Below are 144,179 nucleotides of genomic sequence, written 5' to 3' on the forward strand. Positions count from 1 at the left end.
CAAAGGGACTGACCCAAGGTTGCAGGCGGCGCGAATAGGTACCCTGTCAAACTCATTCCTTGATGAATGTTTGGTAACTGGAGGATTCCCCGGCCGCTGAGATCTTTGGGTCATTTATTCCTAAAGTATTGGGTATTAACTATAGAATAGTTCGAGGTATGACTTATTCTTGCGTTTTTCCTGCACAGACAATGACTGAGCAGGGACAGTGCGAATCCATTCTTGCACTGATGAAGGCCTTGGATCCTGTACTGGCAATTTCAAGGACCAAAACATGTTGGCACAGGGATGAATGAGACGTTGTTTCTCAAATTGAACCATTATGAATCCTTTTAAACCTGAACATCGTACCCTCTGAATAAAGGAAAACCTTCTGGATTTACACCGAGGCATGTTTAACAGATATCTGAATCCTAAACTTATCCAGCACTATTAATTACTGACTTCCTCGCTGTGATGTTGAGCCAGCCCTGAGGGAACTATACTATCAGGGTGGGATGTACTAGCCAAGGATGAAGCATGCCACAACAATGTGGGCGAGCCTTTTCGGTCTAATCTTTTTGAATATTGCTCGCATTTGGTCCAGTTACATCCCAACAACTTCGGTAGGGATGCTTCTGCAGTATTTTTATTGAGTGATTGATGTATATTATGGCGGATATACAGTAGTGTGACAGCATTTATCCCTCTTGGTGTGATTCACCTTATAAAGTCTTAAACACAGAAAAGACATGACAGATGGATTTAAAGTCAAAAAATAAATCTGACTGTGTCATCAGCCTATAAATGGCATACCTTCAACTTGACATAAACAATGAAAACAGTGATTAAAAAAGAACCATCGTGTTCCCATTGCTTAGTTCCCAAAGGAGACCAAATAATACCTTTTGTAAGTAACAGTATACTTAACATAAGGTCCTTATAAATAATTTACTTTTGGCAACAAGCCTCTACGATCTGTCTGTAATGGAAATATGTGATGGAAAGCTACAGGACGATGAATTAATCACAATTATGATATCACCAAAGAAAGCCACAGCTCGTACCTAAATATGGCGCATTAAAACGAAATTATACAAAAGGGAAAAATACGAGTACATCCTTGTCTTCCCCTTTTTCAAAACGTGTACCGCCCTGCCCCCAAATAGCTATAAATAAAATGATACACTATTTTGCAAACCACCACACAGTGTCGAAAAATGACCACGGTGCACATTTAAGTCGCAGACAGTAGGAAGTTCCAAAAACAAAAGAGAGGCTTTTTTCCCCCTAAGAGTTGCATCATTTTTTCGAACTTTCAAAGCATATATCTTCTTAGTAGGGGGATAGCCATTGTAATGTAGATTGTATGTAGCACAAATACATGCGTAATGCCGTTATCCTTTCTCGGGCCAAACTCTATGCAATCTTTGGCGTGGGACATCACGAGTCACGACTCAAGAAGCGTGATCTAATAGTGAAGCTGCTGCGTCATTGAAGAATTTGCAGCCACATAGCAAAGCACTCTCGCGAGACAGCGGCACGAGGCCCGTCCGTCCCCTGTGGAGAAGCAGCCCCAGTAGAATTAACTTACAGGCGGTAGCATTCCCCAAAACACATACATTCTACCTGAAAACTGCATCATTTCCAAGATTCAAGGCCGCTTATTCAAGGCTTAAAAGGGCGAATCTCTTGTCAAATACAAGCCCCTTGCACCGCCGGTGCGTCACTTTTAATATGGGAATAGGTGACGTACCTGCGGCGCAAGGGACTTGTAAATAAGCCCATTAGTATTACTATACACTCCACCGAAGGTACATAAAAGGTAGTATGCGACCCTGGACTCCAAGCTTGTATAAGCGCATATCCTGTATTACATTCCTGATGCCAGTTTTACGTGCAGAGATGGGGGGTGCAATATATCATATTACCTACAGACATACAGCAATGAGGCGCGCGTGGTACTTTGGGGCAATCAAGCACGACACCCTGGTTTCAGAAAGGGATTCAAAAGCAACGTAAAGATTTCCTCACAGCATTGCAACATTTCCATTAGCCAACTGCAGTGATAGTTTCGTGTTGAGGAAAAGGGGAAATCTGCAACAGCAGGGTGCCCATTTTCACTTCCTCGCGAGTCTTAAGAACTGCAGCTGCAGAGAGGACCCGGGCAGTGCGGGCAGACAGACGGTGACAGCAGACATGAGCAACTGGATTGTGAACGAGGGGATCTCCATCGTTGTGATTGTGAGTACACCAGCGGTTCACTTTTAATTACTGCCTTTCAGGCCTAGTGCAAAATCCACTATAGCCGTTTAGCTATAACTGTTGCCAGTGTTCAAACTTATGCGTGAAGTGGTGGGAATGACGTGGCAGGGTCACAGTGGTGAACGTTTTTAATGATTTGATTCACGAATGTGTAAAAATGTCTCAGCAGTGACCTCGATGCAATGAATATGTATGTTTCTGTGCCTGCAATATCATTTAGAAAGAGGGGGTAAGAAAAACTCTGAGTGCAGGTGAAATGTTGCACTACCGACTGAATGCCCTGTGCCGAAAGGCAACCTAAATAACAAACATCTCAACACGTAATTCATTGTGATACCCATGAGAAACTATAGAAAGGGAAAAGTGGATGAAAACGTGCTTGTACCATTTGCCATGATCTGAACTGAAGCATGTAGCCAGAAAGCATGTTCCATCAAGGCGTGTCAGAGGACTGTATTGGTGTCAGCAGTGACGGTTCAGGTGTGAGAGATGTAAGGTTCTCGTAGGGCGAGCAGAGCATCTACGAGTTATTCTGAGGGTGTCATTCAATTCTGCCCTCTAAAACAAGCCCCTAGTTTCCAGAAGAGTGCTTTGACAATACTGTGTTATGCTTGCTATTTCTACTTCTGGCAAATCAAATGCACAAATTAAGCAACTTGATTGTTGAACTGCAATGCGATAGAATCTGTTGCCTCCCAATCTTTACAAACCTGTAATCTTGTATCTGGACACATTAGGAGTGCTTAGAATCAGACGCGGTTAACGTAGCAAGAGCTATAAAAAAAAGCTTGACAAGGTGTGCAATTCACGAAGGTGGGCAATCACCAACACCCGATCTCCATCACAAGACGTGGTACAGTGGGAACAGTTTAGCCATGGCATTCGGGACTTCGAGTTTTAATCCTGGCTTTACCACTTAGCCAAAATATGCTGGTTGTGAATTCCAACATGTTTGCCCTTCAAAACTTTAAGGCAACTTCTAAACTCTCTCTAATTGGAAGCCCTGCGCACAAGGGTGTTAGACGGGGATCACAATCGAACTAGAAACTCGTAAGCATGCCTTAAGGAGGAACAGATGGACTGGCCAATAGAAAAGTGCTGATGGCTAGGGTGTATATCTGAAAAGATGCTAGGGCCGGGTCAGGGCCAGTCGCATGCCTAACATGTGGATGGCTTTGCCAGTGAAATTGATATTCACACCATCATTGGCACTTCTGCCCGGCATGTAGCAGTAGATTTTATGTTCTCTAGTGCCTTTTCTTTTAATCAGCTAAATTGCAGGCCGCAGCCTGTGTCCTTGACTTGGCTTTGCCAGCCAAAACTCGCTGATTTTCACAAGCACGCCTCTTGTCACAGGGGACCTGGAATGAGGCAGCCTGGCTTGTCTCAGAACGGGGAGGGTGTGGCAGTTGTGTAATCGAACTGTGAACAACACCTCCCTCAGAAAGACGTATGCAAAGAGACTGACAACTGAAAAGACCCCCTCCCATGGCCCATTTCCAAACGAAGGCACGTGGACACCCTGGTGACTTTCCGTGTTGCCCTGGATCCAATCTTCTCTTTGTGCAGGCCAGACGTTTTTTGCAATCCCGTCATCTTCTTTAGCACCCCCTACTGGCTGTTTTGTGTAATCCGTATTTGGCAGGGGTGGGGCAGTCACGAATTACAAAAGGCATATTAACGTCTCACGTGTTCTAATGTAGGATCCGGGTTTGACCTCCCCCGCCAAATTTGGAACAGGTGCCAAGGCTAGAGCTCACACGGCGCCTCTCATGCATGGGTGACCTTCTTTGTGACCCTGGCAGATTTATTGACTGTCGCCCCTACACGGGGGCGACACTGTGCTGTGGCGTGACGCAAAACGAAGGGACCCCGAGTAGTTGTGATGAGGGGCCCCTGAGCCTGCCATAGCTCACAGATTCGGTGGCATTGAGTTGTAATGGGGGGGGGGGGGGGGGGTTGCATGCTGAGGCCGGGACCCTGCGCCGCAGAGACTGCAGCGGCCCGTTACAAATCCGGAAAGCAGAGAAGGAAAGCGTGAGAGACGGAGATGGAAATGTAATTTGGAGGCATGATACTATGCAAAATCAGCTATAATAGTGAACATGAGAAAATAAAAATAAACAACAAATGGTGGGATTTAAAAATAATTATTTTAAATGTGCCCAGCAAGTTGTGTTTTTCTTTCTATATGAAAGACATTCTGCAGTGAAGGTAGCCTAAGATCACAAGCTATCTTAGTTCTTACTGAAAGCTGTTAAGAAATTTAAGGGTATAAATCTCAATTGACAACTCTGAAGAAGTAACAGGAAATTGAGCAGGGTAGCTTTCATATGATATCTTAACACAATAGTGTGTTTACTATAATTTCAGCTTCCAACAAATGATCCCAAACAGGACAAATACAAGTTAAAAATCAGGAAGAAAACTAGTGACTAGATAACAACTATTCTGCCTGGGGGAAGAAGCACACTGTGAGAAAGCAACACAAGTGTGGGTGTAAGAAGAGTAGCACATGGGTGGGAGGGAGTAGCACGGAGGGGAAAAAAAGCACATGAAGGAAACTCCTGGAAAACACATGCACTCTCAAGGAGTGTTTAAGCAAAAAGAAAAAAGCAGTTTCCTTAAAGGGAGCAGGCGAAGAATACAAGCCAGCCAATCAACGAGATGGTAAAGATGCTCTGTTCCATCACAAAGACAAACACAAGATGGACAGGCTGACACATGGAACGCCATTGAACAGAAAGCAAGCAAATATGTTTAAGTAAAGCTGACCAATGGTAAGCAATGGGTGGGCTGCAAGCAGCTCTACTGTTTGGGTAAACCCACAATATTTGTTTAGAAACCAGACAGCTTGTATTGTCTGTTGGGTTCGACTTAAAAATGAGTAACCAATAAAATTGAAGTTGTGTAAATACAAACACAACAATTTATTTTCCCAAGGCAACTTAATGTGAGAAAAGCAGACCAGAAAGAGAAACCGTTTTCACTTTAGATTAGACCATCTTCTACTTCATATATTAGTTAAATTTCACCTGTTCAAAAACTAGTATTGCACCCAAACTAGCTATATTGCTGTATTAAGACATTTATAACATTTGGGCCTTCCCAAGAAACAAAATATAAGATCACCCCTGATTAAACAAAGGGGAGTTAGAATCAGGTATGTTTGATTGGCTATTCTTTACTACTCCGTGTTTAGATTTACTTGTGTTCCCCCTTAGAATAGTCACCTAGGCACAGGAGTCTGCATCATTCAAATAAGTGGTTGATGAAGGACGGTAATGCCCCAATGCTATGTGCAGCCATTTTATTACAAGGAGAAGAAGAAGTTGTAAAAGTTTTGGCAGGAGAACGATAACCTTGACAGTAGGAAGTGAATCTTTGCCTCTACACTCCTATTGATGCAGTTGTTCTGACTTTTCCACGTCTGATTTGATGCATGTTTTTACTTTGCTAACTGTGAGTTGTATGTTTTTTGTTGTTTGATATGCTTTAGAAGATTCTTGGAGTGGGCCTTCAAGCGAGTAGTGGAGAATCATTAGGAAACCTTTAGGAGTTGACATTTGGCTTCCTTTTTTACGGTCAAGCCAACATAACATTTAGGGTTTCACATGTGGGCTAAGAATGTGGGTATCTCATTAACAAGCAACAATTCTACTTTTTGTTGGTATCAAATTATATTACGTAAAACCAGAGTATATAACATCAGCTACTAATAAAATTGAGGTTAGAGATTTCATAATGTTGTCCTTTTGGGATGAGAAGCTCATACAGCCAAATCTACAAATGATGATCAGGTAGTTAAAAATCATTTAGACACATAGGCAGTGGGTATTATTTAAAGAAAATAGCAACTGCATGTGAGGTCTAGTAGAAAAACAAATATTGAAGATATAACTTTTTAAGTTCCTACTGTAAACAAGCATTGTTGAAGCCATACGCTTGTCAATTTGCAATCTATTTACTTTCCAAAATGCTTTGTTTGATCCGGCATAGCCTCTGTGTCAATGTGCACACATCCACAGCTGCCATCTTTGAATGCACTGTATTATTTTTAACCAATCCTGATTCAAAATGACCATGGTGGATGTGCTTGCATGCACAGTAGCCATCTATGAATACTATTTTGTTTTCCATATCCCATTTGAAAATGGCCATTGTGAATCCGATGCATCTGCAGTGGCCATCTTTGAATGATATTTGTTAACATGAAACAAAAGCCATTTGAAGATGTCAACCATGCATGGCTGTGCGTGCACAAACTTGTGCTTTCACAGGCAGCCATCTTGAAATGGCTAAAACGCATTTTAAGTTAGTTGAACACTAAGAGCACTGGGGTCATAACAGATTAACAAGTGAGATGGGGCCAGAGGATTCGTGGTGGGGAGATATAGTTTGATAAATGAGAGGGAGACAGGGCAAATGATAGGAGATGGGGGAAGCAGGGAGAGAGAAAAGCCAACACTGGTGTCATCCTAGTTAGGGCTTGTCAGTTGAGTACAACTTTGTTCCAGTGACAAAGTGTGCCCAGGATATACATCTTGGCATACCCATCACACATAGGGCATCAGTTTTAAGTATACCAAAAAGTGATTGTAGGATACTTAAATTAATCTCACCAACTGGTATTTACCCTGGGCCTCCCTTTTTTATTTTGCCCACAATCCCACCTCATTGTTAGACCCACCCATAAACTAATCTGTATTGAACCTGCTCCAATAAGAAGTGTGCTGCCCAAGCTGCCAAACCAGGTCCATTATGAATCGAAACACAACCCAAGACTAGTTTCACCTTTTTGCATACTATGCAGCAGGTCTTGAATATGATGTAGATCTTTGAGGTGGTCAGCAGGATGGGAGGGAATAATGCAATTGTACTTCTTAAGTCTAGGGATAAGTAGCCTGGTAGCATGTGAAAGGCTCTTCATAGGAGATAGTTCACAGTTGGGTACCACTGTGAGTAGGGCGTTACCACCACCAAAGTAGAAGAGGAACATGCCTTTAATGATGATATTGTTATGCCAATTGGGAAGGCATTGTATAGTTCTGGACAGAATTGATAACTAGCAGGAAGTCAGAATTTCACAGAAATGCTTGTTTGAGTACAGGTTACTGTATGTAATCTTTCCAAGAGATTTAGCATTTGTACCAGTGTAGACATAATTTTGTCTACCGTCTTCTAGGAGAGTTAGTTCTAGATTTTGCCTTCTGTGATATTTCTGGCGGCACGCATGAAGAATTCTGGTCATGGTTGGTCTTTGTATTTAGGCTCAGATGAGGGGCAGGCAGTCTCTGAGCTGGGTGATATCCTCACTAGTGGAGCCATCTTGTTAAAGTTCATGTATACTGGTGAATTTTGTTTCTGTAGTCGGCCAGGAGGAGTCGAAGAGGTGATGCGCAAATGTTGGAAAATAAGATAGGTGTTTGGAATACTTTGCAAGTAGCTAGTACCTGCTGGGATCTAAAAGAACCTATCCCGGAGATGTAGAGACAGATGGATAACCAAGGAGAAACAGTGTCATCGAATGTAATACATGTTAACAGGCTATTGAAGACGGTTTGGTATTCAGAGGTTTCAAAAACTGATGAGATGTCAAAAAACCATAATGAGGGAGCCACCTATTTCTGTGAGTTGGAGTTGTCCACAGCTTTGATGATCATTGCTTGTGTGCTTAAGTGAGATCTGCAACCAGGCTGGTAATCATATAGGAGTTATAAATAATTTGGTCTTGCATGCAGACTACAGCTGCTTTCTCATTTACCTTTCCAGGGAACACATATATATTATTGAGCCGAAGATAGTCTGGTCATCAGGGATGGGGTTTGATTTTTCAGTAGCAAAAGGATTTGTCAAGATTTGAGTGTGTTGGGAGAGATGCATTGAGCAAGATAGGCATTGCCAATGTTGGAGAGTTATGTAAAAAAAAATGATGAGGCAGGTTTTGTATTGGTTTTGTGTGTTCTACTAGTAAGATGCTTTGATTTCAACGAGAGCCCTTTAAGTGGTGCCGGGTGGTCGATGTTGCTTTTAAGAAAGAGGCTCAGTGATTAAATCAGGTTATTGACAATGACTATGTTGCCAAGTTGTGAAAAGGAATATGAAAATATATTACCTGAAAGTGTCAATAGGGCAGCCCTGGAGGAATGGGACTGTTTGGTGTTAATGCATGTTTGATGCTATGTGGTGGATGAGGATTGGGATGTTAGCCTGGTCTGGCCGGTTCAATTGTCAGCAATGGATGACATTCAAGGGTCTGCATAGTGATAAACTGAGATATTTAAAGTGGGCTATTCAGGCATATGGTGTTGACGTTTAGCAAACCCTTACCGGTTGGGTGGTGAAGACTTCTGCCAGTTATCATCCCTGAAAAAGTTATCATTGGAGTATTGCTGTTGGCTGATAAATTGTATATTTTCGGAATTTCCTTGATTAAGGATTTTCTTATTCTTGGAGGTCTATAGATAAATAAGCTAATTAATATGATGGAATCAGAGATGGACAAAAGGAGCTCCATGAAGATGAAAGTGGTGGTTTTTTTTTACCATCCAGGGTGAGAAGGTCCCATAATGACGCAACCAACACATCTTCTCTGTGTCTTCAATATGTTACTTTCTATAGCCAATGGGGACAAGAATCTTTAAAATCCATGTTGAGGTAGCAGTGATCCGTGTCTCTGCAATGACAATTGCAGCGAATTGCTTTGATCGTGTCAATAAGGCCAGAGATGCAAATTGTGTCTCTTCACTGAAGATTGCATATATACAATGGGTGTGATGGCGTCAGTCATGTCCTTGGTGTATTATGGATCCTACATCAACAAACATGAAGTCTAAAGTGCACTCAGAGTGTGGCTTGAGAGTGACGATCAGTGTGATGTGGATGAGGTTACTGTAGTTGCATGTACTGATGTACCATATGCTCGATTGATGTTTAAGTCTAAGTTACAGAATGGAGATCTGTGGCAGTCCTGCAGGTGACAGTTGTATTTGGTCTTTTTTGTGAAACTTGGGAAAAGTACGGAAAGAGAGAGGGTTCATCCGGATTGCCAGGTTACTTTGGGTATACACTCCATGCAACTACACTCCACAAGGATTTTTCTCTTTAGTGATGCTGCGGAGTAAGAGTGTCCCAATTATTCAATTTGTTTTTCATTCAATTAGCTTATTTTTTCTTTTCAGATGTGTCTAACCCATCTAACACAAGTACAACACAGAGTCAAACCTTACGAGCCTTGCTATTATTCTAATGAGTTTTAAGTATAACGATGACTAATTCTCTTCTAGATCTTGTGGCTGGCAATCAATGCCTTCCTGTTTGTGTGGTTCTACTTGGTGTATGATGTGGGTCCGAAGTACCAATACTCCAGGGAAATATACGGGGTAAGTATGACTAACTCAGCACTGCCTATATTTTTTATGCAGCCATTAGAAAGACTTTAAAGATATACGCTAGTTGTGATTTAACACAGTATTGCAGTTTATGCCGCAACATATTTTTGTTAACAAATGTTATAATAAAAAAGTTAGCGTATTATACTTTGTTATGATGTAAGAAAATCATCTTTCTCATACTTCCGGATGTCTTTTTGATGTGGCCAAATTCAGAGCACCTGAGTAACAAGATTTACAGGTCTGTTCAAAGGGACTGATTAACTATTTTTAGGGAAAAGGGACCACTTTTACAGTGGCGGCTGGCATCTACTGAGAGGGGGCGGGCAAATGGGTGGTTGCGAGCATGGGCAAACAAAATAAAAAAATATAGAAAAAAAAGAAAAACACTTTCTGGATAGACAACGTCCTTCTAACTCTGACCTTTTCTGCCGGGACTGCAGTGCAGGCCTCAAACAAACCCCCTCGACCAATCCTGGCATGCTCAAGTTGAGTTAACCAGCATGTGAGCAGCACCCAGTTTGGTGGGAACTTCCCAGCGCACAGGGGGCCGGCACTTCCTCTCAACCTAGCTGTCACAAGACAGCTAGATAGAGAGGTATAAAGTGTGCATGTCTGGCTGGCTGTCGAAAGACACTTGGCCAAAGAGACAGATGCACCTTAAACAGTGCGAAGGCAGCCCTCTGCCCATCACTCCTCCCTGCTGTCACTCAGCAGGCCCCGCCCCTGTCCTGACGCTCGGTTCAGAACGAGATGATGACAAGTAAAATGATAATGAATTACCATTTAATTTTTCATCATCCCGAAAAATAAAATGGTAATTCATTGCCATTTTATTTTTTACCTCTGGGGCTTTGGAGGGCATTTAAGTGGGGCGACGGTCCTCTGCTCCAATGGAGGAGCCAACCCTGAATTTTCATTTAGGATGAGTAGCGTACATTTAATCGACAGCCATTGGTAACTACAGTTATTTTGCGCATGCTAGCCAAAACGTCTTGTAAGTATGAGCTTTTTACTTTTATTTCCTTAGTAATAAACGTGCTCTGAAACAGAGCAATATTTTTACAGGTTCTATAGAAAGAATCCTGTTGCTCTCAATTAAAACCTACACTTAAAAGCTTTACGTGGTCAGAATCAATGTTATTTGCCAAAACCAGAGATTAAAATATATTCTAAACTATTTACCACACATTAATATTAGAAATGATTATTTTACTATTCAAACGTAAAATTTGGATTAGATGGAGACCTATCCTGCATTATTTACAAACTAGATATTGACACCCTTCACATAATGTCCTAATCAGCAAAGGCAGACATTGTAAATATGCTCTATTCCTTCAAAACCCTCTAGAAATCTTTTCCACTGTCATCTCTGATCCCAATGACAACATCCTTGAGCAAGACCCCTCTTCACCTCCAAGAATTTCAGCTTTTTTCTTAATAATGCATCATTTGCTTGTACAACTCATAGATGCCCCCCCCTCAGTGTACAGTACTCAGCTACATCTAAAATATATGTACGCTGTCTTTAAATACCGCACGTCAAATCAATAAAATGCATGTGAATTTTGCTTTTAGTTACTGGTTGTGCATGACTTCCTTTTACTCTTCAGCACCCATCATCAGTCTGCTCTTTCAGGAGATTGCTTATACTCTTCTGCTGCTTCTTCGAAGTGAAGTCAAAGATCAAAGAGAAAGGATCTATTGTATCCCATACAAATCTGACTTTTAGTGCTGTTCTATCTGGATCTTTAATCTCTTACATATATAGTCAATTGGAGAGAGGTAGTGCTATAGGGTCTCAGCGTTTGGTTAAGACTACTATAACACTTTCTCTACCTTGATTATTGCCACAGCCAGACATCTCTGCAGATCTTAGCTTTGCAAGAAGTCTTCTTCTAATATCCATCATCAGTCACCAACTTAAGATGTACTGAGCTTCCATCTTTATACGTTACAGAACACTCTATACAAAATTAACCGTGATGCTGTCCGCAGACAAACTGTGAGCAGTATGAGAGACTAAAAGTCACATGGCCTTATTTGGAATTTTCAAGGAAACCTCCAGTGTCTTGGGGAAACTACAAATATGGTGTAGAACATATTAGCTGAATTTATTCCAACACAGTGTTAATACTGTGAAAGAATTTCAGACGTTTGAGTTTTCTTCATATTTAAAGTTATATAAACACTAAATGAAGCCCAGACATTCTCAGACTGAAAAATAATTGGGAACCTGGTAAATTGTTGTCTGGCTTTGCAGGAGTTGTATCCTTCAATTTACACCAAATGGGATGAAGCACATTTCCAAGTCACAAAATTCATGTCTTTTCAAGAATGGTACAGCTGGATCCCCTCAGCTATCTTTGGGGCATATTATCTACAATCTGCGATAATCATCACAAAATGAGGCTAGCGCGTGTTTTTGTATCACCGCATGGATTTTCTCGCCTTGTTAGCGGTGTATTATCAACGCGTCGCTCACAGGCGATGCAAAATCCAGAAAAATCGGTGGAAACCAGCGATAGCAGTCTGAATCCTGCGATAAACTACCTGCGATATTGGAATGCTTGCTGATACGCAAGTGTGTACTTAAGCTGACAATCCACCTTCCATTGGCGAGAGGGTAAATCAGCTTATTTTCAGGTGTACATTTTAATCGCTTCGAGGGTCCAGGGCGGGTTGCTAATACAGAGACATTGTGTTTGCGACATATTAAATGGAGTTCTTGTAAGGAACGCCTGCTTCGGATCTAATTAGCGATATATATCGCTGGCCTGTGATGAGTCCCGAAACCGGCTTATATCACAAGATAACATGCGCTAATGCATGTTAACAAGGCCTTGATGATAGCGCGATAATGAAATAGCTGCTTTAGCGCCGAAAAGGGCCGCTAAAGTGGCAAAAATATGCTTGCTAATATGCCCCCATGTTTTTCTGAAAAATCGGGAACTGTAGCATAGTGATACTAATTCCTTTTGTTTAGAATCCTCCCGTGGACGTTACAGTTATGGAGGAATTTACGTGGTTACTGTTTTTTTAGAAGGTTGTATATTGTCATCCTTTTCTAAATCTGGACCAAAATACCACAGGATATCATATCTGTTCTCTAGACTTTAGTGCTGTTATACCTGTGCCAAGAGAGAGCAAGCATTCAACAGATCATGGAGCACTCCTTGAGCAGTCTGATAGCATGTTTCTAGAGGCCATGCTCAGCAAGTAGTTAAGAATCCTCACTGTGTAGACCACGGAGGAGTTTCCACGCTCATGGTCACTAGCATTGAGGAGCTTCGGGTGTAAATGGACGAGGCAGGAATGCGAGAATGTCAACACGAGCCTCTTCTCTACATGCTAAACCAACGCCAAGTGTCAAGAAAGGGACATGGACAAGCTTTTCAAGATGATGGTCTCTCCGAGAGTGTGCTCTGATGTTCCTAATCCTAGAGGAAGTACATTCCTTACCTGTGAAGTCAGTTCATGTTTAAAGCACATATAAGGATGCATTTATAAGTGATAGTTTAGGTCACAATAAATGTGCTCCCTTCTTGCTACTATTTTTAGTCATGATCTTTGCTTCTTGCAGTTTGACCTTCCCCTGGATCTACTTTTGGATATTGTTGGTTGTCTCTTTCCCCTTGCCTGGTGTCAGAGGGAGTTTGGTGCTTTGCTTCTAACATATTTATGAATCTATATCTTAATTCAAGAGCTACAATATGGCTAATGAGATTATTTACCCTTTGAGGTTTGTTACCTCCTAACTGGAATTTGCATAAGGAGCTACTTGACACCTTTGACATGTACTATTAAGTGCAGGTTGGCACCATGGCTACTGGGGTGACTATGAAGTGCAGGTTGGCACATCGGCTACTGGGGGGTGTTGCCCTTTCTTTGGGCATTCAAGAAGGAGACTGAACTTACCTTCTATGTCCATACTTTAACAAGTGTTAGCCCTAGACAATCCTTCACATGAAGTAATATTAATGGTAGTAGTAAGAATGTGTAAATACACAGAAGGGTGAGCAAAATTGAGCAATTTGTATAAAGTTTTGAAAAAAACAGTGTGAAATGATCTTGATTGTATCGCACATCCAAACTGAATTTGACAGTGTGTCTTGGGTTCAAAGATGATGCGAGATTGTGCCAAGAGTCTAGTTCAAGGAGAAAATGTCTCCGAGATGTGGATTTTCTGTTCCTACAAGAAATTTGCTGCTTGTACCAGTCCCCATCAAGTGAAAATCTGTGGCTGCAAAATGTAGCACAATTTGTGAAATGCAGAATCCCATATTAACAAAAAGTCCACACTGGCATTAGTGTAGAAGAGCATAAGAGATGGAAAGGAAGAGGGTGACAAAGTACTTTGAAATGAAATATGGTAATGTGCGAAATAGTGTGTCGTCACACTGAACATGCTCATTATGGATCACTTGCAAGAGATCCTGTAGTGAAACAAAAGGCCACGTGTCTGATTGTGCTACTCTATTCAATCTTGTTTTTTGTGGCAGCAACATTAAAATAAATAAACTCCACATTTGTAAAGCGCAAACTTATCCCCCCTAAGAGTATCCAGGCACTGGGGGGCCGTCTGGGGGATTAAGTGAGCTTTTGCCTAGAGTCACGTGATGCTGAGCTAAACGGCTGCCGGCGATCGAACCGTGAGCTTCGCACTCTGGAGTCACTCGCTCTGGCCACTGCGCCACATCTATCAATACCTTTTTCCTCGAGGCTACCATGACCCATGGAAATCTGCATGCACTGAAAAATGCTATAAGTCACCCATCTGGAAATATGACGTAGGCCAAGGTACTTGTTGCAGCTGTTGGACACCTGGGAGTGTTCCATATCTTAAATTGTGTTTTATACAACCGTGGTACTTTGAAGTTCAGAGACATCCCAAACTGTAGAAGAAATGCCAACTTTTGAGCCATCACAGAACACACAATCAAATTCGAGAGTGGTGAACGTTCTAGATGTCTTCTGTATTGTTCCTTCTTTAATTTTTAACCTAGAGTTTCGTGATGGCATAAAACGTGATATAATTAATTACATGAATCATTATGTAATTGACCATATCAATAATAATAAAACAAACAGCATATCAAATGGGGTAAAAATTGCGTTGATGGTGGAACTATCAAGAGCCAAGACAAGTAAACAAGTAGCAGGACAGGAGAGAAACAGAGACACATAGGAGGTAATAACAAACAAAGGGAAAGAAGAAAACACAACTGAGTAATGGAAAACGGGGTGAATGGAAGATGGGTGTTTTCTTCCAAGGCGGAGCCAAAAAAGTTAATTTGGTCCATGGAGAATGTTCTGCTTCCACAGTAGGCATTCACATTTTGCAAAAAGATGTTTATATCGATTTGGAATGCAGAGAAATTCTTTTTTTACTTAGATTGTTTTAATTTGAATAGGAACGTTTTTCAGACCCTTCTCGTTTGGGGTTTCCTCCTAGCCAGTTTTAAAAAGTGTTTGTCAAACACACTCTTAAAGCCATTTAATAAAATAATAAACTTGTTCACACATAACCCTTCAAAAATGCTGGAAATACTGTGATGCTAACTTCAACTGTTCAAATAATGATGTTGTCACACTCCCATCTTTTTAGGATTTTTAAGTGCGTTCATTTACAGAATATGTATTATATTTCCTAAGTTTTATAAGAATTAAGACTTTAGTACAGCACGTCCCTGGTCTGCCTTCACCACCCATGTCCTATTGCTAGAAATGCACATGAGCACTAAACGTTAAACGTTAAACATCATTTGATGATTGTGTCTGTACTGCACAAATACTATTTCACTGTGTTGTCTTGTATTCCCTTACAGCATGCCCTTGCTTGGGCACGAGCACCAGCAGCGTGTCTGAATTTCAACTGCATGCTGATTCTGCTGCCTGTCTGTCGAAATTTGTTGTCCTTCCTGAGAGGGTCGATTTGGGTAAGAGCTGAGCCGTGCAAGTTGTTTTTCTTTGCTAAAATAAATTCATTAACACGGGTTTTTCATTTGGTAAAGAAATGTATTAACAGTGTTTTCATTTAAAAAATACATTTACAACCCCAGCATAAAAATCGATATATATATATATATATATATATATAAGGTCGTTAAATATCCGGAGGTTTGTCATAATTGCGACAAAGAAAAAGGAGAACGAAAAACTGGATTTGAAACTTGCCCGCAAGTCCTTCCTCACTTTTGGTGAAACGAAAATCTATTTGAACCTTGATCACCTGCTCTCTCAGAAATGCATATGATTAAGACCTGAGAAGGTCGAAACCGGTAATGCTGTACCTGCTGAATATAAGTGGTTCCTCTGATGTCCGACTGGTGGGCTTGATTTCTGCGCTGGAGATGGCGAGGAAAATTCTTTTATATATATATAGAGTGCTTCTCTTTCTTTGGGAACTTTGGAGCAGTAATCTTTAGGCGGCTGCCCCGCCGCCGAGAAGCACCTCCCCCGGTAAGCATGGGGGCCACGTAGGTCTGGTATCGACCAGGTTACACTGTTGGGACAGCAACGGAGGATTTAGCATGCACCCGCATGCTGAGGCACACTTTGCGCATCCATTTGAGGAGTTTTAATTGTGACACTGCAAATCCCATAATGCTCCGGTGAGGACCAACACCGGAACAGCCCATTCAGGGCGTGTCAACAGGCATTTAATAAGGGGACTGTGTCACGCGCTAATCTGCTGGAAGCCTCTGAGGAAGGAATGAACTGCATTCTGAAACGCGTCAGGCATTGTTTTGGCAGAACTGCTTAAGGAATCGGCATGCTGGCGGCATGTATACCAATAAAGGCTTGAAGTCTACACTGCTGTAAGAGTGCTTCTCTTTCTTTGGGAACTTTGGAGCAGTAAAAAAAAAATATATATATATATATATATATATATATATATATATATATATATATATATATATATATTTCTTGGATTCTTCTCGCCTCTTAACTCGGCAATTGAAGTCACGGCACAGCAACAGGTAGTTTTGAACAAACATTTATTTACACACCATGTGCAAAAATAATCGTGCAACGATTAGGACGGCCTACGCGTTTCGGCTACTACAAGCCATATATATATGCTCTGTGGTGGTGCAAGACATGATCCATTTTTTTATTTATTCAATAGAGCAACCCATCAATCATCCACACACTCCTTAATTGTTCCATCCATTTGTTAGTTGGTTCACCTCTTTGTTCTTATCTATTTGCACCTCTTTCCTCCTATCAGGCTATTTGGCACTCTGTGTGCTAGATAGACTGTCTTCATGCTTACCTGCCTGTATTCTTGTCTGTCTCTCCACTTGTCTCCATCTTTCTGTCTCCACCTAAACAACTTATTCTGGGTAGCCATGGCTTTGAGTCAGTGATACATAGCTTTCTTTAGGGTGTGCTTGACAGTGTTACAACCATTGTACTCCCTTTCTTGTAAAATATAGGCACCCTGTGGCCTGCAGAAGCAAAAGGCAAGCTTATGTTTTTCCCCCCAGAGTTTTATATAGCACGAATTTGATCCAAAGGTATTAGAGTGCTTTACATGAGTACCAATTGCATTATAGACGGAAACATTCATTTTTTTTGTCTGGCACTGGAACATTAAGTGACTTGCCCAGAATCACAGGATGTTGAGCGTCCTTGCTGAGACTCGAAACCGCTTCCCCACCTTCGAGGTCGACCACTGTAGCCGTAAGGCCACATCCCCTCCCCAGCTTAACACTGCTGGTTGAATACCATTTTCACCATGTTAACTATGACATCAGATATATAAATAAATAAGAGTGTAGTTTTCCATAGATAAAAACTTGAGTTAAAGAGACAAGCCACATTTCATCAATCATTCACGCAACTGTGAAATAGCAGTTTTTCTTAATATTTTCCAAGTATCAAAAAGGGGGCATTGCTATGTTGATCCCATTACGCTAAGGCCCAGATTTACAAACAGTTTGCACCAGGTTTGGATTACTTTTTTAACTCAACCCCAAAAAAAGACTTCAGCATTGATTTACGAAGAATGCAAATCCTGATTTGCGTTGGTTTGTAACCCAAAGTAATGCAACTCAGTGCAATGATCTGTGCTGCATGGGTGTTCCAATGCAACCACTCATAAATGTTGATGTGAATTCCCATCTACAAAGAATTATAGACTTGGATTTGAGCTCAAATCTTGAGCCTCATGGAAGCAGGCGTAATTAGAAGAAATATTTTCATTTTTCCTCATTCTTTCATCCTTGCATGTATGCTGCTCCCTGCAGTCCACATGCAAAGAAGAAAATGCCTTAAAGCATAGTTTTTGTGCAGGAACGGATGCGTTGGACTGAACTTCTTTAACCCTAGAAAAGTGATATATTTACTTGTGTATGTTTGATTTTTGTCGTTTTGTTTTATTCAGTTAAATATTGGCTATTTTTTTGTAACTGATGTGGACTACTTTTGTAGTGTTTTCGCTGTGTTCCTGTGTGTGTATGTACAAATGCTTTACACATTGCCTCTGAGATAAGCCTGACTATTTGTGCCAAGCTACCAAGAAGGTGAGCAGGGGTTATCTTAGCTATGTAACTCCCTTACCCTGACTATAGTATGGGTCCCTACTTGGACAGGGTGAAAACCACTACCAACTAGAGACCCCATTTCTAACATTCCCCATGCAAATTGATCTTGGTTCTACAAAGAGGAACTGGTTAAAGAAAAACAGGTGGAATCAAGGACACATGTGCGGGGGTGGTTGTATCATGATGTAAAATTGCTCCTGCAACATATCTCTCATTCCAACTGAGACTGGGAATAAGGAGGTAAATTAACCTGGGGGAAGAACTGCCAGGTGTGGCACTATCTTTACTCTGGACGGTTTTACCTCAACCTAAACACGCCGAATGGCCCCGATTCGAAATGGAGGTTCAAGTTGGGTTTCAGTATAGGCCAGCCAGAGCAAAAAATGTACTTTTTTTCAAATAAGGAAACCATGTTATCTAACAAGACTAAGTATAGGGACAGTCTACCACTATTTAATGGCGGCCAGGAGTCAGACTTGTGGCAAAAAATGTAAAAAAAAACAGTTTATTAAAGTGCATTTTTCACATCAATGCAAATGTACAATCGACATGATAGTAATGTTATATACTCACGCGTGGCTTCCTTAATTTAGTAATACAATGATTCCTTTCCACACTCTTTCTTTCAAGTCCTTAGGTGGATTTATTTCCACAAAATATTTATCAATGACATTTTTGTTTAGCATTTGTCTGATTTTTGTCTTTGATTTTCATATTTGATTTTCATACTATCTGTTATCCCACCAGACAAGTACTAAATTAAGTTTGTATAATATAATAAATGATAATAAAATGGGAGTATCCATTGGATGTCCTGAAAAGCGATATTGACATACTTTTCAAAAAAGGTCCACAATTAATTTAATTTATTGGAAAGCCTTTTGAATATTCTGATAAAGAAACTTGCTTTGTGCACTAGTTTGAAATACCCTAATCAACATTCATTAGAATGCCAAAATCATCTGTCACTTTGCCAATTACTATTTTATTTTGCCATTTTTTTAAATGTAGTGTGGGAACTACTTGGCTATTGTCACTATATAAACAAAACAATGGCTAAAAGCGAAAATGTTCATTTTGGTCTCTGTAAGGAAATATTTTTTGTCCGTATTTGCTCTTGTGACAGAGCAGAATGTCATCACGCACAGTGAAGTTAGCTATTGGCTGAAGGAGCAAGCTGAAGTGGGTGGGAGAAAAATATGAAATTCGAAACAGCAGACGAATGAAAGGAGAGGACTTGCTGAAAGTCCCTTTAAATATAATATGTAAATAATCTTATTAAAATCAAAATGTCTTGGCTAACGCCAGACCTAAAAGGGGATATATATCATATTTTTTTTACTTTGTCACATAACACCTCTATTTCCCAAAGCTATCATTTTCTTGTGTAGTATCATGTATTCTGTGAAATCTAGTCTGACGTAATGGGTGACTATACTTCAGGGATAACTCACTAGTTTTGATTTAATGTGGGAGTGTTTTCTTATCGTTTTATTTTGCAACCCCGTTGAGTCAACTGTCTTAAAGTTCTAGACCACAACATTGCAATCAAAATATTAACAAAAATGCTTCAGCTTGAGTCTCCACTGCAACTCAGAGTTCTATTCCTGTATTGATCAATTAAGTTTGAAAAGTGAAGACGGTGCCAGTATATGGGTACATTTAGTTAGCGATGCCAGGCCCAATGATTATTTCCTTTAGTAAAAGGATTCTGGAGTAAAGTATATTGATGTTTCCTAAACATGTTTTTGGGATACCGTTATGATTTCAATTATCCCTGTTGTCCGTACTGCAATTCAGTAACACTCTTACCTTCCATAACCGCGAATGCCAAAACTACATTATAAGTGATAATTTGTGATACAATGACATTGTTGGACTCACAATTCGGGTAATGTGGAAGTCTGGCACTGTCAGATGCGCCAGTTTAAAGGGCACAAGTGTGGGCTGTTTTTAGGTCGAGCCTTGGCAGTGCGCATGCGCTCTCGGCAAGACATGTTGTGACCCTAAAAACGACTTTGATCCCACCTGCTGCTTTCCATAGGTTCACTGCAGTGTTGCTCTTCTTTTCTGCCTCCTAACTCATTTGTGCAGCCGATACCTCACTTCCGTTTAAAGCGAAGGAGCACCGGCCAAGTACGGTTCCCTTACGCTTTCCTTCTTTAGCTGTTGTGAGGGAGAACTCTTTTTTTTTAATTGTTTTGTTCCACCCATCCCTGCTTGTTCTCATTAGCCCATCTCACTTTTCCTTTGCTTTTGCTGTTTGTTTTTATTAGCCCATCCCACTTTTCATTTGCTTTATCTATCCTTGGCTGCGCATCGAGCCCGTCATTCTTTTATTTGCTTTCACTGCTTGTTGTTTTTTGAACATTTGCCACCACTTAATCTCCATGTGCTGCCCCCCAACGAGCCACCCCCCTCGTCCCTCCCAAAACACTGCTTTTTTTATTTAATTTTTTTGCAGTGTTATATAGCGCAAACTCGACCCGAAGGGTACATTCATTTTTCAGGCACGAGGAGATTAAATAATTTGTGCACAATCACAAGAATCTTGAGCCGACATCGAGATTCACAACTGGTTCCCCAGTGTCAAGGTCGCCCGCTCTGGCGGTTACACCACATCTGACCGCTGCTCATTGTTCTGTTTACTCCGTGCATGGGCATCTTCAAATGCTCACGGTTGCCACGCTGTTTGCTTTGGTGTTTTTAAGCTTCTGCCACTACTTAATATTCCTCATGCTGGCCCCCCAAACCTCCCACATCAAAGCTCTGCTCTTGCTCTTGCACCTTTAATGAACTGAGGCTGGTGCGAGTGCAAGTCTCAGCATGCACTTGTGCACTAGGGCCAGTGTATACAGCCTTTGTTGGCACTTCGGGACAAACTCATTGTTGCTATTTGCAGCACATGAACACATCCTTCAATCAGGAGTACAATTTCAAGCTGCCAGTTAATCTCCTGTGTTGACCCCCTACCCCTCCCACAACACTCCTTTTTTGTGTTTTTGGCACCTTTGCTGCCACTAAATTGCCCCGTGCTGCCCCCCACCCAGCCACCCCCTCACCCCTCCCACAACAGTGCTGTTTTTATTTGATTGTTTTAGTGTTATATAGCGCAAACTCAACCCATAGTGATCAAAGCACTTTACATGACCACCAGTTGCATTACAGATGGGCAGATTCAATTTTCAGGCACGCAGGATGCTTGAGCCAATGCAAAGACTCAAACTTGGCTCCCCAGCTTCAAGGTCAGTCACTCTGCCCATTATGCCATATCCGACTGCTGCTCCCTCCCCTCCTCTTCCCCCCTCTTTCCTCCTCCTCACGTAGTCACTCCTTCTAGGCATGCCTCGCTCATGATTTGCCAATGCTTGTTGTTATTTGGCACACAAACAACTTCTAAAAACCAGTAATATAGTATTCCACAGGAGGGTTACTAGCAGGATTTCATCTTGCTCCCCTGCCCTCATGCTGCACCGGCCAAGAATGCTGAGTACTCCAAACAACTTCTCACTTTCTCCTCTCTGTGTACCAACCCTCCCAGCTCTCTCTTTCATCCATTCTGCGCTAGTCTCTTCTTCACAAACTCGCAACCTCGCTCTGTTCCACAATCCCTCTCATATTCATTTTCCCTGTCCCATTCTTCTCTAACCATCCCTTTCTCCCTGTCACTCATGCACACTTCTCCCTAAAGCCTCTTTCGCGCTCTCTGTCTCTCATGCTCATATCCTGCTCTGGTATCATGCTCTCTCCTGTCATGCAATCTCCCTGACCCTTTACAACAACTCCTTCCCTATTTTTAGGTCGAGCATTCAAGACCTCCTGTATATACTTTAGTATATACTTTCTTGTATATGCTTTAGTATATACTTATACCTGTATGTACTTTGTGGGCTCTGGAGATCAGCCCTAGGACTTGTCTGCTTCCGGTGAGGGACTTTTTTCTGTTCAACTGTCCCTGTTTAACGGTCTTGATGGAAAACAACCAGTAGAGGTCAGTAAAATACCAGAATTGTTTTCTCCTGAGGGACTTTCTTTTTTTATTTTTCTGGCAACTGCCTCTATTTAACTTTCTTGATAGAAAACGACCAGCAGAGGTCAGTAAAATACCAGAATAACTTATAATCCCGTATTTCTATTTGTAAAGCGTAAACTTTAGCATTCTCTAGATTCAAGTCCATAGAAATTGTCTTCCACGAGCGCCCGTAGACAGTAATATTTTTTTCAAATCTTTTATTTTCAGTGATATGACCACCGAACGCCCTGATTTTATATTGAAAACAGAGCTTTGGACTATACCAATTCCCGCTGAAATCAATATTTCTCTCTATGTGTTCCCATACCTGGCGTTTCATGCAGTTTGGTGCTTACTTTCCCTCCATGTTAAAGAACAGTAGGTGTTTCAGCACCAAGGCTAATGTGCTGCATAGCTTAATACAAATAGGGTCCAAAAGGCGAGACCGATTGCATTGCAAATGCTTCTTTAAAATAATGTTTCCATTAGTATCATTTATTTTCCACCTCCTCTCCCTCATACCCTATTTCCAATTTTCCGTTTCTCCAACGCCATAGGGTCATACAAATGGCAATAGCCCTATGCAAATATGATCGCTCCACTACAAAGAAAAAATAAAAGTAAAAAACATTCAGGTAGATTCATCAAGCATTTTTGCGAGCGCAAACGGTGCGAATCGCAAAATTGTCCGTTTGCGCCCGCAAAAATGGCATTTGGAATTTATCAATGGTTCATGAACTCGCAATTTGAAAAATCGCAAATAATTGCGATTTCTCAAATTGCGATCGCATTTAAGGAATCTCAATTAGAGATTCTTTAAATGCTATTCATGAACCTTTTAAAAATTGTGAATTCGCTATTTTTTGCCGCTAATTACCGCAAAGTCTGACTTCGTGGTAAATAGCGAAAACTTAGAAAAATGCACTTTAGTGCATTTTTCTAAGTTGTATGTTACACACACACATGTCCTTTGGACATGTGTGTGCGCAACATCAGTCTACATTGACATTTCAGGGGTGCTACAGGGTCCTTTGGACACCCCTGGCACCCTTGAAATCGCATCCTTATTTGCGATTAGCAAATAGGCCCATAGGAATGAATGGGGAGTCATTCCTTATTTGCGATTAGCAATTTGCTAATCGCAAATAAGGAAGCTGTAGAAATCGCAAATAATATTGCGATTTCTACATGAATCCCGTTTTGCGATTCCTTAATAATCGCCATTAAGGAATCGCAAATCGGGACATTGATGAATCTGGGGGATTGTCATTTACAATGCCAGCAACTCTAACTTTCACAAATGCGAGACCAATTGCACTGCAAATGCTTGTTTATTTTTCGGTACCGTCACTCCCCACGGAACAAAAAAAACATTGGCCCCACCGACTGCCCTTTTAAGTGGCCTAGCCAGCAGTGCCAGGCAGCCCTAAAGGCCAGTCTAGTACAATACCCGAAATTGAGCAGAAACAGTGAAATAAACCATTCCAGTCCTTGGTCGTTAAAAGTTGGGCGTCAGTAAATGTGAAACAGACGCTTACGCTTTTGTTCCTTCCTCAATCCTTTTATCTGTTTTTATTTGCGAACTCTGGGACGGGTGTTTCACTTCACATTCTGCGGTGGGAAGCTTCCTCTTCCATTTCGTTTGCTCTGTGCATCGTTTACAAAAGAGTGAAGGAAAAAAGTTTCAACAGAACACAGCAATTTCACAACTAGCCTTGTGCTGGGGGCGGCCATCAAGCCTGCACGTATCACACGAATCTGTGTTTGAAGTGGCAAGTCCAATTTCACTATTCTGAGACCAGAAGAAGGATAATTTATTTGTTCAGTCAGTGCTACATAAATGTTTCACGCCAAGCGCCTTGACTACACCAAGGACTCTTTGCCTTCCCTTTTCGGTTAATGAATTAAACCGAGAGTATTTGTTAATTCTTCGTGTAAACAAGTCATTCCTTTGTAAGTGTGGCTTGACAGGGAAGCGAAAGTTGGACATTATTAGATCAACAGGAAAAGAGCTAGGGAGATTCTTTCCGCCCTCAAATGTTGATTAATTTGAGAACTGATAATGATTGGGCAGAAGTTGTGTGCATCAGCTGAAAAAGAGTGTTTATACTGCACTTTTTGCCTTGAGGGAAAGTTTATACTCCTCACAGCAGAACCGCGTTGGTTATGGTCACTAGCCATTGATCAACTGAATAGGCCTGCTCTGTTTACTAATAAAAGCTATGACAAAGGCAGTAGGCATGGCAGATTTTGGTCAAAAGCAAGTCAACAGGCCTTGCAGGGTGGATTGTCATTCCATTGTATTAAAGCTTGAGGACAGATATTTTGTTAGAGGGAATCGCAGAGATTACCAAGGTAAGTGAGGGGTTTTGTGTTGGGCAGCCTCTGCGACAAACACTCAGAGTAGAAATTTTGTATTTTGATAGGTTTTGTTATGCCATTTTGGAAAAGGCTGTACATTGTTTTGTGAACTTAATTTTTGTGCATATTTATAATTCTACAACGGTTAAGCGAGGACCTTCGTTCTGTCTAAATACCGATATCCTTGAGCACAGATTTTCTTTGTCAGATGTTTTGATTTTTAGCTGATGAGGAGTACTTATATTGAAGTTGTTGCCTTGTGGGAAAGATTATATTCAACACAGAAGGACTTTGTTGTATATGATTACATTCCAGTGACCAAGGATACTGACCTGATTTGTTTTTTACGAAAATATACAACAAAGGCAGTTGTTCTGACCTATTATTGTGAAAAGCATATACTAAAGCCAATAGGCTTTTGAGGGTGGATTGACATTAACGTATTTAAAGCTTCATGATAGGCATTTTATTACAAGGAATCTTGAGAGTCCCTTAGCGGGCATGGGTTCCGGTATTGGTTACTCAGTGTCACAAACCCTTTTGGTAAAAGGTTTGCACCGTGATAATCCTTGTTATGCCTTTTGAGGAGGGATTGTGCATCATTTTATCGACTGAATTTTTTATATATTTGTAATTCTATAGCTGTATACCGGTAGTTGCCTTGTTTGAAAGCTTATGTGGATAACAGCTATAGCGACAGCCCAATAATTAAGGCTATAGCCTGATTGGTTCATTTGTAAAAGTTATGTCAGAAGCCACAGGACTATCTTTTTATTATGAACATTTAACCCCTTCCTCGCGGGGCTAATTCTCCAGCGGTGCGGGGGGAGGGGCCGCACACGGCACCACGGTACTCATGACGAGTCCAGCTCGTCATGTTGCATAGTGGAGCTGTGCTCATGACGAGCTGGACTCGTCATGACTCCGCCCACTCCCATAGAACGCCCGCACAGGATGGGAATAAGCAGTGCGTGGGCCGGCCGCGGCAGTTGACGAGCTTAGCTCGTCATGAGCGCAGCTCCACTGTGCCTCATGACGAGCTGAGCTCGTCATAAGCATGCAAGGGGTTAAGACAAATGTAGTAGACCTAAATATTTATTGTGAAAATCATATGTCAATGCCAGTAGGCCTGTAGATTGTTATTAAACTGTATTAAAGCCTGTAGACAGGTATTGTATTACACAGATTCTCACACATTAATATAGTAAAGAGTTTTGGGTTTGTTTTCCCCTCTGGTTTCTCACTTTGACAAATCCCATAGGTAGAAGATTTGCAATTTGATAATCCTTGTTTACATTCTTAAGAGGAGTTGAGTGTTGTTTTAACAATGTTAGGCCTGTCAACCTTAGGGTGGTCTTCCCCCAAGATTTTTGCCTCTCCTCCTCCATTTTCGTTGGACCTATTTTCATTGGCCTTAGGACTGCTAACCAGTGCTAAAGTGCCCGTGCCAACTCCTTAAAACATGGTAACATTGGCATAAAAAAAGAGTTTAAAGACCTGCAAAGGATGGTATCCCCAATTCCATAGTTAAAAACAACACACATAGAAATCCTTGGGTCTGAAGTGGAGAGGAAAATGGTCAGAGATGCTGAGAAAATCACACAAAAATATCAGTGGAATGATCCCATTCAGGACGTAATCCCTCACCAACCATAGGTGGCATGCTTCATCATCTGGGATTCTCCTCTTAGTGGGAAGGCCTGGTCCCATCAAGGGCTACAACCCCCTCTCTGAGAGGGAGGAGCTCAGGGACGTTTTTTGTTCTACTCTATAAGGAATATTCTAAATTCAACAGATAAGAGCGATATGAGCTGGAGGAGGGTGCAGCGCAACTGAAAAAGTACTGTGTAGGAACTGTGAGAATACACTAATAAAGCACGTAATTTGTTTTGACTAGCTAGTTTTAACATAATTTCCTACACAGTACTTTTTCTGAATGATGACGAAGCATGTCACTTATGGTGGGTGAGGGATTACGTCCTGAAAGGGATCATTCCACAGATATTTCGGTGTGATTTTCTCAGTATCTCTGACCATTTACCTCCCCACTTCAGACCCAAGGATTTCTATGTGAGTTGTATTAAACTTTGGCATACCCACAATTGGCATATTCAATTTACTTATAAGTCCTTTGTTAAGTGCACTACATGTGCCCAGGGCCTGTAAGATAAATGCTACATATTTGTTAACAATAATTTTACACAGTATTTCAAAATATTACTTAATATGAGATATATATATATTACACAGTGGTGGTCACTACTGTGTATATTCAAATTAGAGTTTCCATAGCAACAGCATATTTTTTTAGCTAATAACTTAGGTGCCATATGACCAGTCGTCATGAAACTTTCTGGAAAAGATCACCCACCTCAGCTCATTCCTGGAAAGTATCAGGGAGATCAGGACCCAGAAAGGGGGTGGGGGAAAAACATTGTTGTCCAATGTTAATTTCCATTAAAAACGATACAAAAAAGACAGTTGAATGGAATTACACCAAATTTGGCAAAAATGTAGACATTTACTCAGAATGCATGCTTTTCATTATTTTGTGTAAGTCTGTTCAGCTGTTCTCAAGAAATGTGTTTATAAAGAGGTGCTTGGGGTGGTCATGAAGGGGCTAAAATATATTGATATCTGGAGACTTGGTCATGAGTATGATAGTACCATAATTTTTGTTAAAAATAAGGGTCTCTGATTGCCCTAGAGAGCTTTTTCTCCCATTGTCCTTTTTGATACTGTGGGCCTAGTACCAGAATATATGGCCTAACACACACACCATATACACATGAACAAAGCTGCTCAAATATAGCGATGACAAAATGAATGATGTTGTTTTTACAAAATGGATGTGATATTGCTGATCATTACCACCTCGGCAGGGAACTGTTTGTATGCTTATCCCCAAGAGTAAACACTTTTCTTGTTTTTATCTTTCGGAAATACAGTGCTGCGGGCGAAGCGTAAGAAGACAGATTGACCGAAATCTCTCATTTCATAAGCTTGTAGCATGGATGATTGCACTCCACACAGGTATGCATACATTAAGTTTTTCATAATTCTACTAGCATTCTCTATAAGGTACATGGAAAATGAACCCTGGAAGACAGCTGTAGGAAATGTGAAGACTCCTCACAGTGGAAAACTGTTTGATGATATTGAAATTGGGTAGGCTGGCCTGTTTTCCATGTTTATTTTGTGTAGATTTCAGTAGTGTTTTCGCCGCGTTTTCCAAATGTTTTGAAATCAGTGATTATCAGTTTCTATTCAGCTGCCTAACCCTCAAAATAGACAAAACCTGTGTTTTTCAAGTATTTACAAAACATGCAGGTTTTTTTTAAAAGTGATTGTCATGTAGCACATATTTAATTTAAAGAAGAAGTAATGCAGGGTATGTAGAGTCTTCCCATGGGCACTGTGTGCAATGAAGCTATGTCAGACTATTTTAACCCCTTAGCTGATGAGGAGTTCCATCTCAGTACTTAGCTCATTTTGGCTATTTGAAGTACCTTATACTTACACCTCAATAACTTTTTTCCAAGTTAGGTATTCATGACAAATGTGCATCCTTTTTAAAAAAAATCATGGGGATTCTGAAGATACCCAGGATTGGGCATTACCCTGAAGGGGACTGATAAAACAAGGAAAATATAGCTTCATTTTGTTTTTGGGGGAGAAATGGGGAAAGTGCTTTGCAAAAAAAGTGGCAGTTTTTTCTTAAAAACGACACCCATGAAAGGTTGGCTCTGCTAAAATCGCCATAGTCCTAGTTTTCATGAAAATGCAGAGCTGTATGAAAAAACACTTTTTTACCACAGTTTTAGGTTTGTTGCAAGAGGTCAATTTTTCCTCATTTTTGTGCTTTCAACCAACTTCTAGTATGTGGTGGAAACAAGTGTGAAACTCATGGGTGATAACAGAAAACTATACATTTCTGAAAAGCAGACAGCATTCGGAATTCAGCATAGCATCATCTGTGTAGACCCCTCAAGGTTTTCTCAAACAAACTAACTGCTTAAATATTTTTTTTAAATGAGTAGGAAAAAGCAACATTTTTTTACAATATTTCCTTTGTAACTTTTTTTCACAATGGCTAATTTACAAAAGTTATATGCTGTTATGTCTGCTAGACCCTTTTGATCATGGAGATATATAGCGTTTGTATGTTCTCCAAAAACTGAGGTGAACAGAGTCAACAATTGAGCTGCACCCTACAATGGGCTATAATTGATTACAGGATAGAGCAATTCATATAGTAAAATGAAATGAGTGAAAAATGGGTATGAAGAAGACCTACATATTTCAGAAAAATGTACAACGGATACTGAGTTTGAGAGCAATGCTTATTTGTATATCTCTGAATTTGTGGTACCCATACTAGCATTTTACAAAATGCTGTCTTACACACTGGCTTACATTTGGAAGGTACAAATGCAGAGAAATCCAATTGGCAATAACAGATGTTCTCCTATTCTGCATTCCCACATATCTCCCAATAAAAATGGTCTCCCACGTTTGTGGCTCAGGCTAACATGTGCAACACAATACACCCCAAAACTCGACTCATATTTTACCTAACAGAATCCATGCTTTTTTACAACGTGGATAGTGGTGGCTTTGGATATTAGCTCAGCCTCGTCCCCGGCAAACATGGGCTCTGATTGAGCTTGGTTTGGTCCGTTCCTGTTGCAGGTAAAATTGCAGGTACCACCTCATTTTTATTTCATCTACCAACACACTCTTACTGCACCTTTATCTTACTCTAGAAGGCTATTTTTCATCCTTGCTTCCTCCATTTGTAATTGTTTGTTCTACATTTCTCTTGCTCCTCCTTTCCACCTTTGCTTCTGTTCTCTCTCTTTCTCTGGGTCAAATTCTGATGATTAAAAGTAAGTCCTGGTACCTTAAATAGAGTGCAGGTGGGTTCCATCTGCAGACCTTGCCTCAATGTAAGTGCTGGTGATCACACACCTAGTGGCAAAAACCTATGTCAGAATTTCCATTTTTAAGCAGTGACCTTGATTAGGGCCTGCCTGGTATCTGATTCCAGGTTACTTCAAGGTACATGTGGAAAACAAATCCCAATTGCAATTTGTGTATTAGTATTCACTAGACATGGGTGTAATTTGCATAGTTTTGTGTAGGCTAATCACATGGAATAACTCAAAAAGTCAATGAGATTAAGCCCAATAATGCAGAACTCCTCAAAAAGAGTAATTCTGTCTTTAGCACTATTAGTTACCGCAAAAATGCTCCCTTTCGTCCCAAAGGCACGCAAGGATGCATTTTGCAATAAAATAATAGTGCTAACTGCAACAGAGCACGAATATGGAGCGCAAGCATTTTCTCGCACTTGCTCTTAGGATAGGATTTTCCCCCAACTTACTACCGGCATTTAGCATTATTTTTTGCAAAAAATGCAGCTTCTTATCCAAAATGGATGTGAGGATGCATTTTGCACTAAAAGACATCACTAAATGCAGCATATGAATAACTAGCGGCTGCTCACATTTGCTAAATGTAGTATGGTTTTCCCGCAAAATACTCTTAATTACGTGGCCAGGAGTAACCGCATAATTATCGGTAATTCCATATCAAAGAGTACCACAGAATTACCGATATTACTCTGATTGCTCTGGTGAAATCCAAATTCTGCCCAAGCTTAGTATTTACAAGGTATCATACATCACTTGTAGGTATCTTCGGATTTTCTCAGAGGGAAAAGAAAATAGTTGGAGGGTAAGGGAATGAAGTGAAATCTAGTAAGAAAAGATATACAAAACAGGTAATATTCACAGTGCAAAATTAATGTCCCCATGCTGTAACCTTTCGGCTGTTCCAAGACGTTTAGCTCACTTTGATATGTAGCCTAGAGTTTCACTGTCGCCTACTCCTAATTGACAGCCAGTTGCTCAGGGAATTGCATGAGTGAAGGCCTGACAGAAGTGAAAGCCTTCCTTAGGAACTTGAATATCTCTTGCAAATGTCTGGATTCAGATGATTAAAGGCTTTCAGACCTCATGTTCCCTGGACTTTCCCACTGACACCTTCTTGGTGAATGAAACTTGAATTATCATGTTATTGGTTGCTGATCTGAGGTTGAAGGTTGGGTAGTCGTTGATTAGCTTAGTAAACTTTTTGGGTCCTCAGTCCAGTGCTCCCCGTAGGTAATGCAAAGTATCTTGAAGGTTACCAGTAGGTTCTGTGGTAAATAAATAAATAATTACCGGTACTATTTTTCTATGCATTAAATGAAAAGGATAGCTCAATAAATAAGAGGCAAAATCCGTGGTGTCTGAGTCAAACGGGATTTAATCAGATGGCTCGAGCCTCAGGAAAAGGATGGCATGGAATAGAATGGAATGGCAGCTGCAACATCACATCAACATTATACAGTATATATAGTAAAACAGTACAATTGCATTGAATACAGTAGGCGTAACAAGTGACAAACGAAAGATAAGAACACATGGGCGTGAAAAGAAGGCGTGCACAGGGCGTGCACGGAGACACGTGATGTAGACGTCACAGAAGTGTCATAAATGGGTGGATACATGGAGGGGGCTACCTGGGCAGCTGGAACCTTTAACCTACTGGTGCGCGCAAACGGGCCATGACGTGTACCTGGGGAGAGCTGGGGGGCTCTGACTTCTGGCACTAGAAGAGGAGACTAAAGTCTGGGATGTCAGGACGACATGTACCTATAGCATATCTGATATCTCGTGTTTGGAGAACATGTTGATAGAATCTAAAAGTCATCAGGGTAAAGGCTACTTGTCACTAAGGCTGGTGCATGCATATATTTCTTAATGTATTGCGTGTGCTATGAATCTTCTATGGACATTAATTCAGTAATTCTCTTGCATGGAGACAGAAAGGCTAGACTATAGATGAAGATGTTTATGTGGTTCGTTAGCTAGGAATGTGAAGCCGGGGAGCTGAACTGATAACTAGAGGCATAACATATTCTTGGCAGACAGGCAGGCAGGCCAGGCCGGGCACCGCGCTGCTTGGCAGGAAGTAAGCGAAGGGTCAGGGATGCGGGAGGGGCTGCATCGCTCCTCGGAGTGGTTTCAGGAGACTTGAGGCTTGAATCTGATGTCCGGGCCCTGTAAGGCCTAGAAACGGGGACAACTCGATGAATTAACGTGCACAATGTAAAGACGTTGGCAACATAGGCCTAATACTTGTTGCTTTCAGGAGGACTGGATAACTAGCATACTAACGTTGGACACAACCATGATTGCGTCTTTATTCGGTCAAGGGAGTAAATATGCATATTAATCATGCACATATAACATACGATGGGGAACACGTAGGGACACATGACAGGGCAAAATTCAATTTTCCTCATTCCCTCCTTGTTCCCTACGTTTCCATCAGGAAACATCAATATTCATGATACCATCTATCTGTTCATATAGCATCATTTGCTCGTCTCTTATCTTCTGGGAATGGGACTTTGGACTTGGAATACAAGAGGTAGCGCACAAGCCGCAAATCGCTGGGCCACATTGTAAACAGAGACAACAACTGAATATGATCATTACTACTATTCCTAGGAATGACAGTACTTTCCATCCCCAGGCAGATATTATACTCCAGAGCCAACCGGACCAAGTCCAGGTGCCTGGATTCTGGTGTAGCTGATGGGCAATTTTATGAAGTCTTGTTATAGCTGAATATACAGACGGTGCGTTATTAGGAATGAAAATGCAACAACTAGATCCGATGACTCTACAAGCTCCGCCCCTATCGGCCAGTATGACGTCAAGAACAAGGCGGTTCTGAAGAACAACAAATCTCATAGCAGATTGCTCTTCGGTTAAGTTACCTAGAGCGGAAGTAGTCTCATTCACTACTGCTTCAAGGGTTCTGGTTAACCTACGTATTAACTTACTATTCTGGACAGGACCTATGAAGAAAAAGAAACCTTTATTGAAGTCTGTGTACTGTTCTAATGCAGTTTCAGTCTGATCGACAATTGGGGACTCGATCTCCCTTCTATGTCTGACGTGTACTAGATGTATATTTCTGTGATAATCGGATGGGGCTAGAAAAACTGGTGGCAGTAGGAAGGCAATGTAACATGTTCCATCCCAATCTAGGGGCAAACGTACATATGCGGTCTGACCACATACAAAATATGAATGACGTGAGGCTTTGAAAGTAGATTTCCCACTGTCACTATACTCGACCACAGTAGTACAATCACTGTGTCCTAGGTGTACTGAACCATTCTTTCTAACACATAACTCGCCTTTCACTGGTAGAACTGTTATAGCAGGCAAATCTGGAGTAGTCTCGGACTGAACATTCAAAACCATGAAATTGGAGGAAAAATTACCTAGATCATATACTTCATTTTCTAGATCTAACCCTGTCCTATGGGAAAGACCTTCCTTGTCTGGAACACATGTTCTATTCAAAAGAGACTTATCGTTTGAGGATGATGTTAATGTAAACCATGCTCCACACGAACCATTGTGTGAAAACGGATAGGGAAAGAGTGGCAGAACTCCCTTCGGTGTCTGGAAAGGGGGGAGTCGACCACACACCCAACAATTAGTGGCATTGCTGGTCTGGTGTGAATAGTGTAACATACGGATAAAAGAATTGTTACGCATTGCAAGTCGGTAGGATAACTCGTGAGGAGGTAGTTCACTAAACGTGTGCTCTACTGTATCATTAGAGGAAAGATGTACATGCGAACCAAAAGGAGGAAGAAATACATGTAAAACATAACTTATGCATGTGATCGTGAGACTCAGAAATAACATAAACAATAAAGTAATAATACATCGACTTCGCAGATTTTTACAATAACGTTTTTTCTTGGAGTTTGTCTAACTCTTTCACTATGTGGGTCTATCTCATACATGTCAGGAACCTGTCTAACCGCTTCACCCGAGAGGGACTTAAACAATTAAACTGTCTGACTTACTAGACCGTAACTTTAATTTATACTCCTGCTGCGGAGTTTTCTCCAACAGGGGAAGTTTAGAGTCAGTATCGGGGCAGTCCTTGAGAAAAGTCTTTGGACGGAGTCCATGGAAACGTTTTGACGTGGCTGGAGTGTAGCCACCCTTTTCTTCCTTCTATCTTGACGGCGGTCCTTGTGGTCATCAGAACTAGTTTCGGCTCTTTCCAGCGGGGCTCCAGCGGACTTGAACGATCAAAATTCCTGATCAATACCAGATCTCCTGGAACGACCTCGTGCGGTTTCACCTGGGTGTTGTCTGGAAAGGCAGCCGCGACCTGTGAACGACAAGAGAGTAGTGCAGACATCAAGGAAGCTAGGTAATCTGTCAGCATATTACTGTCAACATCTGTTATTTTACGAGGCATAGGTGTACCCCACATGTTTGGGGGACGACCGAAAACAACTTCAAAGGGTGACAGACCTGAACGGGAGTGAGCGACCATTCTCATATAAAAAAGGGCGACTGGCAGTGCTACCATCCAATCTACACCTTTCTCGGCACAGACTTTTGCAATACGGATTTTCAGAGTTTGATTGTGTCTCTCGACGAGGCCAGCTGCCTCGGGGTGTCGTACGCAGTGGAACTTCCACTGGTACCCTAACAGAAGTGATACTTGTTTCATGAGTTCGGATGAGAATGGCTGGCCGTTATCTGAATACACGACCCTGGGCAAACCATAGCGGGGGAAAAACTCACGAACCAACTGCCTGGCAGTGGTCGCGGCAGTGTAATCTGGGACTGGATATGCTTCTGTCCATCTGGACAAAGCACATACAACTACGAGGACATACTTGAAACCTCGGCATCGCTCCATCTGGATATAATCCATCTGGAGGACTTCAAAAGGGTGGTCAGGAGGATGGAATCCACCTTGTTCCACGGGGACACCTTTACCTGGATTGAACTGACAACAGATCATGCAGGTACGTACTTTCTGCTTTGCTGCTGCTCGTAAATGCTTGTTAAACCAAAGGTTCTGGATACTGTCTAACATGGCTTTTTCTCCTAAATGTGCTGGACTATGTGCGGTATTAATAATGACTTGAACCATAGAGTCGGGGAGAAACCATGTGGCTTTTCCCTTCGTCAACCATCCTTGATCTGTCTGGACCCCTCCTTGTTCAGACCATTTCTTGATTTCGTCTGGGGTAGCATGTGACTGTATGTCTAGTACGTCTTGTGTAGGGTCCTTAACTGTCATACAAGTTGTCGGGACTGGAACGTCTGTCTTTGTCATGTTAACTGGAATGTCTGGAGTCTGAGCTGTAAGCTTGGCTGTTCGATCTGCTAGATCGTTACCTTGGGAAATGGCGTCAGTGGCTTTCGTATGTGCTTTGCACTTCATAATGGCAATGGCTGTCGGTAAATGTATTGCTTCTAACAGAGCTTGAATGAGGGGGCCATGCTGAATCTTGGCTCCATGAGAGGTCATGAAACCTCTTTCTTGCCAGAGTACTCCAAAGTCGTGTACGACTCCGAATGCATAACGTGAATCCGTATATATGTTTACTTTCAGGTTCTTGGCTAGTACGCAGGCTTGGGTCAGAGCGATGAGCTCTGCTGCTTGAGCAGACAGGGTGTCAATACGATGTGTTTCTATAACTTCAGTTTCAGTAGTCACTGCATACGCGGCTACTAACTCTCCTGTACTTGTTCTCATACATGAACCATCCACGTAAAGTGTCAGGTCTGGATCAGGTAATGCAATGTCCGTCAAGTCTTGTCTTGGCTTTGTCATGGTGCTAATAACTTCCACACAATCATGTGTGGCAGGATTTGAAACAGTCGAGGGTAACAGTGTAGCAGGATTTAAAATGTTGCAGGTCTGATTTCTATGTGTGGCTGAAACAGTGTCAGTTCATATCCTGTTAAACGTGCAATTGTCAAGTGTTGAGTCTGTGTTCGGTTTAAAAGAACTTCCACGGAGTGTGGAACTTGTACTGTCAGGGAGTGTCCTAACACTATGGAATCACTTTGTCTGATAGCTAGAGCTGTGGCTGCAACTGACTTGAGGCACGCAGGCAGAGCCTGGGCTACTGGATCTAATGTGATAGAAAAATAAGCACAAGGCTTGTGTTGTCCTGCTTGATCTTGCGTGAGAACAGATAATGCTGTACCATCACGTTCAGTAACAAAAAGTGTAAAAGGCTTACTATAGTTCGGTGTCGCTAAAACAGGTGCTTGGCATAAGGCTTTCTTTAACTCATTGAAAACAAGTGTATGTTCCTGGGTCCAAGGGAGGACAGTCGATGACGCTGCCTCCTGTGTTGTTAACTGTATCAGTGGTTTGGCTAGATATGCATACTGAGGAATCCATTGTCTGCAGTAAGAAGTGAGGCCGATAAAAGCTCGTACCTCCTTCTGTGTCTTGGGCTGTGGAAGATGTGCTATTAACTGGATACGGTCAGGTGTCAACTGTCTACCCCTCTTGGACAACAAGTGTCCAAGGTATACCACTTGTTGGACACAGAATTGCAGTTTCGAAGGGGACACCTTGTGCCCCATGTCTGCCAGAAAATACAAGACTGTCAGTGATGCACGTTCGCAGTCACGTTCTGTACGGGCTGTAATCAATAAATCATCGACATACTGGAGCAGGGCAGTGTCAGTTGGCATGTGAATACTGTCTAGTTGTCTTTTAAGTGCTTGACTGTAAATACTGGGACTTTCTGTGAAACCTTGAGGAGCACGTGTGAATTTATAGCTTCTTCCATTTAAACAGAATCCAAAAAGGAACTGGCTGTCTGGATGAATGGGGACACTAAAGAATGCGTTCTTGAGATCAATAACAGTAAAGAACTCTGCTTCAGAATCAATGGCAGTCATTAGGGAAGAGATATCTGGAACCACTGGGTACTGGGGTATGATACATTTATTAAGTTCTCGAAGGTCAATCACTAATCGATAGACTGGAGGTGCATTTGGATCAGTACGTTTAAGAATCGGAATGATAGGAGAATTACATACATTGGAGTCAGTTTCTACAACTACTCCTTGAGCAATGAGCTCGTCAATAATTTTCGATAAGGCTGCTACAGCCTCAGGTGGCAATTAATACTGTCGGATTCGTGGCAATACAACACCTTGTTTCAGAGTGACACGATATGGTATAATATGCATACAACCTACATCAGTTGGACCTTGCGCCCATAAATGCTGTGGAACATTCAGTAATCTTGGATCAAAATCACGTAGCACATAATGTCCTTTAAAATCACGTAAAAACAATCTCACTCCTTCCGGAGAACAGCATATGACTGCTCCTAATTCTTTCAATGTTTTAATACCAAGTAAATTTTCTGGACATGATTTCGTAAGTAACAAGTCTGTAGTTCGGGACAATGGACCAACTTCTAGGGAAACTGGTTTCGATATTTCATTAACAATAGGCTTTCCTGAAAATCCCAGGGAAACATTTCTTGAGCCTGAGAGAGGAGCCCCTGGAACCTCGTCATGACTGATGGTAGTCCTACTTGCCCCTGTATCAATCAGAAACTTTCTGTCTTTCCCTAATACTTGACTGTGTACATAGGGACCCTCTTGATCTACAGGAACCTCGATGAGAGGCAAGCCAACCTCCCTCTCTAGGCTGTTTCATGAATACTGCTGATATTCTGGATAATCAGACTGTGCGTACTGGTACATCTGTTGTGTAACGTGTTGTGTGGCAGCTATAGGCTGCGGTACTGTAACTGTCTGTTGTGCGTTCTGCGGCGGTTGCGAATTCTGCGGAACATGTTCTTGTCTAGGAGGACGCGGTCTCTCTTTCGTCTTACCTGTAGCTATGTTGTGTTTCATAACTGCACATTCGTTTATATAATGACCTGGCTGTTTACAGTAATTGCATGTCCCTTTAATAGGAGCTGCAGAATGACTTGTCTGATTCGTACCCCTCTTCTGACTATCTGCTGGAACAGACTGTGCAACTAATACTTTCATTTTCGTGTCTTTCATACGTCTTCTTTCGTGCTCTTGCTCTTCCCTGATTCGGTTCTGGTGGTACTGTAACATCTGGAGCATTTGGGACGGGGTATTAGCTTGCCATGTACTATCGACCTTTAGTACTCGATTTTTAACTTGCGGTAAATAATTCTCAACTAGTTTAGTAACAAAAAGATGTGGATACGACTCACTACTTGTCTTTAAACCGCTATTAATAATGAAACATTTCTCAAATCTGGAATAAAAATCACTAGTGTCTTCATCTTGTTTCTGTTTACAGGCTGAGATGGCATCCCAGTCTTCCTTTTTCGTGGCTAGTAATCTTGGCAAGACTTGTATTAACAGTTCGGGCAATTCTTTGGCTTTAGCCCCAAGACCAGTACCTGGGACTCGTGTGTTATCTTCGTTCTCTAACGCGGTCCAATCAATCTTTTTCTCTCCCACCTCCCATTCTTTTTCTTTAAGTTTTTCATATATGCCCGCAGGCAACAGGACCTTTAACATTTTGATGATATCAGGATACGTGTATTCTCCCATACAGAGCATGTCTTTTAACTCTCGGTGGAACCCTGCTGGATCTTTATCGTGACAGGGCACTAACTTTTTCATTTCTAGTAGTTCTATTTTCGTTATAGGGGTGTAAACAAATACTCGTTCGAGGTCACCCCCCGTTCCCTTAACAGGATGCACTTCTCGCAACGGATTCTGTCTATCTATGTAGAATGGGGATGAAACAGGAACAAAATGCGGAGTCAGGAACGCTCTGTATTTGTGGCGCTGTTCTAAAATGACACTAATTAAATCGGTACCTAGACCTTTCCATCTGTTTAGGAGTAACTCGTTCAGCACATTATATAACGGACCTGGATCAGAATGCTGACTCTCGTACTGTGTAATGAGGTGCTGGATCATGTACATACCCACCAGTCGCTGCTCGGCTGGGGCAGTTTCAGAAACATTTTAGCCACTACTTCGTCTGAATACGTGGCAGAATCACTAGTCCATCGGACTGCTGATCGGGCTAGTTCTTGTTCATGCATGGTACTAAGTTCACTGTAACCTATTCGTAGTTTCAGAATTTTATCGGTAGCCTGGAATATTTGTTCAAGAGAACACTGTTCTGGCACGGGAGGAGGAAAAGCTTTCTTGTAGTCTAGGCGTGTGTGTCTATCAGAAGGTCTTGTCCTACCTACATACGCTATTCTGGTGGGATTCTCGTTGTCTACATCTTCGTCTGAAGAGTCATTCTCTTTCTCTGCTACTATTCTTGCTTTTTCCCTCTCGTGTATACTTATAATTTCTTTACGAATCTTTCTGTACATGGTTTCTATACTATTCTGCGTCTTGTGTTTTCCGTCTGCTATATTGTCACTCCATCTTGTCAGGACTTTCATCTCTTCTGGATTTTTATCAGGACGATCCTGTTCTCTTATTAAACAATTTATTAAAAATTGCAAAATCATGCCTTGAGTCTCGACTTTCCTATGTGCCATGGCTTCGTGAATACTTTCTGGTTTCTCCCCTGTTCGGATGAAATGATATATTCTGTCTAAATGTTCTTTCATATCTGACATGGTAGTCAAAAAATTTGCAACTCGTCGTAAACGTACGGAATGCAATATCATGTAATCTTCACCTGGCACTGGATCATATCTACAATCAGTAAGGTACTTCTTGAGTGCGTCGTACGTGGCCACTTTTGGCGTACGCTGTAATGCTGCGTCTCTCAGCATCAGGCGCTTGGTTTGAGGCGGGGTGATAGGAGTACCTCCCCCTGCTCCTCCGGAACTAGAATCGTCAGTTAATACTGAATGTGCGGCTGCTGGTAACGTGACTGGTAAAGCAGGTGTACGTAATGTGGGTTGGTCCGGGGGTACTGGCACATGGACCGGATTCCCGGGACCCACGACTGGAGGAACAGTAATTACATTATTAACAGGCTGCTGAGGTTGAACAGGCAGAGCAGGATTCGGGTTAGCATATTCTGGGACAGTGTCATCTAAGTAGGAAGAAAGGAAGATTTCAGCTGCGGTCGGTTTATGACGTAGCTTAGTCGGGACCAATGGTGGCGGTAAATTACAGAGTGTTTCCGGGGTCGCCCTAGGCACACCCTCGGCGAGAATAGGATACATACCTTTATTAAGGGCATTTCTTTGTCTGTCTGATTGTTCTGCTCTAACTCGTTCACCTTCTTCTAGTAATTCCCTTTCTTGGGCTTTTTCTGAGGATTCCCTACTTAGTTCGGCTTTTCTGAATTCCTTTTCAGTTCTCTTATGGGATTCTTTACGCCATAACTCTATGGCATCTTTCTGGGATTGTCTGGCTTTCTTTTTCCATAATGCTTCCTCTACTCTCATGATGCACTCGGCATCCCATGTTCCTGAAACAGGCCATCTATATTTCTCTTCGAGATGCTTGGTGTAATCCACCCATAAATCTAGATACAATATGGCATCTAAGCCATGCTTATGATACATGAAATGTCCAGGACTGTCCCTAGGAGGGACAGGAACTGATTCTTCGAGTAACCCTTTTCTGGTTTTTATCTGACGTAACTTAGAAAACAGCGGCATATTTGAACCGTACTTGAACTTGAACACAATACACAATGAACACAATAATGAACAGCAAAACAATCACTCATACCACGACAGCAAAAACACATTAATAACAGTTCGAACAGATACTACTAAATACATTGAAAACATAATACTTGAATTTCTCGAGAACAGACTTACTAGAATTACTGGATGCACTGCTAAAACAGTACAGAAACTGGATGCACTGCTAAAACAGTACAGAACATACCGGTCTCCTAAAGAGACACGTCATACCGTATCCACCTAAGTGAACACGTCGGACCGAATCTGTGTACCCAAACCCGTCGGACCGGGCATTAATGAACCCGTCTAGATACTTCCCCAGCAACGGTACTCACCGGGAAGCAAAACTGAAGGCCTCGGACTGGACTGGACTGCTACGACGTCTGGTTACTGCTACGCACTACGCATGCGCTTCGGGCTTCGGAAACAGGTGGGCCTCCAGATACCTCGGACCTTGCTCTCTCGGCTTGGGCTCTGGTCGGGACGACCCGCCTTCCTCACCGCCTCGTCTGGATGCCGGACCGCAGTCTCCGTCTCCTCCGTGGGCCTGAGGGAGACTTGAAGCAGAAATATCTGCACGTGCACAGTAGGGGTCCGTCACGGCTGTAGAAGGGTCAGGGGGCCTGCGTTACATCGCCGGCGCGTGGGGAAGGGGCTCGTCCCTATTCGGGCGCCATTATGTGGTAAATAAATAAATAATTACCGGTACTATTTTTCTATGCATTAAATGAAAAGGATAGCTCAATAAATAAGAGGCAAAATCCGTGGTGTCTGAGTCAAACGGGATTTAATCAGATGGCTCGAGCCTCAGGAAAAGGATGGCATGGAATAGAATGGAATGGCAGCTGCAACATCACATCAACATTATACAGTATATATAGTAAAACAGTACAATTGCATTGAATACAGTAGGCGTAACAAGTGACAAACGAAAGATAAGAACACATGGGCGTGAAAAGAAGGCGTGCACAGGGCGTGCACGGAGACACGTGATGTAGACGTCACAGAAGTGTCATAAATGGGTGGATACATGGAGGGGGCTACCTGGGCAGCTGGAACCTTTAACCTACTGGTGCGCGCAAACGGGCCATGACGTGTACCTGGGGAGAGCTGGGGGGCTCTGACTTCTGGCACTAGAAGAGGAGGCTAAAGTCTGGGATGTCAGGACGACATGTACCTATAGCATATCTGATATCTCGTGTTTGGAGAACATGTTGATAGAATCTAAAAGTCATCAGGGTAAAGGCTACTTGTCACTAAGGCTGGTGCATGCATATATTTCTTAATGTATTGCGTGTGCTATGAATCTTCTATGGACATTAATTCAGTAATTCTCTTGCATGGAGACAGAAAGGCTAGACTATAGATGAAGATGTTTATGTGGTTCGTTAGCTAGGAATGTGAAGCCGGGGAGCTGAACTGATAACTAGAGGCATAACATATTCTTGGCAGACAGGCAGGCAGGCCAGGCCGGGCACCGCGCTGCTTGGCAGGAAGTAAGCGAAGGGTCAGGGATGCGGGAGGGGCTGCATCGCTCCTCGGAGTGGTTTCAGGAGACTTGAGGCTTGAATCTGATGTCCGGGCCCTGTAAGGCCTAGAAACGGGGACAACTCGATGAATTAACGTGCACAATGTAAAGACGTTGGCAACATAGGCCTAATACTTGTTGCTTTCAGGAGGACTGGATAACTAGCATACTAACGTTGGACACAACCATGATTGCGTCTTTATTCGGTCAAGGGAGTAAATATGCATATTAATCATGCACATATAACATACGATGGGGAACACGTAGGGACACATGACAGGGCAAAATTCAATTTTCCTCAGTTCAAAAGCACACAGTGTAAGTCTCTGCAGGCAGGAATGAGGTACTCTATTTTTTCCAGGTCTAGCACTAGTCTTGCGGCTAACATTTGACCCAACTGTATTTAAATATCTTTTTATGTGAACCTATGTGCATGTTGGTTCAGTAATCAAAGCCTGGCAGAACCAGCAAGTGTAGAAAGTCCTCTTTCTGGTGAAAATCTTAATTTGGTGTGACTTTGTATGAAGGTGGAGGTAGAGGTGAGCACTTTGTCCCTCAGGATTCACTTGTGATTTGAGCAAGAGGGAGGGGCCAACGACTACTGCTAGGTTCTTCATATTGTGAGCAAGGCTAGGGATGTCGACCAACACAGGAGTCTGCTGGAAAGTTAAGTGGATTGAATTTAGTTTGCCAAAGATTAAGATTTTTGTTTTCGAGACGAAATAAAGATCTCTTATCCTCATCAATTCCTGTACATGCTTAAGGCACAAAGCAATATGTAAGTTGCTGCTACTTTCTACCCCTAAATTTATAGTGGCCTGTGTAGCATCTGCATAGGTTTGTAATGGAACCTTGAATTGTTAACATGGATAGATAAGATCCTTGGTTGCCCTGCAAGACATTCCTGCGGGATTCTGAGGTACAACATCCTAGGTATATTTGTAGTATTCAACCTTGAAGGGAATACTTAATTTATGATTGAACTAGCCCTGTAGATTTTGAGGTGAAGTAGTATGATTGCATGGTCAACAGTGACATAAGCTGCAAAGAGGGAGATTTACCAAAAAGTCACTCAAGGCAGCGCAGCTCCCCACGAGGCTGCGCTGCATTGTGCGACAAGGAGGGAGCAGGAGAGCGGCATATCTTCAGAGATATGGCTCTCTCCTCCGCTTTCCCTTGTGCCGCCGCTGATTTCAGCTGCTGTGCGCCACGCACACACCTTAGTGCTATAGTGCTAGGGTGTGTGCATGAGTGTAGCATAGGTTTTGTACAGGGAAGGTACCCTTCTTGTACAAAATACCATGCCTAGACAAGATGCAAAGCTTTTCCCACTTTCAATGCGTGCTGCACAGTGCAGCACTCATGCAAAGTCGGAAAAGGAAGGTGAACTTGCACCCTCTTTAAAAAGGCGCAGTTTTCTCACGCTAAACCCAATCTACTTTATTTAGTAAATTGAGTTTAGCATGAGAAGTCTTGGGTGGTTGCATGGGAAACCCTTGCTCCACCCTTGGCACACCACCGTGGCGGAAAGTAATGTAAAGCAGCATTACTTTTCCGTTATTTCCAGCGCTAAAAAAAATTAGCGCTGGAAAGTGAATTGGAAAAAAAATGTTGCGCCAATTTGCATCACTTTTGTGATGCAAACAGGCGCAAAATCTTCGGAAATCTCCCCCAGAGAGTTCTAGTAATATTAAGGCTGCAGGTTGGTTCTCATCAATGGCTCTCAGTGACTCCTCACAAATGTCGATGATTATCGATTCTGAGACTCTGACTGGTCTAAAAACTGACTACCCATTGTGTGATAAGAACAATTTTTGTTATGTTGTTGAAGCTGCCTTAACACCTCCTATGTGTATCTATGAGAGCAAGTGATAGTTGAGAGGGAGAGACAGTCCTATACAAGTTGGGTTTCCATAGGTGAAAGAATGATTGCTACTTTTAGTTTGTGCTTGTCAAGGACCACCGGAAGTGAGTTGTAAGTGGTACCAATAACTGAGGCTAAAATAGTAATTTGACTCTTTATCAAGCTGGCTTTGCAAGATTACCTAGGAAATTAGTAATCTTTGATGAAGATTTGCTATTTTTTTACCCTTTTAATAAATACTCCTACTGATATTGGGTAGGACATTTAGAATGGTAGTGTGTCATCAGGCTGGGCAGTCATTGTTTTCAGTTAGAGACTTTAGTAAAACTTTTTTTCAACATCTGTAGGGCTGTGAAACAATAGCCTTGGAGATCTTCCACAGGAAAGCCTGCTACATATAGTGATTTATAAAATGTGTACTCGAGTTCCCTGTCCACTGTTTCCAGGAACGTCCTCAGAGCAGTTGTGTAAATGAGGCACAGGAAGGGCAAGGCATTTGGCAATGACAACATCGTTTGCTGTGGCTATGCAGAAATCTCACATTTCCACATGTTTCCAAATGTGGAAACTACACCACTGAACCACGACTTCTTCCATAATACCAGATCACAGACTACATTCAATAAAGAGCAATTTGCTGTTTTTTTTAAATCCCAGGCGGTGAAGGAAATGTTCATGTATTTGGTTTTTAAAAACTGTAAAAAAGGCTGGTCTCTGTTTACAACCCCCACCCTTTTGACTCTACCTCAATGATTTTCGTTGTAGAATATCATGGAATTGGGTTCTCAATCTTGCTCCCATTCCAAAATAGTTTACAAACTGAGCTGTGGAGTAAATAGTAGGAAAGCATTTGGGAGAAAAAAATAGTTGCCTGGCAAAACTGCTTTATTATTATGATCAATATCATTACTGTGACAATATTATAGTACATAGAAGTATAAAAAGCAGGCATTCGGCAGCAGTGAGATGGTCAAACACTGAGAAAGATCCTGCAGCACTAACTCTAGGCAAGTCCCTGATGATATCTCTACCTATTTAATCATATACGCTGCACACCAAGGTGTTGGAAGCACTATTTAATGGTGGTTATAAACATATTCTACAACTGGAAAATTCTGAAGTACTTCCAGTTTGTTTAGAGACTGCCTTTCAATACTAAGGATCATATTTATGAAAAAGTTGTGCAGCGGAGCGTAGGAAGCCACCTTGCTGAGCTGAGTCACTGCGAAAGGGGAGGAATGTGCCGTATTTAAGGCAATATGGTGCTTTCTTGTCCTTTCCCCTGTGCTGGCACACAATGGGCTGCCTAGTGCCAATGCCAGCACCCTTGCACCATGGTGCAAGGGTGCCTGCATTGCAAGCAGGATTGTTTTTGTGCAGGAATGAGCACCCATTGAAAGAGGGGAAAACAAGGAGAAATAAAGATATTTCTGCTTGTTACGCCGCTCCTGGGGAAGAGCATCTTTTTTGGCACATTCCCAGGTTTACCTGTTCTTGTAAATGTGGGAATGTGTTAAAATCCATGGATGTTGCCTAGGAACAGCCATGCAACACCCATGGAAATGCTTCCCTGGTGCAGATTAATGCAACACAGCGATTTGCTCTGCGTTGCATTACTCGAGATTTATGATGCCACGCAGGGCCACGCAAGGTGGCCTTGCGTAGCTTTTTAAATCTCATTTTTGTATTTATGTCACTCTTGCACCATCATATCTCTCTTTTGGACAGACCACGCTGCAATTACATTTTTGGTTTCTACCCCTGCATTGCAAGCAGGATTGTTTTTGTGCAGGAAGGGGCACCTTCCTGCACAAAAACAATCCTAAGAGCCATTTCCCTTTTTCTATGTGTGCTGCAGAATGCAGTACACATAGAAAGAGGAGAACACGAGGAGAAATAAAGAAATTCCCCTTGTTATGCCATCCTGGGGAGGGGCATCTTTTTGGGCACATTCCCAGATGCACCTGTTCTAGTAATTCTGGGAATGCATCACAATCCATGGATGTTGCTTAGGAACACCCATGGAAATGCCTCCCTGGTGCAAATGAATGCAAAACAGCGATTTGCTCTGCGTTACATTACTCGAGATTTATGAAGCCACGCAGGTCCACGCAAGCAGGCCTTGCTTAGCTTCATAAATCTCATTTTGTATTTGTATCACTCTTGATTCATCATACCTCCCTTTTGGACAGACCACCCTGTGATTCAGTTTTTGTTTTCTACCCCTATAACTAACCAGAAGGATTCATGTCAGCCTGAGCAAGCAAAAATCAAGGAATGTAAAAACCATAAAAAATGTTGACTTAGACCACACCTGAAGCATTCATATGAATTGAAAGTCTGGGGCTAGACAGCGTGCAACTGTATAATCAACAATGGGTATTCTACAACCAGTAAAATAAACCACAAATTAGTAAGCATCAAAATCATGGATTTCTAGTGAACTGCTGCAATTAAAACAAAGGAGCAGTAAACATAAAAGATTATGTTCAGGTCTAAAATTGAGCCATGTGCATCTGCTTACAAAACATTATAGGATATAGAAAAAGCTATAATTGAAGAAAAAGCCAAGTCATTATTATACACAAGGATATGGTTTGCTGCTACAAACATGTAGTTTAATAGGAGCTAACAATTCCTCCAGTAAGTGAATGCCATCTGAACTAGCTTTTCAATAATACTGTGATAAGCTGATTTAAATGCCACAATTAAACAATGAGAATTGGTTTGGCTGTTAAATTAACAAATCCTAAACTGTTTAGGTCTTCTGTATTACAATTTAAAAGTTTTGACCTGGTATCACCTAAGGAAATTGAGAAATTGGTGGCCAAGTTGATGACCTCTAGCTCCAGGGATGATGTTTTCCTAATGCATTATTCAAGAAGAATATTGGATCTTTATCATAGGATATTTCTAATTTTATGAATTATTTCTGACAGTGAGGTGTCTATCCCACTCCTTCTAAGAGTGTGATATTGACACCTGTAGTACAAAGGCCCACACTAGACCCCAAGATTATAGGTCAATACATATTGTGGAAGAGGTGTGGTGCCGCGGCCAGGGCGACTGACTCCGGAATCTGGGGATCACGGTTCGATCCCCGGCTCCGGCAGCAGATTAGCCCAGCACCATGTGACTCTGGGCAATAGCTTGCTTAATCTTCCCGATGGCCCCCAGCGCCTAGAGACCCTTACGGGTGGTTGTGCGCTTTACAAATGTGGATTATTATTATTATTATTATTATATTCTTCATGTTTACCTGAAATTACGGAATTAATCAATAAAGAACAGTTTCAGATTTATGTAGAGGAGAGTCCATTTCTTTCTGACAATCATCTGGGTATCGCCCATTGAGAGGAATGGAAATGGACATCAGAGAGCACTCACTTTTTTTGCAAGATTAGGGCAATAAGGAGCTATAATTGTATTATATATTTCAGGATAATTTAATCAAGTGGACCATGGGCTGCTCTTTGGGACTGGATGAAGAGTGAGATGTGCAGCAGAGGACTAGATTTAGTCTATTCTGACAATCTGGGTCTTAAATGTTTAACTTCAGCAATTGGGATTCTTTTGCCAGTGGCTAGACGTGCAGTAATACAAATCTTCATTTTATAGCATCTCTTGTGATTGCTCTCACTGGTTTGATTGCAACCAATTGCCATTTTCTAATAATTATGCATTTGTTTGAAATGCCACTTTGAATCATTCAATAGGATTGGCTAAAATGCATAGGTACTTGCTAAAGAGTCAAAGGTATAGTAAAGATCTTGGGTTGCCCTGCAAGACATTCCTTGGGATACTGAAGTAAACCAACCCAGCTACATGTGTATGTGTAGCCTTTGACCTTGAAGGAGGTACTTAATTCATGCTTGGACTAACCCTAAAACACCCCATGAAGTCTTTGATGTGAAGTAGAACAATGGCGTGGGCAACAGTGCTATAAGCTTCTGAGAAGTCCAGTAATATTAAAGCTGCAGGTTGATTCTCATCAATGGTTTTCTTGACTCATCACATATGTTGATGAGTGTCAGTTAGGTGCATCTGATTAGTCTAACAACTGACTACACAATTGTGTGATATAGACTGCTTTAGTTGTATTGTTGCAGCTGCTTTGTAACCTCAGTTTCTAATATTGTAGTTTCGATCTATAAGTCTGAGATTGGGTAATAGTTAAAGAGGCCAATCATATCCACTTTGGGCTTCCTTTGGTATGGAAGATTAGTGCTACTTTTATTTTGTGCTTCTCAAGGACCACACCTAGCGACTTACAAATGTCAACTTGAACTTCTAAGTAATTTGGTTCAAATCCTATTGGGCCTGCAGCATGGCGCCCCATAAATTGGTAGTCGCCATCCAAAGGTATTAGTGTGCCAGAATAAATGTTGTAGAAGACTCTTGCAAGCGAGATATGATATAGTGACCACTTGTTCTCTCTGGCTTGATAAATGTTCATTAACAACTCCTGGGATATTAAGGCCCTCACAACAACAGACTCAGTAATCCTATGGGCCACCTTGCCCCTATGGAATTTCAAAACCCAGAGGTGCTGATATTTCCCGGATCAGAGTTACTAAGCGTTTGTGAGTGGGTCCTTGAAGGTGCAGGGTAGAATTGAGGAATTACCAGGGTAATTGGATATTTAAGATCTGATTTCCCAGCTAGTCCTCATTTTCCCTGAAGTTTCACACAAAGGTTCCAACTGCCCCCAGCAGCCTACATCTCCAGATACAAAAAATGTTTTTCGATGTTCCTGCGGATTTTACAGTTCATATAGGATAGTAACAGCCATTAGCAGGCTCATCAGAATTAATCAGCCTCTCATCATGAGGGACTAAGCAATCAGAAAATGCTTTGACAGCTCAGCAGGTGCAGAACATTTGGTAGGCTGCTATAGACTGTGAGTTGGGTCTTTATGTGTTTAATACTTTTCTCTATCTCTGTCATTCTCAGCTATTCACACCGTTGCACATTTATTTAATGTGGAGAGGTGTGTAGATGCCCGGGTCGAAGAAAATGGAACCATTCAAGAAGTTCTCTCGAACCTCGGAGACGGACCAAATGAAACATACCTCAACTTTGTTCGATCAAAAGTACCGGTAAGAATAAAAAACTGTCATACAATCAGTGGAAAACCCATGTGCACAATTTGGTCTTTTGGTCACTTGCTCACTCACATTCTCCCAATATTTGGATTTCACAGGGGCATCCCTCTTGTGAGTTTTACAGGAATGACCACTTTTTAAAATATAAAACAAGCATGCTCTTTGAACCATCCATCTTCTGGTGGTGGGAAGGTGAGGATAATTTTGGGAACTTAAACTGGTATCTTGGGAACTTGACCAGAAACTTCACACAGACCAACCACTTCCAAAATCTGAAGTAAGGCTATCACGTAATGGTGATTCCAAATTATAATAAAACCCATAGAAATGTGTTTTTTTTTTAAATCAGTGAATGATGGGTATTCCAGTAAGCAAGTATTGGCTTGAAGTGCAAAGGATCCACACACCATTCCTGACGTGGCCCAGACTAGCTCCATTAGGGGCATAATACATGCCATAGAATTACTCATTAAAGTTCTAGCGAAAACTGACAACGTAAATCCTACCATGATGGAGGTCCACTGGCTTCACTTGTTAACCTACATCACCTTCAAGGCCAATTGCATCTTCTACTATGCCATCAACAATGTCATCCTGCATTATGAGTCTCAGAAGCACACCATCTCCATTGGATCTCATCACGACCACAACCAGGACATGGTCAGGCTGGAGACAAAGAAGTGCACCTCAATTAAATTCAGGGGCATATTTATCAAGGGTTTTGGTTCTCCTTTGCACCACGCAAGAGGGCAAAGAGTGATGAAAAACCTATAATGAGATTTACCAGGCCACCTTACGTGACCCTGCATGGCTTGGAAAATCTGCAGTAAAGCAAGGCAGCACAAGCCTCAGTCCAAGGAGACGTTCCAAGGGTGGAGCTTGGGTGTTCAAACACACCCACCCATGGATTCTGAAGCATTCCCAGATTTACCACTACTAGTAGACCTGGCGATGCGTTAGAATGCTATGCCTTCTCAGGGGAAACGTAACGTGGAAAAATATCTTTATTTCTCCTTGTATTTTCCTCCTTCTACCTGTGCTGCATTCTGAACTTTCTAAATGGCAGAAAGTGTGAGCAGTGAATGGGAGGTAGACTGGAGTACACAGTAAGGTATATGGGACTCAAAGAGCCTCTGTGAGAATAGAGATCCTGTTCGATTGACAGCTCTCTGGTGCTGACAGAGAGCTGTGAACATGATCCTACATGCTATTGTGGCCAATGGATAGAGGCCAGATGGCCAAGTCCCAAGGTTTCATGTGAGGTGTATATAACAAGGTGTGCAGGTGCATTCTAATATACTTTGATTGTTACCTTTCTAAGACTGCATATAAGGTAACAGGCTAAATTCTGATGAGTTTGCTTTTAAGTACGAACTTCTAAGATCATTATTGAAAACAATATTATTAACAATTCTTACATCATGTAGCGAAAGCGTATTTACCACTTCCTGATTCCATATCATTATACTCCGCTGACAAGGGCTTTAACAGTTGATAATTGCCCTCTCTCCAATTTATATGCCCAAGCCGCCGGTGAGGGGCTATAATTTAGCTCAAAGCAGAAGGTTTATATTGATATTGGACTGTTCCACTGTCTGAGGGTAGAATGTTCCAAATCAGGGAGAAATGGAAGAGATACATTGAAATGTTAAAGCAGAATGCCTTATCGGTCAGTATTGACCCTCTGCCACTTTATTGTTTTTTGTGGAGCGTTAAACATTCCAATGATTTAATTAAGGATTGTAGTCCTCTGACAAGGGCTATAAAGGTTGTTAAAGTATCTGAGCTAGAGTTAAGAGGCCATAGCCGCAGATGAGGGCCTATAGCAAGAGAGAGGTCATTTAACAATCAGTAGAGCCTGAGGTAGCAGGGCATAATGCTATTAGTAATTTTCATCTCTGAGAATAGAATGTTCGAAGTAAACAGTGAGAACCAGAAAGCAAGCATTGGAATTTTGAAGCAGAAGGTCTGTGCCATCCGTTATTGGCAGATAGAGGTCCTCTACTTTAAAAGTGTCTTCAGTAGATCTCCCAATATTCCGATGTTCTAATAAGATGTAGGTGGCTATTATAATTCAGCAATGGCTGTCTAATCTGGCAGTTACATTCTTGGCTGACACTCACATTTTTTATCCTGGTTTCCCAACTTGACCAATGGCATGGCCAAGCAGGCAAGGAACCATAAGTAGCTTTAAAGAATGTTTTATTACCAACTGGAGATTTCAGAGAGAGGTCAAAAGTATTGAGTTTGATCAGGAGGCCTCAGAAAAGGAAAGGGTTTGGTAGGAGATGTGAGAGTTGTGGTGCTTTTCTTCCAAGAAAGTATTGTAAAAAATTAACCAGAATGGTGTGTTTTACAAACTCTTTTCCTAAATGTATTGATAAAATTGCACTGGATATGTAAGCAGTTCTGAAGAGGTGATGTGCAGTACCCACTTTTTTAAGATGCCCAGGAATGATGCTCAGCAATAACAACATGGATGTGTCCATCTTCCCAATTTCAAACACTAACTGCAGAGCAGCAGACAAATATTCATGAAACATTGGGCAATGTCTGACTTGATAGTATCTCTTGTCCCCTTTTGCTCATGGCCTCATGTTTTTCTCTCTGACATTGTCTCGTGCTCTTTTGTCTCACTCTTCCCAATACCACCTAACTTGTGCTGCCCTCTATTGTCAAACCTTATCACATGCTCCATTTTACACTCTCTCATGCATTCAAACTTCATGTTCTGAGGCTCTCCTGTCTCGTGATTTTGTAATGCTCGTGATTTTGTAATACTTGGGGCATGTGTGTGCGCAACATGCGTGCACAGATCAATTTCAGGGGTGCAACAGGGTGTCCTTTTGCCACCCTTGCACCCATGAAATTGTGCATGCAATCCCCCATTCATTCTTATGTAGGCCATAGGAATGAATGGGAAGGCATTCCTTAATTGCGACTCGCAATTTGCGAGTCGCAATTAAGGAATGTTTGGGAATCTCTAATTTAAAAGCGATTCCTACATGCATCGGCTTTTGCAATTCCTTAATTGCGATTGCTTAATAATCGCAATTAACCCCTTCCACGCTAATGACAAAGCCAGCTCGTCATGGGCGTTACCTGTGCTGCGCGCATGACGAGCTGGCTTTGTCATGTAAAGTGTGATTTGGAATATTTAGCGCACAGCGGGAAAACCCGCTAGCGCTGTAGTGGTTAAGGAATCACAAAAGCCTACATTGATGCATGTGCCTGTTAGTGTCTTGTAAGTATGAATAGCAGGACCCTTCTGGTCCTTGATGGACTCCGTAGGAGAATGACATCATCATTTGGGTATGTCTGAGTGTGGTTAATCAAGTTTATGATTTAGTGCTCGCAGTTGATGGATGCACTCTGAAGAATAAAGATGTGCACTAGAGAGCTCCATGTGTGCCATAGTCATGTACATGCTATCGGGCTGGGTAAGATGTCACCGCGCCCAGAAATGAGTGTCGGTGGCCCCTATTGTTAACCACCATCTCAACCACAATCTCACATTAAGCCCTGCATCAAGGCTCTCCTCTTTTATGCTGTTGCATGAGTCTTAGGCCCTGATTTAGATCTTGGTGGATGAGTTGCTCCGTCACAACAGTTACAGATATCTCGTCCACTGAAATATAAATTCCATAGGATATAATGGGATTTATATTTTGTCAAAGCATACACAAGGAGATGATGGTCGAAGGGCTGAAACTTTTCAGACACTCACCACGTGTCACAGATCTGGGATGAATCCATCATTGTTCTTTAGCTCACTTCGCCACCCCAGTTCCGACACAGCTATATGCAAATCAGTCTTGACCCTGTGCCTCATGGAAACAGTGCAGCCCGAACTGCCAAGCCATGTCTTCTCTGGACCGGAAACAAGCATCCTGGGACTGGTTTTGGGCTAACAGCCCTCATCAGCCAGGCTAACTTGAATCCAGTAGCAAAGTGAGCAAGGGACCCACATCTGGGCATACCCTGCCAAGTTAAGGTGAACAAAGCAAACACAAGGAGATGATGGACGGAGCGCTGAAAATTTTCATACACTCACCCCCAGTCACAGATCTGGGTTGTATCCATCATTGTTCTTTAGCTCACTTTCGCCACCCCATTTCAGACACAGCTGTATGCAAATTAGCCTTGACCCTGTGCCTCATGGGAACAGTCCATCCCGGACTACATTTTGTCAGACAGGATATCTGTCACCATTGTGACAAGAGTAAACCAACCACCAAAATCTAAATCAGGCCCTTAATCTCATGCTGTTTCATGTTTTCCCCTTTTTGTTGTGCCCCATACTCTCCTCCATTACTCTCTACTGATTTACAGCTTTGTTCTCTTTCAGGATGCATGTACTCTGCCATATGATATACGTTCTCAGTATTTAATGTTTTCCTGCTTCACACTCCAACTTACACCTACTTTCCTGGAGTAAACCACTCCTTCCCTGCTCTAAGAGCAGAACAGCCCCACCCGCCCCGCAAAGCTCTGCAGCAGGAACAGATACAATTATAATAACATCAAGTTATTATCATTGAATTTGTTGTTTCTTTCACTGCTTTGCAGCAGTGCGGCGATGCTCCTCTTCCTTAGCGGAGGAACCGCCACTGCCTGCGGACATCCTCAGAGCTTTTGTAGCACGGCAGAGTTGCTCTGTCCCTCCTCCTGGGCCTGGCAATGAATTCTGGGGCTTACAGTCCCCTACAGCACAACACAGCACAGTGGAGCCAAACCTTATGCTTACTCTCTTATACTCAGGTCTCATTCTCTGGTGCAGGGCTGGACTGGCCCTAGCGGGCACCGGGCGTTTCCCCGGTGGGCCACAAGGTGGAGGGCTGATTTTGGGCCCCTGGGGTGGCCGTTTTTGTTACCGGGGGCTGGCAATATCGGCCCCATGTAACAATCGACCAAAAACAGGCCTTGCAAACAGCTCGGCTGCACCCCACACCTGCCCCCAGGGGGGCCGGCCAAGCAGTTTGCCAGGGCCGATTTTGGTTCCCAGTCCGGCCCTGCTCTGGTTTCCACAGTCTATGATTTCTTCCAGAGATACTTCAAGCTGAGGAAGTTCCCTAAATGTGGTCATTAAGAGTCAGATCTTAGATTTTACTTTTCTGTGCCTGAGCGCCTGAGTAGATAACAAAAGTGTCCAAAAAAAGAGAAAGAAATGACGCGCTTTGTTCAATCATCACTTGCAAGGCACATGATTCTCTGTTACTGTGCTGTTGTGAAGCTGTGTTGAATTAATGTTTTGCGGAGTAGCGCTGTTAAGTTGGTTTTTGGGGATACTCTGGTTGGTCCTGTTTTGTTTTGATTTTACTTTGGTCTGCGTGAGTGTTTGATGACATTACTCCCATTAGTCATAGTGCAGAGCTATTGACTGGCATGCCAATAATTAATTAGTTGTCATGATGCCAGTAACAAGTAGTTATATGGAGTTACATAAATACTTTGTTTCCGCTAATCTAAAATGATGTGCAACAAAGAAAACGGAAGTTATAAAGGGTGCAGTAGATCATTGATTCTGTAGGTTGTTAACCGGGGGCACCAACTTCCCCATTTTCACACGTGTGTGAATTGTGAAAGTAGAAGAGAATGTGGCTTCAACTTATATCTGGTTCATTGCACTTACCGATTGCAAGCTGATTGCAAGCTCCTTTTGACAGGAAATAGCCCGCAGAACTTAGCAAAAAACGAGTTATATTTGTTCTCAGTTCATTTCCTCTTTTCTTCTTCCTGATGAGGGAAAAAGGGAGAATATGACCACACCCCAGGGTCACGTAGTGCTATAGGTTCCCAAAGCTGCTGAGGCAAAAATGCCAGAATGGGAAGAGGACCATCAAACAAACATACTGAAATTCCTAAAATAAAAAGCCACAGTATCAGCTATTCTGCAGACTTATGGATCGACATAAAAAAGCGTCATTTTATTTATTAAAATATTCTTCTTTCGAAATTGGTTCAGAATTTTATTGGGTTACATTTTGACTTTAGTACTGTTTCGGTACCAAATAAAAACTTAAGGCATTGCCTCCAAGTTAAGCTTGTCTGGTCTGGGCCATAGCACCCCTGGGGTTGAGGTTGGGTTAATTTAGTGACTTTGAGGTTTCACCCTGACAAGAGACATAATTATTCCTTTACTTAGATAGTCACCCACCCAACATAAAAATCCAATTTCTTACACTCCTCTATCTATAAATACCTTTATCATGCATAAAATTAGCTGGAGAATATGAACTGGACCTTGTCCCATCACCAGCAGACCAAAAAGTGAGGCGGCTGATGGAATAGTCTAGCCAGATGATGGATATCACAGTACAGGAGCCAGATCAGAAAAGGATGAAAACCTAATTATAAGAGAGGGAAACACCACAAGAGAGAAAGTTTGTTGTACTTGGCGATCCACCTCTCGTGGTTCTAGTCTAGGATGATGCTAAGAACAGTGACAAGGAATTCACATTAGTTTGCCATCATCATGTTCCTGGCAGTAGAATAGGTACATTTACGGGATGCAACGTGATGTTGTGTTTTTTGGCTAGGGACTTTTCTTCACTGTTTAAGAACCTTAGTGATAAGTGATTAAGATGCAGTGACAGTATTCTGTTAAATTGGAAAATAGAAGGGGATTTCTTTGTGGACAAAATATTACATTAGAAAAAGTTGTAAATAACCTAATTATATGACAACTGCAGCTGATTCTTATGACGTGCTAATTGATGAGTGCCATGAACATGCTAAACAAAAAATACTCATTAAACCTGCTCATTGCAATTTGTTTCTGTCATGAGATATCACTAGATCTGTTAGTGTATATTACAATGTATCATCTTCATATGCTAATGTTTAGTTTCTACTTTATATCTTTACATGCATTACTCATAATAGAATTGTAAGGCCACTTATGTAATGTTCATCAGTAGTGTCAGTTTAGGATTAACTATTGATTTGACGCGAAGCACACAACTCTACAATGATAAATGTATTTTTTATGCTTTGTTCTTTTAAACAGAATCCTATTGGAGGACTCAATGTGGCTTTCACCTTTCTGGCTGGACTCACTGGAGTGATTATTACATTGGCACTGATATTAATAATTACATCATCAACTAAAACCATTCGCAGGTCCTACTTTGAAGTCTTTTGGTATACCCATCACCTGTTTATCATCTTCTTCATCGGTCTTGTCATCCATGGAGCTGAGTACGTATTTCTTTGCATATATCACTCTTTCATTTTGAACTCGTGCTGGTGCAATTTTACTACATATACAGGGGTGCTGAGGTCATGACACATACTCTTTGACCTCTTGATGGCATGACAGGAAGTCACATAACTTGACCTTCGACCCCACCCATCTCAAACTGCTACTCCTAAAATCTTCCGAGAGGATAGAAACTATCCTAAGGAAGTTTAACTTAAGAGATAACTTAAAAATCTTGGGGCATATTATCAAGGGATTTATCTCTGCTTTTTTGGCTTTAAAAGCCAAGAAAGTGGAGATAAAATTATCTCCCTATCAGCAACAGGGTGCTAACACGCAAATTCGCATATTAGCACCCTTTTTCTCTATGCTTCCCCTTGCATCTCTAATGAGATGCAAAGGGGGCGTTCCAGAGAAAAATAATAGGAGAAATGTTGTTAAGCGACATTTCTCCTATTATCAAGGATTTCGCTAACCCTGTTAGTGATAAAAAAAGCAGCTCTAACCACGCTTAGCACTGCTTTTTTTTACACCTGGTATTTTCCTGACTTAGCCATGATATCCTATGGAAGGTGGATATCATGGCTAAGTTTGTGAGCCACTATCATCAAGCTAACGCCAAACTTCGAGAGATTATCGTTGGTTTTCCAGCGATAATCTCTCATTTGGCAGTTAGCGTGAGGATTTTTATCACATCTGAGATAAACCTTGCTAATAGCAAGTTATCTCTGCGATAATTTCCGGCGATGCTTAGCGTTAAAAAATTCATTGCTAAGCATCGTTAGCGATAAATATCGCTAATCGTTGGTAATATGCCCCCTTGTTAATAATAGGAAGGCATACGAGCTTCAGTCGGGAGTAATATGGTGCTGAAACTTGCATCCCTACTTACCCCTGCATGCTGCCTCCACGATCAGTGACTGTGCCACAACATGCCTTGCCATCAGTTATTCCATCCCGGTTTCTGCAGCAGAAGAGAGAGGACAGCTAATCTGAAATTCAAGATTCTGTAACAAATTGGTTACATGAGAATCACTATTGTACCCTCTGGAATTACCGAATAAAGCTATTGGATGCACTATAAATAGATGTCTATAGGAAACTTTCAAGTGTTTTAAAATGCATTCTACTTTTTACTCTGAGGTTCTTGCACAAACTACAGCAATTTTAACTATCATTATAAAAATGTAAAAATGGTTTTATCCATAACGCTCCTCTTATTCTCTCGATCTCCATCAATTTTAGAAACAATATCAACCTTGTTTATCAAGAGTAGATTTTCCAGAAAATTCCAAATGCCCAAGGTCACTGGATTCAGCCTACCTTCTAAGTTTTCTTAATAGAGAACATGGGGAAGGCAGAGTAACTAATTTAAGACAATATATTGTTAGTTTTGTTCTTAACAGTCAGGTGCACAGTGAGATTCATAGCAGGGAAGCATATACTTATTTTGCGGAATAATAAAATGAGATATTGATAGAAAATGTGATAAAGTGAACATCAGTTATGAGGCGAAATTCATCTTCATGCTTTAAAACTGTTATGAAGATATTGAGGATCAGAATCGTGTTCTGCTTTTGCCATTTTCAAAAAATATTTCTTCAAAGTACTCTATGTCCTGATTTAGATTTGATACAATTTGTCGGGAAACTGATGAATCTAGAGAAGATGTGTGCAATTTCTTTCCCCATAAGTATGGTGCAAGTAATTCTACCAGTGGATTCTGCACCAGATTTGCCACTACCTCCAGATTTTTTCATTATCTTCCAGTTTTATCTTAATTTGGCCTCTGTGTTATGCTTTTTGGTAACCAGAGTGATTTTGTTTCAAGCACTGCTCAAAGAATGCAAACGTTTATCACCAGCGCAAAGACACAACTGTGGGGTTTGTATAGCTCCGCACGTTGTTGTGGCCTTTCAAAACTGCTCAGATTAATTTCACACAGATTTAAGTGTTGATTGTGCATTGCTCACAATAGTCATATGAAACTAAGGATAACTGATAGCATTCTAGATTTTATAAATAGTCTCTATCACTAACTAGAGCAATCTATTGCTCAGATATTGAGATTGAAAATTAGTACGTAATCTGATTAAACAGAGAAAAAACAATAAACATTTGTGTCATTCTCTTCCACTCCCTCGTTGTATCTCTTACCTTGTTGGTTATAAAATGTAGTTTGGTAAAAAAAACAGCATCTTAAATAACCGAACAGATCCTTAGTAGTTGGATTTACTTTTATTCTTTACATTTGTTATTTTCCATTGCTTCCAATGATGTGATATATGGTAGTGACAGTAGATGCCACCTCTGTCTTTCCTTTTGACAGTGCTAGATTTGTGCTGGTGTTTGTAGGTGGTGGGCACCAGCATTAATTTTGGCTACCAGGAAATATTTTCATCGTCAGACTTTGAACCAGTGCTAGAGAGAGAATATTAGTACAAAGAGACAGTAGAAGGAAGATAAAGATGGGCAATAGCAAACAAGGCTGAGATCATGGTTGGCTAAAACTGCAAGAGTAGCATAAAGAGACAAGAAGTAAAGGGTGGTATAAGAAAAGGGTAGGAGGTAGATTCAAGGCAGGCTAGCCTGGGTATTAATAGCCAGTGAGGGGTTGCTAAGAAATACTGTGGGCCCCTCGACTTACTTTATTCATTTATTTTTTAGAAATTAAATACCTCTCTTTTTGCTCTGCCCTTGCTACCCCTAATGTGAGAGGTCATAAAGACAACAATAGTAATATAATGGAAACAGGTTTCTGCAAGACCTGCTTACTTTCTGTATTTTCCACTTCTTATTCATTCGATAGGCTCTCAGCAGCTAAATAGTATGTTGATGAGAATTAATAGTGAGGCAAAATGGCAAACCAGAGATCACATTGAAGGTTAAAAAGTAGTCGATGCTGCTTTTTCCTCCAATGGCAATTGTTGAATTAATACCGAGGTATATCCCCTGTATAATAAACAATTAATTTCACTCTTTTAGCTATGTTATAATCTAGTTTATGGGATTGCCACAAATGACACATGTATATCCTAGTAACCTATCTGAGTCTCGAACTCAGGCTGCTGTAGGCATTACAGTTGGCTGTTGGAGTAACGTTGCAATACGTTTATCGATATACGCTTGGAGTAAATACTGATTCCCATTCAACCCACCTTTCCACTATGCATTCTGAAAAAAGTACACAGAGACAAAGATGTATGTGAATCTGGGTCATGGAATTTATTCCTGGGGTAAAATAAAGTCGATACATAGTTACATAATTATATTTTCTGGTTTTAACATTAATTTGTGTAAATTGGAGTAATCCATAATCATCATCAACCTTATTTTAATATAGCTTTTCAATCTTTAAAGCACACCGAGCTCTTAATCCAAACAATCAAACCAGTATTGAGATGGGTATGAGAGGGGAATTCACACACACAGACACACACCTTCTGCATGTCTGTGACAACCAGTACAGATGTAAAAGGTAATACTTATGAAGATTGAAATGTTCTTTGCAAACCCCAAACTCCCCTTTTCTATAATGGGTGTGACTCCTAGTTAAAAGAGTCGTGTAAGTAATAGGGCTACTTACTCTGCCCTCTTAGTTAGCCCTTTGTTTGTCACTATCAATATAGTAATTTAAAAATGAGGTGATACTATTAAAGAATATGGGTATAACCAGCATGTAAAGTTAATTTCTTTAATTGTTTTCAGGCGAATTGTTCGGGGGCAGACTGATGACAGCTTGAAATATCACAGTCCTGCAAACTGTTCAGCAAACTTCACCACATGGGGACCCGAGAACCCTAAGTGTCCAACACCACAATTTTCAGGAAATCCACCTATGGTATGATATGAGTTAAATCTATTGTCTGACTCAACATGTAGCCCTACCATGTAAGCTCATTTAAAGAACTGAGTAAATATACAACTTTCACAAACCGACGTGTACAGTATGGTTGTAGAACAGTGCCACAGCTGATGACCAAGTATATCAATGCATGGGCAATGGACAGAGATGATAGCGGTTTGACAGAACCAACCTGAAAACCTCCACGGTCAGAAGCCATGCTGAACAACACTCGCATACACCAGAAGGGGGGTTCTGCTGCCTCTGCTCTGTCATAATGCTTGGTATGATTTAGCCTTATAACTAACATATGAGCTAATTGGCAGCTCTCTGGCAAGTGGTCAACCCACAGGTGGGGCTAAAGCTTTGTCTTCATCTGCTGAGCAGCAGCAAACCAGCCATATTGAGAGTTCCCCACAGATCATCCAGGGAATTTTTAATGAAGTGTCTCCGCCAACAGATTTTCAGCAAAATTGCATTGAGTTCCAAGCCACCATGTCCTGTTTGGTCAAAAACAATTTTTCATAACCAAGCCCCGAATTTTGAAAAACAAGAGGACATATACTGCTGGCATGCTGGAACTTTTCTTCAATGCATGGGGTACAATTTCAGCTTTTTGTTCTGTTCTCGGCAATCATAGCCGGTGCAGGTAAGCACGGTGGGGCAGGGCAGGACAGAAGTCGACGGAATAGGATTTATTCATTTAATTTTCCCTATACCGTCATATGTCACCTTCCATCATCCCGCCCTGGCCCCACCCCCCCACTGCACTTATCTACACTGGCCACCACTGGTTCTCGGTGTAGGGAGTGAGGACAATCACCCATCAGTGAGGAGTTTCCATAGCAAAGCCAGTTGAGGCACGGCAGTCAGAAAATAAGGACCATATTTAAAGCTAAATGGCGCAGGGCGGTACTGCAAGCAACTTAGCACTGCTGTGCTGCATCATTTAAAAAACTGCGGGGTGCACCTTATTGGCAAGAATGCAGCACACCCCCTGTGTTTTCCCTTGCGCCAATGCTAAAAAAGCTGCCTAGCGCCAGTGCAGGCACCTTGGTGCAAGGGTGCCTGCTTTGCAGGGAGGATTGTATTTGTGCTAGAAGGAACACCTTCCAGCACACAAACAATCATTAATGGCATTTTGCTCATTCTATGTGTAAAGAGCAAAAAATTAAATACAAGTATTTCTTCTCATTGCGCCACTCTAGTGCCTCCTTTTCAAAGGCTTTAGTTTTTGGCGCGGCCTCAGATTCACAGATCCTTGTAAATCTAGGGCAGTGTTAAAAAACAATGGGTGTTGCATTTATATGCCCACATCAACACCCATTGCATGCCCCTTAGCCGCAGAAAACTACTGGGAGGAGGCCTATATTTGTAAGGCAGTATCAAGCCACGCAAAGTAAATATGTAAATAAAATAAGGTAAATATGGAGCAGGGCATTGTGCCACTGGAGCGTCAGAAAAAGTGAAGCTCCGGTGGCACAATGTCCTTGTAGACATGCTCCTAACTGTTTCCCTCACATTAAGCGCCTTATTACGAGCCTGGTGGTTGTCCCTGGGACAGCCACAGTGGAGGTTCCAGGAGGACCACCAAGCCCATTGTGAACCCACCTGCCAGATTGCGACGTGAATCCAGGATGCGGCAGTTGTGGCATGCTTTGGCTGAGGATTACAGCAAGCAGTCATGCCACTGCCATAGGACTGCCTCCAAATTGGGTGTGGTATGCACCATATCGTGCATGCCACACAGTGCATGCCGGAGCATGCTCTTGTGGTGGGGGGAGCACAATATGTTCCCCTGCACCTACCCCCTTTGAGGCTGATTTGCTTGGGGGCTCTGTTGGGGCCTCTTTCCATCAAGCATTTCATGACTGGGCTACTGCTGTGGAATGCTTGGTGGAAAGGCAGGTCGTAATTCGCTCTGTGGTGCCGGCATCAGCACTGCCGTGAATCTGGCCTGCTTCCGCACCACCACTGCCGCAGGATCCTGGATTCTGGTGGCGGTTTTGTGGAGGTCCCATCGCCACCATCATAATACAGCGCTCGGGCTGCCAGGGTGGTGGTGGTTGGACCACCACCGTAAGTACGGCGTCCCAGGACCACCGTACTCGTAATAAGCCCCTAAATGATGAATGGAAACCAAAGGGGGTAGAAATGGTTATATGGAAATTTTCAGCAGCTATCCCTTTATCCCCCACCTCGTAATGAACCCCAAAGTTTTGCAACCTATACCACTGGAATTTGAATCCTGTCTTTGTCAGATATAGGAATAAAATCTAAGAGGTAATGATGGAGAGCGGTAATTTCTTCTGGTAGTTTCTCAATTCAAAACCCTCATGCTACCTCTAATTTACCGCTCAAAAGGTGTTGGGCCCTTCACACCATGTATTACCTTCAGGAGATTTTAATAAAGATGAACAGTCAAAATACAATTATTATTGTAAGCCAATAAAGAGAGTTGTTGAGTATTTTAAAGGGTTTTATTTTCTAGTCAAAAAGTTAATTTTTCTCTGACCCTTTATTCATTAGTAAAATATCAATTAGGTTACAGAATTTTGGAAAACAGGAAAAATATCAATAATACAGAACACATTACAGTCTGCATATAAGCATTACATGTAGTTATGAAAATGTGGCGCAAAATTTCAGTCACAATTCTTAAAGAGTTTCTAAGAAAAATAGTCTTGCAAAGCTAATCAATAATTAAATAGTTGGCAAAAAATCTCCCATTAAGAGAAATAAATGCATAAGACAAATACATCTTTTAGACCTAATTAATTAGTCAAAACATGAACTTAAAGTTTAGCATCTATCCTGATCCACTGCACTCTCTGTCTGTCTGTGTCTAAAGAGGAAAGCAGCCCGCCCTTCACAGGCCTCAAAGGAATGTGGCGTGAAGTGCCAAGATATGACGTGGAAGCAAGAAACCTCCCCCTGACACTCCTCGGACGCAAGCCCGCCCTTCAGCAATCTCCCGGGACGTTTCTCGTACCTAACCCATAGAAGCCAGCTGAGCTGAGAAAAAAGAAGAAGTGGAAGTGGTGGCTCCCATCCAGAGAGGACAGTATTTATACCATAATTATTGGCAGAGTACACAAAGATGTAACATTTTTCAGGAGAACCTTACGTGATTGGTCAGTCATAAAGGCATGAGGTCACACTTCCCTGACTCATTCTAAAAACCTGACTTCACTAGTGTTAACAAAAGAAGCATACATGAATAAATACATTTATAAACATTTGCAACATTTACTAGGAAAAATGTTTCAATCTAATTCATCCTTCTTCCTTCTCAGCGCAGTAGATGGATACTTTTAACTAACTGGTACATTGGCAGAATGACAAGAATGTGCAGTTCACGCTGTTCTTGTCATGAGGAAAGCTGCCACAGTCTGCGCATGCTCCCTTCTCATTAGATTGAAAGTCAAAGCCTTGATGGATTCACAGGCAGCCATGTTTTGTGTAGGCCCCAAAAATAAAACAAACACAAAGATAATATTAATTTCATGTAAATCAGTCCATTATGTGTCCCAAGTGCATTATTAATTCACACACATTATAAAAAGAGGTGTTATTAACTGAAAATGTTTATCAAAATATGCAACAAGTCAAAGTCTATTAAGACAGGAATAATACATTTAGTTTACATGGATGTGCTGGGAAGAGAGAAACACATTCTATTAAAAATCTTCAAAGGTAAAAAGGCCACTTTTTTCTCTACATTGCAAAAAAACACATGTTAATTTAATTCAGCAAAAGCATTTTCAGTCTGAAGTGAATAGGCCTCACTTTTCATGTTTTTCATGTGCCATGTTTTTAACCTGCACCAAAATGTGCGTGGCAATTTAAATGCAGCCTGTCTGAAGCACAAAAAATAAAACAATGCATGACTGCAGATGAAATCTGCTCCATCAATCCACCCTCTTGATAATTCAAATCATAATAAAATGATTTATAATTCATCACACATATTTCATTTCATAAGTGACAATTTTTTTTTTTTTTTTTTTTTTTTAAATTGCAAAAGCTGAGCATATAAGAATGTTACTTCTATTTCTAAGGCAAACACAAGTTGGTCTGTAATCAGATCATATATAGCCAAGCTCAAATGTTTTAGTGCAGAGATCTGTAAGTAGCTTCTTGGAACAGTTAGTCTTCTTTAAAATAAGTAACTAAAATAATAAAAAAGGAATTCAACAGGACAGTTTCAGCATTTCTTTACTCATTGTCATCAGCTTGTCATCAGTATGGCTCATACTTTCCATGCAAATTGGACTACTTAGGTGCTGAGAAACTCTGACAGAGCACCATCAATCCTTTGCACTTTTTCAACCAAGGCCTTTCACTCTTATTTTCACTTTGATCAGATTCAGATGTTTCACCACAACATCTCTCAGATCAAAACCGTTGCACCATCCATTATGCAGATCTTGTGTAGCAGCTGCAATCTGGTGAGAAACTGCACACTGTACATCAACCAGACCTACACAGCCATGGCTAGTGTTCTCATCAGTGTTTTCCACAAGTGCATTTGCATATGCATTTTCAAGCCACTTTAGTGTTTCTGAAACACAGTCTTTTGCAAAAGGTAACTCAGTGCTGCCATTGTGTTGCTTTATTATGCGTGACACTTCAGGCAGATAGCTACAATCCATTTCTTGTCCAATCTGTTGTTCTGCACTCATTATCTTTGAGACCACATTATGATCTGATTTCAGAGAAACTGGCAATTTATACCTGGGCATCAGTCTTTTCAATAACACATTTGTCACTTTGCAGTTGTCATTTTTCTCAAAAACAGTTCTGATACAACCCTGTTGTGCTGCTTCAAAAACATTTTCTTGAGCCTCTTTAAACTTAACTGTGAAGATTCCATAGAATGTATATGCTAACAGAACACAATTTTGTGCAACTGAATTAGCATTTCTCTCTCCCATGACAACAGTGACTCCCAATTGAGCAGATATACTGCATGTTATGGTAAGGGCAATCAATTTCGAATTTTGGGCTGGGGTAATTACTAAAAGCCATGAAGCTTTGACAACATCATGTATAAGGAGCACAGCATGTGCTGCTTTTAATGTGTCACCTTTCAAACATGGGCCATCTACAAAATGGACATTGTTGGGCTGACTCAGATGTTCATCCTTCAAGTCTGAATTTGGCTTTATGCATATTTTCATGATATTTAGACACTCATTTTCAGTTTCATCACAATCCAATCCATTTGCTGACATTTCTGTGAAGTTAGGGTCAAAGGCCATTGGGCAATACATCACAGACCCTTGAAAACATTCATCTTTTTGAATAAGCAATGAGAGAGCGCAGCCCTCCCTCTCACTGCAAATTAGTGTATTTTCTTTCAAATAAACTTTCATTCCTAGTGCTGGGGCGCGCCATTTTTTCTCTTTCAACTCTAGGAATGCTTTTGTGCAATTGTTGTCCAATGGAAGCGGATCAGACACACCTGAGTGTGTCAGCCTCAGTAAAGGCTTAGCCACTAGGGAACTGTTTATTAACCACTCTCTACAGCAGCTAACCATTCCCAAAAATGTCCTGACTTCTTTCTGAATTTGAGGTGGATTCATCTTGGAAATTATTTCCACCTTCTCTGGTGACACCTTTCTACCTCCCTTTCCAATTTTGTGTCCCAGATATTCATCTTCTTTTTGACAGTACTCCTGACTATTCTCATGCAATGGCACTGTGACATGAACTTGGCAAAAATCAATAAAAGTAAGCCATTCTTCACCACATGGAATGTGAAAAAATATATTGGCTGGATTCGGTACCACAGGACAACATGGAAAAAATATGCTTTTAATCTCCTGCACTATTCTGTTCTTTTCATTTATTTTCTGTGAACCTATGATCAGAAAGTTACACAAACTTCCAATCAGTTCCATCAAAAATCCTTTTATTGGTAAAATTCCTGCAACTGATTGTGTTCCTGAATACATGTCATCTGGTTCAAATTTTAATAAGACATGTTCAGCACATTTTATTAGCCTGGCATCCTTCTCTGTGAACTCTCTTATTTCTGTGTTTAATATTTTTTCCAAAGCAGAAGGTAATTTTTCAACTGTCTTTTCTGAAAACAATGCTACAACTGTCTCCTGATGGGCCATTTTAAAATGTACATCCTCATCAGGAATCTGAAAAATAGCATTATCTGGTGTACAGTAATCTGTGCTGCTTAATTTGCAAAATAATTGTTTTCCTGCTAGGCCTGAGTCACAGACAACAGTTTTGCAATCTTCCTCAAATGGGCCTAATTTTGGTGCACAATTTTCTAATACTTGGTTTGTAATTTCTTTCTTTAAAACTCCTGCAACTAAATCTGGACTTTCCACTGCCCTCACAATGGAATTGGTAAATTCAGAATTGTGAGTGTTAAAACTCTCATTTGCAAAAAGAGCAACCTGTTGGACTGGGTTCTGTTTTTGTCTCTGGAAACAATTCACATTTACTCTGGGCAACTCATTTAAATTAATTTTAGCATTTTCCATATTTTGTGGGACCATCTGTGCTTGAAAAATTTCTGCCATTGGTACCTGTTTCTGAACTGACATTTGCATTTGCTTAACTGGCATATTTTGCACCTGCATTTCTCCATGTTTTTGTGCATCATGTTTAAATTTAGTTTTCTTCTTCCAATGCTCAAATCTGTTATAAAGATGGCAAAAGGACACATTTTCCAGCAGTACAACATCCATACCTGAATTTGCACAAACCAAAACACCTTTACTTCCATCCTGTGTTCTTTTAATCTGTACCCAATCAACATCCTTTGCTAGCACTCTGCCCTTTAGGAAATAAATCACTGCTATATTTTCCTCCATAACAACAGAAAATGATGGTGCATTCATGCAAACCCTTTTCATTGTCTCTTCACTTGGCCTTTCCACAACTTTAGATTCAAACCACAATTCTGTTTGCATGGCAATGTAAAAGAACATTTCCAAATGAATGCACAACTCTTTTAAAAATTCATCAAATCCATCAACTTGTGGGTACCACAGCATAAATTTGTCTCTCAATTGTGGGAATGTGTTCAGAAATGCTGCAAGTTCACTTTTATTCTGTGGCATATGAACATACATTTCTCCCACCTTTTCTCTCAATGAGTAAGCAAAAGCTTCTCCCTCATTCTGCTTATTATTTTTCTCAATTATATCTGGTGGCTTCTTTTCCTTATCAATTTTCCTTTCTAGGTCTGGTGGTTTCTTCTCATGTTTTCTTGCCCACTTGTCTCCTAATTTCTCAAACCCATTGCAATTGAAAATATATTTTATTTCTGCAATGTGCAAATGCATTCCTGAAGAACACATTTTCTCATTTGCTTCATCATCCATGTGTACCCTAAAACTTTTCTGAAATGGAAAACTTCCTGAAACATCATTTTCATATTTTTGAGCCAAATCTGTCAGTCCATAATGTGTAGTTAATGCACATGCAGCTGTTTCCTTACTCAAGGAAATTAATTCTTTTTCCTGACACTGGTTCACATTTTCATTATTTAAACAGCAGGGACAGTTAATTTCTTCATGTTCACATGTTGAATTTAAAACACTAAGCTGTTTCTCTTTTTCAGGGCCTGTGTTAATATGTTCCCCCATGTTTTCTATATTTTTAATTACTGCTGCTTCCTCAGAGCAGGTTTGAAAAATCCCATTTTCAAATATATTTATTTTATCCTGGGCTGCAGATGTTGTAAATACCATTTTTCTCTCACCTTTCAGTGCTTGGTGTACTTTCTGTTCAATAATCTGTGTGTTCTTAGTTTCTGAAATAAACCCTGGCAAAATCACTGATTCTGCAGCTCTTTGAACCTTTTCAGTAGGGACCATATTAATTGGGACAGTCATAATTTTTCTAGGCATTATCTGTGCATCTGCAGTTTGCAATTCTTGGACTAAATCAGGCACATTTAAAGCAGTAACACCTGGAGGTATCACTTTCAGTACTGAATCAACAGGTAATGGTTCAATATAAAATGTCTGCACAGTTCTCTCAGTCTGTATTTCTCTCTGTTCAACAGAAGCAGTAGCCCCTGTAGTATTTACTGGTGCACTATTTTCAGTATTTTTCATGGGAACCACATAAAGTGGTGGACACTCAGTTAACAATGCATCCATTATTTCATCCCCTGAATTATTATTTATTTGAAGCTCTTTTTCAGCATTAATTCCCTTCTCCTGTATATGGTGCTTTACCTTTTCATCCTCACTTGCTTTCTCTCTTGCTGCTTTTTCCCACAGGCTTAAGGCCTCAAATTGTGCAGCTTTAGATGGTGTCTTTATTTCACATAACACTTCCCTTAATTTGTCAATAATTTGCAATTCAAAAGTACCATCTTTTGGAAACCTCAAAGCACCCTCTTTTTCAGTAATCTTGCACCATTGTTGAACCCACATACATGTGTTTTGTCCCAAACTGGTAGACATAAAATGCACAGGAGCATCACCAATAAAAAACGAATTTTTCACCTTACCTCCTAACAGCTTCTTTAAACCTTCAAACAATTTCATTTTTGCAATAGTTCAATGCAATTTCTTTTCTCCAAAGCTGTCAATCTAAATTTCAGTCAGTTTTACTCCTACCACTGACCCACCACAAAATCTTACTGCAATATTTCTCTTAATCAATAACTCTGTTAGTAACAACATAAATACATTCGCTACTCTGTCTGTTGTGCTAAATAAAGGATAGATTATATTCACTGCGAGTAACACATTCCGCTTACCCTTCACAAAGTAAGACTTTCCGTTTACTCTTCAAACACTACAGGTAAATCCCTTCCGCTTACCTTTCACTCAAGCTCAGAAGAACCTTCTACTCCTTTGGACTTATCCTTCAGGATATATCTTAGTCCAAAGTTTCACCAGCGAACACTTTTGCTGTCAATCAAGCTCAGAAGAACCTGCTACTCCTTTGGACTTATCCTTCAGGATATATCTTAGTCCAAAGTTTCACCAGCGAACCCTTTTGCTGTCAATCAAGCTCAGAAGAACCTGCTACTCCTTTGGTGTGACCCTTTCTAGGTGATATCAGACCAAAGTTTCACCAGCGAACTCTTTGCTATTAATCACTCACACAGAAAATAGTCCCTAATTTAACACTGCCAGCCCTCCTTAGCTTCTCAGTGTTATTCCAACAGACGAGTAACCTCAGTGCAGTGTGGCTTCCATTTACCACCCGCTATTCCTTCCCGGGATTCCACAGGTGTGCATACCTGCGTGTTCCAGACAACATAGAACAAGACACTAACTGAACATGAAGAGTTAAAACATGTAATCAATAACCAAAAAATTATGTCCTATGAAATTACCAATATAATCAATAACACCATCAATTCAAAATGAGCAAAATGTCACCAACAGTAAAAAAAATCCTTACTATTTTCAACACTTCAAAAATACATGCTAGCATATTAACACCATTTCACAACCCTATTGATACTCACACCACTTCTTGCATCACCTGCCAGTACTGCTTTGCCAGTCTTCAGGTTCTGAGCATTGGAGTCAGGAATCAGGACTTGGACATTTATCTAACTTGGGCAAATATTTTATTTCCCTCTTAAGGTCAATGATCCATTAGTTGAGTAGTTGATGGTGAAATCAATAATTACTAATCACCAAACTAATCAATAATGACCATCCTCTGCTTACCAAAAACTGATGGAGAGCGGTAATTTCTTCTGGTAGTTTCTCAATTCAAAACCCTCATGCTACCTCTAATTTACCGCTCAAAAGGTGTTGGGCCCTTCACACCATGTATTACCTTCAGGAGATTTTAATAAAGATGAACAGTCAAAATACAATTATTATTGTAAGCCAATAAAGAGAGTTGTTGAGTATTTTAAAGGGTTTTATTTTCTAGTCAAAAAGTTAATTTTTCTCTGACCCTTTATTCATTAGTAAAATATCAATTAGGTTACAGAATTTTGGAAAACAGGAAAAATATCAATAATACAGAACACATTACAGTCTGCATATAAGCATTACATGTAGTTATGAAAATGTGGCGCAAAATTTCAGTCACAATTCTTAAAGAGTTTCTAAGAAAAATAGTCTTGCAAAGCTAATCAATAATTAAATAGTTGGCAAAAAATCTCCCATTAAGAGAAATAAATGCATAAGACAAATACATCTTTTAGACCTAAAAAAGTTTAGCATCTATCCTGATCCACTGCACTCTCTGTCTGTCTGTGTCTAAAGAGGAAAGCAGCCCGCCCTTCACAGGCCTCAAAGGAATGTGGCGTGAAGTGCCAAGATATGACGTGGAAGCAAGAAACCTCCCCCTGACACTCCTCGGACGCAAGCCCGCCCTTCAGCAATCTCCCGGGACGTTTCTCGTACCTAACCCATAGAAGCCAGCTGAGCTGAGAAAAAAGAAGAAGTGGAAGTGGTGGCTCCCATCCAGAGAGGACAGTATTTATACCATAATTATTGGCAGAGTACACAAAGATGTAACATTTTTCAGGAGAACCTTACGTGATTGGTCAGTCATAAAGGCATGAGGTCACACTTCCCTGACTCATTCTAAAAACCTGACTTCACTAGTGTTAACAAAAGAAGCATACATGAATAAATACATTTATAAACATTTGCAACATTTACTAGGAAAAATGTTTCAATCTAATTCATCCTTCTTCCTTCTCAGCGCAGTAGATGGATACTTTTAACTAACTGGTACATTGGCAGAATGACAAGAATGTGCAGTTCACGCTGTTCTTGTCATGAGGAAAGCTGCCACAGTCTGCGCATGCTCCCTTCTCATTAAATTGAAAGTCAAAGCCTTGATGGATTCACAGGCAGCCATGTTTTGTGTAGGCCCCAAAAATAAAACAAACACAAAGATAATATTAATTTCATGTAAATCAGTCCATTATGTGTCCCAAGTGCATTATTAATTCACACACATTATAAAAAGAGGTGTTATTAACTGAAAATGTTTATCAAAATATGCAACAAGTCAAAGTCTATTAAGACAGGAATAATACATTTAGTTTACATGGATGTGCTGGGAAGAGAGAAACACATTCTATTAAAAATCTTCAAAGGTAAAAAGGCCACTTTTTTCTCTACATTGCAAAAAAACACATGTTAATTTAATTCAGCAAAAGCATTTTCAGTCTGAAGTGAATAGGCCTCACTTTTCATGTTTTTCATGTGCCATGTTTTTAACCTGCACCAAAATGTGCGTGGCAATTTAAATGCAGCCTGTCTGAAGCACAAAAAATAAAACAATGCATGACTGCAGATGAAATCTGCTCCATCAGTAACAGCCCTGACTTTTAAAGTTTTGGAAAAAGCATAGGCCTCAATGGCTCACCTTATGTACATTGTGATTATGACACTGCTGAACAGGTAGTCAGTCATTGTGTTTATTGCCTTTTCATATCTTTATGAATATTTTCAGCATTATCAGCACATGCTTATTCTCAGTGCCATCTCTCCTTTTTGTTTTCCACCTTCCCACCCCTTTTCTTCCATTGTGAAGAACTCTGCAACGGGAAATTAAGCCTCGTCTGCAAATTCACATTTTTCTCTGAAGGAAAAACGGCTTTCTCTATGAATAATGTGTTTTTTTACACTACAAAATGCTGAGGTGATTCATTCCTCTTCAAGGCTAATCTGGCATTCCCACCCCTTGAGTGAGATTTTACAAATGGCAATGTCTCCAAACTCGTGATGTAAAAATCCACAGTAGTAAATGCATTTTCACTTGCTATGAATCCATTTATGGGTTCATGGCAGGTGTCAAATAACATTGCGTGGATGGTCCAGTATGTTGATTTAGTTCAGGCTTTGGGCCCGTGTTTGCAGGCAATGTCATCAAGTACAGTTGCAGATGATGGGAAGGTCTTTGAAGATGAGGGCATCTTGTTATACAGTTACATTGCTGGGGGCAGGCCAGTCTTTGGTTCCAAAAACTACAAAGCTACAGAGGTTTTCCCAAAGTATAATCCTGACAGTGAGTTCTTGCTGTCTTCCTTCTTCCTCCAGACTGCAAGTTGCTTCCAAATAAACAGGGCCATGGCGGAAGTTTTCGTACAATCCAAACCTATGCCAATGTGGTAAGCTGGGCTCCACTCACCACAAAAGGTCCATATCAAACTGTTCCAGTTTCACAGCAATGTGACGCACTTCCTCCTCTGAGCCGCTAGCATGAATAGGCCAATTTTTAGGTCATGAAAAGGCCAAGTTACATGCAATGCTTACAGTAGGTAAAGCACTTTGAGATTCCCCCTTCGTACCCTAATGCATGACTATATCTCAAAGTCCATCTTTGATGAGGACCAATTATGTGCCCAAGCATGTCAATGTAGAGTAAACACCCTGGTCCTTATTTATGAAAAGTGTTGCATCGCTGGGTGAAAACAGTGATGCAACACTTTTCATAGCACCAGCCTTGGACACCATTGAAGTGCTATATTTACTGTATGGTGCTCCACGTCGCAATGATTTACAGATACGTCAGTGCTCCTGACGCATCTGTAGTTGCAAAATCGGTGCATTGCTGGAGTGTGTCTGACAACAGATGCATCTCATGCAATGTGTCTTTTCACATGGAGCTTGCCCTATGTGAAAAGCCCTGCGTCACTTAGGTGTAAGGATTTGACGTAGTGGCGCCGTACACTGTGTCACTTCTACGTGGCTTTCCTGCATTGGAACGCCCACCCTGCATACATTATACCTGTCGCATGTACAATGTAGCGCAGGGGTTTACAAAGTGATGCATCTTCCTAAATGCGTCACTTTGTAAATATGGCGCAGTGTGGCACTTTTTCTACGCTACCATAGCGTCACAAAAAGTGAAGCCATGTCGGCATGTGGGCCTTCTTAAGATGAGCCTGTTTTCCCTCTACACACAAGGGATGTAAAATAAGAGGAATTATTTTTCTCCTATAACTTTTGTTATTAAGAATTATTAAAAAGTCTACTTCCAGGTCACCTCTCTGCAAGTGAAAACATATCTTCTAACATGACACAATTTCCAGGAGCTACCACAAGCACGGAGTCAATAGTTTCTTCTGTCATTTCACAGTATACTGTGTTGGTCAGTGCGTTGGGCTTGCTACTATGCTCACTGCTTCCCACTATTGTATTACTTCAAACTGTGTGTGGTAATGGGCTGAATTCAGGAGCTACAGTTGTCTGGAGGACTATTGGCGACTGCGATTCCATTTCTTCCTGGTCACTAGCTCTCGACCCTGATTCCCACTTGGGCCAAGCCTACATAGGAGAGGAAAGGCCACGCCGTGTGCAGCCTGTTCTGTGTTCCACAGCATGAACAATCACGCTGCTTAGCTCCCCCGCCCAGGTGCTCTGCAGTAACCTCAGGGATCAGAAGACGATGACACAACAAACACTTCTTGCAGTTGTTTTTTACTTCCCTTTGCCTTTTCTTAAAATTACTAATGATAAACATGTTTATTCTTTTTACAGACATGGAAATGGGTTGTTGGGCCCATGGCATTGTATGTCTTTGAGAGATTGATACGGTTGTGGAGGTCACACCAGAAGGTCGTTATCACAAAGGTTGGTAATAAAAGGTTATGATGCTAGCTGTTTCCAAAATTAATCGAAGCCTGTGAATGTGCATACACCTGAGCAGTTTGCAAGAGGAATAGGTAAACACGCATTGTCTAAGCTTCTAGGTCTGAGATTGGTGCAGTCAATGCCAATCTGTTAGAACTACCATATGAAACACAAACTTTTGCCGGAACACTCCAAATACACCGTCTCTTCGCCCTGACTTTCCTTTTACAAATAATTGTCATCAAATTAGCTGACTAAAAGAAGAAAATGAAAATTACAACTCCCTGATGTCAGTGGTTTGTAAGATGTAAGCCGAAGATCAAGAACATACTACCTAGCATACATGAAGCAAACTAGCAAAACATATACTATTTTTGTATCCCAGACTTCAAATTAAATGTGTCTTGACATTTTATAAGATGAAAAAATACAAGAAAAGAATACATATTCGACTGGTGATTATGATGTCTTATTTTCACGTTCTTGCTATCACACGAGTTACATATTTTTGTCATTTGCAAACAGTACTCAATTTCCTTTTCATTTTTTACAATCCGTGGTTGCTTGCATCTTTTAATTTTAATTATAGACTATTTATTTGTTTATTTACTTATATGTTTAAATATTATCAGGGGTTCATGCTTCTCGAGAGCATATGAGCACAGTGAAAGTTAACAACGTGTTTCATTAGAGGAATCATCAACAGTCTCAGCAATAAATCAAACCACATATTCTGGAGATGTACCACAATCATCCGAGCCTTTACCAGAGTTCAGCTTCAGGCCCCTAGGAAGAAAGTTCAAAATGTGAGGGCAGCCCTCGAAAATGGTTGGTGCTGCACATGGAATGTGTTAAATTGGGGGCTTACGAGTATGAGTGCAAACCTTCTTCAGAGGCATGTTGGCCATGTAAGATTTTAGGTAAGTTTGTGAGGTGTGAGGGTTTGTTATGATGTAGAGTATTGTGTAAAGGCAATCCAAGGTTAAACTTGGAGTCTGCCTCAAGAGGAAGGTAGTAGAAAATAGTGAGGATGGGAGATGCAATGTCATATGTTTTTAAGAGAAGGCTGAGCTCGGTGTGGTGTGGAAGGCAGCTCTCAGGGGATTTGAGTGTGGATTGTGGTGCCTGCGCCACAATTGCATATCCAAACTCTAGGCATAGTCAATGCGTGTGCTGCTGATTTGAGTTCATCAGGTGTTAGAAAAAGTTTACGTTTCTTTAGCGTTTGTAGGTAGACGTTTGCTGACTTTGAGGCTCAGTTTATATGAGGTATCCGGGAATGGGGTGTATGAAGCATAAATCCCAGGGAGATCACAGTGGGGAAGAAAACAGTCGAGAGGTCTATAGAGGTTAGTTTCTGAAGAAGATCCAAGTGGAAGAAGCGTTTGGAGATAGACGAGAAGAGTATTAAGGGCCTGATTTGGACTTTGGCGGGCAGGGTTACTCTGTCGCAATCATGACCGATATCCCGCCTGCTGCATTACAATTCCATTTCATCCTGTCGAACGTGCAATATGGCGAACAGGATATCCATCATGCTTACAAAGGGGTAACTTGTCCCCTAAACAGGCCCTCTGTCATTTGTAGGCTGATTTGAATAGAATTGTTTGTCATCTAAATTTGCACTTTAAAGAGCGCTTGTCGTAGCGTGAAGATCCTGTGTGCCGTTAGAGTACTTGTGTAATAATACCCCTCTTCCTGCGCAAACAGGTCACATTTTTTCAACATGCACATTGAAGAGTATAGATGTTCAGACTGAACTCAGAGGTACCCCTCATGACACTAACATGGAAATGGAAGTGCAATAGCCAGATTTTACTACTTGGGATCACTGTGATAAAATGGAAGAAAGTCTATTCATCACTATTCACTGGACTTCCATGTGGTGTCCCAGTACTGAAAAAGGCACTCATCTTGCTCAACTTTGTTAAATGCTGCTGTAAAGTTTTAATACACGTTGGCATGAATCCCTTGTATTCACAAACCTACAAACCTCACTCAGATTTTTCAGTGTAACTGTCTCCACACTACGTTCTTTATGGCATATTAATTTCGTCCTGAGAAAATAAAATATATTGAAGGTGAGCAGACAGGAGGTAGAAATGAGAAAATGAACAATGCAGAGATATGGAAAAAGGTCGGTGGAGCACTGTGAACATGTAGAAGAAGGAAAATACCACGTCTTTTGAGCTACTATTATAGCTATGGAGCCCCCTACAGATGTAGGTCTAAATACACTCGCAGACCTCCAGGCTGGAGTACTCCACCTCACATGTACCCAAGCATTCCCCACACATATCTCTCCATGCAACATGGTTAGGGTGTCCAGATCTGAGATGCAACAGACATTTTCTTACAGAGAGTAAGCATTGTGATACAGGTAAATAGGTCTTTATCATGTGGAAAGTAGTCCCCCACTGTAACAAGTAGATACATCTTTAGTGGGGCATGGCAATTCATCTCAGCCTAGTATGCTGCTGGGGCAACACATCAATCACATACATCACATACTAAAGGACTCATGTTTCACATATCACTTGTGCAGAAAAACAGCAGGTTTGCTAGAAGAATGAATTGAGTAGCTGGATGGCACATGGTTTCTGCACCAAGGAATTTTGACCCTATAATATATGCACAGACTTATAGTGTGCTTGTCTTTTCCCCTTCTATACTGAAAAAAACCCCATTGTTTAAAGTATGAGCTTTCTCCAAGGCTCCAAAGCATTGATGGAAAGTAACCTTCATCAAATATGAAGGTAGATCTCTGTTTCCAAAAGTAAAGATGCCTACCACAAAATATTGAACGTTGACTTATAGTAAGAAACGTTTTTTTGTGACTCATAGGAAGTATGTCCTCTGAAAATGTTTAATTAAGATTTGTGGTTTTAGATTAAAACTGATAATAACCGATAAAACACCATCGTTGAGAATATTTGCTTTTCAGCAGTAACTGAAAACCCTGGAGTTTGCCGCACTTTCTACTGCTTTGACACCCTCTTTTGTCAGACTGAATAAGTTCAACCCCTACCTCTAAGCTCTTTTCTGTGATGAATGCTTCCATTATGACAAACTCGGGCCACTGTAAGCCACCTAATAGGCCCATATAACCATTTGCAATGTCCCTGGAACCCTTGGACCTTCCTCACTTCTGGTTTGGGAACTTGGCTTACCTCATGTGGCTTAAATTCACTGTCCACTATAAGTTGCTATGTAGTGACAAAGAAGTTCGCAGCTAAACCTTGAACAGTTTCTAACTCCAGGGCATGTGGTGACTCCATGATGCCAACCTCTTTCAATGAGAGTATTACAGAATTTGACTTTCTCAAAGCTTTGATATTAGGGTTATGGACACAGCTCTAATATCGAGTTTTTGGATACAAAGATCACTCTGTATATGGATGCCTCCAGAATCACTGTCCTCCCATAAAACATTAGACCCAGCACTCCTGTTCCTAGGTTTACTTCATGGTGGTCTAAACATCATGCCTATATGAGCCATACAGAAGGAGCCATATCATGAACGTCATCAGTGCTCACGTGCAAACCCAGAAGGGCTTTGTGCCCTGCTTTTCTGACATTGTGCTGCTTTTACCACATACACTAACTCAGAAAATTTAAAGTTAGTCTATGAGCTGTAGACAGTACAGCTCAGAAACATGAAGAGGGAATCAATGTGCTGTGTTTCCTAGTGTTTACTGCAGGCAGAGCAATTTCAGGCAAACAGGCTCATAGTACCCTTCTGAACCTACACGCTAAAGTAGAGCACATTCATGAAACAGCCCCAGGCCACAATATCCCTTAGACATGGTCCACAAAATGTATAGTAAACTTCATTTATGGTGTGAACTGCACAAGTAAATGACCCAAGACATCCTGCAGGTTATAACATGTATTTACTGTGTCAGCTGCTTCCTAATACAGCAGCACAATTTGCTGTCATCAACATCCCTATAGCAACCAGGATGCATATTAATTCCTTATCAGGCTTCTAGCCTATACGCAGACAGAGCAGGGATAGGCAGAGGTCAGTCAGTAAAAATACATTTATTATACCATTTCTTTCTCTGTATTTTGACACAAAGAACAGTGCAGTGTGCTATTGGTTTGCAATCACAAAGCACCGAGCATCCCAAAATATATATCTCATGCTTTAGGTGGAAAATCTCATTCAGGTGATCTTTGCCATTTGTCTAGTTAACAGAGCAGAAGGTAAGTGTGAAATGCAAACCATTTTCGTTTATCTACTACAAACTAATCTTAATGAGATCCAAACATATATCTATTCAATCACATGATTGATATAGTGTGACACTGGACTACAGAAAACAGAGATTTGAGTATAGAAAAAATACAAGATATGGAGATATACATCTCACCAAGTTACATATAAGTGGAGTTGGGTATAGAAAATCTATACTTTGATATTTTGGATTCTATTTTTGTTACCTATATGTGCCTCCCTTGATTCCCTTGATTCGATATTCAGGGTGGACACCTGATTGATACACCTACATCTTTCACTAGGCTCTGGAAATGCTAAACATTACATTTGCTTCTGGTATCAACCAACTCTTTTTCAAAGAACTATTCTCTGTTAGCTATTTCATGGTGAATTAATGTTGATACATACTTTTCAAAATGAATACTTTCCTGGTCTATACGTTTTACTATTCTCATCATGCTGTATCATCAGATATTAATAAATGTTCACGCTTACTATAATTATAAATGCACAAACTGCATACCAAGCAATGATAAATTAAAAGAGTAGGACAGATATCTGTAAGAATGCATTTCTTTTGCATTGTGGTGTATTTGCATTTTAATATAGATTAACCACTGATCATTTAGAATAACTAAAAAAATACTATGGCAAACTGATGTACTTGTGAGATAACATTTTGATACTCATTTTGCCATTCGTTACAAAAAAATGAAACAGCACAAGAAGGTCACAGGTTAAAAGATGGATGAATGTGTTCAGGGTTTTTGAAAAGTTAATTGCAAATAGATATGCTCCCTTGACATCCATTTGGTTCTCCCATGAAAGCTTTGTTTATTCATTTTGTATGCTAGGTCGTCACTCACCCTTTTAAAACAATTGAGCTGCAGATGAAGAAGAAGGGTTTCAAGATGGAGGTTGGTCAGTATATTTTTGTTCAACTTCCTGTGGTGTCAAAACTGGAATGGCATCCTTTTACTTTGACATCTGCCCCGGAAGAAGATCACTTCAGCATTCACATCCGAATAGTTGGAGACTGGACAGAGGGTCTGTTTAAAGCTTGCGGAGGTGAAAAAAAAGAATTCCAGGAGGCGTGGAAAATGCCAAAGTGAGTGAACAAAAACTTTACTAATTAAAGTTATTTTATTATGTATTGGAATGTAAACGCTTTACCATGAACACAAGCCCAGAAAATACTATTTCCTTGCAATCACGTGTGTGAAGCATTTTGCTAGAAATATGCCACTCTCTTATGGTCTTCAAAAGATATACACCTTCATAAATATCATTAGACTGAAAAGGTTATACTGCAGTGCCTAACTTTTTTTCCTTCGATCACACTGACACTGATGCCTCAAATTGGGTGGGTCAGAGTCACAAAAGGTAGCCAGTAATTTATTCCCACAGGTTTCCTCCTACTTTTGGGGTACATTTCCCGATTGCCATAGCATTCACAAAATATTCCACACCAACGGATGGCAATCTCCTACCTAGTTCTGAAACTCCTTTATTGGTTCAAATTCTCCACATTTGACATTCTCTTTTACTCTGTTTGGAAGAATGAAAAAATCAGGAAATATTTTTTAAAACAAGTGCTAGAAAAAATCTAAACACTAAACGTTAATTGCAGAACTGCTTATGCCGGTAAATTAACTTTTCCTTCTTTTTGTTTTCTTTTGTGTTTGTATTCTGAACCTAGCCTGTCACCACAGAGCTTACTCAAATGTCCTTCTACCGAATGTTTTGTAGGGGGTTATGAAAGATTTGGGGCTATATGTATCATCAACCTGATTTGCGATTCTCAAATAGCAATTTTTTAGAAATCGCTATTTGAGAATCGCAAATAGGGATGTATGTACAAAATCGCAATTTTTTGAGATTTCTTAGTATTCCTTAATTGCGATGAGCAAATTGCGAATATTAATTAAGGAATACTTTCCCATTCATTTCTATGGGCCAGGAGGCCTATAGGAATGAATGGGAAGTTATTCTCAATTTGCGATTCGCAATTTGAGAATCGCAAATTGAGAATAATTTCAAGGATGCAGGGGTGTCCAAAGGAAATCAGCAGGGCACCAATGAAATCAGCATGGGTGCACATGTGGCGCACATACATGACCTAAGGGCATGTATGTGCCTCACATTGCACTTTGAGAAATGCAAAAAAGTGCATTTTTCAAGGAATTCGCAAATTACCACCAACTTGAAGTTGGTGGTAATTTGCGATTCCTTAAGGCCAATTTGCATTTTTTTTATGCTTCATACATTGCATTTAAGGAATCGCAAAATTTGCGATTCCTTAAATGCAATCTCAAAATAAGGAATCGCTAATTTTGCGATTCCTTATTTTGCCCGCAGATTTCTTTGATACATACCATTTTGCACTAATGCGTTCGCAAATGCCGAAATTCTGCGAATTTCAGCGTTTGCGAATGCATTAGTGCTTGATACATATAGGCCTTGGTCACATGCCATACCTTGTGCTTTGAGATCACTGGGCACAGCCACAGGTGGTGCACCATCAGCTCTAGAAATAAAGGACCTGGACAGGCGGCGTTGCCGGATGCTACACTATTCTACTATATCATACAAAATAGAATGTATCACTCACGATGTCTTACACACGTCCACTCCATGACAAACTTAAGTTATCGTTTGGTGCTAGACCATCCCAGAATGCCGAAGCTTGCTGCTAGAACCGCTGACCCTTAAAAAGGAAAGATGTATGGGTCAATTCTTTTCCGGAAGTGTCATGGAGTGTGTAACCCCTTACCTCGGAACCTATGTGCTGCTGCCTCGCAGAAAATCTTTAAATATGAACTGATAGTCCTTCTTTTTTAAAAACATTTTAGTTCATCTCTCTTCCACGTTTGAAACTTAATTCTCTACGTAGATTTCAATGGACACCTTTCTGTACATGGCAACTGTCCACATCCAGTTACTCAAATATTTATGACTGCTGTACTTTATACCTGACTTTAATGCTCTTTGTCTATTGTAACTTTCCCTACACCTTTGGATGGCATAATTCATATGCCCTGTGTAATTATATGTTTCTTTTGAAAAACACTCTAACAACTTTGGGTAGTGCCCTTGCTGTATAACACCACATAAATAAATACACTCTGCACATGAACACAGGACATGCACAGTATATCCTAGATGATACAGGGGATGGATGTAGGTTGAGGGAACATCGCTGAAGCTCTACATTCTGTCACTGCTGCGTATGGCGGAAGACAAGAGAAAAAATACTGAGGGAGCAATGGCATGACAACCTCACTCAAATCAAAGCACTTGGCTCTACACACAGATGCCTCATTGCCACATCTAAAGTCACCTTCTACACACGAACATCAGTGAAGTGACTGATCGAAGTAAATCACTCTACAAGTCAGTCAAATACCTTGTCAATCTGCTTCATAGTCCACCGGTCTACAAGCAGGCATGCCTTCCTTGCCTCAATACACTCAAAACAAAGCTCTCCCTACCCTCTAGAAATAAGGATAGAACACCACAGAATGTGTCGTGATATCTGATAAGGACCAGTCCTGGTTTCATTACCAGGAGATTCCTGATCTACCACAACAATGTATCCGTATTCATCCTGGAAATGGATTGGCTCCTAGACTTAATTGCCTCTTTTCACCAAAGCAGCACTATGAAGTCACCATTGTCACTGATCAGTTCTTTATAAAGCAATTAAATATATCAATAAACGACAAAATTATTTCACAGGCACAATTCCATCAATCACTTCTTCATCAAGATGATAAACTAAACAACACACGTTGACACACTTTGCCTCCTAGTCCCACTATATCCCACCTAAGTGGACAGTCTTAAAACTCCTCTTGCACATAAAATTCACCAACACACTAAACTCTCTCAAGCCTGCCTCCTAAGAAGATGACATCTTTCTTTCATCTGCCATAAAAAAAACATTGCGCTGTCCTCACACTTCTCCTCAATACAATCAAACTCTTCCTGAACCAAGGAACCTCCCCATATCAGCTCAAAATAAGATAGCCCATTCACCTGCTGAAAAAATGTCACTCAGAACCCAGACAATCTCACGAGCTTCCACCAATAACCTAAACTACCTTTCATTGAAAAAATCATTGAGAACACAGACTGAATTCAACGACAAGAACATATTGGCCAAAAAATTAAGTTCTTCCTCATGAAAAAAGTAAAACCCTTCCTTATCAAATGCATGGAGAACATCCCCAGCTACATTACAAAGGCTTTATTGCTCATCTAAAGCCTAATTGCCATTCTTGTATCCAATTTTCTATGGGTATGAATGTATTAATTGAGGGATAGGCACCTCTCAATGGATTGACATAAAAAGAAGTCTATGATGGGGCCATTCATGTCACAGGGATATATGGAAGGGAATTTAGCGGATTTGAGCTGCTTGCAGTCTATTGGACAAATGCCATATGGATACAGATGCACTAAGAATTTGAACCCAGCATGAGCGTAGGCTTCAAAAAGTCTCCTTGACAAAGAGCAGGATTCTGGTTGTCCGTGTAAGGTAATGGTTTGTGCTCAACAGCTGTTCCTTCAATGCATCCCACTTGGGTTATTTTCTGCTAATTAACTAGCTTTTTACACAGTTTAACTAACAATTTTAAAAGCTGCAAAGCAGTTTCTGCCAAGGCACAGGTTAAAACAAAGACAAGCGCTGCTGCGGCGTCTATCGTTTCGACGTGTCCGCTGCGCGGGACGTAGTGGCTCAGCCTAAGAAGGCACCGGTCCCGCCTCTGGCGGCAATGTTACGCCCTCGGGGGGCCGGGCTAGAGGTCAGGAACGCCCTCCACACAAGCGGCACAAGCCGTGGTGGAACGGGGCGGCGACCTGGTAGAGAGATTCAGTTTCTACAGGTAGGCTTTTTACACAGTTTAACTAGCAATTTTAAAAGCTGCAAAGCAGTTTCTGCCAAGGCACAGGTTAAAACAAAGACAAGCGCTGCTGCGGCGTCTAGCGTTTCGACGTGTCCGCTGCGCGCGAGGTAGTGGCTCAGCCTAAGAAGGCACCGGTCCCGCCTCTGGCGGCAATGTTATGCCCTCGGGGGGCCGGGCTAGAGGTCAGGAACGCCCTCCACACAAGCGGCACAAGCCGTGGTGGAACGGGGCGGCGACCTGGTAGAGAGATTCAGTTTCTACAGGTAGGCTTTTTACACAGTTTAACTAGCAATTTTAAAAGCTGCAAAGCAGTTTCTGCCAAGGCACAGGTTAAAACAAAGACAAGCGCTGCTGCGGCGTCTAGCGTCTAGTGTTTAAATCATGGAAACACGCTAAAGTAGTGCCCCTCCTTCAGAAACCATCACTGGATCCCTCTAGGACGGATAGCTATCATCCTATTTCGCTGCTTCCCTATCTTGCGAAAGTGGCTGAAGTACATGTCAACTCTATTCTGTCTGCATACCTGGAGTCCAATGGGATCCTAGATGAGTCCCAGAATGGCTTCCGAGCTAACCATAGCACGGAGTCTGCCTTGCTAACAGTCACAGAACAACTAAGGGCTTCTTTGGACATGGGCGCAACCTCTATCCTGGTCCTGCTGGATTTGAGTGCGGCTTTCGACACGGTCTCCCACAAGATACTACTTAAGAGGTTGTGGGAGATCGGAGTCAGGGAATCGGCCCTGGACTGGTTTGCGTCATTTCTATCTGACCGCTCCTTCCAAGTGCATGCCCCGCCGTACTCATCCAGCAGGTTCCCTCTGGAATGTGGGGTGCCCCAAGGGTCAACGCTCAGTCCCAAATTGTTTAATGTGTACGTCCGCCCCCTGGCCTTATTGGCCCGGGAACGCAAGATCCAGTTAATATCATATGCGGACGACACGCAGCTCATTTTCAACTTTTCAAATAACAATGTGATTGACCAAAACAAATTCCAAGAAGATATCCTGGCTATATCAAGGTGGTTATCTAACAACTGTCTCCAGCTAAACTCCTCCAAAACAGAGGTACTTCTAATTGGCAATGGCACGCAGACATGGGACGAACACTGGTGGCCTCCTGCGCTGGGACCAGCTCCTATACCCAAGGAATCAGTAAAAAATCTGGAGGTGGTTCTGGATAACCTTCTCAATCTGGAGTCTCATGCAAAGAAGGTGGCGGGCACGTGCTACGGACGCCTCCGCTCTCTCAAACCTATTTTGGGTTTCTTCGAGCCCTCGATCCGCCAGATTATAGTCCAGGCATCGGTTTTATCCCACCTGGATTATTGTAATGCTCTCATGTTGGGCTCCAATAAGACGGTGATTAACAGGATGCAAAGAGCACAGAATGCTGGAGCTCGCATTCTGTTTGCTCTGCCTAAAACTTGTCACATCTCGCCTTTTCTTCGACGACTGCAATGGCTGCCGATACAGCAACGTATTCATTTTAAGACTCTCTGCCTGACCCATAAAATCTTGCATAGCGCTGGCCCACAAATTTTGCAAGGACTTTGTTCCTTTTACATCCCCACGCGCGCATTGCGCTCAGCGGACCTATTTCTAGCTTGTACTGTCAGGATTCGGAGGAGTAGAGCCGGAGGCCGCTCCTTCAGGTATTTGGCCCCTAAGCTTTGGAATTCCATTCCCCCTAAAGCGCGGGCCATTTCAAATCACCTGCAATTCCGAAAACTGATAAAAACTTGGCTGTTTGCGTCTATCTAGTACATCCTCTAACGCACTAGCCTTTGATATGTCCGCAGCGCTGGGACGCCCCATCGCTGGGGTAGCCATGCGCTATACAAGTATACATAACATAACATAACATAACATAACATTTGTCCTTGGGAGCAGTGCATGTGCCTGGGGTTAAAGAAGCAGCAATGTCTAGGCTTTGCAACCCAAGGCTTGCATGCAGTAACAGCCTAAGCACAATTGCACTGAGCACAATGCTCATCACAATGGGCATCTTGCAGTTTGTGAATCTGTCTTTTCATACTTCAAGTACCATTAGTGGATAAAGTCAACTAGATACACAAACTGGATTCAGAATCACATATCTGAATTTCATAATATTTCCCTTTCTCCCATAGCTTTCATTTGCAATAAAATAAGTGTATTTCTTTTTTAAGTTGTTGTTGGACTTTTATGGGAAACATGTTTTACAACCATCATTCTTACTAAAAATGCCTTTGTTTTATTGACATTATTTTGTCATATGAGTGCTATATATTAACGGCCAGGAATGTAAGCCATTGTGCTGCGTCCTCAATATTGTCAGCAGCAAGCCTTGCAACTTTCTCCAAAAATATCTTACATCGGGTTTGTATTTGCCTAGAGTCACTAAAATATGTACTCTAAATGTTTGTTTTTAGAATAGCCGTGGATGGCCCTTTCGGAACGGCGAGTGAAGATGTGTTTAGTTATGAGGTGGTCATGCTGGTTGGAGCTGGGATTGGAGTTACACCATTTGCTTCTGTCCTCAAGTCAGTCTGGTACAGATACCTCTCTAATGAAAGCACTCTAAGACTGAAAAAGGTAAAGTTATTTTTTGTTGTTGAAATTGTCTTTGAGTTTTAGAAATGTGTTACATATACCTGCAAGAATAATAGCTTTCCAAAACTGAGTAGGGTGGTGATTAATTTTTGTAGGTCAAATGGTTTCATTAAAGTTTAAAACAGTTACCTGAAAACTGATAAGGATTAGACAGCTGGTATATTATAACAAAGGTAAATTGTTTTGGGTCTCATCTACCAGTAGCTTTTAGCTGCCAGTACGTGAAATCCTCATATGGACCATACCATAAGTTTGCAGTGGACTTAGAAACAACCCATTGCTTGCCATTTGGTGCTTTTATTGTCACTCCCATTGATTTCTTCTTATTGGATGGCTTTCCTTCCTCAATCTCAGTTGGTATCCACCCTGGGGATGTTGGGATAACGTCTCTCAGAGCTCTCCTGCACAACACTGTTTCAGGAGACCACTTAGTCGTGTAATATGAGGTATTCTGGTAAGCACACAAAAACCTGTGAAGAGCCCACTTGATGTTGTCTCCCCTTTCCACAGGTATGTGCAATGTCTTGTTTACCATACCCATGAAATATCCCACCTCTCTGTTGGCTTGAGGGCTCTTGGATGATGTTTTATGATGCTATGTGTATGTACTGTACTTACTGTATGTCCTTTAAAGGGTGACCCATTGCCTATTGTGAGGGGAACTGGAAGGCCATACGGCTCAAGGATCTTCTCCGGCTTGGGCTGGGATCTCTTAAACACTCATGACTCCATGATTGCAGCTGCTGGATACTTGGAGCAGGAGTTCATGAGGACGAGGATGTGTTGTCCATCCAGTAAGCTGCACATGTCAGCACAGACTTTCACCCAGGGCTCCATGCAGGCACCTTCGGTGATGACGAGAGCTGATGTATGTTGTATGTCTCTGTCTTGACAAAGAAGACAGGATATGATCATTGTGTCTGTTAGTTTGCCCATCTGTGGAAACCACAATATCTCCCTCAGGTGGACTCTTATTCTCATTGTTGTCCCTGAAGGGCTTTTTGAGACTTTTGAGAATCATAATTTTGATGCCTGTCAGTAGAGTCACCTCTCCTTTTAAACTCTGTTCATGCATGACTTTCCATACTGTTGTGTCTCTTCATCTCTTGTTGCTTGGCAAAATAGGAGCATCTTCTAACCGTTTTCTTGCAGTGCCTTTTTTGCCAGCTGCATACATAGATTTGCCTATGTGGCACAATCACTCTTTTCTTGGGAGAGCACTTTGAGGCAAGGTGCCCAAGATATGAGCTGTATAAAGGCCTCTGTAGGTTTGGCAAAGTTATGGTTCTCTATGGTGTTCTTCGCTGGGTGTCGGGAGAGGTAATTGGTGGTGTTGTCTGGTCTCATCTGGTATTTGACTTCAAAGTTGTACTGCTGAAGTTGTAGGGCACACTTTACTATCTGTGGTGATGGGATTTGGAATGTTCCTTTAAAAAGTACTTTCCAAAGAGGTATAGTTGGAAGTGATTGCATGCCCATCTCAAGGGCTTAGCGTTCTAATTGGGAGAACGCAAAGCTCTTGCAATGGTATCAGTCAGTGCTGTGTTGGCAAATGTGGTTGGGTTTCAGTGCTTATGCTGATGTACTAGAAAGATGATTGCCCCAGGCTGAACCAGGCTGGCATCCACAATTAGTTCTGTCTTCGCTAGCATGTCAAAGTAGTGCATTGCTGTGTTCTGCAGTATGGCTACCTTGATGTCATGTTCATAGAGCCAATACCATTAGGTTAATGATATTGTGAGTTTGCAGAGTGGCTCAGTGGCATTGTGTCCAGATTGGGGAGGAGGAAACAGCCACAGTAATTGATCATGCTCAGTATCCACATTGCGACCAGGCTAGAGATGAAGGGACTACAGAAATTGAACATTTTGAGGAAACTCCTAACCTCTGAGGCAGATCTAGGTGCTGACCCCTCCTTGATGTCATCAATATTCTGGGGGTCATTGCAAAGTCCTTTGTCAGAAAATACATAGCCAAAGAATTTCATGTTGTTTCTCAGGAACTCGCACGTTTTTTGAGTGCAGGGTCAGCCCTCTTTCTCTTATCTGCCAGAGGGTGTCATGAAGTATTTTATTGTTCTCAACTAGTATATAAGAGTAGATGAAGACACCCAGCTGATCCTCTTCCTCACCAAGGACCCCGCCAGTGCCAAAAACCAACCTCCATGAAGGGATGAAGGCCATCGCCGAATGGATGAAGAACAGCCGCCTGAAACTGAACTCGGACAAGATGGAGGTCTTCATCCTTGGCCCCACCACCGCTGCCTGGGCTGACACTTGGTGGCCGACCGCACTGGGAGCCGCACCGACACCCACCAACCATGCACGCAACCTGGTTGTCATCCTGGACTCATCACTCTCTATGACCCAGCAAGTCAACGCCGTCTACTCCTCCTGCTTCAAACACCCTCCACATGCTCCCCAAGATCTACAGATGGATCCCCACTGAAACAAGGAGGACAGTCACCCAGGCCCTCATCAGCAGCAGACTGAACTATGGCAACGCCCTCTATGCAGGAACCATGGCCAAACTCAAGAAAAGACTACAACGCATACAGAACGCCTCCGCATGGCTCGTCCTCGACATCCCCCGCCACACCCACATCACAGCTCACCTGAGAGACCTTCACTGGCTCCCAGTCAACAAGAAGTTCACCTTCAAGCTCCTCATATATGCTCACAAAGCACTCCACGACACCGGACCAATATACCTCAACAAACGACTCACCTTCTACACCCCGAACTGCCAGCTTCGCTCCGCTGACCTCGCCAGCGTCCCACGCATCCACAGGTCGACCACAGGTGGCAGATCTTTCTCCTACCTCGCTGCCAAGACATGGAACACCTTTCCCACCCAACTCCGACAGTCTCAGGACCTGCTGACCTTTATGGAGACATCTCAAGATCTGGCTGTTCGAGCAGTAGCTGCACCCCGCTCCCCCCAGCGCCTTGAGACCCTTGCAGGTGGTTAGGGTGCTCTACAAATGTTTGATTGATTGATTGATTGATTGATTGATTGATTGATTGAAGATCTTGCCACTGAGATTGATGCTGCACACCAGCCCACTCAGAACTTCTCACATTGCATTTGGATAGACTTCGGCGACTGATGAGACTCCAAAGCTTAGCCTCTTATTTTGCTACAATCCAGTGTGAGTCAAGAAGGTAGTATTATATCAGCTGGTGGTACCCTGAATTCAAGTCTAGCTCAGAAAACCATTTTGCACCATTCAATTTGCCAGTATGTTGCCAAGGGTAAGGGGTATGTGTCATTCCCTTTGGATCACTGCATTGGGTAGTCTCTATCAGATTCTGATCACCTCATCTGGTTATGTTTTGTTGTCACCACCCTAAGAGAGGGCTGGGGTGTAGGCCTTCTACTTTTTAGAACACTATCATGTCTTCTAATCATTTCAGCTTGAGCTTTACCTTTTTTAGAGGTGAAACGACCCTTCTGTGTCATCAATGTGTAGCTTTACAGGTCTTGATTACAAGCACCCTTACCCTTTGAAGAGGTCCCTGAATTCTTTGACCATTGCATTGACTTCTCTGATGTTAGCAAAGCATGCAAATAAGATTAAGTCTAGAGCCTGTGCTGTGGTGCAGATGATGAGAGTGTTGATGCTATTGTCGACAATGAAAAACTTAATGGCAGATTTACCAGCCCCTTGCGCCACTTTTTGCGTCAATTTTCCCATGTTAAAAGTGACGCAAAAGTGGCGCAAGGGGTTTGTAAATCTGCCCCTTACTCTGCATTTTGTGTTGCACAGAAGCAGTGAAAACACCTGCGACTAAAAGTGGATTGTGGCTGCCATATGCAAGGATGCAGATTTTTGTCTTCTACAGTGCTTGCTAGAGTTGGGGAAGGTAAAATTGTATATTCTCCATGAAATTGACTGATTCCCCCATGTCTATGAGTACAATAATTTTTGCCTATTCATTGTGACCTCACATTTTTAAGGAGGTATCTTGCCATTTGAACCCTGAACAATAACAGAGATGAGAAGAATTTCCTCATCTTCAATTTCTCGATTTAGGTACAGCTCTCGCTGGCAGACTGACCTGGTCGGTATGTCTGTTGCGTCTTTGTGTAGTGATCAGGGAGACCGGTTCTTAAGTTTACTTCAAATGTCTCCCACTCTCCTCTGCATAGTCTCACACAGTTGTTTTGACAACCACATGCGAAGCATGTCTGGTCCGGCGCTAGGCAGCCAGTTTCAGAATGGGATTGTCCTACACAGAATCCACATTGGCATATACCATCGGTGTTGCTCCTGCCCCTGGTAGAGGCAATCTTGGGCATTTGTCTGGTGCAGAGTCCTACATTTCCCTTTTTGATTGGTCATGTTAGCTCTTTGCTGTCCCCTAGTTCCATTATCGCCATGGCTGTTTACATTGTGGTGGCTCGGGTGTCAACTATTTCATGCATCCTGCCTATGGTGAGGATTTCAATGAGACTTATCCTCTAGGAGGCACCTAAGTGGTCTTGATATTCTTTTGCAGTATGTTGTGCATCCTCTTTTGTGTAAGACTGACAATGCATGCCTTGTGTGGGTAGGCAGAGGGCTGTTCTCCTCTTATGGTGCTTTTGCTGGTGGCATATGAACTTGTGTATCTTGTTGCAGACTGCACAGGATGTGATGTGAGGAGGTGACACAGGTGTACTTTCCTCCTCATCACCAGTGTGGTGCAGCATGGTACTGGCACAAATTAGGGAAATTACACCAGGATTACAATGCAGGCACTGGGGCTCAAGCACACCCTGCCACCTTTTAATTCCTCAGTGATGTTTTCCCTTCTCATCACTGTGCTTGCCTTCCTCTATCATTATACCTGGTGGCACACTACAGGGACAAAGATGTTTCTGAAAAGTTCACCATCTGCAGTGCTCAATGCAGTGGTTCCCAAATACCATGGCTGCCAGGCTTAGTGCCATCTCATGCTTCTTCATTCCATCACCCCACACTTCCTTCCTCCTTATAGCGCTACTGAAAGTTATTTTTCATCCCTGCTTTCTCCCTTTGTCACTGTTTTTCTATCTTTCTCTTCTTCGTTCTTTCACATTTTTCTAACTTTCTCTCATTTTCTCTGAGTCAAAGTCTAATGATGAAAAATATGCCCTGGTCCCAAAAATGAGTGGATGTGCCCATCACTTGCAGCCCCTGACACATATGAAGCACCGGTTTGAGCACTTGACGGACCCACAACTTATCGGATGGTCCTGCCCTTAATCATTGCACACTTTTCCTACAGATACATATATGGATTGCTGCTACGCAGAAATATTGCTCCTAGCTACAAAGTGCTACAATCTGAAATGAAGCATTGTGAAAATTGAGCTGTAAAGTTGATTGTCAGACCCTACTAAAAAACAAATTTGTTTGTTGGTATCAAACATTTCAGAGATGTTCTTATTGCCTAATTCAGCCAAGCCATGGTGGCAAACACCAATATTTTCTGTGCCATCTTACCCATGTGCAATGAATATACTCAACTTTAAGTTATTGTCGAGATGTGAAGTATAAAGGTACAATACTAGTAGCTAAGTGCCCCATTTCAGAAAATAATGAATGAATGTATCTATTTGAAAAGAATTATAGACTACTATCTCTGCTTCTTGGTAATGTGATCCACAGACAGAACCACACCTTTACTAGATTAAATAAAGAAAGGTTTTTCATTGATTTGGTACAAATTAATTGGGTAACAATTCTTTAATTATTAACACGTAACACTTTTTCAGATCTACTTCTACTGGCTATGTAGAGAAACAAGTGCCTTTGAATGGTTTGCAGATTTACTACAATCACTGGAAACTCAGATGCAGGAGAAAAACAATGCTGGCTTCCTCACATACAACATCTTTCTTACTGGTTGGGATGAATCTCAGGTAAGCACAACAAAAGCTAGCCAGCCATTGTATGCGGGAAAAATCCATTACAACGCAGTCATTAAAACCCACTACCTTTACGACACAGCTGTTACAACACAACTGCCTTTAGATCGCATGCTATTACAACGCAGCCATTACAATGCATGTCACTACAACGCATGCCATTACAACGCATGCCATTACAACACATACCATTACAACCCATTATAAGGTAAATAATGGAGATTTTTTAGGTTTTAGGGTGGGTATGGGGTTTGGGGTACATGGGAATAGTAATTTTTACCCCTACACTATCCAACACTTTCCCTACTGTTGCACTCACTGGAGTGGGAATAGTAATTTTCACCCTTACACTTTCCAACACTTACCCTTCTGTTGCACTCACTGGAGTGGGAATAGTAATTTTTACTCCTACACTATCCAACACTTACCCTACTGTTGCCCTAAAAGTAATAAGCGTTGTAATGGTATGTGTTTTAATGGAATGAGTTGTAATGGCATGCGTTGTAAAATCATGTGTCGCAATTGTAGCTACAATGTAAAAACCATGTTGTTAAAGCATGCGTTATAAATGTTTGCGTTGTAATGTCATATATTCATTGTACGCACCCTGGGGCCGTATCATGAACAGTACACTCTGACCAGAATGGAGCTGTTCAACAGCTTTTCGGAAATGGGCTTCAGGTCTTATCTTGACATCAATTTTTATTAAATAGTCTCTGAAGGAGGATTTTAATTCCTGAAGAAATCCCATCTCCAAATAAGGTTGCACCCAACTCAAGGCATTAGAACATCAGAACAAAATAGTAGTAAAGTGTATTTTTTTTTCTTAACATTAATGAGAAACTCCAATAGATTTCACATGCATCAAAATAGACTGAGTGATATTAAGCACAGCAAATAATAAAGGATACAATCAGAATATTCCACGAAATAAATCCCCAAACTCCATGCACTTTATGAGAGCCCTTCCAATCTTTTAGTAGGAGCACTTTCAACCATTTCCCATCAAAACAGACTAAAGATCTTTTTGTATGCCACGTTGAATCTGAAATAATTTCCACCTAATTTTCAGAATCCTAGTTGGGTTCAAATTGCTCATGGTCCTGAGGCTTTGTTGCACAGACTCTTCCCAATTACACTGGGTAGAATTTGTGCAAAAGCAGTGAACACAGTAGAATCCAGAGTAGAATATTGTGTGGTCTTACACATACACAAGTGAAAATTCATGTGCAAAATAGCCTTGGTCGGTTTTGCAGGAAAAGATTAACAATTCTTCGATGCATAAATCTGTCTGATTTACAAAAGTGAATGATCTCAGATTTGTTTCTTTCAGGCTTCTGATATTACAAAGTAACAAGCGTCATTGCTACTAGCTGTTTTCCAGTAAAATGTAAACATTCAAGATAATAATTCTTTATGGCCTTTTTCAAATAATTGCCGATATTTAATGTAATGTACCAACAACAAATTATTTTTATGAGATACCCATAGATGAGTAGTTTAAAGGGGTATGGAAAACTACACCAGAAACTCAACCTTTATATCTAAAATGAATTAAACTTTATGTGGCTTCAGAGTTGATCTGTCCTTGCTACTTTTGTGAGTGATGGAGCACGCAGACTACACCCCATAGCAACTTTTGCCTTATTCTGAATATCTTGAGTTCAAATGACTCTTTTAGGGGTGGGCGAAATTGTGAATGTTTTATTCAGTAAGTGTACATAATCTTCATTAGAATTACAAAAAAAGTTAACTTATTGGTCGAAATGTACTTGGCTGATAATTCCGCCAGGGTGCGGGGCATACCTTACAAATAAAAGTCGCATGAGATACCAATAAAAGGCTGGTTCAAGGAGAAAATTCTCTTTAATGCAGTTTTACTCTGCACAACACTTTCTGTTCGAAATGGCATACTATTTCATGAAATTAACGTAATGTGAAATTCAAGTAATGCAATTTTTTTTCCACGTATTATTACTTTTTCCCAGACCTACTTTTGTTCATTGTTCATTACCTTTTACTTTTAACTATTGTTCTAGCACAGAATAGCTGGAATCCAGCCACAAAAATACACATAATATATCCTATCTAGATATCCTCAAGACTGGAACATTGCCATTTTTAAATATATTTCTCTTCTTCACCCTCAGGCCACCGCCTTTACAGTACACCATGATGGAGAGACGGATGTAATCACTGGCCTGAAACAGAAAACTCAGTATGGCAGGCCAAACTGGGAAAATGAGTTTAAAACAATTGCACGCCAGCACCCAAGGTAAAGTGTTCCATTTTTATCATGATGGGCTTTTGAGGATTTTCTATCCAATGAAGTTATCAGTACATCAATATATCCTTCTGCATTAATTTTATAGGTGACCCGATTGCGACTCTCAGTTATTTTCACACATGGTATTTATAGCACAATAGCGGAAACTTGACCACTGAACAGAAATATATTAACTGATGGGGATCATAGAGGGAATTACCTTACTTTATGCTCTGTAATTTGCCGGTTAGAAGGGAAGACAAACAGATAAGGGTACGGTGTATTACTTTAGCCCCTTAGGAAAGTTGACAAAGTGGGATTGTAAGGACTACAGTGTTAAAAGTCACAGTGATCTCCGAATTCTGTAATCCTAACAGTTAAGGATTGTGGTTATCAGGAACTCAACCAGATATTTGATAGGGCTGTCAGGATTCAGAGAATTAGGCAGTCACAGAACTATAGCACGACCAGAGCGTTAGGATTTTCAAGGCGAGGTAGGGATTACAGAAGGAATTTCAGGTATATAGTTATGCATATATGTATGTTTGATCCTGGATGTAGCAGGGAGGTTGGCGGTAGGACCGTTGTTAATGAAGATTGGATAATGATGGCTAGCTTGAAGGTGATTGGAAGTGTTCCTTCCATGAGTAATAAGTTCAATCAAGGTGTATTAGACATTTGGCTAAGATGTTAGTCAATTCCTTGTAGATTTCAGTGTCAGTAATATTTCTTCATGAGTATTTGTGTAAATTCTCAGATCATGGCGAAGGAGGAGGTGGAGATTGGAAGCTAGACTTTTATAATTTTTGCATTTGTATCGCTTGAATGTCATTATTATGGGAGGGCCCTTAGGACTCTTTCATTTTGTTTTGATATATTTTGATATCTGAAAAGTGCAACTGCATTGTAGAATTATTAGAATTAGTTTATTGCGGTGTAGGTAGATGGATGTTTTCAATAATTTTGAGGATCATATGCCACAGTGTTTAGTGTTAACTTCAGGTTGAGGTGGTATTATTTTACAGTGAAAAGCACTTTGTGGTATATTATAGAGGTTGTTCTTTGTTGATTGTGATTTCCTTGTTTAATTATATTTTCCGAACTTGTGCAGCCATCCATACTTTTGTTTAAAGATCTGCTTTTTCTATGTTTGGTAATGTCTTTCTTGTTGTTATATGCTTAAAGATAACACCACTACGTCTTCTGTTAGCTGGATTATGGTGTTTAGGCATCACAGCATGTCTTGGGATAGAATACTTTATAGTTGTGGACATTCAGGGCTTGTTGCTCTGCTAGTGACAGAAATTGCTCAATATTCTGTCTAAAATAGCTTCATGGAGTCCAGTGTTCTGCTTTTTATATTCTCTTGGTAACATATGTCCAGGGATGTGAATTTATCTTTGAGTTTTTGATGTAGTCCCAAAGATTTCATTTATTTAGTACAAGAAGAGCACAAACGTTGTGCATGGAACCACTTGAATGCATCTTAACCTCTGGCAATACCTGGGTGAAATCCATTCCATTGATTTGGCTCTTCAGTGCCACAATAGAAGACATCTAATTGTATACAAATCAGCCCCAGTCCTGGTAAACAAGGCTGTTTAGTCCAGGAGTGTATGAGTTGCATGTTGGTGTTACTTTTATGTCTGGAAACAGAAATCATGAAGATCTGCTGCAAGGGCCTAAAGAGCAATAGCATACTATGAGTTTCCTTTCAAGAATTCCATCCCCTTTTTGATCTCTGTTAAGTCAAGCCAACCTGGCACATGCTAGCCACACTCTAATTCCCAAGTACAGTAGCGTCATAGGTCTGCTAGTCTGCAGCATCATATCTTCTAAATGAGCAAACATGAAGACCTCAGTGCATAAAGGAGTGTTTCCATGTGGTACATGGCATCCCCAATATCATTGGTACCATTAGATTCAGCCACATCCACACACAACCCCCATTAGCTTCCTCCATCTCTCCATCATTTGGAATCAAATATGTTTTAAGACATGATCTTTGTGGGCTTCATCCAAGTGACCCCTCTTTCAAGGGGGTTCCTCATTAATTGATCAAGACACTCACACTATAATAACTATTTTTAAAAATAGTTATTTGTTTCTTTATTTCATGTTTTATTGTTTTGAGAGCCTGCCGTACTCTGTCTCTCTTAACATAACATACCATGTGGATTTGTAAAATGCAAGTTCATCCAGAAAGACATCTTGGCACTGACTAACAGATGTTTATTGTTACCCAACTGTACTCATTTTATTGACCTCATAAGGAAGAAAGGCTGAGTGGACCGACCAGGATTTAAACATGTGACCCTGAGGTCAAACACAGGCTACTATAGTGGATGAATTAGTCCACTAAGCCAACAGACACGGTTTAGTAAGCATCCAAACACGGCTTAAACTTGCAAAGTAGGGCAAGAGTTAATAATTACATCAAGGCAACCAGGTTCAGATTGGGCGTGGCTAAGCATTTTCTAAGTCCACATGCCCAGCCCATTTCATTTGCCCTCAAAACCAACGGAAGGGCAGGAATGTGTAACATGTTGCCTCGTGCCATCAGTTTTGTTTAAATGCGTCCTTGTGCAAAAATATATGCACGGATACATTTTACCCTACAATATAGCGCAAAAAGGACGAATTGCATTTTGCATAATTATATGCAATTTCTAGGAATTTTTCTGAAAGCTTGCATAAGTATGCTAAACCAAATTTTGCACACCCTTAAGAATAGCATTAGAAACAGGCGAGGATAATGCAGGAGACCATTCATGATTGATAATTAAACAGTGGGTAAAAATGTCAAGACTGGAAGGAGTTTGCAGCTCTCGTCTGCTATCATGGTTCTACAATGCCCAGCAAATTACCCTAGCCCTTCCACCCCATAGAGATGTCCTCAGAACTCCACATAGTCTTTTCCTGCAATCTAGTCCCAGTCAAGTGTCATTGGTCATTTTGAATGATCTCATGGTCTGGTTAAAGGTCATATGATATAATTTCCTGTGATGTTATAATTATATAGTAAGCATGCTAGAAATCTGAAACATTCTACCTCTTTTGGTGATTGAATTTCGGTAGGTATACCACAGCCCAGTGGTTCATTTGCAGGAAAATAAGTGCCATGGCTCTTGTCAGGAGGCAGCTTGCACCAGCCCATTTCTCGTGTTAGTGATGCCCAGAACAGAACTAATTACTAATGATGAAGGGGGGGGGGGGGGGGTGGCGTAATGGCCAGAGCTGCAGACTTCAGAGCTGGGGAACCAGGTTCGAGTCTCTGTGTGATACTGGGCAAATCAATTAATCTCCCCCTAAATTAATGTGTCTTTAACTGGTGCTCATGCAAAGCGCCGGTGTTGATGATTAAGTGCCGGTGCTGAGCACCAGAAACCACCGGCTCAAATTAAGCACTGCCATAGCCTCATACTGGGCTGATCATTGGACCACTTTCATGCTCATATCTGTGCTTCTGTCACGTGGTCAAGGAAATGTAAGGGCAGTTCGAGAAAAGGAGGTATGTTAAAGGGTTCAGTTGACTCCTCGCAGATTTAAGATATAACTTTTTCTCATTTGCTTTCATTCTGTTACTGTGTCTAAAATTTTAAGGTATAATTAAAAGGGCGTGAATTCGCTGAAAATGAGTCATAAATTCAAAGTATTGGGAACATGGGCCTCCAAAATATGTTTGGCTCCAGGTTCCTAAAATCCTCAAGACGTCCCTCTTTGGCATGGAAAGTGGGTATTATATGTGCCATTTACCTCTGATGTCAGCCCAATTATCACAACATCAGCAACAAAATGCCACAGCCAGCCCATGTCTCGTGCAGTTTTAAAATCCTATTGTTATAGTCTCCCGTGGAAGTAATTTGGAAGTGATTGGCGACACTTGTTAAAAACAACGTACTCAACACAAAACATACAGGCTGAACAACTGTCTACAAGATAAATTGGTAACATCAGATATGTCAAGAAAAGATGGTCCAATAATAAAGGAGGACAATTGTGAGTGCAAACACTTCAGATGTTGGCAAGAGAAAGCCCCAACTGCCTACTTAACATCTTGAGTGTTAATTGTGCCAATCTGCTTACCACATGACCGCAGATGGAAATGAATTATATATTCTGATTGAGCATTTCCTCCATGAATTATTCTTTGGTACTCCTCAATGCCTGGAACGGTGTTCTTGACCACGATACCTTCCAATCCAATATGTGACTGGCGGCAGTGTAAAACTCCACACAACTTATACGTGAAAACACAATGGCTTGTAGGAGGTGTGTTTGTTTGCGTCAGTAGCATTTTATACTGCTGGTTTATTCCCTCTATACCAGCAGTGGTCTGTATTTACCCCTCACAGTATTCTATTAGAGCTGGTAATATCTCATTACCTCCTTATCAGCCCTCCCCGTCCCAGTCCAGGTTCATGTGGTTAGGACTGGAACGGGAAGGGCTGCGACTCGGAGTAATGAATATTACCGGTGAGTAACCGCTCATTGCCTCCTCGTCAGCCTTCCCCGTCCCTGTCCTAACCACATGAACCTGGACTGGAACGGGAGGGCTACGACTCGGAGTAATGAATATTACCGGTGAGTAACCGCTCATTATTAATAGTGGTGCTAACGCGGGATTACTGGTTACTAGTTACCTTACCAGATCCCAAATCAAGTCGACTGAATCGTTGGTACCTGTCATTGAGTAAAAGGTAATCTAACAATAAGTCAATCAATTTAAGAACTTACACCACTCTAAATGACCACTGACCAAATTTAAGTTTCAAAGATTTCAAAGACTTGTGGGACACCCCCGCGCCGCACGGCCACCAGCTGCTGCGTGTGCCCCTCTCCTCGCCCTCTGCCTCGCTGCCTGCCTCGCGGCCGGCTGACCCTGCAGTCGTCCGTTCTTGCCTGTTTTGCTGTAAACTTGTGCTTGTTTTTTTCTCTCATAGTGTTTAGCCCGTTTTTGCCTGTTTTGCTGTAAACTTGTGCTTGTTTTTGTCTCTCATAGTGTTTAGCCCGTTTTTCCCTGTGTTGCTGTAACCTTGTGCTTGTATTTTTGTCCCTAGCGCTTTGCCCGTGTTAGATTGTTTTGTCTACATTTGTGCTTGTTGGCAATAGCTTGCCCGTGCTAGCGCCCTCCTTCTGTTCCCGCCCTCCTCACCGCCCCCCGTCTTCCCTCCCCGCTTCCCGCCACCACCGCAGACCCCGCCCCTTTTTTCTTCTGTTCCCTCCCCGCTCCCGCCTCCCAGCTGCTCCGCCCACCCGCGCACTTCGCCTTATATGGCGACCGTGCGAACGCGCAGCGGCCACGCGCAGCGGGCGCGCCGATTGTGCGCCGAAGGCGCGCCAAAGGTAAGCCCGTCTGCGCCCGTCCGCGACCGGACCGCGACCAGTGCCAGGACCCCTGGCCCACGAAGACCCCGACCGACCCGCCTGACGTACTCCGCCGCCACCCTCATCGCACTCAACACCGGCCGACTCCCAGACTGCCACCAAGCCACCCCACGACGCACCCACGGACCTTTCAGCTGCCACACCTGCGATTTCACCTGCACCCGGACCTGCCTCACACCAGCACCCGCCAAGTCTAACACCAGCAGCACCCACCTCAAGTGCATCCTACTCAACACCCGCTCCGTCCACAGACACGCCATCGAACTCTGGAACCTCCTAGACGCCACAGCCCCTGACGTCGCCTTCCTCACGGAGACCTGGATGAACGCCTCTTCAGCCCCCGACATCGCCATCGCCATCCCAGAGGGCTACCAGATCGTCCGGAGGGACCGCAACACCAACCAGATGGGAGGAGGCATCGCCATCATCCACAGGAACACCATCCGTATCACGACCAGCACCGACAACACCCTGACCAACGCCGAACATCTGCATTTCCAGATCCACACCAACCCTACCACCACCCTCAGAGGCACCCTGATCTACCGACCCCCGGGACCACGCACACAATTCAGCGAGGACATCGCCGACTTCATCAGCCCGCATGCCCTCCCCTCCGCTGACTACATCCTCCTGGGGGACCTCAACTTCCATCTGGAGAACAACAACGACCGCAACACCAGCACCCTGCTCGACAACCTCGCCAATCTGGGACTCAAGCAGCTGGTGTCCACCCCCACCCACCTCGCCGGACACACACTCGACGCCGTCTTCTCATCCAGCACAGACGTCGCCTTCAGTCACGCCACAGAGCTTCACTGGACGGACCACAGCTGCGTCCACTTCACCTTCAGGAGAACGACGACTCACCACCACCAGCGACAGGCCGCCCGCAGAAGCTGGAACAAGATCACAGCAGACCAGCTCGCCACCTCCCTGAGCCAGCACCCTCCTGCCAGCTCAGCGAACCCCAGCCAGGCCGCCGACAACCTCACGAAGTGGATCAGCATCTGCGCGGACGAGCTCGCCCCGCTGAGAACCCCGCCCAGCAGATCCGGCAGCAAGAAAGCCCCATGGTTCACCGACGAACTCAAGAGCTCCAAGAAGAACTGCCGAGCCCTCGAGAAAGTCTGGAGAAGGGAACCTACACCGGACAACAGGACCACCCTCAAACTGGCCACTCGGACGCACCACCAGCTGATCCGCGCCGCCAAGAAAACTGCATTCAAAGACCGGCTGGACAACAACGCGCACAACAGCAAGGAACTCTTCAACATCGTGAAAGAGCTATCCAACCCCAGCGCAGGAACCAACGACATCACCCCTTCGCAAGACCTCTGCGACTCCCTCGCTTCCTACTTCCACAACAAGATCACGGACATACACAACAGCTTCAACGAACAACCAACGCATACCAGGACCGAACAACCTCCCCCCACCACCACCCTCCACGCCTGGACCCCGATCAGCACCGAAGACACCATCCGCACGATGAACTCCATCCACTCCGGATCACCGACCGACCCTTGCCCTCACCACGTCTTCAACAAGGCCGACGCTGTCATCGCACCCCACCTGCGAGACATCATCAACACATCCTTCAACACCGCCACCTTCCCTGAGAGCTGGAAGCACGCCGAACTCAGCGCTCTACTCAAGAAACCAACAGCGGACGCCACCGAACTCAAGAACTACCGTCCCATCTCGCTCCTCCCGTTCCCGGCCAAAGTCATCGAGAAGACTGTCAACAAGCAGCTGGCCGCCTTCCTCGAGACGAATGGATCCCTCGACCCCTCACAGTCCGGCTTCCGAGCCAATCACAGCACCGAGACCGCCCTCATCGCCGCCACCGATGACATCCGAGCCCTGATGGACAACGGAGAAACAGCGGCCCTCATCCTCCTAGACCTCTCCGCGGCATTCGACACGGTCTGCCACCGCACCCTAGTACAGCGCCTCAGCAACGTCGGAATCCAGGACAAGGCGCTGGAATGGATCATCTCCTTCCTCGACGGAAGAACACAGAGAGTCCGCCTACCACCGTACAAGTCAGAGGCCTCCGAAGTCATCTGCGGCGTCCCTCAAGGATCCTCTCTGAGCCCCACCCTCTTCAACGTCTACATGAGCCCCCTCGCGGCCATCGCACGCCAACACAACCTCAGCATAATCTCCTACGCCGACGACACCCAGCTGATCCTCTCCCTGACCAACGACCCCGCCACCGCCAGAGCCAACCTACACGAAGGGATGAAAGAGGTAGCCGAGTGGATGACGACCAGCCGCCTGAAACTGAACTCGGACAAGATGGAGGTCCTCATCCTGGGCTCTTCACCCTCCGCCTGGGACGACTCCTGGTGGCCTCCCGCCCTGGGCACCGCACCCAAACCGACAGACCATGCACGCAACCTGGGCTTCATCCTGGACTCCTCCCTCTCCATGACCAGGCAAGTCAACGCCGTCTCCTCAGCGTGCTTCAACATCCTACGCATGCTACGGAAGATCTTCTGGTGGATCCCCACCGAGACCAGGAAGACCGTCACCCAGGCCCTCGTCACTAGCCGACTGGACTACGGCAACGCCCTCTACGCCGGCACCACCGCCATGCTTCAGAAGAGACTCCAGCGGATCCAGAACGCCTCAGCCAGACTCATCCTCGACATCCCACGACACAGCCACATCTCCGGACGTCTGAGAGACCTTCACTGGCTCCCCGTCAACAAAAGAATCACCTTCCGCCTCCTCACCCACGCACACAAAGCCATACACGACCAAGGCCCGGGCTACCTCAACAGCCGGATCAACTTCTACGCTCCCAAACGCCACCTCCGCTCAGCCAACCACGCCCTCGCCGCCGTCCCCCGCATCCGGAGAGCAACCACAGGAGGAAGGTCCTTCTCCTACCTGGCCGCCAAGACCTGGAACTCCCTCCCGACCGACCTGCGCCTGACCCAAGACCACCTCTCCTTCAGGAAGAAGCTGAAGACCTGGCTGTTCGAGCAGTAGCGGCACCCCCCCCTCCCCTTAGCGCCTTGAGACCCTATGGGTATGTAGCGCGCTCTATAAGTGTCAGTGATTGATTGATTGATTGATTGATTGAAAGATTTAATATAAAGTCAAAGATAACTGAAGATACAAACTTCTCAAAATGAGATTCAGAAGATAAATTGGTATCACTATGAACATGAACTTTTTGAATAGTCTGAGTCTGAAAAACAGAATAATGAGTACAATTTCAAATAACATGAGCGTTGCCAAAATGGATACAAGTTGCAACCTCAAAGTCATTACAGAAAAGAAAATTCAGGTTAGTCTGTCCCTACACTATACTAAGTGACATCCCTACTCAACAAGATCTTTACCCCTCTAGGTGTCAGCCGTGGTGACTTCCTAAGAAGATCACGCACTTCTCTTTGTCTCTTCTCTGATAATGGGTCTCTCCTGATCAGCCTATCTGCCTACCCCTCCGCTTCCTTAGGCTCCCAAAATCATCTGCTCTATCTTCCTCCCGGGTCGCTTTCCCTAATACCAAATCACATTTCCAATAGAAACGCCCCTTGGGACGCCCCTCACGTGGTACATCTTTGCGCGGTAAACTCCATGATGGTACTCTTCAAGACCCTCGTTATAGTTGACCTTGGTTCCCGGGCTTCTTCTCCAGTGCGCTGATACCCCCTGAAATTCCTGGAAACTCCTACAGGCCTACGCCAAGCGCCACTGAACAAAGCCCCTTTCATTCTAGCTGATTAGGACCCTCGCACCTGCATACAGTCCGTCCTGCAGTGGGCCTCAAATTCCAGACTCCACCATATCTATAGGTCGTAAAGCACACTCGAAGCTCTGTGCTGGACACCTCTCGACTTCTCCTCTAACGAGCACATGGCACATCAAAGGAGATGACATTATCAGTACAGGCCTCCTTGATTTACATGAAGCGAGTCCCTGCACTCTAAAACATTAACTTGATTTAAACAACATTCTTAACTAGCATACGTTTCTAAAACAACCCATCTATAAAACATATATTTCAAACTTAATTCGATAATACAATTTTTGGAAGAACCATGTTAACCCCATCTCACATTATTTTAGCAGCACGTTTAGATTTGCTGTGAATTGCCCTAGGGCCTACACAATATACTGGATCTTCAGAGTTCTATTCAACTCTAACATGATTCCTTTAACATGAGAACATGAGGTTTTCATATTCATTCCAACATTTCTACATTAATCTCACACAGTTATGATTATTGTTACTCTACTTAAACATTCTATACACTTCACTACTGAATATAAGACACTCTGTGTATTTCACTTCTAAATATAAAACACTCGTGTGCAAAAGCATGTTTAAACTAACTACGTGCTTGTAAATATGGTGCACTTATACATTTTCAGACTTGTGCTCTCTCAATCCCCCCTTTGATGACCTTCAGGGGTCATCACCATCAAGACACCATCACAAAATGTAGAACCCTTCAAAGTGAAGTCGTGGCAGTGCCACCTCTTTTAATTGTCTCTAATGCCTTTAGACTCCTGTATTGAGTGTCCTGCATCGCTGTCAACTTTTCCTCCTGTTTCCTCATGGATCTCTGCAACCTATTTGCTCTATACCACTGATACAAACGCACCAATCCCCACAAAGTGATTACGCAAATCACAATCATGATGATGGGTTTCAGTATGTACCAAACGATACCCTTTCCTAAGTTGGCAAACCAACCTCCAACTTTACCCATTCCATGACCTACTTTTTCCCACACGTTTATCTTTGCCAGATCCTCAATTTCGTAGTGTATGGCAGTGATGTTTCGTATATACTTCTCTAGAGGTTTTGAATTGTCTGGAATGTAAGTGCAACATTCCTGGACCTTCAAAGCCTTACAGACTCCTCCCTCTTTAGCTAACAGAACATCTAAAGCAAGTCGGTTCTGAAGAACCATTGCCCTAATCGATTGCATCTCACCTTCCACCAGCATCAATGATCTAGCAGTACTGGCAGATAGCCTATCTACGACTGTAGCTAACCTCCTAATCTTAATGTCATTCAATATCACTCCTAGGATAGGGAATGCAGCACCGAATACATCCCCAATTACTTCTGCTGCTCCCAGCCCTCTCTTCCCTCTAATTGGTATTTCTTTCTTCGTCGTTTCTAAATTCTCAACATGATATATTTTAGGGAAGACAATAGCCAGATAGCATGATCCGCACCAATTATCTGGTAGCTTCACATAGGCATTTCTTCCACATACAAAATATACATTTGGAATTGCTTGCATCTCTTTCAGAAAATCCTTAGAGTAATACTCCAGTTGAAAGGCATGTTCACAATTGACTTGACCTACATACAAATTCTCATAATAGGAGTAACTCCTGTGAATGCACAGTTTCCCCCATTTCTCCTTGTCTAAAGCAATTGGACCAAAGCTACCCTTTCTCTGATGTATCCTTTCCTCCTTGGTCCAATCTGTTTCCCATTGTCCTGAGGCCTTCAGAATCTTCTGCCTCCTGTATCTAGTATCTACCTGCCCTATAAACTTTTTCTCAATTTCTGACACTTGACAAGTCAGATTGTTTCTTCGAGCATGTGAAGTATCTAACGTTTTCCATGGAATAAACCATTTGTGTAATCTGTCTTCGCTTTTGTAATAGTCCCACTTGTTCAAATGCTTGTAATTTGGGACCTCTGGCAATGTCGAGTCGAAATTCGAGAAATAATACTCAAATCCTTCTCGTCCTTAAAATATGCTCAACAACAAACTGCATGTGATTCCATATGTCAATGGAAGATGATGGTATCTGATACCCTCCTCTACCGAAGCTGGTAATTGCATACAAACGTAGCAATTCTTCGCCTCCATGACATCAATGTACTCATAAAGCAATTTAGCATAAGCATTTGACCTGAAATTTCCCTGTGACTCATCTGTGTGTAACCTTTTTATTTCTGCATCTAACAACGCTTTGTCTTTATCATTGATGTTTCCCTTATCATTAACAATAGTGGTTCTCGGTGTTGACACTCCCTTGACCTCCTTGACTGTAGTTGCATCTCTCTCGTGTCCCACTATGTATGAGACAGTAACCACTAAAATTATCAGGGAAATCACCACTCCCAACAATGTGCCAACTATACATTTTGCCCTGCGGTTCGGGTTGCCAGCCTCCATGTTCTCAAAACAGTGTAGCTCTTGACGTTCTTCCAGCATTCACTTCTTCTTCTCTCTGAACAAAGTCTTTCTTTTACATAATGTCTCTCTTTGGAACACTTGGAAGCCGACAATTTACTCCGCGAAACAGTTTAAAGTCCTGTAGAAAACAGACAACCCTAGCCCTTCTCCATCCGCTAAAAGGAAACCCCTACCATTTTTCTTCTTCCACTCGGCGCTAGGTTATCTTGCAGTAATTTTTCAAAGTCCTTTCAAAAATCTTTTTGCAACAAAGTGTTAGTCCAAAACAATGAGCATTCCAAGAACTTCCACTACTCGCTCAAGCATTTCTAACCGCAGGAGCGTTCCCTCCAACACTGGATATCGTGAACAGCAAACTGGAAATTCAACTGTTTCTAAAATCAATTTTCTTATTCCGCTTAGGAGAGGAGGATAGACGATGTTGAGTGTCAGCAACCTTTCAGTCTCCGCCCCCGGTAGCAGGAACAGTATTTGTACAGTGATGATTGGGTCAGTTCTGATCAGGTTCACTTCCCTGACCCTCCCGGTTCTGTGCCCCACCGACATCTGCAACGAGGTAGGTCCAATCAGGAGTAGAGTATCTTCTACTAGGCACTCGCACCCTCCTTGATCTTCTAGGGCCCTCCTCGGTTCCCTCCTGGGTATCTTCTTACTGATCCGAGTCTTCGGATATAGGAACAAGTGTTTCTTCCTGGGCCGACCTCAAACTTAGCCTCCTGTCTCTTCCCGGCCAAGTGGCAGCCTCACACCTTGTTCTCCTATATCTCGTCCTCACACTCGGTTCTTGATCACTCTGGTACTGATCTGTGTCTGTTTCGTATTCACTGCTGCTCTCTCCTTCAGTTGCGTCTTCAGTCTCACTGCCGTCCTGCCTTCGTTCTTCTTCTGAATCCGATGCGTTCCCAACTTCTTCCGACACCCCCTCAGCTGCTTCAATCCCTTCTTGCGACTCTTCTTCCACTTCCGGGCTTTCGTCTGGGATAGGAGCTGTTTCTTCTAGAGGTGCTGGAACTCTTCGAGTATGGGATGCATGGATCCAATTTGGTAGCCCCCCGCACTTCACCGCGGTGTTCGTGATCAGGATTACCTGAAAGGGCCCACGCCAGCGAACATCTAGGCAGTTCTTCCGGACGTGCTTTTTAACCAACACCCAGTCCCCTGGGTTCAGGTCATGACACAGGTTCCTCGATGCTGGAACTTCAGCCGCATGCACCTGAAGGGACACAGAATGGATGGCGTCAGACAATCCTTTACAATAATCTAAGATCAGATCATCTGTAATATTCAATAGGGCAGCAGTTGGAACTGTGGGAAGTCTCATGGCCCTCCCCATCAGAATTTCGTGTGGAGAGAGACCTGTCCTCCTGTCAGGGGTGCTGCGCATGCTCATGAGCACTAAAGGAAGAGCATCTGGCCAACTCAAAGATGTGGATGCCACTACTTTAGCCAATCTATTCTTCAAAGTGCCGTTCACTTGTTCCACAATTCCTGAAGCTTCTGGTCGATAGCTACAATGCAGTTTTTGATCGATATTCAGTGTGGAGCACAACATCTTCACTATTTCGCTGTTAAAATGTTTTCCTCTGTCCGATTCCAGAGAGGCAGGCACCCCGAAGCGCGGTATCAACTCCCTGAGCAACAATTTTGCCACTGTGAGTGTATCGCACCTACGTGTAGGGTACGCTTCAACCCATCTGGAAAATACGCATACTATCACCAACACATACCGAAGGCGATTAACTCTTGGCATTTCGATGAAATCTAGTTGCATTCTATTGAAAGGCCCCCCCGACCTCCCAATGTGACTCAGTGTGACTGGTGTTCGTTTGCCTACGTTCAGTTGTTGGCAGGTAACACATCGCTTACATACTGATTCTGCTGCTATTCTAAATTTAGGGCAATACCAAGTTTGCCTAAACACTCTCATCATAGCATCCCTTCCTAGATGTACTGGACCATGTATTTCTCTCGCCATGGGATTAGCTAATTCTTCAGGTAACACAGCCCTCCCATCTGCTGAAACCCAAAAATCCATTTCGCTTCGCACGCAACCTGCTATTTCCCATGCCTTTTTCTCTGTTTCAGGTGCGTTCTCCTGCATCATTCTTAAATCCTCCCAAGTGTCTACAGTTTCTAACATCATACTTAATTCTGTCTTTTCTTCAGCACCATCTATTTCCACTTTTGAGAAAGAATAATTTTGCTCTGCACAATAACGTGCGACTTCATCAGCGTATCTGTTGCCTTGTGACACAAAATCTGTATTCTTAGTATGAGCTACACACTTTACGATTGCAATGTCATCTGGACCTTGTAATGCTTCTAACAACAGTCGCACAAATTCTCCATTTCGAATGGGCGAACCAGAGGAGGTCATGTAACCTCTCTGAGACCACAACTGCCCGAAATCATGAACCACACCGAAACCATATTGGCTGTCAGTGTATATGGTGACTCTCTTTCCGTTTCCTGCTATGCAGGCACGAGTTAGGGCAATGATTTCTGCTACCTGTGCGGAATGTACTCCTTCCAGGCAGGCGGCTTCCACAACTCCAGTAATGGTACAAACAGCATAAGCTGCTCTCAACCGACCAGTATCGTCTCTTAAACATGAGCCATCAACAAAATAAATTTCATCGGGGTCAGACAACGGCTCATCCACAATATCTGGTCTGGGTTTCGTGCATAGTTCAGTCACATCAAGGCAATCGTGGTCTTCACATCCTTCGCCTTCTATTACAGTAGGTAATGGCATTAAAGTAGCAGGATTCAAGACAGAGCATCTCCTGAGGGTCACGTTCTCCGCGGCAAGAATAACTTGCTCGTAGCGCGTGAGCCTACTATTGGTCAGATGCTGAGTCTTCGTCCTGGTCATGAGCAATTCAACTGAATGTGGTACATACACCACCACTGGATGTCCCATCACAATACTCTCGCTCCTTTCAATGCTGACACCCGTTGCAGCAACGGATTTGAGACATCCGGGCAACGCTGCGGCTACTGGATCTAATGTAGCCGAAAAATATGCAACTGGTCTACGGGCATTTCCGTGGGTCTGTGCCAAGACTGATAAAGCACATCCCTCTCTCTCACAGCAATAGAGTGAAAATGATTTCTCGTAATCGGGCATTCCCAGAGCCGGAGCACGACATAAATCGTCCCTCAGCTGCAAGAACGCCACCAAGCATTCTTCGTCCCATGGTACCGGATCACTCACCTCCTTGTGCGTCAGTTTCTGTAAGGGCTTTGCTTTCAGTGAGAAGTTAACTATCCACTGTCGGCAGTAACCCACCATTCCTAGGAATATTCTAACTTCTCTCTGTGTTGTAGGCGCATTCATCTTCATTATCGCCTCAATCCTCTCTGGGGACACCTTACGTTTCCCTTTTTCTAACCAGTGCCCTAAATACTGTACTTCTGTCAGACAATACTGCAACTTGCTCGGAGATACCTTATGTCCATTTTCGGCTAAATGGTTCAGTAAGGCAATTGAGTCTATTTTACAGGCTTCCTCTGTCTCTGACGCCACAAGTAGGTCATCTATGTACTGGACCAGAACCGAATTCTGCGGCAGTACTAGATTTTCGAGATTCTTCTTCAACAACTGGTTGAAGATGGGTGGACTGTCTGTGAATCCTTGTGGGATTCGACACCATGTTAAAACGCGATCTTCCATTTTAAAAGCAAAAAGATATCTGCTCTCTTCATCCAATGGGATGGAAAAGAAAGCCTGGCAAAGATCTATCACTGTGAACCATTCTGCTTGACATGGTATTTGAAACAGTATCACTGAAGGATTCGGTACCACGGGACAACATGAAACGACTATGTTGTTAATCTTTCGTAAATCCTGCACTATCCTGAATTTCCCGCTAGGTTTCTGCAAACCCATAATCGGGGAGTTACAAGGACTACCCACGATTTCTTTCAGTATTCCCTGTTGTATCATTGACTCGATCACAGGTTTTATCCCCGCAATCGTTTCCTGGGACAATTTGTATTGAGGCGTTCTTGGAAACTCGGCATTTGGTTTTACTAGTATTTTTACCGGTTCTACCCCTTTAATCAATCCTATTTCTTCTCCTGTGAAATCCCATACCTCTGACGCCACTGCATCTCGTAAGTCTTGGGGCAGATCTTCTACTGTCAGAGTAGGATATAGTTCTACACAGGATTTTGAATTGGCCACCTTAAAGGTAGCATCATCGTCAGTAGTCTGTACCTCCACTCCTTGCGGGGTGCAGTATATGGTGCAGTTCAATTTGCACAACAAATCCCTTCCTAACAGACATACCGGACTCGAGTCACAAACCACAAACTGATGCTCGTTCATATGGTTTCCTATCTTCACAGACACTGGTTCTGTCAAGGGACTAGTCAGCCTTTTGTTTGCGACTCCTACCACCTGAATTGTTTCCCCTGACATCGGCAAGTCTGGAACCACCGCCGATCTCAGAGTTGATCGGGTAGCCCCAGTATCCACCAAGAACGTTGTGGGACACCCTGCCACCTCTGCCTCAACAAATGGCCCTCTCTGATCCACCTCTAGGACTGCCCCGAGGGTACAGTCCTCTTCACTGCTCACACGTTGTCCTGTCAATGGATCAATGTAATAACACTTTTCTTCCTCGATGAATAGAGGCATTTGTTTGAAGACCTTTCCCCCTGTCGCTACCTTCGGTGGCTGTGGGAACTGGGCCCGTGGAGCCGAAGTCCCCCCTTTGGCCACCTTGCTACCTGGAATTGTCACCTTTGGAGTTGGGACTTCTTGAACCTGCTCTTCTACTTCTAGCTCTCCATTTTCAGGGTTAAAGGGACACTCGCGTCGCCAATGTCCCACCTGGTGACACTGGTGGCACTTTGTCGTTTTCTTTAAAGTGGCAAAGTCTATCCTAGGTCTCTGCCCTTCTTCATTGTCCTTATTCTGACCGTTTGGTTTTCGTCCCATCCCCTGCTTCTGCTGGCCACCTTTCCCAGCGGACTGCATTTGCACCACCATCAATTTCTCTTTTAGATTCTTGGCTTTAGAATCTATCTCGTCACTACAGTGTCTTGCATAACGTAAAATCTCATCTAATGGTTTGTTCTGCCAACAGATTAAATGTTGCTGTATCATCAAACAAATATCAGGTCTCAGCCCCAAGACGAACTTTGACACAAACTGCCCTATATCTTTGGGATCCATTACATCTAGTCCACTGTATTGCTTGAATGTTTTCAATAATCTTTCATAAAACTCGTGAACTGTCTCCTTGGGTTCCTGCCTCGTTCTGTCTATTTTCACCCAATCTATATCCTGTGGTGGTACCTTATCTTTCAACCAAGCTATTACCCTTTCATACTTTCGCATGACAATCTCGGACGGTCCATTAGTCCGAGCATCCCTCACTGGTTCAGTATTTGGCCATTCAACACTAGTCTTGCACGGGGTCCACAAATCAGATGGGACCACGATGTCAAACAACGTGTTCAAATCAATCCACAATACTTTCGAGATCTTGACAAACCTTTCTACCTGCTTATACCACTCAACTGGATTGTCCCTTAACTTCGGAAATGAGTTGGTAAATGCAGCTAAATCTCCTCTACTCCAGGGCACATGTACATAATTTCCGTTTGATATTTCTCGCAAAGGGAATGCCTCCATGTGCATTACCCTTCCCTCGGGGGTCATCACATTTGCACTTCGTCTAACTGTGCCCTTTTTCGACCACCTTTCTTCCCATTTGTCCAATTCTCTCCACACTCTTATCCCTGATACCAGCTCTCTTATGTGTGTTTTTAATCCAGTAGTTCTCTTCTCATCTAGATCCTGGTCTGCGTACTGTAATCTGTGGTTACTCTGTAATGCCCTTGTCCTAGATAAATCCACGGCATACCTGTCTGCCAAATCAGTCAGTTTCTCATGAAACGCTCTAGCTTTCCTAGTAATATCCTTTGCCATGAACAATAACTCATCCTGTTCATACAATTCTATCCTTTCCAAAGGCAATGTTCCATCTATTATCTCATCAACATCTGATTTTAAACTAGTAACATCGAGTCTCTTTGCCTTAATATCAGTTTTCAAGACACTAAATTTAGTTCCTCCATCCGCATCTCTCCCATCCCAGCTCCGAGATCTACGTTTAGGTACTGGTGAGTTATAGGGAGTCCTCCCCTGTTCCCATCTCTCTAGGTCCCATGCCTTTCCATCTTCTCGAGGTGGGTGGTGAAACACTCCTTCACGCCTCATAGCCCCTCTCTCCCCATCCTGGCTAGTTTCACGGGATGCAGGGTAAGATGTTCCATTACTCCCTCTTTCTTCACTACTTCCCTGTGATTCCTGATTATTCGAGGCGTGGCGGGACCTATCACTATTCTCCTTTCTCCAATGTTGAACGTCTTCTCCGAGTACATGATGAAGGCACCTAAACCTATTCTGAAAAGCCTGTACCATTTGGTCTCCTCCTTTCTCCCAGAGACGGGACATCTCCTCACACTCTACACTCCTACTATTTTGCTCCTGCTGTTCCCTCTCCTCCGTAGGACGTGTAACTCCTCTATTCTCCTGACTTTGGCCTTCCCGCCCCTGACTACTTTCGCTGGCCCCACAATGAGATACAGTCCCGTTACCTCTGCTTTCCCATTCTGGTTCTGTTCTTGACCTATTACTCGGGGTTACTGCGGACCCATCCCATTCCCCCAAATCAGCTCTTAATTCTGTATAGGACTTTGGCCGCGGTCCCCTTAGGTCCATCGGTCCTCTCTGACCTCCCTGTCCTGTGTTGGGACCTACAGATGTATCTAATGGGGTGTTCCACGTTACCGAACCTGGCAATTGCTTCCATGCATTTGTCACGTTATTCCTCCTTTCCATCTCGATCCTTTCTCTATCCAATTGCCTCTGTTCTTCCTCTCCATCTCTCTCTGGGTTATAGATCGATACTATAGGTCCTATGGTAACAGGCACTTGAAGAGCATCTGGCAATCCAAAGGACTCAACCCTTTCGGTGGCTGGCGTTTTCTGCACCACAAACCTTCCCACTACACTCTGTACTGTGCTAGGTTGAGGTGTCTCCCCACCTTTGGTAGGTGTCCAGTCCGATATAGGGAGTGGTGTATACCCCTCTATGGCATTCCCATCTTCCCTTGCGAGCCCCCTATCTTCTATCACCCCCACTCTCGTAGGTGGTCTGTCCATTAACAATCTGTTTATCAGATTGTCCTCTGACTCGCTTTCCTCGTCTTCCTCCATGAGGCTTCCTCCTCCTGCCACCTCCCTCATCGGATACATTTTTTCCACCTCAATAACCTGTACCCTCCACCGCTTTGCTTCCTCATCCCATTTAGAATCTCGCACTGCTCTTACCGATCGCGTCAGTCTTTGTTGACGCCTGTTCAGATTTCTGTCGTGTGCAGGCCTAATCCATGCGTTAAGGGCCTCAAACTGTGTTGGTCTGGGCGAGGGTTTCAGTGAGGACATGGTTGCTTTTAGCCGATGCAACACCTCTAGCTTAAACGTTCCGTACTTTGGGAACTGCATTTCCTCATTCCCTTCCGTAAGCTTATTCCAAGCCCCAATCCATAATATCGTATGCAGCCCCACATTCGTTGCCATATAATGAGCTGGTGTACCCTCCGGCGGTGCTTCTTCCCCGTAATAATGTTCACTTCTTTTTCTTTTAAAAATCCCTTTCAAACACTTAAAACACTTCATGATTTCGCTCTTTCTCCGCGTTCGTTTACTTCCTGATGATATTCCACCGATCTCAGCCCCGTTCTCACTAACTGGCCTATCCGTACGCGACTTTCCTCCTACGTCACTCTAACCGCCCAACCAGAGCGCGGCTCTAGCTAACGTCACACCAACCGCTCAATCACAGCGCGGCTCTAGCCGACGTCACCCGTCCCCCTTCGCAGCAGTTCCCCTCCTTTCTCAGCTCGTCTCCTCGGTCATGCACGCGTCCCATTCATACTCTGAAAAATGATTACTTCCGTCCAAGCGATCACCTTTCTTGACTGTACGCCCACAGTCTTTCTGTAGTTGTCGCCTTAACTTGGCGAAATGTCTTTCCGTTTACTTCCAGACAATCGCCTTCTCCGATAGGTTACTCACACGCAGTAACTTTCGACCAGCGTCCGTTACTCATACACTCACTCTTACACTCCCCCTATCTTGGATCCACGGCGGTCAATGGTACCTCGTGACCTCCGTACTATGGTCGACAACTACCCTGGATGTTCGATACACCCAAAACCACTTAAGCTCTGGCCTGAACTTAAGATTTGCCAGTTCACCCGTTTACCAGGTAACCGGTTCACCAGGTTGCGCGCGCTCACAACCTTCTCTCATTCACACTACAGGCATTCAACTCCGCAAGACATTACAATACAAATACAACACAAAACACCGCAATCTGTTCACGCATGACCCTTTTTATACTCACTCTCCTCCGATACTGCTGCTTTTCTCGCACCGTCTGCACCTTTCGGCACACGATTCTTCCGCTGCTCGTCTCTCGACGTCTAGGGGCCTTGGGGTAAACTAACCTCTCTAGATTACCTTCCTCAAGAAGATAACCATCCTCACTCTGCTACCAACTGCTAACGCGGGATTACTGGTTACTAGTTACCTTACCAGATCCCAAATCAAGTCGACTGAATCGTTGGTACCTGTCATTGAGTAAAAGGTAATCTAACAATAAGTCAATCAATTTAAGAACTTACACCACTCTAAATGACCACTGACCAAATTTAAGTTTCAAAGATTTAATATAAAGTCAAAGATAACTGAAGATACAAACTTCTCAAAATGAGATTCAGAAGATAAATTGGTATCACTATGAACATGAACTTTTTGAATAGTCTGAGTCTGAAAAACAGAATAATGAGTACAATTTCAAATAACATGAGCGTTGCCAAAATGGATACAAGTTGCAACCTCAAAGTCATTACAGAAAAGAAAATTCAGGTTAGTCTGTCCCTACACTATACTAAGTGACATCCCTACTCAACAAGATCTTTACCCCTCTAGGTGTCAGCCGTGGTGACTTCCTAAGAAGATCACGCACTTCTCTTTGTCTCTTCTCTGATAATGGGTCTCTCCTGATCAGCCTATCTGCCTACCCCTCCGCTTCCTTAGGCTCCCAAAATCATCTGCTCTATCTTCCTCCCGGGTCGCTTTCCCTAATACCAAATCACATTTCCAATAGAAACGCCCCTTGGGACGCCCCTCACGTGGTACATCTTTGCGCGGTAAACTCCATGATGGTACTCTTCAAGACCCTCGTTATAGTTGACCTTGGTTCCCGGGCTTCTTCTCCAGTGCGCTGATACCCCCTGAAATTCCTGGAAACTCCTACAGGCCTACGCCAAGCGCCACTGAACAAAGCCCCTTTCATTCTAGCTGATTAGGACCCTCGCACCTGCATACAGTCCGTCCTGCAGTGGGCCTCAAATTCCAGACTCCACCATATCTATAGGTCGTAAAGCACACTCGAAGCTCTGTGCTGGACACCTCTCGACTTCTCCTCTAACGAGCACATGGCACATCAAAGGAGATGACATTATCAGTACAGGCCTCCTTGATTTACATGAAGCGAGTCCCTGCACTCTAAAACATTAACTTGATTTAAACAACATTCTTAACTAGCATACGTTTCTAAAACAACCCATCTATAAAACATATATTTCAAACTTAATTCGATAATACAATTTTTGGAAGAACCATGTTAACCCCATCTCACATTATTTTAGCAGCACGTTTAGATTTGCTGTGAATTGCCCTAGGGCCTACACAATATACTGGATTTTCAGAGTTCTATTCAACTCTAACATGATTCCTTTAACATGAGAACATGAGGTTTTCATATTCATTCCAACATTTCTACATTAATCTCACACAGTTATGATTATTGTTACTCTACTTAAACATTCTATACACTTCACTACTGAATATAAGACACTCTGTGTATTTCACTTCTAAATATAAAACACTCGTGTGCAAAAGCATGTTTCAACTAACTACGTGCTTGTAAATATGGTGCACTTATACATTTTCAGACTTGTGCTCTCTCAGTGGCGTTCTTTTTCCAGCCATGGTAACATTTTTTATTTTTATGGTGGACAGATTTACTCCTGCGTTAATCACTTACCACAAGCACATGTAATAATGTCAGAATACAGTAAGTAGTGTGGCCAGGCTTTTAAGAGCAATGTTGGAGAAACAGGAAGTATTTTCACTGAGATTCGAGAACAAGGGACCTGATATTTTATCGAAACTTCTGCCAGAAAAAAAACCGTGATCTGCAGTTCTTGTTTTCATATGTAGTTACACTGCAGAAGAGTGGAAATTATCATAGGTGTTTATAATTATTATACATTCACCTATAGAATGTAGGCTTTTCTGTGCACTGTGCAGTATGTGTTTTGAAGGGCATAAAACACCTTAAAGGTCCTCTACAGAGGCAACACATGACCTGTGCAGTCTTTCATTCCAGTTTAAAATTACTGAGACCACAGGATATCAGATGGTAGTTCAAAAATGCAATTTGTTTGCATAAAATTTAAATGCGCTTTCTCTTCCTTTACAGCTCCAGGGTGGGCACTTTCCTCTGCGGACCTGAGGCCCTCGCAGAGACCCTTAGCGAGCAGTGCATCGGCAACTCCGCCGCTGACCCACGCGGAGTGCACTTTATTTTTAACAAAGAAAACTTCTGAGCATCTTACGAGTGGATGGAGAATGTATCCCTGAAGTGAAGCCTTTCAACAGCTTTTCTTTCCTTTTCCTCCGCAGCGGGGTCGTGTCTGCCTCAGCATTCGCATATGTCATGGTTCAAGAATGTAAGACTCTTGGGCCCAATTCACAAAGGTAAACTTCAATCCAAAGTGTAAGTTTGCCCTTTGTGAATTGGGTCTTTTGACTTTATCCTAAAAGGGCCTTTAGAATTCAGATCTAAAGTTAGACTTCGGGTCTAAGTTTACACTTATGAATTGGTCCTGTTATTTTTAAATGAATGTCATTTATCATGTGGTAAAACATAGCTGTGCTGCATTTTTTTATTGTTGTGTCAAACAGTAGAATTCCTGTATATTGGTAGTGATTTGTCGCTATTTTTAAATATTTGTAATATAAGTGTACCTTAACAAGGTGTTATAAAGATGTACCTGTGCTATTAAATATATCAATAATTGTGCTTCTTACTTTTCAAATGATGCATATGTACCTTGTTATACAGAAACCACTGAGTTGTACCGAAACCATTTTAAGAGGCTCTTCATGGACCTGAGGGAACAGTGCTTCTGATCAAATTTCTCAATTCATCAATAAACTGCTATGGGAAAATGAGATTTTTCAGTTAAATCGTTCTTGTATGTATACCCGAGGGCACAGTGGCCTCAATAAATCCTAGAGGAGACTCTCGGGGAAATACCAGGGGAAATTAGGACTTAAAAAAGGAATTGGGTCTCCAAATTCTAACGGAATGCTATGGGATAACTCTGTGGGACGGAGTTACCAAGGGAGATAATGGGACCTTGTGACGAGGCCCTATATGCGGCTGCTTGCAGAAAATTTGTGAGGTAGTGATTCTGGCCTGTCACACTGAAGGATGTGTGTATTCACTGCAAATGCGGTAAAAGCTATAGTAGGCATATATAACATGCGATTCGGTCCACCAGACTTTGCCCCCCTTTTGACCACCACAAAAAAGGCACCATACAAGTGGCTGGTCTTCACTGCGTAGTCTTTATTAATTCTCAGAAATGACCATCTTTATTTGTTGATGCACTGTCACCATTAGACCAACTTTTATTAAACCAATCCAACACACATTGATAAACATTGGGTTTCACAGTATTCTTTTGAAACACAGGTTACAATTGTATTTACAATTCAGGTTCTCCAGCGCCACACTGGATGTGGGTTGTACCACTTTTAAAACTTGTACTCATTTGTTCCTACCTGCACGTTGCACTTTCCTGACGGGCCGGTCCCCGTTCCACTGCAGCGGAGTGCTGTTTGTGTGGAGGTCGGGGCTCCGCCCCCCAACACGAACACTTCCGGATGGGGGAAGCTCTTTAGCAATATGTGCATCCGGCCGTGTAGCGGGCGCGCAGCGGGCACGCCGATGGCGCGCCAAAGGCAAGCCCGCCTGCGCCCGTCCGTGGCCAGTTTGCGCCCAGTGCCAGCGACTCTGCTGTTTTGCTAATAAAACAGAGGTGATTCAGTGGTCCAGATGTGAGTTACTAGCCCTAAAGGTAAATCCATGCTCTAGAGCACATAAGTGTTTTCCAGCTCTTGAACAGCCCATACCTCTTGCATAGAGTGCCACTGGGCACCAGATGAGGATGGAGCCCACAGTGCCCCAATAGATGCAGTTAGAGGGCTGAGCAAGCCTACGGACAACATTAGGGCATGCTTAATTAATTGCAGATCCCTGCCTAAACATACATAGGATCTTTGGCTGCTTCTGTCTGTGATGGAGTTTGAGATCATGTTTCTGACTGAGACATGACTGAAAGATGAAGCTCTTACCGCTGTGGCACTCACTATTCCTGCGGGCTTCAAAATCTTTTGTGCGAATAGGCAGGGAGAAAAAAAGAGGAGGTGGAGTGGCGATTATTACGAAAGATTCCTGGGAGGTTACATGTTCATCACTGACAAATATGGGCATGATTGAAGGCCTTAATTTCTGCATTAAGATGACCCCACGAGCTCCTTTGCAGGCCTGCTAGTTTACAGACCGCCTGACTGTCCACCCCTATTCATGTCGAACTCTGCAACTACATTGCGCAGAAATCCCTCTTATTCTCCAACTTCACTGTATCGGGGGATTTTAATCTGCACGTAGATGACCCCTCTTGCACACAAGCTAGGCAGATAGTTTCCTTTCTTGAAGGGGCCAATCTACCCTTAGCTGTTAACGCTCCCACTCACAAAGCTGTACAGACTTTGGACCTTGTCTTTTCCAACATACCATCTCTAAAAAGCAAAGCCCCGAGACAGCTGGTGTGGTCCGACCACTTCCTTGTGCCCTTCTCCTTCAATCTGGCTAAAAGCCTTTCTCCAGACATCTCTCGCTATTTTGTAAAAAGAAATTGGAGAAAGCTCACTGCTGAGTTTTTAGACCCTGTTCTGATGGACAGCCAACCCGCTCTTTCCAGGGACCCCAATGCTGACGCCGCATCCCTTCATAAATGGATTGCGGAGGCGGTGGAGTCCACTGCTCCAGCCAAAATTCTGAAATCTTTAAGAAAATCACCCTCCTCCCCATGGTTCTCGGAGAAACTGAGGAACATGAAAAGCAGATGTAAGCAGCTTGAGAGGCTGTGGAGAGTGGAGTATGATAACCTAGCGAAAGCTACATATAAAAAATCTTTAAAAGAAATGCATAAATCATGAAGAAAGCCAGGAGAGAGTATATAGCCAAATTTATTGAGGAGACCGACAAACCTGACAAAGCCATTTTTAAAGTTGTAAACGCCTTTCTCAAACCTCACGAGTTGCTAATTGATGCACAACCATCAACGGCGCTTTGCGAGGAAATATCAGACTTTATTGACAATAAAATCCGGAAGATTTACAATTCCTTATCATCCTCGGTTGAAACAGCTAAGTCTGACACAGCCTTAAAGAAATTCTCTAGGCCCCCCTTCTCCAATTTTACTCTAATCTCACAGAAGGAGGTATTGGTGGCTATCAATTGCTGTAAATCTGGGTCACCAGAAGATCCGTGCCCTCCGAAATTATGGAAGGAGTTAGCTAACTCCTCCTCCCATGTGCCATCTGAAATATGGAAGACCTCCCTGGCTACAGGCATCTTCCCGGATTTATGGAAGCATGCAAAGCACTTCCCCCGAAAAAAAAGCTAATATTGACTCAGGCGAACTCAATAATTATAGACCGATTTCTTTACTACCGGCACCAGCCAAGATGCTCGAAAAAATAGTACAGAAACAACTGGCCAATTACATCGAGTGCCACTACATTCTGCACGATACTCAGTCGGGGTTCCGTGCGGGGTTTAGCACAGAAATCGCGCTAATTGAGGTGGTGGACTCAGTCAGGCTGGAGCTGGATTCAGGGGCATCGGCCATGCTGGTGCTCCTGGACCTATCTGCGGCATTTGATATGGTCGACCACTCCATTTTGATCCAGCGCCTCGAGGACTCAGGGTTCGAGGGCACAGTTTTTCAATGGCTCAAGTCCTTTCTTCATAAGCGCACGCAGAGAGTGGCACTCCAACCAAATCAATCCAGTCGCAAGCCCCTTTGGTGTGGCGTCCCTCAGGGCTCGGCCCTGAGTCTACTGTTCTTCAACATTTATTTGGCCCCTCTTTTTTCATTGATTGCCAACTGGGGGTGAAGGCGATCTCCTACGCCGATGATACCCAGCTGGTATTCCCTTTTAAAGACTTGTCGTATACCTCTTTTGAGAATTTTAAAAGCTGTTTAAAAGATATAGCACAATGGATGAGCAACAACAGGCTCAAGATGAATGCCGGAAAACGGAGGTGCTATTTTTCGGCAATAGCCTACCCCACGCCGCTGACCTTTGGTGGCCTGAGGAAATGGGCTGCCCCCCCCCCCCACTCCCGCAAGCTGTGAAAAAAATCTGGGCATTAAGTGGCAGATGGACCTATCCTTTTCGGCCCAAATTCAACAGGTGAGAGGTGCTTGTTTTGGCACTTTAAGAAACCTGCGTAGAATTCTACATCTTCTGCCAGAACACTGCCGCCGGTCTGTGGTTCTCGCCACAGTTACCTCCCGCCTGGATTATGCGAAGGGCATGTATTTGGGCCTCTCAGCGTACCAGATAAAGAAATTGCAGATGGTCCAGAATGCGGCTGCGAGACTGATTAAACAAGTCCCTTTTAAGCAGCACATCTCTCCTGATCTTAAAGCATTGCATTGGTTGCTGGTCAACAGTAGAATCAAATTTAAGGCCCTTACCCTAGCCTTTCGGGCTTTCCACGGATCCTGCACTTGCTATCTGAAGCAGAGACTTGGCGCACATGAGCAGCCTCGTTCTTTCCAATCAGGTTCCCAGAAACTGTTACGCACCTCTCGAGTTAGGAAAGCTCGGTTAGGGGGCAGATCCTTTACGTTTAAGGCTGCCATGCTTTGGAATACCTTGCCAAACGCATTGTGACAAATCACCTCTGAAACCATTTTCAGGAGGGTAGTCAAAACCTGGCTTTTTAACCACGAGTAGCCTCTTGGACTCTCTGTGTTACGCAGGCGGCCTGGCGCGCCTCTAGCTGCTATAGCGCCGGGACACCTCTCAGGAGGTAGCTGTTCGTGCTCTATAAAAGACAGTATTATTATTATTACCAGCAGGCCACAACCCATCTCCATTGCTTCCATTTCAGGTAACTACCTGTCGTCTACCCCCTAGACGCGGTCACCAGGCCACTGCTTTGCGCCTTTCCTTGCACACCAGCTTTCACCAAATTGCTTCTTCCAAGCACCGGCATCTCGGGTAGGGCCGGAGAGTCCAGGACCACCAGCAGGACGGCGCCCTCTCCTGCCAGCCCGAAGCTCCATTGACTGCTGCCCCTGTTCCAGGATCAGCCAGTCCCCGCCAAAAAAGAGTCCCCGCCATTTTCCTTGCCTGGGACCCCGCCAGTTCTACCTTTAAAAACAGGGATAGGTGGGTGGGCAACTTGGTTCTCGCTGTGACTCACTAGGTGCCCAAGGCAAGAGGACAAAGAGTGCTTCTCCCTCGTGTTCAGTGCTCTTATATCCCTTTCCCTGGAGGGGTCACCTGCGCACCTAGGTTATGCACTAATAGCTTGCCCCACCTTCCCTGGAGACCCCTCCCACTCCCTTGACCAGATGTGCACTGGCCCAGCCTCTCTCTCGCCTCTCGCCCGAAATGCCACTAAAGAGCCCCCTCCCCTAGGTGTGTGTGTGGGGGGGGGGGGGGGTCCTCTCATTCTTCCATCGATGCCAGGTGAAACAAAAGGGAGCATGTTTATTTCCGTGCCTTGATAAAGTGTCTAATTCACTAGTTCCACTTAAACGTTGCTTCTCAAAAATCAGTGAGCAATGTATACTGGCAGACTTTCATTTAATTGCTTCTGCCAAAGAGGTAATCGATCTTTTCTTTGAATGTCGGTCATGGGCACTGGTAACTTGGTCAGTAAGATTGGGGGAGGGAAAGGTTAGCTTCAGTGCAATATAATGTTAAAATACTTTATACCACAAGCAAGGGTGCAAGAGAGGGTCTTAATGGGCAGTGACAACGGAGAGTAATACAGATTTGTAGGGGTACTAGGTGAGAGAAATCATAATATTTTGTAAAATAGCCAACATTTTTGAAGGCTTTCAAAACGGAGAGATCGAGAGCGTGTGTGTGTGCGTAATTGTTTGTGTGTATGTAAAACGTCCTGGTGAAATCCTACAGACACCTCACCAAACCCAACTGAAAACACCTGAACCCAAATATTTACCGGAAAATAAATTAATTAGGGGGTGTAACCCCCCACACACACACAGACCCAAAGACATGCCCCTGATGTACAGGACAGGGAGGTGGAACAGGGTAGTATTTAAATCAGGAAGGAAGGAACGTCTGTTTAACCTTCTCTCACATAACGTTCCAATAGTAGGTTTACAAAACACATTAGTTGGAACTAAATACGTGCTCAAAACTATGGAAAGAAAAGAGGATATGCACTGTTAAATATGCTCTTTAGGAATGCATCTTGTTGGCATGTTTCACACCAATTTAGTACTCTAGTCATGTACAGCATCATTGTTACAAAAGATATAGATATACATCCATTTGAAATTCACAAATCGTTTCCATGTTGCAACGGCAAATCCGTGCAGGTTGCCGCTTCTGTGAATTCCTTATCTGATGCAACATTTCACAACAAAAAAGAGAGGAAGTTCAAATGCTCTTGCTAACATTTTAGATTTCAACATCAGCCGAAGAGTTGTCTACAATACAAAATACCGAGTGGGAGTGTGTTAAGCCTCTTACTCATTATTTAATTACTTTCTTGTCTATCTTAGTTCCCTGTTCCTTATTCAATAGCCTAGCTCTCTTTTCTATTATTTGTCTCACCACTGGATCACAGCTTCTTTATACCAGTTCTTAATGGAAGACTTGGATCCTTCCACTACTTTTCAGCTGTGTTTCAGCACTCCATGTTCCTTTCACTCACATACCTCCCTAATCCCCTACTGATCATCTATTGCACTAACGTGCAAAGCCACACTTTGTTTCTTCATATATTTTTTCATTTTTAGGTCTCGTCCTACGTAACGTGCATGCGTTGCATAGGAGGGGACCTACTGCCATCGGCAGAGCTTTTGCAGCAAAGAAGTGCACGCGTTGCATTGCTTGCAATGCAACGCGTGCACATCTTGGTGATTTCCTTTCGGGAGCGTGCGGCGCCATATGGTGGTGCCATATGGTCGCACGCTCCCGAAGGAAATCGCCCTTGCCCCCTGCCAGCCTGCCACTTTCACTGCCGCGCGGCCAATGTCTGCCGTGCGAGGCGCACACGCGCCTCCTCCTGCTGCCGGCAGACCTGCCGGGCTTGTTTCCCGTGGCACCAGTGAAATCTCCCACCTACTGTTAAGCTCAGGCACTAAATAACATGCAACAATACCGCCAACCCATTTCCCCCATTAATTCCTAAAGGAACAGCTGGCACCATGACAGGGGTTGTCTTTTAATCTCTCCTTGTTTCACGGGGCCCTTGAACTTGCAAAGAATAGAATGGGACAGCGGTCCCACCTTAAAATGGCGACTGACAGGCAGCCCGGCCCGGACACGAAACACAACTTAAAGCATTCCACGAAGATGCTCGCCGTCTGAGAAGCGATACCTCACAGACAAGAAAAAAAACATACGTGCCAAACGAAACATGGAAGTCATTAGGCATCGGCAACTTCCGGCATTTAAAAGTTTTACGTGAACGCGGCTAAATAGCAGTAAAAAGTCCAATGTTCCCCTCCCTACAACGTCGCCCTCCTCGTCCACCTGAGAGTATATCAAATGCCTTCCAAGCTGAGCGCTGCCAAAAAGTACAGCGCCTCGGAGTCTCTCCTTGAAGTTCAAGCCTTAATTAGTGAGTTGAGAGCATTTTTTCTCTAAATTACACGGCACCGCCTCAGGAGATAACCAGGACTTAAGAGAGAGCAGCTAGGGCGCCGGGGCTCGTGGGGGCGGCGAGGGGAGGCGGGAAGGAGAGAGGGAGGGAGACACAACAAGGGGGCCAGAAAACGCATCATCCTTTAAGACGGCCGCCACCCAGACATGAGGCTCTTAGACTGTCGGGCCTGCAGTTCAGGCTCTCTGCCGGGTCCTCGTGAGATAGCAGCCTCCCTCCGAAAGATAGGAATAGCCCAAGACAAACAGGCCTAAACTCCATTTTTTTGTGAGGGAGAAACTGGATGGAATCAAAGCTTGCTTTGGCTTGGCACGCCCATGTGAACTTTCCCATTAAACACTTGGGCTTCTGACTTCTTCCAAGCAGTTTTTACTTGGATTACCCTCTTTATATACCAAACTGCCAGTTTGCATGTGCAGGGGATTTATACCATCTAAGAATGAATTCGGTTTAGTATTGTTTTATATAATGCAGCAAAATGTCATGCAATTGAGGAAGAGAACACAGATTCCCCACAACAGGACAAGTGGTAGGCGTAATTTGCTGTAGCGTAATTCCGTGTAATGATGGCAAACATAAAGCAGGATTATGTGGAATTACACAAAGAGCATAACCCTGCGTTTAGATATAGATATTTTCGTAGAACAAAATGCACCCTCACAGACATAATAAACCTGGCGCTAAGAAAATATCGTTAAATGCAACAGGGACAGGAACAGCCATCAGCTGCTCATGGACTGTTCCTGTGCTCGTGTGCATTTTGTCCCAAATTACTCCAATTTACATTAACTGGCAAAATCACATGATTTTCTGTAATTTCGTGTCACAGGAGTAGTGCCCCACTCCAATTTACCCCACTCCAACCCAAAATAATCTGCCCCACTCCAATCCAAAGCAATTTACCCTACTCCAATCTGCCCCACTGCACTCCGCCCCACTACACTCTGCCCCACTACACTCCGCCCCACTCCAGTGCTGTGCACCACACTCCTGTGCACCACACTCCACTCCAATCCACCCCACCCCATTTAAATCCACCCCACTCCACTCCAGTCCACCCCACACCACTCCGGTTCCCAGCACTCCTGTTTACTCCACTCTATTCCACCCCACCCCATTTTAATCCATCCCACTCCAATCCACCCCATTCAGTCGACCCCATTGCAGTCCAATCCACCCCAATCTGCTCCAATCCACCACCCCGCCCCAGTTCAATCCACCCCACTAAATCCAATCCCTCCAGCCCACCACATTCCAATTCACCCCAAACCAGTCCAATCCACCCCACTACACTAGTCCAATCCACCTCCTCCAGTCCAATCCAATTGACTCCCTCCAGTCCACTCTAATTCACCCCACTCCAAACCACCCTACTCTAGTCCAATCCACCCTACCTCAAACCAATCTAATACACCCTACTCCAGTCCACCTCAATCCAATCCAACTCACCCCATTGCAATCCACCCCTTTACAATCCAGTCCATCCACTCCAATCAACCTCATTCCACTCAATCAAATTCACTCTACAGTCCAATCCAGCCCTATCTTCTCCAATCCAATCTACCCACTGTCTCAATCCACTCCAACCCACTTCACCTGATTCCAACCCAACCCACTCCACTCTACGGCACTCCACTCTATCGTACTACACTATACAACACTGCACCCTGCCACTCTCTGCCACTGAACCACTGAACTCTACTCCCCTCTACTCCCCTCTACTCAACTGTATGACACTGTACTCCCCCTACTCCACTCTGCAACACTCCACTCCAACAAATCCAGTCTATGACACTCTACTCCCACCACTCCACTCCACTCTGTGCCACTAACTTTTAACCATGCTGAACAGCAGCCACACTAGTGTACAACATGGCAAATACATATTGCCTAAGCCAATTGCTCTTATAGGCGAGACCTATTGGCCTTGCCAATGCTTGTTTTATGTTCTGTCTGCGTGTTCATGTTCCTGCACGTTGGTGCCCACTCCTCCCTTTCCTGTGCCTTCTTTCTTTTGTTATTCCGTTTTTATTTATTTCTGAAAGGACCAGTCAGAAGGCTGCCCTTAGAGTACAAACACCTATGCCAAGAAAACTTTAAAACATTTCACATGTTGGATGTGTGCTGTACAGTGCAGCACACATTAAATGTGTGAAATTATAGGAGAAATGCAATTATTTCTCCAACTTTCCATCTCCCTCTAGGAGGTGTTATTTTTTACACAAAGCCCAGTTTTGTGTTAAAATCCATTAGTGATTGCGCTGGAACACCCAAGTACCACACATGGAAACCCCCTTTGATGCAAAGTAGTAGAACGCTGCTCAAAACACAATTTGCAGTAAAAAAGGGCACTTTTCCAGTACAAAGAAGTGTAAATACCCTATAAAGAATTTGTTACGCTTGCACCACCATTTGTGACTTTGCGGTGGTGCAAAGTATTTAGAAAATTGCACCTTAAAGCAATGCCAAAGTTTTTTTATTCAAAGTATACAATCATTGATTTAAAATCTTGATCTTTAAAGATCATATATCTATTGTTACATCTACCCCAACACAAACTTCATCAGTAATCAAACAATTAGAAAATGCTTTAGAATATACGCAGAATAAAGGTTCAATTGCTCCAGAATACAAACCACAGCTCTAAATTGGCCTTTCCGTACATCAACCACAATATTCAAAATGGCTACTTATTTTAGGTTATCTTACATCAATATTTGAATGGCATTGCTAATATTCATTTTAAATCCTTACTCAAACTCAGTATTACTCGCCAGATATTTGACATAACCCAACACTGTCCCTTATGGGCCAAGGCAATTACATTCAAAATGAACATCCTTCCATATTTTATTAATCTTTTTCAAGCTAGGCCATTTTACATACCTTCTTTGTTCTTCAAAAGAATATGATCTACTGTCACTGGATTCATCTGTGGTAAAAGAAATACATACAAGAACATATAAGGGTATATATGAATAAGAAGCAAGCCCTCGCTTTTATGAGAATTAGCTTTTCTAATAATGTCGTATGACAGAACTCCCTCTAACAAATTCCTCCCAACTCAAGATTCTCCAATCATATGTAATCACTCAACAAACTTTGTTGTGCATTTCACATTCCACCTTTCTGTGCCTATTCGTCTATTGGGACAATGCAACCATCTTGAACCATTTCAGTAATGGCTGGGACTTAGATTGGCTTGGTCATCTCACAACTATATTTGTCTAATGGCTCTTGAAGCTTTGAAAGTCTGCAACAGGACTTCTCAATTCCTCATTAATGTTTTTAAATAGTTTAAAAATGCGGTTGCATTATGGCCCTAATCTCACAATCCAAAATATCCATTGTTCGTGCTCAAGTAATGTCTTCCTCAAGATACGATAGATAGATAGATAGATAGATAGATAGATAGATAGATAGATAGATAGATAGATAGATGGATGGATGGATGGATGGATGGATGGATGGATGGATAGATAGATAGATAGATAGATAGATAGACAGACAGACAGACAGACAGACAGACAGATAGATAGATAGATAGATAGATAGATAGATAGATAGATAGATAGATAGATAGATAGATAGATAGATAGATAGATAGATAGATAGATAGATAGATAGATAGATAGATAGATAGATAGATAGATAGATAGATAGATAGATAGATAGATAGATAGATCATGCCATCAATGACATTTAGGAAATAAAAACGTGATGAGAGGAATGCTTGAATATATCTCAGCCACAGGTCATTATGCTTGGCTGCATATCCTTCCATCATTTTCTGTCTACTTTGCCACTCTAGACAGGGCCTAGCCATATTCAAAGCAGCCTTGGTCCTGCTCCAATATGAATATATCCGTCTGAATTGCCATGTGAGGTCCCCTGCAGATGTGGAAACAAAAAAACACAGACCAGTTTCAGTCTATTTAGGTCTCATCAGTGAAGTATGGTTTTATTTTTTTTGGCTCAGTGAGCCCAGGACCCATGTGTGGGCATGCCCATTGCACTTGGGGCATAGCACTGAGTAAACAAAAAAGTGATGGGACAAATGCTTGAATTATCTCAGCCACTGGTTCTAACCTGAAGCTGCATCTCAGTTCACCCTTTTTTCTCCCACTATGCCACTCTAGACAGAGCCTTGTCCCACAAAGTAAATCATGGAGCTGCTACAATAGGAACGGTACAGGGGAAACTGTCAGGCGAGGTCCACTCCAGATCGGGAAACAGGCAATTACAGAGCAGTTTCAAATAATTAGGCCTTGTCATTGTGGAATAGCTTTGCTTCTTTGACACAGTGGGGCAGTGACGTAACGAAACTTGAGGGGGCCTCCCTGCAAACTACATGGAGGGGTCCCCCCGCCCATCCTCCGTGCCAGTCTAGAGCGCTCAGACCAGCGACCCGCCATACTGCAGGGGATGCGGGGTGATTGTTACGCCACTGTCACCAATACAGTCGTTATAAGTAACTCTGGATGGTGAAGTTAAAGGTTGGGCTTAGTCTGCCAGCAGGCTATCATAGGTGGTGGTTCATTTATTACAGGGTCCCTGCCATCAGTACGCTGGGGAAGTTTGCCCAATTTTAGGTGGGTTTCCTGATTGTTAGACCTGGCATCATTGGCATGAGTCTCTCCTCCATTTTTTCTGTTTGCCTCTTCTGTTTACGATGTTTTTGCTGGTATATGCTTTGGGCACTGTGCCACTGCTGATCAGTGCCACAGTGCAAGTGCTCCCTATGTGAAATTGCTGTATTGATTGACCTCCATGTTTGGCTTATTTGGTTTACTATCAGTCCCTAGTAGAGTGCACCAGGAGTGCCAGGGCTTGTAAATACAAATGCTGCTAGTGGGCCTGCAGCACATGTTGTGCCACCCACAAGAGCGGCCTAGTAAAAGTATGTCTGAAGGTCTGCCATTGCCAGACCACGTGCAGTCTGACTGTCACGAGGACTGCGCAAGTACACCTACTTGCCAGTCCCTAAACCTTCCCTTAACTTCATGTTAGTCACCCCTATGGTAGGCCCACGGGCAGGGTGCATTGTAAGCATAAGGTAGGACAAGCCTGACAAGGTTGGCATGTCCTAATAGTGAATTACATCCATAGTCGTTTTTCACTATTGTAAGGTAGCCTGCTCTCCATCAGTTAGAATGGGCTGCCAGGATTATTAATGTTATAATCCTAGCGGGCTCGGGGAGCATGGTGCAATGTCGAGTTTGGTATCCCTGAACTCAGGGTTTAATAACGCATCCGTTTGTGTGGATGGTTTTTGGACTCTGTGTTTGAAAATAGCACTTTTAGAAAGTAGCTATTTTCTTGTCTAACTGTCTACCGGTCTCTGCTGGTTCTGGTGTGCGTGTGACAGGAGCTGGGTGGCTCCAGAGAGTCTGAATGAGTCAGTGTGGGATGAGTGGGGCATTTGCATTGAGAGTAGGGGAGAGTAGCTCTTGATAGCCTGCCCTGCCTGATACAATGTTGACTCCGCCCCCCTGCCAGGCGACTGATGACTCTGTGCTTGCCTGGGACTTTCCTGGCCCGCCTCCTGCCGGGCAGCTGATGGCCCTGCCCCTGCCAGTAACAATGCTGGCTCCGCTCCTGCTGAGCGGCTGAGGACTCTGCCCTGCCCAGTGAATAGGCCAGGTGCTCTGGCCTGGCAACACCCACAACAAACCCAGGATGGGGGGAATTTCCCCTGCATGGACAAAGGGATCAAAGCCAAAAAGGGGTATAAGAGAAGGACCCCTGAACCAAGAATTTAGATCACTTCTGACAAGGAAACCTGAACCAAGGACAAGAAGCCTGCTGATCTAAGGACTGCCTACCCCTTCTGCCAGAGTGCTGTTTGTTGGGGGAATCCTGCATTGCTTCTTTATTTTTGCCAAGGAACCAGGAGAGAGGAACTTTGTGTGTACTCTCACTCTTTGCTGAGAAAATCTCCAAGGACTGGAAGAGTGCCAGTCTCCTGTTGAAGTCACAGGGCTAAAGGACTTCATCTGCTTAACGTGCTATTTGCTGGGATTTGTGAATCCAGCACCTCTGAAAGAATCCGGCAATCTCGACGCCGACGGACGCCGCCGAATCCAGCTCGACATCGTGAGTAACGGCTCCAGTGTCCCGCTTCCTCGACGCCGGCCGCCGGGCCCGATCGACGCCAGCAGCAACGCCAGTGAGTAGTGAGTTCGGCTCCAGCTCCAAGTGACCCCGTGTCTGCACCGCCGCTGATCGCATCGACTTCGAGCCCTCTCGACGCCGTGAGCGCTGCTCACTCTTGCAACATCGACATCGACGACGCCGTATCCTGCTTCATCCCGTGAGCGCTGCTCCCGCCTGACTTCGGTCGACGCCGCTGCAGATCGCCCCGACTCCGAGGCCCGATCGACGCCGAAGACGCGACGCCGGACATCTCGACGTCGCTGATCATCGAGTGCTTCACTTTTTCCAAGGTACTGTGTTGTTGGGGTCTGTACGACTCCGGGCTCGACGTAGCGCTCCTCGCGGTCGACGCCGAACCTTTGGATTAACTTTGCCTCGACGTCGTGTGACTCCCGTGTGGGTTACATTGTTGCCAAGAACTGTGTTTTAGAGAAGAAGAGTTGCTTTTGATACTAAAGACTTTTGTGCTAAGAAGAAACCGTGCTTGAACTATTATTTTTCCTTCCAAGAGTATTTATTGAAACTGTGGTATATTTTTGTCGTTATTTGGTCTTGTGCTAAGCCTTATATAAAAATACTTATTTTTATAATACTACTGTGTCGTGTCCATTTGTAGTGTATTCACTTTATTACTGTATGTGGTCATAAATGCTTAACGCACTGCCTCTGAGATAAGCCTGTCTGCTTTGCCAAGCTACCAAGGGGGTGAGCAGGGGTTATCTAAGTGTGTGATCTCCTTGCCCTGACTAGAAAAGGTGTGTCCCTATTTGTCAGAAGTGTATACCTCTGCCAACTAGAGACAGCCGCTTCTAACATTGGTGGGTCAGCGGTGGGATTTTGAACTTTGCATTTATGACCCATGTGCAGTGATTAGTGTGCGCTACATAGTGAAAGCAGACCATAGCGCAGCCACAATCTGTTTTGGTTGGATATTCTATTTTTGTTCTCCGCTTTTCCTGAAGCTTGATTTTTAAACTGCCAGTTTTAACCATGAGTGATACCGGAGTCACTCCCCTTGTTGTTGTTGTGGAGGAATTTGATAGAGCCAAGATAGGGACATACGAAAAGAAGCAACTGCAATACTTTTGCAAGCAGTTTCAAGTTCCTACCAAAGGCATCTCCCGGAAAGGAGACTATTCCAAAGCATTGGAGGCCTGGTTAGAGGCCAGAGACCCCTCTGCCCCGGTGGTGGTACCGCCAGAGGAAGGGGAGGAGGAAGTGCCCGTGACTGGGCCTGTATCCCCTCCTGGCAGCAGTGTTTCCTCCAAAGGTCTTTCCCCTGAAGAAAGAGAAGAAAGGGCGAAGGAGCGAGCCTACAACGTGGAAATGGCAAAACTTAAGATAAATGGGCAGTTGGAGATAGAGAATGCAAGAGGCAGGAGAGAAGCTGATTTGGAGATCAAAAGATTAGAGTTTGAAAGAGAGAAGTTAGCTTTTGAGCGTGAGAGAATGGTGAGGGACATGGAGCTCAAAGCTAAGGAGTTAGAATTGAATCCCTCTGGTGGCAGCGTCCCATCTGTGCCTGCAGAAAGTAGGTTTTATTTTCCCAAAGATGTGATCAAAGATTTTCAGAAGAATGAGGATATTGGTCAATGGTTTAAAGCATATGAGTTAGCATTGTTGGCCCACCGGGTCCCTGAGAAGGATTGGGGAGCGGGGTTGTGGGGTCGCTTTGTGAATGAGGGAAGAGATACCCTGTTAGACATGCCTGTTGAGAATAGGACGTCTTATGCTCATATGAAAGATGCTTTAATGTTAAGGTATGGCCTAACCCCAGAAAAGTACAGACAGGCCTTTAGAGAATGTAAGAAGTTGCCTGGTACCACGTGGGTGGAGTATGTGTCATATTTTTGCAGAGCCATGGATGGTTGGGTAAAGGGCAGCAAAGTGGAAAGTTATGATGCTCTTTATGATTTGTTTGCTTGGGAGCACTTGTCTAATAACTGTTTTCCAGAGCTGCGCCAGCACCTTATTGATAGCAAGATATCTAACCCTAGAAAACTTGCTGAAGAGGCGGACCGCTGGGTCAGTACCAGGGTCCACAAGGGTCCAGTGGGAGACTCAGCCAAAGGTGGGCAGGGTCCCCAGCAGAAGAGTGGGGGGGACAAGGGTAAACAGAAGGAGTCCCAGAAAGGGCCCCAAAGTAATCCCCAAGGGAACCAAGGGAAAGGTTCCCAGCCTCCCCCTGTGAAGAAATCAGAGGCCCCGCCAGGTAAACCTGGTCATAGGGGCCCCCTGACCTGCTTCGTTTGTAAGCAGGTAGGACACCGTTTTTATGACCCTCAGTGTCCCTTGAAGAAGTCTGGTGCACTACCCAGTGCACCACCCCGTCAGTTGGCTAGTGTAGCTCTGGGAGGGGAGGAGATGGTTGCCCATGGTGGGGAGGGTCCCGCAGAGATGTCCCTGGTCTCTCTAGGAGACATGGAATTGGTCCCGCCACCCCCTCTGCCTAGTAACACTAAAAAATATAGGCAGTGGGTGACCATTAATGGCCATAGAGTGGAAGCTCTCAGAGACACCGGAGCGAGTGTGACAGCTGTCAAGTGTCACTTGGTGTCCAGAGAGCAGGTTGTTCCCCACGCATTCTACCCTGTGATAGCTGCTGACAACTCCCAGAAAGAGTGTGAGGTAGCTCAAGTTTCCTTTGAATGGGGGGGAGTTTCGGGTACTCTTCAGGTTGCTGTGAGGCCCGCCATGCCTGTTGATTGTCTCCTGGGTAACGATTTAGAAGACTCCCCTTGGGCTAAGGTGGAGAGGGAGACCCATTTGAAAATGTTGGGTGTGCCAGAGTGGGTGTGTGCAACCACTCGATCCATGACAGCAAGTAAGGGTGTTGATGGGGTTCTGGAGCCTGAAAGTATGGCCCAGGACCCAGCTGTGAAGAGAAGAGGCAGGGGGCGCGGGAAACCGTCCCCCGTAGTTCCCGTGGTCCAGGAGGAGGCAGACCTCGAGGGGGATGCCCTGGAACCCACAGGTGAACAAGTTGCCGAACTGGGAGACCTGCCCGAGCTGACCCATTGGCAGCAGGATGGTGGTCCCTCCAGGGAGGAATTCTGTGCAGAACAGAAAGTGTGCCCTTCTCTTGTGGGTATGAGGCAGCAGGCCTCAGCCCAAACCTCAGGTGATCAGTCAGGGTCACATTTTGTGTACTGGGAGAACGACCTCCTGTATAGCGAGCCTAAGGCTGCTGAGCCTGGGTCAGCCCGTGTGCTGGTGGTACCCCAGCGCTTCAGAGCCTTCCTACTGGGTTTGGCTCATGACGTTCCTTTAGCTGGACATCTGGGGCAGGACAAGACCTATGACAGGCTTGTCACCCATTTCTATTGGCCTCAGATGCGAAGGGATGTAGACATCCAGTGCAAGACCTGTCAAACTTGCCAGGCAAGTGGGAAAAGCGGGCGGAAGCAGAAGGCTCCCCTCCAACCTTTTCCCGTGGTCAGTACCCCCTTTGACCGGGTGGGGATTGACATTGTTGGGCCACTGGACCCCAAGACAGCCCTGGGCAACAGGTTCATCCTGGTCTTGGTGGACCATGCCACACGGTACCCGGAAGCCATCCCTCTCAGAACAGTGACCGCCCCCGTGGTGGGACGGGCACTAATGGGTGTTTTCTCCCGAATGGGGTTCCCCAGAGAGGTGGTGTCAGACCGGGGCACCAACTTCATTTCCAACTATATGAAGTCTCTGTGGAAGGAGTGTGGGGTAACTTATAAGTTCACCACTCCTTACCACCCTCAAGGTAATGGGTTGGTTGAAAGATTCAACCGTACCCTTAAAGGCATGATCATGGGTCTTGAAGAACCAATGAGGCGTAAATGGGACGTCCTCTTGCCATGCCTGTTGTTTGCTTACCGTGAGGTGCCACAGAAGTCTCTAGGGTTCAGCCCCTTTGAGCTTTTGTATGGTCACCCGGTAAGAGGACCTTTAAGTCTGGTCAAAGAAGGCTGGGAGCAATCTCCCAGGAAACCTCCCCAGGATGTATACAGTTACATGCTGGCCTTTAGGAACCAGACTAGGCGCTTCAGAGATCTTGCTCAGGCAAATCTGGAGGCCAGCCAGGAAGAGATGAAGCGGTGGTACGACCAGAGGGCCACTCTGGTAGAGCTTCAGCCTGGACAGAAAGTTTGGGTCATGTCCCCTGTGGAACCTTGTGCGCTCAAGGACAGGTGGACTGGACCATTCGAGGTTGTGGAGAAGAAGAGCGATGTCACCTACCTGGTGGATTTGAAGTCTCCCAGGAACCCCTTGCGGGTCCTGCATGTCAACCGTTTGAAGCCCCACTTAGAAAGGTCCGAAGTGGGCATGCTCCTAGCTACAGATGCTGGAATGGAGGAGGAGAGTGAGCCTCTTCCTGACCTCCTGTATGCAAAAGAGCAAGATGGGTCAGTGGATGGTGTTGTCCTCTCTGACACACTGACCCCTGAACAGCAGCAGGATTGTCGCCATTTGTTGGGGCAATTCCCTGATCTGTTCTCCTTGATTCCTGGTGTTACTCAGTGGTGTGTCCATGATGTAGACACCGGGGACAGCACTCCTGTCAAGCACAAGGCTTACAGAGTGACTGACAAGGTCAGAGCATACATCAAGGAGGAGGTCTCCAAGATGTTTGCCCTAGGGGTGGTTGAGTCCTCTAGCAGTCCTTGGGCCAGCCCCGTGGTCTTGGTTCCAAAGGCGGCAGCGCCTGGTGCTTCACCGGAACTTCGGTTCTGTGTGGATTACCGAGGACTCAATTCAGTCACCAAGACTGACGCGCACCCCATCCCCAGAGCTGATGAGCTCATCGATCGGTTAGGGGCTGCCCGGTATCTTAGTACGTTTGATCTAACGTCTGGGTACTGGCAGATCGCCTTGACCGATGGGGCAAAAGAGAGGTCCGCATTCTCCACACCAGATGGGCACTACCAGTTCCGGGTTATGCCCTTTGGGATGAAGAATGCCCCTGCCACCTTCCAGAGGTTGGTCAACCAGGTCTTGGCTGGGCTGGAGGATTTCAGTGCTGCCTACCTGGACGACATCGCAGTGTTCAGCGCCAGCTGGGAAGAACACTTGTGCCACCTCCAGGAAGTGTTGTTGGCCCTGCGCAGAGCAGGCCTCACAATCAAGGCCAGTAAATGCCAGATTGGGCAGGGTTCAGTGGTGTACTTGGGGCACCAAGTAGGGAGCGGCAAGGTGGCCCCCCTGCAACCCAAGATTGATACCATCCTGGCATGGGCACCGCCCAAAACCCAGACTCAGGTGAGAGCCTTCCTGGGTCTCACGGGTTACTACAGGAGGTTTGTCAAGGATTATGGTAACATTGTGCACCCCTTGACTTCGCTGACTTCCAGGAAGCAGCCACGACTTGTGAACTGGACTGACGCCTGTCAGACGGCCTTTGACACCCTGAAAACTGCAATGTGCACAGCACCCATACTCCAGGCACCCGACTTTTCTAAAGAATTTGTTGTTCAGACGGACGCTTCAGAGCATGGCGTGGGGGCTGTTCTAGCTCAGGTGAATGAAGAGGGCCGAGACTTACCTGTAGCCTTCATCAGCAGGAGGTTACTTCCCAGGGAACAGAGGTGGAGTGCGATAGAAAGAGAAGCATTTGCTGTGGTCTGGGCACTGAAAAAGCTGAGACCCTACCTGTTTGGGACTCACTTCCGGGTGCAGACAGACCACAGGCCCCTCAGATGGTTGATGCAGATGAGGGGTGAGAATCCAAAGCTGTTGAGGTGGTCCATTTCCCTACAGGGGATGGACTTCACGGTGGAACACCGCCCTGGCACAGATCACGCCAATGCTGATGGTCTGTCCAGATTTTTCCGCCTTAGTGATGAGGACTCCCTAGGGTAAGGGTAGTTCTCCCCACATTTCAGCTGGAGGGGACACGTGTTAGACCTGGCATCATTGGCATGAGTCTCTCCTCCATTTTTTCTGTTTGCCTCTTCTGTTTACGATGTTTTTGCTGGTATATGCTTTGGGCACTGTGCCACTGCTGATCAGTGCCACAGTGCAAGTGCTCCCTATGTGAAATTGCTGTATTGATTGACCTCCATGTTTGGCTTATTTGGTTTACTATCAGTCCCTAGTAGAGTGCACCAGGAGTGCCAGGGCTTGTAAATACAAATGCTGCTAGTGGGCCTGCAGCACATGTTGTGCCACCCACAAGAGCGGCCTAGTAAAAGTATGTCTGAAGGTCTGCCATTGCCAGACCACGTGCAGTCTGACTGTCACGAGGACTGCGCAAGTACACCTACTTGCCAGTCCCTAAACCTTCCCTTAACTTCATGTTAGTCACCCCTATGGTAGGCCCACGGGCAGGGTGCATTGTAAGCATAAGGTAGGACAAGCCTGACAAGGTTGGCATGTCCTAATAGTGAATTACATCCATAGTCGTTTTTCACTATTGTAAGGTAGCCTGCTCTCCATCAGTTAGAATGGGCTGCCAGGATTATTAATGTTATAATCCTAGCGGGCTCGGGGAGCATGGTGCAATGTCGAGTTTGGTATCCCTGAACTCAGGGTTTAATAACGCATCCGTTTGTGTGGATGGTTTTTGGACTCTGTGTTTGAAAATAGCACTTTTAGAAAGTAGCTATTTTCTTGTCTAACTGTCTACCGGTCTCTGCTGGTTCTGGTGTGCGTGTGACAGGAGCTGGGTGGCTCCAGAGAGTCTGAATGAGTCAGTGTGGGATGAGTGGGGCATTTGCATTGAGAGTAGGGGAGAGTAGCTCTTGATAGCCTGCCCTGCCTGATACAATGTTGACTCCGCCCCCCTGCCAGGCGACTGATGACTCTGTGCTTGCCTGGGACTTTCCTGGCCCGCCTCCTGCCGGGCAGCTGATGGCCCTGCCCCTGCCAGTAACAATGCTGGCTCCGCTCCTGCTGAGCGGCTGAGGACTCTGCCCTGCCCAGTGAATAGGCCAGGTGCTCTGGCCTGGCAACACCCACAACAAACCCAGGATGGGGGGAATTTCCCCTGCATGGACAAAGGGATCAAAGCCAAAAAGGGGTATAAGAGAAGGACCCCTGAACCAAGAATTTAGATCACTTCTGACAAGGAAACCTGAACCAAGGACAAGAAGCCTGCTGATCTAAGGACTGCCTACCCCTTCTGCCAGAGTGCTGTTTGTTGGGGGAATCCTGCATTGCTTCTTTATTTTTGCCAAGGAACCAGGAGAGAGGAACTTTGTGTGTACTCTCACTCTTTGCTGAGAAAATCTCCAAGGACTGGAAGAGTGCCAGTCTCCTGTTGAAGTCACAGGGCTAAAGGACTTCATCTGCTTAACGTGCTATTTGCTGGGATTTGTGAATCCAGCACCTCTGAAAGAATCCGGCAATCTCGACGCCGACGGACGCCGCCGAATCCAGCTCGACATCGTGAGTAACGGCTCCAGTGTCCCGCTTCCTCGCCGCCGGCCGCCGGGCCCGATCGACGCCAGCAGCAACGCCAGTGAGTAGTGAGTTCGGCTCCAGCTCCAAGTGACCCCGTGTCTGCACCGCCGCTGATCGCATCGACTTCGAGCCCTCTCGACGCCGTGAGCGCTGCTCACTCTTGCAACATCGACATCGACGACGCCGTATCCTGCTTCATCCCGTGAGCGCTGCTCCCGCCTGACTTCGGTCGACGCCGCTGCAGATCGCCCCGACTCCGAGGCCCGATCGACGCCGAAGACGCGACGCCGGACATCTCGACGTCGCTGATCATCGAGTGCTTCACTTTTTCCAAGGTACTGTGTTGTTGGGGTCTGTACGACTCCGGGCTCGACGTAGCGCTCCTCGCGGTCGACGCCGAACCTTTGGATTAACTTTGCCTCGACGTCGTGTGACTCCCGTGTGGGTTACATTGTTGCCAAGAACTGTGTTTTAGAGAAGAAGAGTTGCTTTTGATACTAAAGACTTTTGTGCTAAGAAGAAACCGTGCTTGAACTATTATTTTTCCTTCCAAGAGTATTTATTGAAACTGTGGTATATTTTTGTCGTTATTTGGTCTTGTGCTAAGCCTTATATAAAAATACTTATTTTTATAATACTACTGTGTCGTGTCCATTTGTAGTGTATTCACTTTATTACTGTATGTGGTCATAAATGCTTAACGCACTGCCTCTGAGATAAGCCTGTCTGCTTTGCCAAGCTACCAAGGGGGTGAGCAGGGGTTATCTAAGTGTGTGATCTCCTTGCCCTGACTAGAAAAGGTGTGTCCCTATTTGTCAGAAGTGTATACCTCTGCCAACTAGAGACAGCCGCTTCTAACACTGATGCAGACTCCTGTCATGATATACAACATCGGGCCCACTCATCGTTCAGTTTTGACAAAAGTGCATCCAGTGCTCCTTCTGGTTTCCGTTTTAAAACATTAGACAAAGCGACACTGCAGTATTTCAAAAGCAGATGCAACTACAAAGAGCACATTTTGATAATGCATTTTCATTAGTAGACAATAGCAACCTTCAGAGGCATTGCATAGCTTCATACACACTGTGACCCCGATTCCATCACAGTCTCTCTCTCTCTCTCTCTCTCTCTCACTGAGTCAGTCTCTCTCGCTCAGTCAGTCAGTCTCTCTCTCTCTCTCTCTGTCATTCAGTCTCTCTCAGTCAGTCAGTCAGTCTCTCTCTCTCTGTCAGTCTGTCAGTCATTCGGTCTCTCTCTCTCTCTGTCAGTCTCTCTATCTCTCTCTCTCTATCAGTTTCTCAGTCAGTTATTCTCTCCGTCAGTCAGTATTCAGACTCTGAGTCAGTCAGTCTCTACTCTCTCTCCACTCTTTCTCTCTCTCTCCATTCTCTCTCTCAACTCTGTCCACTCTATCTCCACTGACTCTCTCTCCACTGTCTCTCTCTCCCCTGTCTCTCCCTCCACTGTCTCTCTCTCTCTCCACTGTCTCTCGCTCCACTGTCTCTCCACTCTCTCACTCTCTCTACTCTCTCTCCAGTTTCTCTCCACTCTCTCTCCACTCTCTCTCACTCTCTCTCCAGTCTCTGTCCACTCTCTCTCCACTGTATCTCTCTCCCCTGTCTCTCTCTCCACTGCCTCTCACTCTCTCTACTCTCTCTCCACTCTCTCTCTCCCTTCTCTCTCTCTACTCTCTCTCTACTCTCGCTCCACTCTCTCTACTCTCTCTCCACTCTCTCTACTCTCTCTCCACTCTCTCTCTGCTCTCTCCACTCTCTCTCCACTCTCTCCACTCTCTCTTCTCTCTACTCCCTCCACTCTCTCACTCTCAACTCTCTCTCTCTCCACTGTCTCTCTACACTTTCTCTCCACTGTCTCTCTCCACTCTCTCTCTCTCCACTCTCTCGACTCTCTCTCTCTCCACTGTCTCTCTCTCCACTGTCTCTCTCTCCACTGTCTCTCACTCTCTCTACTCTCCCTCCACTCTCTCTCTCCACTCTCTCTACTCTCCCTTCTCTCGCTCTACTCTCTCTCCACTCTCTCTACTCTCTCTCCACTCTTTCTACTCTCTCTCCACTCTCTCTACTCTCGCACTCTCCACTCTCTCTACTCTCTCTCCCCCCACTCTCTCTCTACTCTCTCCACTCTCTCCTCTCTCTTTCTCTCTCCACTCTCTATCTCTCCACACTCTCTCCACTCTCTCTCTCTCCACCCTCTCCACTCTCTCTCTTCTCTCTCTCCACTCTCTCCACTCTCTCCTCTCTCTCCTCTCTCTCCACTCTCTCTCTCTTTCCACTCTCTCTCTCTCCACTCTCTCTCTCTCCACTCTCTCTCTCCTCTCTCTCCACTCTCTCTCTCCATTCTCTCTCTCCTCTCTCTCTCTCTACTCTCTCTCTCTCCACTCACTCTCTCTCCACTCTCTCCTCTCTCTTTCTCTCTCCACTCTCTATCTCTCCACACTCTCTCCACTCTCTCTCTCTCCACCCTCTCCACTCTCTCTCTTCTCTCTCTCCACTCTCTCCACTCTCTCCTCTCTCTCCTCTCTCTCCACTCTCTCTCTCTTTCCACTCTCTCTCTCTCCACTCTCTCTCTCTCCACTCTCTCTCTCCTCTCTCTCCACTCTCTCTCTCCACGCTCTCTCTCCACTCTCTCTCTCCACTCTCTCTCCACTCTCTCCACTGTCTCTCACTCTCTCCACTCTTTCTCCACTCTCTCTCTCCACTCTCTCTCCACTGTCTCCCTCCACTCTCCACTCTCCTTCCACTCCCTCTCCACTTTCTCTCTCCCTTCTCTCTCTGTACTCTCCCTTCTCTCTCTCTATACTCACTCCACTCTCTCTACTCTCTCCACTCTCTCTACTCTCTCTCCACCCTCTCTGCTCTCTCTCTACTCTCTCTCTCTCCACTCTCTCTACTCTCTCTCTCTCCTACTCTCTCTCTCTCCACTCTCTCTACTCTCTCTCTCTCCACTCTCTCTCTCTCTCTCCACTCTCTCTCTCCACTCTATCTCTCTCCACTCTCTCTCCACTCTCCCTCCACTGTCTCTCTCTCCTCTGTCTCTCCACTGTCTCCACTCTCTCCCCACTCTCTCTCTCCACTCTCTCTCTCTCCACTTTCTCTCCACTCGCTCTCCACTCTCTCTCCACTCTCTCTCCACTCTCTCTCCACTCTCTCTCTCCACTCTCTCTCTCCACTCTCTCCACTCTGTCTCCACTCTCTATCCACTCTGTCCACTATCTCTCCACTCTCTCTCCACTCTCTCTCTTCACTCTCTCTCCACTCTCTCTCTCGCCACTGTCTCTACTCTCTCCCCATTCTCTCTCTCCTCACTCTCTCTCTCCACTCTCTCTCTCCACTCTCTCTCTCCACTCTCTCTCCACTCTCTATCCACTCTCTATCCACTCTGTCCACTATCTCTCCACTCTCTCTCCACTCTCTCTCTTCACTCTCTCTCTCTCCACTTTCTCTATCTCCACTGTCTCTCTCCACTGTCTCTCTCCACTCTCGCTCTCCACTCTCTCTCTACTCTCTCTACACTCTCCCTCCACTCTCTCTTCACTCTCTCTCTACTCTCTCTCTCTCTGTCTTCACTGTCTCCCTCCACTGTCTCCTCCACTGTCTCTCTCTACTCTCTCTCCAGTCTCTCCATCTCCACTCTCTCTCTCTTCTTTCTCTCTCTCCACTGTCTCTCTCCACTTCTCTCTACACTCTCCCTCCACTGTCTCTCTCTCCACTGTCTCTCCACTGTCTATACTCTCTCCCCACTCTCTCCACTCTCTCTCCACTCTCTCTCCACTTGCTCTCCACTCTCTCTCCCCTCTCCCTCCCCTCTCCCTCCACTCTCTCTCTCTCCACTGTCCCTCCACTGTCTCTACTCTCTCCCCACTCTCTCTCCCCCACTCTCTCTCTCCACTCTCTCTCTCCACTCTCTCCACTCTCTCTCCCCTCTCTATCCACTCTGTCCACTATCTCTCCACTCTCTCTCCACTCTCTCTCTTCACTCTCTCTCTCTCCACTCTCTCTCCACTCTCTCTCTCTCTCCACTGTCTCTCTCCACTGTCTCTCTCCACTCTCACTCTCCACTCTCTCTCTCTACTCTCTCTACACTCTCCCTCCACTCTCTCTTCACTCTCTCTCCACTCTCTCTCTCTCTGTCTTCAGTGTCTCCCTCCGCTGTCTCCTCCACTGTCTCTCTCTACTCTCTCTCCAGTCTCTCCATCTCCACTCTCTCTCCTTTCTCTCTCTACACTGTCTCTCTCCACTTCTCTCTCCACTTCTCTCTCCACTCTCTCTCCACTCTCTCTCTCTACTCTCTTTACTCTCTCTCCACTCTCTCTCCACTCTCTCCACTCTCTTTCTCCACTCTCGCTCTCTTCACTCTCCACTCTCGCTCTCCACTCTCTCTCCACTGCCTCTCTCCACTCTCTCTCCACTCTCTCTCTATACTCTCTCTCTCCACTCTCTCTCCACTCTCTCTCTCTCCACTCGCTCTCTTGCTCCACTCTCTCTCTTGCTCCACTCTCTCTCTTGCTCCACTCTCTCTCTTGCTCCACTCTCTCTCTTGCTCCACTCTCTCTCTTGCTCCACTCTCTCTCACTCCACTCTCTCTCTCACTCCACTCTCTCTCACAAAGTAGTGTGCGTTGCCATGGGCTCTGCAGAAATGTTTCCAGGGGGGCACATTTTTTACTTCAGCACCATCCCCCTTGCACTCTTCTCCCCTCTGCCCTGCACCCTTCTCGCCCTCTCCCTTGCACCCTTCTCCCCCTCCGCCTTGCATCCTTTTCTACCTTGCACCTGTCTCCCCTCTGCCTTGCACCCTTCTCCCCTCTGCCTTGCATGCTTCTCCTCTCTGCCTTGCACCCTTCTCCCCTTTGCCTTGCACCCTTCTCCCCTCTGCCTTGCACCATTCTCCTCTCTACCTTGCACCCTTCTCCCCTCCGCCTTGCACCCATCTCCTCTCCGCCTTGTACCCATCTCCCCACTGCCTTGCACCCTTCTCGCCCTCTCCCTTGCACCCTTCTCCCCCTCCCCCTTGCACCCTTCTCCCCCTCCGCCTTGCACCCTTTTCTGCCTTGCACCCTTCCCCCTCTGCCTGGCACCCTTCTCCCCTCTGCCTTGCACGCTTCTCCCCTCTGCCTTGCACCCTTCTCCCCTCTGCCTTGCACCCTTCTCCCCTCTGCCTTGCACCCTTCTCCCCCTCTGCCTTGCACCCTTCTCCTCTCTACCTTGCACCCTTCTCCCCTCTGCCTTGCACCCCTCTCTGCCCCCCCTTGCACCCCCCTGCAGACGCCCACATGGTGCTTCTAACAAGAGTGCTTACCTGAGGGCACCATGTTGCTGCCTCATCTCTTCTCATATGAGCTTTGCCCTGGAGAATGCTCTCTCTGGGGGCTCCCACTCCCACCCTTGTCAGGGTCCCGAGCAGTGCTGTGTGCTGCCTCCTGCTCTCTCTCTGGGGCCCCCATCCCCGTCCTTGTCAGGGTCTCGAGCAGTGCTCTTGCTGCCTCCTCTCTCTCTGGGGCCCCCAGGCCCCCCGTCCTTGTCAGGGTCCTGAGCAGTGCTCTGTGCTGCCTCCTCTCTCTCTGGGGCCCCCAGCCCCTGTCCTTGTCAGGGTCCCAATCAGTGTTCTGTTCTGCCTTCTCCCTCTCTGGGGCCCCCAGCCCCCGTCCTTGTCAGGGTCCTGAGCAGTGCTCTGTGCTGCCTCCTGCTCTCTCTCTGGCCCCCTTCCCCCCCATCCTTGTGAGGGTCCTGAGCAGTGCTCTGTGCTACCTCCTCTCTTTCTGGAGCCCCCAGCCCCCGTCCTTGTCAGGGTCCTGAGAAGTGCTCTGTGATGTCTCCTGCTCTTTCTCTGGGGCCCCCCCTTCTTGTCAGGGTCCCGAGCAGTGCTCTGTGCTGCCTCCTGCTCTCTGGGGCCTCCACCCCCATTCTTGTCCTTGGCTCTTCTCAGAAGAGCAGAGCCCTGTGGGGAATGCTGTCTCTGGGCCCTCACCCCCATCCTCTTTCGGGGCCTGGCACCTGACTGAAGAGAATAAATGTATGTTGATACTTTGTTTCTCTTCAGTCAGAGGAAGGGGCTCGGAGCTGCAGACAGACTGCACCTGCTTTAGGGGGAGAGAGGCTTGCTTTAGCACAAGCCTCTCTCACAGCTCTCACCGAGGAGCTGAGGGTGGGGGGGCCTTCATTAACTGAGGAGAGTGGGCGCCCCCCGCACCGCGGGGCCTGCGGGGGCATTTATTAAGCCCCTGCAGTGGGGTAGGGATCTTCATGTGGGGCCACTCCTCACACTTACGACATCACACTGAGAAAACAAAAAACTGATAGGATGAATGCTTAAATTAATTGCAGATAATTAGAATCATTTCGGACCCCAACCCAGTCCTGGCCCACTGTTCAACTCTAGACAGAGCCAAGCCATATGCAAATCAGCTATGGACCTGGTCCAATAGGAACAATCCTGCATCAAATGGAAGGTGATGTCTATTCCTGACTAGAAAACAAGTCACCAAGACCAGTTTCAGCCTATTTCGGCCTTATCTGAAAGGACTAGCTGTATTCCTATGGGACAATGAAAACAAGACTCGCATGCAGGCATAACTGTCTCAATGGATTGGGATGTAGCCCCGACCAATTAACAGTGTGTGAGATTAATTCGAGAATTGCACACATCACTTCTTTGTTTTCCACATGAAGGATCTTTACGGCATTGCTGGAAATTGGAGTCAAGAGTTAGGCCTCATCTGCATTCCTTGGTATTAGCAGAATTCCTCATTTGTGGCGGAAATGACTGAAATATGACAATTTGAGACTCCAGTTTTACCACAAAGTAAGCAGGTTTTAATTAGGGGTGGGCGGAAAACTACGCGCTGACAGCGTAGTGGATGATGCCAGCCACACCTGCTCCCCGGGCCCGGTCCAAGCTTCCGTAACCCTAGCCAGGCCGGGGAGAGCCTCGCCGGGCCCCGGTGGAGCCCCGTCCCCAGCGCCCGGACCCTCTGACGGCTCTCAGGACGGGGGGGGCTCACGCACCCCAGGCCCGGACGGACGGAGCTCAAGCCCCGGGCCCGGTCCCAGCTACCGAACCCTAGCCAGGCCAGGGAGAGCCTCCCCGGGCCCCGGTGGAGCCCCGTCCCCAGCGCCCGGACCCTCTGACAGCTTGCAGGACGGGGGGGCTCACGCACCCCAGGCCCGGACGGACGGAGCTCAAGCCCCGGGCCCGGTCCCAGCTTCCGTAACCCTAGCCAGGCCGGGGAGAGCCTCCCCGGGCCCCGGTGGAGCCCCGTCCCCAGCACCCGGACCTTCTGATGGCTTGCAGGATGGGGGGGCTCACGCACCCCAGGCCCGGACGGACGGAGCTCAAGCCCCGGGCCCGGTCCCAGCTTCCGTAACCCTAGCCAGGCCGGGGAGAGCCTCCCCGGGCCCCGGTGGAGCCCCGTCCCCAGCGCCCGGACCCTCTGACGGCTTGCAGGACGGGGGGGGCTCACGCACCCCAGGCCCGGACGGACGGAGCTCAAGCCCCGGGCCCGGTCCCAGCTTCCGTAACCCTAGCCAGGCCGGGGAGAGCCTCCCCGGGCCCCGGTGGAGCCCCGTCCCCAGCGCCCGGACCCTCTGACGTCTTGCAGGACGGGTGGGGCTCACGCACCCCAGGCCCGGACGGACGGAGCTCAAGCCCCGGGCCCGGTCCCAGCTACGGAACCCTAGCCAGGCCGGGGAGAGCCTCCCCGGGCCCCGGTGGAGCCCCGTCCCCAGCGCCCAGACCCTCTGACGGCTTGCAGGACGGGGGGATTCACACACCCCAGGCCCGGACGGACGGAGCTCAAGCCCCGGGCCCGGTCCCAGCTACCGAACCCTAGCCATTGGCCTGGGGCGCCCCAACACCCAGGGGAGGACCA

General features: G+C 43.9%; 1 protein-coding gene across 2 annotated transcripts; it reads left to right on the plus strand.

Annotated features, from left to right (window-relative positions):
- Positions 1-2,017: 2,017 nt before the first annotated feature.
- On the plus strand, positions 2,018-115,978 carry CYBB (cytochrome b-245 beta chain). 2 transcript variants are annotated; one of them, XM_078658259.1, is made up of 13 exons: positions 2,018-2,223; positions 9,531-9,626; positions 15,467-15,577; positions 27,512-27,596; positions 48,438-48,583; positions 55,599-55,789; positions 59,499-59,631; positions 73,092-73,184; positions 78,261-78,514; positions 84,729-84,891; positions 90,652-90,798; positions 92,955-93,079; positions 115,224-115,978. In XM_078658259.1, the coding sequence occupies exons 1-13, from the start codon at positions 2,179-2,181 to the stop codon at positions 115,348-115,350; spliced, it is 1,716 nt and encodes a 571-aa protein (XP_078514385.1). In that variant the 5' UTR covers positions 2,018-2,178; the 3' UTR covers positions 115,351-115,978. The 2 variants fall into 2 exon arrangements, 1 of the variants encoding a protein (XP_078514385.1); XR_013599948.1 differs by lacking the exon at positions 115,224-115,978 and adding an exon at positions 93,745-95,317 and having other exon boundaries at positions 2,089-2,223; positions 92,955-93,350.
- Positions 115,979-144,179: the final 28,201 nt, after the last annotated feature.

Source organism: Lissotriton helveticus, chromosome 8 (genome assembly GCF_964261635.1).
Source record: "Lissotriton helveticus chromosome 8, aLisHel1.1, whole genome shotgun sequence".
Classification (NCBI taxonomy): domain Eukaryota; kingdom Metazoa; phylum Chordata; class Amphibia; order Caudata; family Salamandridae; genus Lissotriton; species Lissotriton helveticus.

Excerpts from the sequence above, each read along its gene's own strand:
- CYBB (XM_078658259.1), top strand. The coding sequence starts at position 2,179 with ATGAGCAACTGGATTGTGAACGAGGGGATCTCCATCGTTGTGATT. Across the intron at positions 9,627-15,466 it reads ACTCCAGGGAAATATACGGG|CATGCCCTTGCTTGGGCACG; the intron begins GTAAGTATGACT and ends ATTCCCTTACAG. Across the intron at positions 15,578-27,511 it reads TCCTGAGAGGGTCGATTTGG|TGCTGCGGGCGAAGCGTAAG; the intron begins GTAAGAGCTGAG and ends TCGGAAATACAG.